A 144,179-nucleotide genomic window follows, 5' to 3' on the forward strand; every position below is an offset into this window, starting at 1 on the left:
AAGAATATAACCAGATTGTTCAGGCGAGCCATGGGACCCGCTGGCCCATTTCTGATATCGTTGGTTAAAGCTTGCAAAACTGAACAACTTTTGTTCAATATGTCTTGTCAAAAGTATCTTGAGAAATTGTGTGTACATGAAAAGGGGAAAAATAATAATAAACACTGTAGAATCACTATAAGGTCTTCCGTTGGAAACCTGAATAATAAATCAGCTCTGAAGGAAGGGACAGATTAAATCAACAAGAATTTGACGCATGCTGCATTTGCTTTGTTCTTGATTCGGCGTGTCAATGGCTTGATGACACAGAACAACCAATACGAAGGAACGAATCATTCTGAGACAACTCAAGCAGTACATATCCCAGCTATTTCGGAGAATTCATACGAGATTTTATGTTCCCCATTTTACTTTCCACTCGAGAATTGTTCGTATGGGGACACCTATACCGTGACCAAAGTAGGTTTAATTTCATGTTTTATGTACGTTACACAGCAGAGTTCACAAAAAGTGGAAAATGTATTTCATAGAAACAAACCATAAATCTTGCAAACTGATCATATTTCATTTCGTTAACCGCCGTAAAATGTCTGAAATATTGCCAAAACGGCATTACACTCCAAACACCTTCATATATTTGTCAATACAATTATACGGCACCATGTTCCACAAGCTTTTAACCATTATATAACAATAGCCGAGATAATCACTAATTTGCAATATAATGTTTTTAGATCTTATTCTTTATCATGGTATCCCAGCTTTTAATTTTGATCAACATTTAGTATATATAAAATATTGTATGTGGTGCAGTTTTTTCTTTGCCATTTTTTTGGGTCAATAAATGACACAGTCTCTCAAAGTCATGACATTATATGTAACATGGGTTTCAATAACGATAGGTACGTTATCATACTACGGTTTGTTGGATGGAATTTGCCAGTGTTTGTTGGATGGAATTTGCCAGTGTTTGTTGATTTTTTGTGTTGATGGAATTTGCCAGTGTTTGTTGATTTTTTTGTGTTGATGGAATTTGCCAGTGTTTGTTGATTTTTTGTGTTGATGGAATTTGCCAGTGTTTGTTGATTTTTTTGTGTTGGTGGAATTTGCCAGTGTTTGTTGATTTTTTGTGTTGATGGAATTTGCCAGTGTTTGTTGATTTTTTGTGTTGATGGAATTTGCCAGTGTTTGTTGATTTTTTGTGTTGGTGGAATTTGCCAGTGTTTGTTGATTTTTTGTGTTGTTTCACTTTCACTTCATCGTGCCTGAAATCACATTCAGTTGTTGCCATTCGACTTCGTGTAGAAAATACAGAACAATAAACCCTGACCTTGAACTGCCCTGGAGAATGTATCATTTACTCACCTGGGCGCTGGGCAAATAGTTAAAGAAACAAAAGAAACACTGTACACTCTCCTTTTTTACAAACCCGATATGCAAAAATTATTAGACATGAATTTTTTTTAATTAAGCGAATTCTATACCTTTGACATTGAGTGCGCGTTGAAACTATTTGACCTATATATTGTACACATATATACAGGTGTCAGTAATGCCCGAGCTTCTAAACTTGCTAAGAAAACGAATAAATTAGCAATACAAAACTACTGAAATATTTGTTAAGCTACATATAAATATATCAGTATCGTCAGAATGAAATCGACCATGTATGGCAATTTCAGAGGGTACATGAAATGCTAAAAACAAAGATGAAAACGGGACCAAAAACAAAGATGAATGACGTGTTTTTAAACTTACAGAATCAAATGATAACCATTTGATGTGATTTCTGTCACATATATTTAATTTAAAAAGAAAAAGCCCAAAAACAGAATGAAAATGTACAATCTGATACATTCTACACAGACATGACAAAAATACGCAGTAAAAGTTTATCCGAATAAACTAAAATTTCACGAAAACTAAAAGAAACAGAAATGATCGATGATTTAGTATTGATGGATGTGGATCAGACTATTAGTCATGTAAAAAGATTTCGTTAGACTTTATGAAATGATTATCATAGTTACGGAGTTAGCGAGCTTTTTTTGTGAATATTGATACTCTTTCGGTGTTCAAATGTCTTCGCATGATACCATTAATGCAAGTCTTGGAAGCATGAAAAAGATTTCTTGGATGATATTAATTTGGAAGTTGTAATTTTCCGATTTGTTCACTTCAAATCACCTGGTATATTTTAACATGTTTTGGCAATGTAAACCCTGTACATAAACAAACACGTACATATCTAAGGGTGTATTGAAGTCTCTATTGTTAAATTTAATGTAATGTGAACAGGAAGTCTTTTTTCAGACGAAAGGCTGACGTGGCATCCCAGACTCGAGTTGGACGTGACAAACAGTACTGTAGTCTTTTATTAAATCTGACGTTAATAGCTTTTTACATTACTAAGCTATATTATTAGTCTGCTCCAAATAAACACACCGAAACCGATCGATATTAAATCATTGATTATTTCTGTTTCTTGTTTGTGCAATTTTAGTTTATTCAACTACGTATTTTTGCCATGTCTGATTGAAATAAAAATACAATGAATCAGACTGTACATTTGCATTCTGTTTCATTACTCTCTATCAACAGGTTAAAAATAAATAGACTGTTATCAGCCGTTCCTTTTTATCTTAAATATTTTATGTTTTAGTTAATCTTAGCTTAAAACATACCGCTCTATAATCAAGTAAAGATCAGAGATTGAGTGAAGGTCATTTAAAGATCAGTGATTGAGTGAAGGTCATTTAAAGATCAGAGATTGAGTGAAGGTCATTTAAATATTAGTGATTGAGTGATGGTCATTTACCAGCGAGTCGCGAAACGACGCGTCCTTCTCAGGCCCATTGTCCGAGGTGAATCACTCCGTTGTGTTGGCTGATGCATATGGTTGGCCATCCTACCCACAATTATTTATCTATACTACCAGTAAAATTAATTTTACTACCAGTAAAAATAAAACACTGGCCAAAGCTACCCACAATTAAATATTTATACCAGTATAGTAAAAATAATTTTACCGGTAGTAAAATTAATTCTACTGGTAGTATAATTATTATACCCCCGCAACAAGTTGTGGGGGGGGGGTATACTGGAATCGGGTTGTCCGTCTGTCTGTCCGTCCGTCCGTCCGTCTGTAGACGCAATGGTTTCCGGGCTCTAAAGCATTATCCTTTCCACCTACCGTCACCATATCATATATATGGACTACCCATGGGATGAAGATGTTCCCTATCGATTTTGGGGTCAAAAGGTCAAAGGTCAAGCTCACTGGACATCGAAGTAGCAATATGGTTTCCGGGCTCTAAAGCGTTATCCTTTCCACCTACAGTCACCATATCATACATATGGACTACCCATAGGATGAAGATATTCCCTATCGATTTTGGGGTCAAAGGTCAAGCGCACTGGACATCGAAGTATCAATATGGTTTCCGGGCTCTAAAGCGTTATCCTTTCCACCTACAGTCACCATATCATACATATGGATTACCCATGGGATGAAGATGTTCCCTATCGATTTTTGGGTCAAAAGGTCAAAGGTCAATCACACTGGACATCGAAGTAGCAATATGGTTTCCGGGCTCTAAAGCGTTATCCTTTCCACCTACAGTCACCATATCATACATATGGACTACCCATGGGATGAAGATGTTCCCTATCGATTTTTGGGTCAAAAGGTCAAAGGTCACGCGCACTGGGCATCGAAGTAGCAATATGGTTTGGTTTGTCATGCCATTTGTTTTTTACACTCAGAAAAGAGGTAGTTATACCTATTACCAACACCCTTTGGGAGATTGGGGTAAACGGGGGGGTATTCTTAGTGAGCATTGCTCACAGTACCTCTTGTTTATACTACTAATGAAAATAAATAATATCTTTACTACAATAAGAATTCAGGAGTGGCCAGTCTACCCACAATTATCTATTCATACGACCAGTATAATTAATTTTACAACCAGTAAAAATAAAACATTGGCCAAAGCTACCCAGAATTGAATATCTATACCAGTAGTAAAAATAATTTTCGCTGTAGTACAAAATCGACCAATCACAGATGATGTAAGAAAAAGTGGAAATGATGTTAATATTAATTAATTTTTAAATACCATGGCATATACTCGACATCACCAAGAAACAAAAAATTCCAAAGAAGAATTTCTCAGACGAATCAAGCACAGCATTAACGATTGTATTCTTTTAGCGGTCACAGATAATCTTGAACCAGATACTCTGGATGGTATTATATTCAGGTGTGTTTCTTAGTTTTCCCTATGATCATTGTTATTATCATTCAGTTTTGACTGTTACGAAAGGGGGCAATACAATTCAATTGAAGAGAGTAATATTTCAATTTTTGCTCACATTATTTGAGATATTGCTCTCTTCATTTGAATTGTAGCGCGCATGAATTCAATGGATGAAATCATCAATTCATTTGAACAGAGCAACAATTCAATTATAGCGGCATCAATTCAACAGAAGGATCAATGTTAACAATAATTCAATTGATGCACGCAATAATTCAGAATTAAAGACATCAATAATTGTTGCCCGCATCAGATGACTTGATGATATCCATTATGTGCTCTACCAAGCCCCTCTATCTTTGCTCCTCACGAAAATATTAACAGCTGTGAAGGAGAAACTTCAAACTTGCTGTGTGACTACATATGCCAGAAGTGGTGTTAATCAAATATGGATCCTTAAAAGTTCTAAAGAACTTTTAATAAACTTGAAATCACAAAACTTTTCCCAAATCAATAACATCAAAACCTAATGACTTTTCAACACTATACACGACCATTCCTCACGATAAATTAAAGACTAGACTTTTTGACATTATAGACAATTGCTTCTTCAACAAAAATGGAAAAAGGAAATATTCCTATCTAGTGATCAGTCATCCAAAATATTACTTTGTTGAATACCACTCTGATTTCACGCACACATACTCTGAGGTTGAAATAAAAAAATATATGCTGGAGTTCCTCATTGACAATATCTTCGTGGTCTTTAGTGATCAGGTCTTCCAAAAGTCCGTTGGAATTCCCATGGGCACGAATTGTGCTCCTTTGTTAGCTGACCTGTTTCTATATTCATTTGAAGCAGAATTTATTAAAACTCTTCTACGTGAGAAGAAAAAATCTCTTGCTGTGGCCTTCAATTTGACATTTAGATATATCGACGACGTTTTGTCTATTAATAATAATAACTTTCATTCATATGTCGATTCGATATATCCCTGTGAGCTCGAAATAAAAGACATCACAGTGTCGTCCACTTCTGCTTCATACTTGGATATTTTATTGAAAGTAGACATTAACGGCAAACTGACAACTCAGCTTCTCCATCGTCAACCTCCCACATTTATGTGGCAATATTCCATTGTCACTAGCATATGGTGTTTATATCTCTCAACTGGTTCGATACGCAAGAGCTTGCTCTGCGTATGGTCAGTTTTTAAATCGAGGCAAGCTACTGACAAACAAGTTGATGGTACAGGTGTTTCAACATTCTCGTTTAAAGTCAGCATTTCACAAATTCTATGGTCGTTTGAACGATCTAGTTTGCAAATACAACGTATCATTGGGTCAAATAATGCCTTGTTTCATACCGATTGTTAAGTCGTTCGTGGCCCACTGATTTTGACTACAATATAACTTCGTTTACCTGATCAAGATATAGGGTTCACCGCGGTTGTGACCGGTCGACAGGGGATGTTTACTCCTCCTAGACATCTGATCCCACCTCTGTTGTGGTCAGGGGTCCGTGTTTGCCCAACTATCTATTTTGTTTTGCTTATCGTATATATGGTGTTTATGTCTTGCAACTGATTCGATGCACAAGAGCTTGTTCTGTGTGTGGTCAGTTTGCTGTTTTCCGCCACACTCAACAATTTTTCAGTTATCTGGTGGCGCCCAGTTTTTATTGGTGGAAGAGAGAACCCAGATACAATGTACCTGGGAAGAGATCACCGACCTTCCGAAAGTAAACTGAGCGGGATTCGAACCCGCGCCGACCAAAGGTGAGAGGCCGTGTGATTTTGAGCGCGATGCTCTAACCACTCGGCCACGGAGGCCCTCACGTTTAAAGTCATCATTCCGGAAATTCTATAGTCGTTATAACGATCTAGTTTGCCAATACAACCTGTCACTGGGTCAAATGGTGTCGACAGGGGATGCTTATTCCTGCTATACACCTGATTTAACCTCTGATTAAGACAACAGTCCGTGTTTGCCTAACTCTTAATTTTGTATCACTGTTGTTTATCTTCATCACGTTCCTTAGTTAATCTGATCTTGCCAAGTAAGCCTCGACTTATTACTTGATAAAGACAGTCAAAGAGGGCATCGATGTGAATTCGAAAAAAAATATTTTGAAAATGTTTTATTAAAACAAAATCCAGCATAGTAGGGGTCAGAAGGACTAAAACAGTATAGGGAAAATATGCATCAAGCTTTATTTTTCTCATTCGCTGTTAACAAAACATACAGAACATATTAAACAAGCATTCAAAAACAATATTCACGCATGCACAAGTAATTCATATAAATATATATCACAATCTTGATAATAAATAAGTACAATGATAGACTATATCCACATTTAACTCTGAGGGTTTATTCTCGCGGTAATTAATTGTATGTATTTAGACAATTTTAAAAGTAATTTTTCATTATTGGTTGCAAATAGATTATGAAATTTTATAACATTAGGTCTAACTATGAAATATTTCTGGTATATAATGTCGTCTAATATCATTTAAAGCAGGACAAATAAAAATATAATGCGTTTCATCTCCAATATCAAAATTGCAAACATTACATTTTCTTTGATACCGATCTATATCTAGCCACCTTCCCGTTCCTATGGGTAATTTATGATTTGTGGTTCTAAACCCGGTTAATATACGTTGCTTATGTATCGAAATATTTGACAATATATATCCTTGACACTTAAAAGTAAAATTTGTAAAAAAAGTCTGTAAGTTTATGCCTTAAGAAGATTCTTTAAATTTAGATACCCAGTCTTGAATAAACTGATCTTTCAATCAGACAGTCTGATTGGCAATAATGCCCTTTACTCACTGGTAAATCTCGCTATTGAAATGATACTCTTCGCTTCAGCGATGTTGGTGAACTTTTGAGGTGTACTCTTTGTGTATCCTTTACAATCATGCTGCAATTAGTTTGCGACTAAATTGAATATATGAATTGCTAGTATATCTATTCATCCATCCACATATATGCATAGAAACATAAAATCGTTTATCATTTATGCATGTAATTATTGATTTTCTTCCATCTTTTCCTTAACACTTTTGTCCAGTAGAAATAAGTGTTCGTCATTTTCTTGTGGAAAGTTGTTTCGTACAAAGTCGGCTAGCTTGATAACGTATTCAGCGTTAGTTCCGGCGAAGCCGCACGACCTGATTACTTGTTCCGCGATGTATTCAATGTCCTCATCCATATTACTGGAAATAGGCCCCACGTAGAGATCGTTTTCATTAGTGGCAGTAAAAACCAACACACTGCACTGAACACCAGTTTCACTGTAGAATGTTGTGTAAGTGGATATATATCCACCTAAAACAGTTTCTCTGATGTTTAGTTTCTCTCTGGCTTCCTGGACATCAGTGGATCCAACTACACTAAACTTTATTCCCCATACTTTGTCCTGGAGTATTTAAAAAGACAGTTTTATACGTCACAGCGGTTAAGATTTGTTGCCTTTATAAGATACATCGCTGTCGCTATATGTTATTTTACGTTATTGAACAATGAAGGTAAAGTTTTACTCACCTCATCGTGGGATTCATGCAAAATGGCAACCCTCCCTGGCTGAAATGAGAAATAATGTATCTTTGGTATTTCATTTCAACCTACACATGTTTGTATTCTTCTGTTATTTGGATGTTTTACTGAACATGACAAATGATCAAATCTTGAAGACAAACAGGATAACTTCAGTTTCTCCATCGCCAACTTGCCATAGTTATATAGCAATTTCCACTATCGCTGTATATGATGGTTATGTATCCCACTACTACCTTCTAATTTGATATACGAGAGCATGTTCTGCGCATGTTCAATTTTTAACCGAGATAGGTGACACAGTTTTTTAAAACCAGTATTTCACAAATTCACCCTTTTAATTGATGCAAGGTGAAGATAACGAACAGTGATCAATCTCATAATTCCTATAAGCAATACAAAATAGATAGTTGGGCAAACACGGACCCCTGGACACACCAGAGGTGGGATCAGGTGCCTAGGAGGAGTAGGCATCCCCTGTTGACCGGTCACACCCGCCGTGAGCCCTATATCCTGATCAGGTAAACGAAGTTATCCACAGTCAAAATTAGTGTGCGCTTAACAATCGGTATGAAACACGTCAGACAGCATCTCACCCAATGATAGGTTGTATTGACGAACTAGATCGTTATAACGACCGTAGAATTTGTGAAATGCTGACCTCAATTGAGACTGTTGAAACCCCGTCAGTAGTAAACAATTCAATCTGAAATTGACATTTTCATTAAGTTTTCCCTTATCCACATTTATAAAGACTTCATGCTGTAAATACAATTGCAATTAGGAGGCATTCCAAATCAAGTTCAATTAAATTCTACATAAAGAATCTATAATTTAAGAATTTTAAGTGTTTATGGCCTCTTTTGTTCTGATCAGACGTGGGATCAGGTGCCTTGGAGGAGTAAGCATCCCCTGTTGACTGGTCACACCAGCTGTGTGCCCTGTATCTTTATCAGGTAAAGAGTTATTCTTAGACAGGATACGCCCCAGTGATAGCTTGTATTTGCATGAAAAGGAGAAGATAACGTAGAATGAGAGATAACTCCTATAGAGAATGCAAAAATAAGAGAGGGGCAAACACGAGCTCTCGATATACCAGAGGTGAGGTTATGTGTCTAGGAGTAAGCATTGCCTGCTGACCGGTCCAACCCGTCGTGAACACTACATCTCGATCGAGTAAACGAAGCAACCGGCAGTCAAAACCAGCGTACAAAGACCGGCACCAAGTGATATGAAACATGTTAGATAGCTTTTTACCCAATGACAGGTAGCGTTTGTAAGTTAGATCGTCATGACGACCATAAAACGTGCGAAATGCTGACTTTAAACGAGACTGTTGAAGTATATTATATCGTTAATAAGACCATAGAATTTATGAAATTCCAAATTTCTTCCAAATTTTAATTTGTGCAATCGCTGCTTTCTTTTCACTTGTTGGTGAATACATGTCTGTTCACCATTTCATTTCAAATTGTAATAGTATAAGTTATTAGGATTGATTGATTGTTTTGATGTTTTTCGCCACATTTAACAATTTTTCAGTTATATAGTGGCGCCCAGTTTTTGTTGGTGGAAGAGAGAACCCAGATACAATGTAACAGGGAAGAGACCACCGACCTTCCGAAAGTAAACTGGGAAACTTTCTCACTTACCGGCGCGAGCGGGATTCGAACCCACGCCGACCAGATGTGAGAGGCTGTGTGATTATGAGGGCGATGCTCTAACCACTCGGTCACGGAGGCCCCAGGTGTTGCCTATATACATACCTCTACATGCATCATTTTGTCTTAACACTTGTATTTACTAATCTTTTACGTACATTACTTTTCAATCCTTCAATGTTTTAAACACTTGTATTATCTAATGTTTTTAGAACATTTTTTTTTAATCCTTCATCCTCTGAAAGAATTGCTTTAACTTTTGAATTTGAACTCCGCTCCAAAATAAGAAGAGTTCCCATTTGAATTTAAAAAAAAAACCTTTAAAAAATAGCACAAAAGTTTCAAAGTAACATTGTTTTCTTTCTAATTTTGATACAAACAAATGTTTTCATACATATGTTTTCATACTGCACAGGCAGCGTGTTTACGGTCTACATCTCACTACCTATAAAACTTTATAAAACGGAGTGATACATTACATCTATACCGTCAAGCATTAAAAGAGACATTCATTTAATTCTGATTCTAACAATGTAACCCATTCAGCACCCAACTAGATTTTAATGCAGTGGTACATTTGAAGTAGTAAACTATTTTCCCACCTTTATTTTGTTACTTTTGTTTCCCCAGAGATACTAGAAGTTATATATTTGCTTTTCAAACTCTTTTCCCAATTCTTTAGTCTGAAGTAAGGATAGTTAGAATAAAATGACTGAAATGATATATGTAAACAAATTTAATAATGACTAATTTAGCAATAGGGTTGGGTCGTTTTATTATTTTAATTTAGTTTCCAAGCTTGTGTAATAAAAACCTTCTTTGTAAATTATTTACTTTACATATCATGAAAATGGTGAAGAGATAATAAAAAAAGGGATCAACCTTATTGATTCTATAAAGAAGAACAGATCGCGAACAGGACAAAGACGGACCTCTGGGAACACCAGAAATTAGATGCGGTGTCTAGGAAGCATCTCCGTAGACTCTTAAAACGTTTACACGAAGATCAGAAATATATGCAAAAGTAGGTCAAATATGTTAAAATTTTAGACAATACAGTGAAATGCGACATTTTATTCATATACATCAAATAATTTTCAATTTATTGGTAAAATCGGATCCAGAATTGTTCCGATAGAGTTTCAAACTGACAATTTCCATTTCTTAATTAATGTTACCTTTTCAGGTGTTCCTCGATGAGTTTTATTCTGCTGCCAGAATTTCCTCTGAAATCCTACAATGTACCCGTTCTCCTTTACTGAAAATTTAAAGTCGTGTTTCCATAAAAGAGATCCGTATCCGAAGATTTCTAGCCTTTCTCCCTCATCCACGTTGTCATGGGAGCTCATCGTATTTCATTATAACAATGAATTTTTGTCTACCATTTATATATTCTTTATCAACGGAAAATTCCCAGAAATTTCGTTATATGTAAATATATTTATCTCAAATGAAAAACCAAAATTTCCGCATAAAGATGATGAATTCACAAGTATCGTCTAAACACAAAGGAATGCAATGAGTCAAGAACAGTAGTTCTTTATTACAAAATCCCGACTAGTATGTTATAACATTACCTAATAGGATTTTCCATTTCTTTTACTTCAAAACATTGATTATATCTATAGCAGTCATGTGTCGGCAATACATGACATCATGTCATATATGTAAAGAAAGAAATGTACCTACACACATATATATATATATATGCGTTGATATTGTGAACAAGAAGTCCTTTCCGAGAAATGTTAACCTGATATCCCAGATTAGTAGGCCTTTAAATCTGAAATTAGATCTGACGATCATCGCTTTAAGAAACAGTCTATTGACAAATAAGTTGATGTTACAGGGGCTCCAGTACTGTTTAAAATAAACTCATTTAGAATCAGCATTTCGTAAATTTTATGTTTGCTATAACGATCTAATTTATCAATACAACTTGTCATCGGGCAAAATGCTCTCTGACATGTTTCATAACAATTGAGACCGTTTTTTACAAGTTGATTTTGACCACGGATTGCTCCGTTTACCTAATCAAGATATCGGGATCACAGCGGGTGTGGCCGATGGATAGAGGATGCCTACTCCTCCTAGGAACCTGATCCCACCTTTGGTATGTCCACAGGACCGTGTTTGCCCTACTCTTAATTGTGTATCTTTATAGTAGTTATGAGATTGATCACCTTTTCATACATTATATTAATGAACTGTGTCTTAAAGTAAAACCTACATTGGTTAGAAGTGGATATATTAACATACATGCATGTCCTCTAGCACTGGTTATTAATGTCCATTGTTTAATAGTGTTTGATATGATTTGCACTCGCAGTGCGAAGGACATTTGTCTCCAACGTATTAAAGATTATTTAGTTAGTCTGGTTAACATATTTCAGTGTTAAACAGTGCATGTTGTTAAAGTGAGTAGAAGTTTATTTACTGAAATATACTTACATTTTCGATGTTTTTGCCTTTGATATATTTACAAATATATGTCCAGGAGGATCAAACATCCACTGTTGATTTGTCACACCCACTGTGGGTCCTATATATTGATCAAAATCAACATGTAAAGAACGGCCTAGTACTTAGTATGAAACATGCCAGACGGTATTCGATCTAATGACAGGTTGTATTTGTGAGTTAGATCATTATAACAACCATACATGCTCTCGTGTATTAAAACAGTTGAGAGACATAAACACCATACGCTGGTGATAATGGAATATTGTTGCATAAATTTGGGAGAAGCTTAAGTCACTCCGTTTGTTATGCACCTAGTTTGACATTAACATCTATGTTCAATAAAATATCCAAATATGAAGCAGATGTGGAAGACTGTAGTGTCCTTTATTTCGAGTTCACTGAGATATATAAAATTGACATATGAATGAAAGTGAGAAGAAAGTATTGGTGACAGATAAAACGTCGTCAATGTTTCTAAATGTGAAGGTCACAAGGAGGGATTTTCCTCATGGAATCTTTTTGATAAATGAAAAGCGAAGATAATGAACAGTGATCAATCTCAGAAATCCCACAATGCGCTTATCAAACAGGCCAAAGGTCAATCGATGAATAGACGGTTTTCCTTATATAACAAATATAAGAGGTTACAGTTGTGGATTACAGTCAATTATGAAGTTTTCATGATAATGGGTTGCATGAGGCATCATTGTAGTCGAAAAGACAACACGTCAAAGCTAAAAAGAATTTTTTTTACAAAGCCCAAGGTTGGGAAATAAGATTTTTTTGAACACAAGATGGCGAACAAGTGTATAACTGTCTCCATAGAGTTAAATGCATACAGGCCAAATAAAGACGCATAATCCGTACCCATGGGGATAACAACGGACTGTAGGAAGACCTGGTCACAGAGGACTAAGTAGATATTGTCAATGAGAAACTGCAGCACCTTTTCAAAACTTTAAAGCAGTTATGCGTAAAATCATGTGAATGTTTTGGGTCGTGAAACAGTCGTTTTGTTCATGCATTAGTGTTTTTGGTATATACCATCTGTTTGCTCAGTGACAAATATGATTAATTTCGGATGTGTTTTCCGCCAGCAATTTGATAGTAAAAAAGCTGTGCAAGTAAAATTTGGTTCACAGTCAATGACAGCGAGATATTATAAAGGCTGATTATGTTTTCAATATTCACAGGAAGAACAAAATACCTAAATAATAATAATAATAATAATAAATCTGCACTGTAGGAAGGGACAGATTAAAAGAAGAATAACTTGACGCATGCTGCATTTACTTTGCTCTTGATTGGGCGTGTCAATGGTTTGATGACGCAATACAGTCAATACGAAGGAATGAATCATTCTGAGACAGCTCAAGCAGTACATATCCACTGCAAATCCTAGGAATATTCGAAAATTCATACGATGTTTTATGTTCACCATTTTACTTCCCACTCGAGAATTTTTTGGTTGGGGACACCTACTGTGACGAAAGTCTGTTTGATTTTATGTTTTTATGTACGTTATACAGCAGAGTTCACAAAAAATGTATTTCATAGAAACAAACCCTAAATCTTCCAAACTGATCATATTTCATTTAGTTAATCGCCGTAAAATGGCTGAAATATTACCAAAACGGCATTAAACCCTAAACACCTACATCTTTGTCGATAGGCATCTTATCACACTACGGTATGGCAGTGTTTTTATTCTACATTTTGTTTTATAGTTCTATGTTACTTTAACTCCTGCAAAGGTTCTTTATTGTGTCTAAAATCTCATTACATTGCTATCATTTGACTCCGTGTAGAAAATACTTCAATACAAAGAAATGTGAACTTGAACCGCCCCGGAGAATGCATCATTTACTCATCTGATAACTGGACTATTAGTAAAAAGAAATATACTACACTCTATCTCATCCTCTTTTTACAAACCTGATATGCAAAATTATTAGCCGTGAATTTTTGTGAATATGGGAATTTTATACCTTTGACATACCTTTGACATTGAGTGCATGTTGAAACTATTTGACCTATATACTGTACGCATTTATAGAAGTGTCAGTGATTCTCCAGTTTCAAAACTTGCTGAGCAAATGAATAAATCAATGTATAAAAGAAATGAAATATGTGTTCGCTATATAAAACTATATCAGCCTCGATGGATAGAAATCGACCTTATGGTACTTTTAGAAAAACATTTCGGATAATACAAGAAATAATAATAAGAGAAATAAAGCAGGACCAAAATTTCTGCATTAAAATTTGAAAATGACTTGTTTTTAAAGTATAAGTAGTCAATTGATAACAATTTAAATTAATTTCTGGTACTTATGTTTTAAGCTAAAATGAACAAAAAGATAAAAAACGGGTAATATCAGTGCATTTCCTTTGAACCATAGAAACAAAAAGAAAATGTACAATTTCATATCGAGATTTTACACAGACCTGACAAAAATACGCAGCATTGTAAAAGTTTATCCGAATAAAATAATATTGCACAAACAAGAAACAGAAATGATCAATAGTTTGTTTAGTATTGATTTGTTTCGATGTGTTTATTTGGATCAGGCTATTAATAAAGCTTAGCCATGTAAAGAGCTATTATCGTTAGATTTAATTAATGACTACTGTATATCAAGCCCAAACTCGGGTATGTTAGTTTGGAAGGTCACGTTAAGCTTTCGAAGAAAAGAAGACTTCCTATTCACAGTACACTAGATATTTCAATGTACCTCTGTGCAAGTACATGTATTTGTTTCTTTATATACAAGGTTTTCATTGCCAAAACATGTTAAAATATACTGGACGTTTGAAGTGAATAAAATGCATTTATTTTCTGAGAAATGTCAGGATTCAAACTATGATAACTAAACTCTCCACTATTTCATATGTACATTTAACATCTACAAGTCTGATTTGTTTTTATTTCAGATGAAAAAAACAATTGGTATGTGAAACCGAAAGCTTTGTAGGGAAGTACCTTTAGTTAGGTATGACTAGCTGCATTTCACGTGACAAGGGACGTTGAGATCGAAGAACACACAACATTTTATTGATTAAGTCTGCTTCGTATGTAATGATACTAAAGTACAAAAGAAGAGAATTAAGAATACAGTGAAATCTGATTTGTTTAAATATGAATTTAAGAAATAATAATAATAATAAAAGTACACTTATATAGCGCCTTATCTAAAAATACTCTAAAGTGCTTTACAACATACTAAAATTTACAATTGATAATTAAAAGAAAAACCATAGAATACAGAACGAATAATCCTTACACATATAAGCATGAATGCAACATTATGTCATAATGGATAAAAAGTACAAATCAAGACAATTTAAAGTATAAAATATGATGCAAGTATACAACGTCCTAAATATATGAAAAACAAACAAGTAAAACCACTCAAAGGAAACAAAAACACAAATGTGCCCAAAGTTCATTAAATTCAACAGTACATAGCTATTTAAAGGTTATAGGATTGACAGAAAAGATGAGTTTTTAACAGACATTTAAATAAATAAATTAAATAAATTTCTTAACTAATTGTCCGTATTAATCTCGATAGTTTCAACATGCAGACGTTTTGTTTGTTATTAGTTTTTATAGTTAGTTTTAGTGTTAGTTTGCTTTTCTGTTTCTGTTTTCTTTTCAATGTAAATATTTATCGTCCTGAGGAAGGAATTTGAAAATTCACTGTTGTTCGTGTCTTTGGTCAATTTCGGGCTTTAGACATGCACGCACCCACCCATATATATATATATATATATATATATATATATATATATATATATATATGTGTGTGTGTGTGTGTGTGTGTGTATATGTATGTATGTAGCCTATGTATTATGTATGTATGACAACTCAACTGTATGACAAACGGGATGATTTCAGCTTCTCCATCGTCAACTTCCCATATTCATGTAGCAATATTCCATTATTACCTGCATATGGTGTTTATATCTCTCAACTGATTCGATACACAAGAGCTTATTTTGCGTATAGTCAGTTTTTAAATCGAGGCAAGCTACTGACAAACAAGTTGATAGTACAGGGGTTTCAACAATCTCGATTGAAGTCAGCATTTCGCAAATTCTATGGGATGCGTACTCCTCTTAGGCACCTGATCCCACCTCTGGTGTGTCCAAGGGTCCGTGTTTGCCCAACTATCTATTTTGTATTTCTTGTGGGAGTTATGAGATTGATCACTGTTCGATATCTTCGCCTTTCATCGGGGAAAAAGAAAACAAATATTTTATTCGCTCATTTAGACCTATCGTCGCAAACCATGGATTTGAGTCCACTCACGTTCCCTCATACTGAGATAATCGATTAGAAGCACCCGTGGGTAACCGACGATGATTTAGAGCTACACTTTAAAATAGTTTAAATTACGTCATAATAACACGCTCCAAATGACTTCCTCTGTATTATGACGTCATTACATGTGTATATTATTATAGTCATAACAAAATTGTGTTTTCATATTGTAAAACGTCTGAAGATTTTTTTTCATGAAAGCGTTTACGTTTTACAACGTGTTGTCATATACAACATATCATTGGGTCAAATGCTGTATGACGTGTTTCATGCCGATTGTTAGGCCGTTCTTGGCACATTGATTTTGACTACTGATAACTCCGTTTACCTGATCAAGATATAGGGCTCACGGCGGGTGTGACAGGTCGACAGGGGATGCTTACTCTTCCTAGGCACCTGATCCCACCTCTGGTATATCCAGGGGTCCGTGTTTGCCCAACTCTTGATTTTGAATCGCTTATAGGAGTTATGAGATTGATCACTGTTCGTTATCTCCATCTTTCACATCGCAAATTCTATGATCATAATAACGATCTAGTTTGCTAATACAGCCTGCCACGGGGTCAAGTGCTACCTGTCGTGTTTCATGCGAATCGTTACGCCGTTCGTTACACCCTGGTTTTGACTACGGATTGCTCTGTTTATCTGATAAAGATATAGGGCTCATGGTGTGACCAGTCGACAGGGAATGCTTACTCCTCCTAGGTATCTGGTATCTCCTCTGACCAAAACAGTAGTCAATTTTTGACCAACTCTTTATTTTTTGCTTATGGGCTAGTTATGAGATTGATCACTGTTCGTTATCTTCACCTTTTTCATTTCTGTTCCTTACTTGATATGATCTTGCAAAGTAACTTACTTACTTAGCCCTTTGCTCCTCTAGGGAGCATAGGCCATTGACGAACTCCCTCCATCTGACTCTGTTTGGCGCTAATCAAACAAAGTAAGCCTCTGCATATTAGTTGATAAAGACAGTAAAAAGTAGAAATGATGTAAATTTGAATGAAAAAATTTATTTCGTAAATTAAGTTGTATTGAAAACCCCCCAGCATAATGGTGGCAAAAAATACTAAATAACAACATGTATTACACTGATGCTTACTCCTCCTAGGCACCTGATCCCACCTCTGGTGTGTCCAGGGGTCCGTGTTTGCCCAACTATCTATTTTGTATTGCTTGTAGGAGTTATGAGATTGATCACTGTTCGTTATCTTCACCTTGCATTGATATATCGTATCTGACTCCCTACACACACATAATGAAATATCAAATAAAGATGTCTGTAATCAAATGCAGTGGGGTTTACAAAGAAATTAGGTCACAAACCATTTCCAAATTGGAGTCGCCCACCCAATCAAATAGATTTGCTTGTAAACATTATTTCATCATATTGAAACCGATGTTGATGTTGTATTCTACCAGAAATAGACACTTAATGTTTAAAAAAAACAGCCCAAACAATCTGCTGCAATTAGTTTGCGACTGAATTGTATACATGTATATTGTTATATACATCCATCAATCTATTTACATGCATATATACACAAAATCGTGTATTCTTTATGCATGTAATTATCGGTTTTCTTTCATCTTTTCTTTAACTCTTTTGTCGAGTAGAAATAAGTGTTCGTCATTTTCTTGTGGAAAGTTGTTTCGTACAAAATCAGCTAGCTTGATAACGTATTCAGCGTTAGTTCCGGCGAAGCCGCACGACCTGATTACTTGTTCCGCGATGTGTTCAATGTCCTCATCCATATAACTGGAAATAGGCCCCACGTAGAGATCGTTGTCCTTAGTGGCAGTAAAAAGCAGCACACTGCACTGAGCACCAGTTTCACTGTAGAATGTTTTGGATGTGGATATATAACCACCCAAAACAGTTTCTCGGATGTTTAGTTTCTCTCTGGCTTCCTGGATATCAGGGGCTCCAACTACGCTAAACTTTGTACCCCATACTTTGTCCTGGAGTATTGAAAAAGACAGTTTTATATGTCACTCTGGTTAAGATTTGTAATCTTTATAAGATACACCGCTGTCGCTATATGTTATTTTACGTTATTGAACAATGGAGGTAAAGTATTACTCACCTCATCGTGGGTTTCATGCAAAATTGCAACCCTCCCTGGCTGAAACGAGAAATGGTATTTATTTTGTATTTCATTTCAACCTGCACATTTTTGCATACATCTTTTGTTTGAATGTTTTACGCAACATGGCAAAACAAGAAGTGAACGTTAGAAAAACAGAATGACTTAAGCTTTTCTATCGCTATCTTCCCATATTTAGGTTATTTATGTAGCAAATTTCTACTATCACTTGGATATGGTGTTTATATATCCCAACTAGTCCCAATGAATTTGATATACGGAGGCATGTTCCCACTAATTTGATATATGAAAGCATGTTCTGCGCATGTTCAATTTTAAACAGAGACAGGGTACTAGCAGGGAAGTTACAGGGGGTTTTAACAGTGTTGTTTAAATCAGTATGTCGCAAATTCTATTGTCTATATCATATTTGCATGTACAACCAGACTTTAGGTTGAATGCTATCTGATGTGTTTCATTCGAATTGTTTGGAAGACCGCTCTTTCTATTTTGATTTGGCCTGCAGAGTACTAGTATTCCTTTTATCTGATCAATACATCGGAATTATAACAGGTGTGACAGGTCATTAGCAGATTCTTACTACCATTGGTCATCGTTCGTTATCTTCAATGTAAACTAATTTGTATAAATAACTGTGCGATTCTGTATAAATAAAGGATATTATTATCGTAGAGGGACGTGAAAGGATAACGGCAGATATTATTGTATTATATTGCACTACTAGCAGTGCGTGCATTACACAATGATTATATTGCACTACTAGCAGTGCGTGCATTACACAATGATTATATTGCACCATTGGCAGTGCGTGCATTACACAATGATTATATTGCACCATTGTCAGTGCGTGCATTACACAATGATTATATTGCACCATTGTCAGTGCGTGCATTACACAATGATTATATTGCACCATTGGCAGTGCGTGCATTACACAATGATTATATTGCACCATTGTCAGTGCGTGCATTACACAATGATTATATTGCACCATTGGCAGTGCGTGCATTACACAATGATTATATTGCACCATTGTCAGTGCGTGCATTACACAATGATTATATTGCACCATTGTCAGTGCGTGCATTACACAATGATTATATTGCACCATTGGCAGTGCGTGCATTACACAATGATTATATTGCACAAGTAGGTCGTGCGTATATTACACAATGATTATATTGCTAACACATATATTGTATTTGAGAGCATTTGTCAAAAAAAAAAAGTTCACGCATGTGAATCTTTCATCGTAAGTTTGAATCGGTGAATCATTTAAAGGCATCATTCATATGATATTAGGAATTGTAGTCATTGTAATGTCGATTCAAAAACTTAAATAATGGAAAATCAAAATTTCTACAACAGTCCACCCGTTTCCTCAAATCAACACGTGATGATAACGAACAGTTAGTGATCAATCTCACCAATCCTAAAAGAGATACAAAATTAAGAGGAGAAAAACGAACCCCTGGACACACCAGAGTTGAGATCAGGTGCCTAAGAGGATTAAGCATTCCCTGTTGACCGGTAACATCCGCCGTGAGGCCTATATTTTGATCAGGTAAATGGAGTTATTTGTAGATAACATTCGACTCGGCGAAAGCTTCGATCACTATTAGGATCAAAGAATTTGCGAAATTTTCCATTTTCATCCCAGAGATTTAATCTTTCTTTTCACTTTTTAGTAACTGCACATGTATTTACACCATTTTACTCTAAATTGTTATAGATACCTGTATATAGAGTATTAGGAAGATGTGACCTACATATATCTTTACATTCATCAAGTTTTCTTAACGCTTGTGTTAAGTAATTCTAAGTACATTCCTTTTCAATCACACATGGTATAAAAGATTTTCTTTAACTTTTGAATTTGAACTGTGCTTTAAAATAAGACGAGTTCCCATCTGAATAAATGTTGTCATACTGCGCAGGGTACTGGTTGCAACGCCTCTCATTGATACAGTAAACCCTGTCATTCAATTTTTAAATTATACGTTTAATTCCGATTATAACAGTGTAACCCACTCAAAATCTGATTTAAATAATCTATTCACCAAACTAGATTTTAGTGCAGAGTTACATTTCAAGCAATCGACTATTTTCAAACTTCCCTTTCCGTTATCAAGTTAAGTCTCTTTTACCTTGTTACGTTTGCTTCCCCAGAGATACTAGTAGTTAGATATTTCCTTTTCAATTTCTTTTGATAATTCTTTTTTCTGGGTTAGAGATAGTTAGAATAAGATGACTAAAATGAAAACAAATTTGATAATCACTAACAAGTGTGAGTTATCTAGCTTTCCAATGACTGACAATTGTTGATTTAAAAAAAAAAATTGATTTATGGTTGAAATCAACCATTTTCCATAAGTTAATTGAAAAACTAAGCCAAACAGATCAAACGTTTTGTTATTTCAATCTAGTTCCAAAGTTAGCTTGTGTAATAAAAACCTTTTGAAAATTACTTCCTATTCATATCATGAAAATGTAATCAACTTCATTAATCCAAAAAGCGCAGGGCATGCACACGGACCCTTAGAAACACCAGAGGTTGGATACGGTGCTTAGGAAGCATCTCCTTAGTCTTTTAAAAGTTAATTCTAAGGCCAGAAAAATATATGCTAAGGAGTATAAATCTCCAAGAATTTATCAAAAAGTAATATATACACACTAAATATCACACTAAATATGTTTCAATTTATTGATAAAACATGTAAGGATCTAGGATTTGTCCGATAGGATCCACCCTGATAATTTCCACCTATTAATGTTACCTGATCAGGTGTTCCTCGATGAGTTTTATTTTGCTGCCAAAATTTCCTCTGATATCCTTTAATATATCCATTCTCCTTTACTGCAAAATTAAAGTCGTGTTTCCACACGAGAGATCCGTATCCGAAGATTTCCAACCTCTCCCCCTCACCCATTTTGTTAGGGGAACTCATCATATTTCTCTATGAAAACGAATCCCCAGTAGCACTTTATATACTCTTTGTCAACTGAAAATTCTTAGTAATATATGAATATGTAATAAGGTTTCTTTCTGTCTAGAATTAAAAACAAAATAACAAGAAACTTCCCCGCAAAACGAAAAGAAATTTACGAGATTCTTCAATATATAAAGGATTGCAAAGAGCCAAGAATAGCACTTTTTTAAAGCGCCGACTAGTAATTCATAACGGATCGACGTGCCTCTTGTTTTTCTCATAGTGCCTGTGGTAGGGTTTTCCGTTTCATTCACATCAAAACACCAAGTATATTTATAACAGTGATTTGTTGGCCACGTAAGTAAAGAAACAGTTACATGCCCTAATATAAAGGTGTATTGAATTGTGATCAGGAAGTCCTTTCCTGGAAATGTTTACGTGACACCCCTGACTAACAGGTCTTTAATTCTGAAATTAATTCTGACGATAAACTATACAAACGGGATAACGTCGTCAAGTTCCCATATCTATGAAACATTATACTCGCATATGGTGTTTAACCGGTATGTCCTTCAACTGATTCGATACGCAAAAGCGTGTTCTGCGTATGGTCAGTTCTTAAATTGATTCAGGCTACTGAAAGTAAATTGATGTTACAGGGGTTTCAACGGTCTCGTTGAAAGTCAGCGTGTCGCAAATTCTATGGTTGTTATAATGATCTGATTTACCAATACAAATTGTCAATGGGCAAAATGCTGTCTAACGTGTTCCATACCGACCACTCTATACATTGATTTTACCTACGGATTGCTCCGTTTACCCGATCAAGATATAGGGATCACGGCCGGTGTGACCGGTGGATAGGGGATGTTTACTCCTCTAGACAACTTATTACACCTCTGCTACTCTTAATTTTATCACCTTTCAAGGAGTTATGAGATTGACCACTGTTCGTTACCTTCACCTTCACATATATTACTTTGTTGACCCGAGTGTCTTATTGTATAACCTGCATTGGGTGGAAGGGATTTATTAACATATGTGTATGTCCTTTAACACTGGTTATTGATGCCCATTCTAATCAAGTTTAATATTGTTCAGTATGATTTGTACTTGCAGTGCAAAACATAATTTTTCTAAACGTATTGAATATTATTTACCTAATCTGGTTTACTCACTTTTGAACTGCGTGTACTGCAGTAAGAACTACACTGACTAGAGGTGGATTTATTACCATATATACGTACATTTCCAGTGTTTTTTGCTGTTGATATCTTTACAAACTTTAATGATAACCATATCTATTTCCCCATGAATGCACTGCAGTTGTGAAGAATGCGTGTATGAATGAATGGAGCACTGCAGTTGTGAACAATGCGTGTATGAATGAATGGAGTACGTCTGCACTGCAGTTGTGAACAAAGGAGTACGTCTATTTTAACGGTAAGGAATTGTAACAGAAATGAAAGTAGAATATAAATATGAAAAACAAACTTTAGTTTCGAAAATGAACTGCAACATTTCACACCGGCATATCGTTAGAACGCCATGAAGTATGCAGAAGTGAAGTGTCGCATACCCCCATCTGTTGATAATAAATGACATTCATTTCTTAAATTCATATTCAAACAAATCAGATTTCACTGCATTCTCAATTCTCTTCTTTTGTACTTTAGTATCATTACATACGAAGCATACTTAATCAATAACATTTTATGTGTTCTTCGATCTCAACGTTCCTTGTTACGTAAATTGCAGCTAGTCATACTTGAATAAAGGTAATTTTCTAAAAGCTTTCGGTTTCACATACCAATTGTTTTTGTCATCTGTTCCAATGAAAACAAACCAGATTTGTGCATGTGAAATGTATGTATGTACATTTAATAGTGGATAGTTTAGTTATGATGGTATGAACCTCAGACAAAAACAACTCTCATAGCCATCCGCCTGTCGCTCTCTTTAAAAGGCACATGACTATATATGTACGTTATTGTCGTCGCCTTCATTTAACAGAACGAGCCATGCATTGTGGGCCGCTGAAAAGAGAGTACTGATTAAGTATATGATTGATCACAAAAAGATCAGCAGGCACGGGAAATGAGAGATAGATAGTAATGAGACAATGCCATAATGTACAGTCTGAATTTCGTTTCACATTAATGACGAAAACACACAGTATTGTATAAATTTCTTTTAATAAAGAAAAATGAACAAACAAGAAACAGATATTACAATTGGCCGTGGATCGATGATTGAGTATTAATCGGATTCTGTATCTTTGTTTTGATAAGGTTGTTGATATGACTCAGTCATGTAAAACATTTCTTTATTGCTTAAAAAACGATTATCGTTAGATTAAACCTTAGATTTATTTAACAAATCCCAACTTGAGACCTGCTCGTAAACATTTCTAAGAAAGACTCATCATTGTTAGAATATACCGGGTGGTTTAAAGGGAATGAAACGGAAATCCCAAAGACAGGCACTAAAATAAGAACAAGAAAAATATATTCTAACCGTTTTAAAATAGCAGTCAGAATTTTTTTTGACTTTAATAAAGCACTACCATTTTTGGCTTTTTGTGATTCTTTATTTTAGAGCAAACCCATCTTTTTACGGGATTGTTTTTCTTCATACTACATAGAAAAAAACCAATGTTCAATATTTATATTTCTGTTGACGAAGAGCATATAAAATGCAACCATGGATTTGTTTTCATAAAGAAATGTTCCCTTGACAAAATGGGTGAGAAGGCGAGACTGGAAATTTTCGGATCCAGATCTCTTATGTAGAAACACAAATTAAAGTTTTCAGTAAAGGAGAACGGGTACATTATAGTTCTTTGCTGTGAGGTCCCGGGTTAGAATAGGTTCTCGGTACACATTGCTTGTCGCCTTGTTTATTTTGCAGAATTTTTCTTCAGATCTTGGGGATTATATTAGTTATACCGGTAGGTGTAAAAAGCGACAAAATGGGACCGCAAAAACCGAGGCCTCGTTGTTACAGCAGGTGTTGCATGATAAAGATCCCTCCCTGCTCAATAGTCATAAGCGACGAGCATAGACCTAAAATTTGCAGCCCCTCACCACCAAAGGTGACGTCTCCGTATGAGTGAAGTATTCTCGAGCGGGACGTTAAACAATATACAATCAATCAATCTTTCCAACAGAAAAAACTCACCGAGGGAAAACTGAAAAGGAAACTCTTACTCTGACCTTCAAGTAGCTAGATTACAGGAGCACGCCACCACTCCTTGTTGAAAAGAGGGGATATCGGAAATAGAGAAGTTTGGAACTCTTCAGAAAAAGAAAATACGAAACTTATGCGTCTCTTGGTCAACTCTGCAACTCTTGTATACAAATAGTGATGGCGAAAGACGACTCATTTCTGATACAAAAAATGTCTGCCTGAATTGAAGATTTTTTTTTTTTTTTAGAATGTTGCAAGTGAAAGCCATCGTACCAAAAACATGAGCTATTGGATTAAATTTCTGATATTTGGTAGCGGAGATAAGACAAATAATAATAATGTTAAAAAAACCCGTTTATTTCCACACCGTATGCACGTACGAGGATATTTACAAGTACTTAATGAGATTTTCTCGAGACATTAAAACAAATGGCCACTAAGAAATATATAAATAAACACAATTTATGTATGAAAGGTGAAAATTATGAACAATGATCAATCTCATAACTCCTATAGCAATACCAAATAGAGAGTTTGACAAACACGGACCCTTGGATATACCAGAGGTGGGATCAGGTGCCTAGGAGGAGTCAGCATCGGCCACACCCGCCGTGAGCCCTATATCTTGATCAGGTAAACGGAGTTATCAGCGTGCCAAGAACGGCCATACAATCGGCATGAAACACGTCAAACTGGCAGACTAGATCATTATAACGAACATATATTTTGCGAAATGCTGGTTGTAAACGAGACTGTTGGAACCCCTGCACTATCAACTTGTTTGTTAGTAGCCTGTTTCCATTTAAAAACTGACCACACGCAGAAAAAGCTCTTGCGTATCGAATCAGTTGAGAGATGTAAACACTATATGTAGGTGATAGTGGAATATTGCTACATAAATATGGGAAGTTGACGATGGAGAAGTTGAAATCATCCCGTTCGTGATAAAGTTGAGTTGTTAGTTTACCGTAATATCTACTTTCAATGAAATATCTAAGTATGAAGCAGAAGTGGACGACTCTGTGGTGTCTTTTGTTTTGAGCTCACAGGGATATATTGAATCGACATATGAATGAAAATTAATATTGCTAATAGATAAAACATCGTCGATATATCTAAATGTCGAATTGAAGGCCACAGCAAGAAATTTCTTCTCACATAATAGTTTTTGAATAAATTCTGCTTCATAGAAATAGAAAAACAGGTCAGCTAATAAAGGGGCACAATTCGTGCCCATGGGGATTGCAACCGACTATTGGAAGACCTGATCACCAAAGACCACGAAGATATTGTCAATGAGGAACTCCAGCATATTTTTTATTTCAACTGCAGAGTCTTGTGCGTGGAATCAGAGTAATTTTAGATGAATTCACTAGATAGGAATATTTGCGTTTTGTATTTTTGTTGAAGAAGCAACTGTCAATGATGTCAAAAAGTCTAGTCTTTGCTTTATCGTGAGGAATGATGGTGTAAAGAGTTGAAAAGTCATGCGTTTTAATGTTGTTGATTTGAGAAAAGTTTTGTGATTTCAAGTTTACTAAAAGTTGTTGAGAATGTTTTAGAATCCACTTTTGATTTTCACCACTTCTGGTATATGTAATCGCACAGTAAGTTTGAAGTTTCTCCGCACAGCTGTTAATATTTTCGTGAGGAGCAAAGATAGGGGCTTGGTAGAGCACTTACTGGATCCAGCAATGTATCTTTGTAAGGGTTTTTATGTACATGTGGTTTAGGAATCCAGTATAGGTACGGTAACTCATATTCACTCGACCCATTGACTGGGATATTAAATGTGTCTAAAACTGAAGCATGATTTTGAGAATTTCATCTTTTGAAAGGGCAGTTGGAATATAAGTACCAAAAGTGGAAGTAATGCCAAGTTCGTTTAAAAATACAGTTGTAACTAGATGCTGTCATAAGACAGTAATACCCGCACACAAGTGTTTGCCTTTAAATATACTCTTCGTCATATTGGTGTTACTGGCAAAGAAGCCACAATCGTTATTTTATAATTTACTTGATTATACATGATTAAATTAAGCATAAAATGCTCAGATGAGAATGTAGCCGGTGGGCTTCCGGGGGGGTATACGTTACTACTTACATATTTTCATGCCAATTTCAGATGTTTTACTTACTTTATACATTAACATGCATTAGGTGGTGGCTAAGTTAAGTGACATTGCTGCAGTAATGCATGTAAACCTTATACGGTACCAATGTTGATGCACCAGATGCGCATTTCGACAAATAATGTCTCCTCAGTGATGCTCGACCGAAATGTTTGAAATCCGAAATAACAATGAAGTTTTAGAGCTATGATAGCCAAAAACAGCGTGCCAAAAAAGTGGAGTCAAATTCGTCTAAGGATAAGAGCTATGCATAAATATAATTATAGCGGTAATGTATACAGTACTATACTATCTAAGCATGAGGCAGTATTTGTCGGTAGTTTTGAAAATATAGCGGTAATTTAGTGCACCTGGGCCTCTTTATATTAGTATTTTATATACATGTAAATAAATCATAACTTAAGAAAAAATAAAATCTGTTCGAAAAGGAGTTGTAGAAGGAATATTTTATGGGAGTATAATTACTTACATTTAATCAAAATGAAGTATTACCAAATATGAATTGGTATACATCGATGGTTACTAAAGTGGATTAAAGTTTGTTCAAATCATGCCCCCCCCTTCCCCGAGGTAGGGTGAGATCCCTATGGGCATTCAAAATGTTAATTGGGAATATAAGTAGGAAAAGTCTTTAAAAATCTTTTTCAAGAACAACAAAGCCATGATTATACATATTTATGTGGAAGCATCCTTAGGTAGTGTACATTCACTGACATCTTTGTTCAAATCATGACCCCTTGAGGCAGGGTGGGGCATTCAGTTAAACTAGATATGACAGTAGAAGTTTCTGTTTGTTAATTTGTTTGTTTTAATTTTTTTTTAAAAGTGAAAAATAGATACTGAATTGAAATATTGAAAATTTTTGTAAATTAAATTGTCTCGTTTCAATATATATATAGACCATAAGTACTTCAGTTAATTTAAAATTAAAAAACTTACCTAGATCTATATGTAGAAAAGATTTCTGCTTCAAAGTCTGAAACTCAGGAGCAATTGAGATCTAATGTTTAGTGACTAGGTATTTAAATCCTAATGAGTAGTAGTCACTAGCATAAATCGCCAGTGAAATCATTGAGTACAGTAGTAAATACTTCACGAAAACCAGAATATTATCTTGACTTGGCGAGATAATTATCTTGACTTGACGTGATATCTTATGTTGACAAAAATTATCTGGATGGCAGAAATATGCCACCATACTTCACAGAAAAGTTGTATGCATGGATGATTTTTGTTGATATATCTAGGGGTGGGGATCAATAGTGGTGGACTTTTTAAATATGTTTGATAAAATTATTGGGTCCAAAGTTCAGGAAAACTCTTTCAAACCATTTGAAACCTTTTATAATAATTGAAAAAAATTATATTTCAAGAACAAGAGGTATACACTTTTTCAATACTTTATGCCAGAATGATGAAGTGTTATAAAATTGTGATCTATTGCTATTCTTAACTTTTACTGCTTTTTGAGTGAAAATGAAGCATTTATATTCAAATTCATTTCAGTAAGAGGAACATTTAAATTAAATTATAACAAGAAGAACACTCATAACCATAACAGTGAAGAAAGAAAGTCATTGGAAGTTCGTACTTTGTACAAAGATTTTTTATGACCTGACAGTGTGTCATAACCTTGACTCAAAGTCATTGTGACAAGTTCAATGTCATTGATACCTTCCAAAAATGATTTGGCCCATGCATAAATTTGGAAACCAAGATTTTTTGTACAAAAAGCCTAATTTTCGACCACCATTTGGCCCCTAGGGCAAAAATAAAAATTCCAAAACCTTATTGCGCATCTACAGGACACCAGCAACTAATTTCCTAAAGATTATTAGGATACTGCTTAAAACGTAAAAAGAGTTCTGGGGACCTGAGTGTTCTTTTGTGCAAAAATGTCATTTTTCAACCCTCATTTGACCCCAGGGGTGAAAATAAAAATTCCAAAACCTTATTGCACATCTACAGGACACCAGCAATCATCATGCAAAAGATTATTAGGATACTGCTGAAAATGTAAGAGGAGTTCTAGGAACAAGGTTTTTTTGGTACAAAATCGTCATTTTTCGACCCCCAATTGGCCCCCAGGACAAAAATAAAAATTCCGAAACCCTATTGTGCATCTACAGGACACCAGAAACCATCTCCCTAAATATTATTAGGATACTGCTTAAAATGTAAGAGGAGTTCTGGGAAATAGGGTTCTTTTTGTGCCAAAAAACGTAATTTTTCGACCCTCATCTGACTCCAGGGGTGAAATGAAGATTCCAAAACCTTATTGCACATCTACAGGACACCAGCAATCATCTTCCAAAAGATTATTAGGCTACTGTGTAAAATGTAAGAGGAGTTCTGGGAACCAGGGTTTCTTTTTACAAAATCGTCATTTTTCGACCCTATTTGATCCCTAGGGTGAAAATGAAACTCCCAAAACCTTATTGCACATCTACAGGACACCAGCAATTATTTTCCAAAAGATTTTTAGGCAAATGTGTAAATTGTAAGAGGAGTTCTGTGAACCAGGGTTGTGTTAAAAAGCATCATTTTCGACCCCCATTTGGCCCCTAGGGTGAAAATGAAAATTCCGAAACCTTATTGCACATCTACAGGACCCAACCAATCATCTTCCGAAAGATGATTGGGCTACCGCATGAAATGTAGGAGGGGTTCTGGGAACCAGGTTTTTGTTGAAAAAACATCATTTTTGACCCCCGTTTTGCCCCCCAGGGTAAAATTGAATATTCTAAGACCTTATCATATATCTACAGTACACCACCTATCATATTCCAAAAGATCAATTGGTTACCACTTGAAATAAAAGAGCAGTTTGAGGAAGAAGAAAGTGTGACAGACGGACGGACGGACCAGGGTAACAACAATATACCCGAACTTTCTTTAGAAAATGCGGGTATAATAATAAGCCTTACAAACAAAGACAATGTTGTTCGTAGCTTTGTCAGCTGGAACCAAATCATATTCCTCATGTAACCTATCTAATTCTTTTATCACTTCTGGTTTACTAAACACAGAAGGATAGATGGTATGTACTTTTGTTTTCATATGTCTAATGCGGGATTTTAATATTCCTCTTATACTTTTAACCCATTCTGACAATGTATCAAGTTCTTTTTCATATTTAGCCCATCGTCTGGCATAATTTAACAATTGAAATGCCATTTGTGCATTGACATCAAATTGGTAAAGCTCAATAAAACATTATTGCCAAGAATATACATTAATCAAATATCTATATGTGCAAATTCATTCTTTCCTTTACACGGCAAAGAACATATTTGCAAAATTTTCAAATATCAAATTGATCAATAACTATATGAAAGGCAAAGATCACGAACAGTGATCAGTCTCATAACTCCTATAAGCAATACAAAACAGAGAGTTGGACAAACACGGACCCCTGAATATACCAGAGGTGGGATCAGGTGCCCAGGAGGAGTAAGCATCTCCTGTGAACCGCTCACACTCACCGTGAGTCCTATATCTTGATCAGGTAAACGGAGTTATCAGTAGTCAAAATCAGTGTGCCAAGAACGGCATAAGAATCGGCATGAAACACGTCAGACAGCATTTGACCCAATGATAGATTGTATTGGCAAACTAGATCGTTATAACACCCATAGGATTTGCGAAATGCTGATATTAAACGTTATTGTTGGAACCACTTCACCATCAGCTGTTTGTTAGTAGCCTGCTTCGATTTAAAAATGACCATACCCAGAACAAGCTCTTATGTATCGAATCAGTTGAGAGATGTGAACACCATATGTAGATGATAATGGAATATTGCTACATAAATATGGGAAGTTGACGAAATTCAATAAGTGCAATCAATGAAAATCAGATATTATGGTTTGTCATTAAATAATTTTCAGCAAAGTTTTAATGCTCCTGTACATATCTGACCATACCATACCATACCCCTTTTTTGCCACCAAATATTTATCCCTAATCTTTGTAGTCCTAAGCACACTCCACCTGGTCTATCTTTGGCTGCAACAAATGCTCTTTTCACTATTGAAGAACCCACAATACAGATTTGAAATTCTGAAATAACATTTCCACAGATTGTGATTGTTTTTATCTAATGCCAAATGAAGTAACACACTAGGTTCTGAAGTATGATTTGTAAGTCTTAGATTTTCACCTACCCGCTTTACAGATTTCATCATCAGATATATACATAACTTGGCTGCATTAGTAGCTGCACCTATTCCGAATGAATGTGACTTATACCTAGTGCTGTCTACCCCGATTGCTTTTAAATTTTTGCTTAAAACTGATGCGAACTGAATATGTGTAAGCACCTGATCCCCAAAGTGACAAAATAAATTTCCCTGCCTACTGGCAGTGGGTCTTACTCCAAATAGCCAGCCATAATCTTAACAGGTTTAATGTTAGTCAGTGCTTGGCTGTTATCTATCAGAACTGTCCCCCCTTTCCCCTTTGATTAACTTTTGAATGCTGAAGTTTTTCATAAAACTTTGGTCAATGGATATTTACAGGTTTTTTTAAACTGGACTGCATGACCTAGTGATTGTTTTATCCCTTCAGTGATCTCACCTACTCTAAAATTTCCAAAAAATGCCACGCTATAAGCAGCTGCAAATAATTTTGCTTTATCGTTATCAGTACATACAATTGGTAATACTTTCAAAATGTTTCGCAAGATTTTTGTTGTTATTGGTAATCTAATATCCTTGGTCTTAGATTTTCTTCTATAACCTTCTATTAACTTTTTGACTATGAAGTTTTGAGTTACATCTGTGTAATTGTTTAACGTAAAAGATAATATGCGATTCCTGACATATAAGTCCTTGCTATTGATTCCCCCCAAACCCTTCACTGACATGTAGCCTATGAATTGTACAATTTGCTCCAATGGAGGAGGACAAAGCTTTTCCAGGATGAAATCAACTCAAAATTCATCAAAAGAAGTCAACGCTTGTTTGTAAGTATCTTGTGTATTTTGTGCTGTTGCAATCTGGAGTAATTTGTTTACTTCATCTCTGACATCAATACTAGAAATTGTTGTGGTATGATCTCTGGTTGTTCGTCCGCCTCTGGCACTAGTTGTCTGAAACGATGAAACTGTTTACGAGACAAAGAATCTGCTATGTTATTTTGTTTCACTATTATGTGTTGTGCTTTAAACATGATGCTGTTCCTCAAAAGCAAGAAGACTATCGGTCTTTTGAATCCCATAGCTCTCTTGGATTTTGATAATTGCCTGTTAATAATTGATACCAAAGCACTGTTGTCAACATACATTATGATTTTTTTAATTCACACCCCCCGCAAATAAATTGCCAATACGGCACTAGTTCTAGAAATGACATTTCCTGGAAAACTGAACTTTTCCAATCATGTGATCATGGCCAGTAACTCCAGTGACCCTGACAGTATGCACCGCATCCTAACTCTGAATTTCCAGTGCTGTCTGTGAACAGCTCAATATTATCACCAATTAACCATTCACCTTCGAAGATCAGCATTACCCCATTAAAGTTGTACAAACAGCTCAACCACATCTTGCTTGTATTCATTACTTAATCTTATGTGATGGTGCGGTTTCTTTATCCCACAGGCGGCTTCACAAAAACGCCTAAAATGCTCTTGCATTTTTGGACCTCTTTAATGAAAAAAATTTAAACTGCCAACGAGATTTTGAATCTCTTGAAGCTGTAGTGATTTCTTAATCGACGTTGTTGTTAGCAATGCACTTAATTGCTGAACCTGTTCATGTAGTATTCTTACCACCATGTCTATTGTGGCTATTTCAAATCCCCAAAATATAATTTTTGCTGTGGGACCCAATGTTTTTACCTGTGCTATGGGAACTCCAATAGCATCACACATTCTGCGAAACCCTTGCATTGGAGAAGCACATTCAGCTGAACCTGAAGAGCCCAAGAAGAGGAAATCATCCAAATAATGAAAAATTGCACCAATTCTAACTCTGCAATTCCCAGTGCAAAAACGTAGAGATTTTTTCAAATAGGTTACATGAAATGGCACAGCCCATTAGCAGACATTTATCATGTAATAATTTCCTTCGAACTTTAAATCTAGAAGGTCAAAATCTCCCGGATTAAGAATTATTATCAATCTGAATGCTAACTTTATATCCAATGTTGCCAATTTTACCTGAAATTGCGACTTTCTGTAGTACCTGGTCTAAGGAAGTGTACGCGACTGTGCATTCATCAGGATTTATAAAATGATTGACGCTATTGTTTTCCGGCGAAGAGAGGTGTGTTATTAACCTCCAGCCAACCCCCCCCCCCCGACGTGAGTACTATACCAATTGGTGAAATTCTTAAGTTGTATATTGGTTTGCTCAAACAGGGGCCTGCAATTCTTCCTAATTCTACTTTACTTTTTATTTTTTCTTTGCAGTATCTGGGAACTGTAGGACCGTTTTTAAATTTTTTGATTCACCTCCTAATTTTGGACCTTGATTGCCAATTCGAAAACCAAACTGAAAACCTTGCAATAATTCATTTGCCACCTCTTTGTTTGAGTAATTTTCCAAAAGTGGTTTTAAATCTTTAAATTTGATTGGGGTATAGCATAGCTTCCAGATATTAGTGGTTTCTCCCACCCCCTCTGTGCTGCACCCCTCTTCCCCCTGTATTTTGATATTGGCCTCTCTATTGATTCTGACCTCGAAATGTCTGGTTTCCCCTTAGGAAATTGTGATTGTCCTGTCTTTGATCATTGAACAAAATGTTATTGGATGTGGGGCATTGCATTTCAGACACAAATGTAAATAACTGCATGGAGCCCTACAACAAGAACCTTGGTAATTATAGGTATAACATTTCTTCTGACTCTGGTTTTGTGTATCAGCAGCTAGAAACTTTGTAGTTGGTGTAATGTACAATAATTGTTACGGTTTAACCCAATTCGAGGTCAACTACCCCCAGTTTCCAGATGGATTCTTTGCAAGTTTTAATCTAAATTGCTGGTCATACTCCTTGAACCCCAAACTGAATGACCTCGCTTCTGCTAGTCGAATGTCATTCATATATTTCAAAAGATCCAATGTCTTGGCTGGATGGGCCTCTATGGGGTTACAGAAATAACCCCTTTACCCGGCAAAAACCGCTACACCCAAAATAACACACTATACCAAACACCCACGGACTCCCAACTTTTTTCCAGTCAACTTTTCCGTGGTGACGCGATGATCTCTTAAAAAATGAAGTACTCTAACAGCAAAACCAGTACATAAACGAATTTCCGGAAATAACAATTTCGGAATTCATTAAAATTATAACTCAATTTTTGCTTCATGCTAAAATTAATGGATTTATTTTAAATCAATAAATCTTATTATGTTATAAAAGCAACATATCTTAAAAGCATTGCAACATATGAAAATGTCTTTCTCAATATTCCAAGTATGGGAAATAAAATTTAGTGTAATTCGAACAACTGATATCAAGGAATCAAGAGAGAAACTAAGAAACCGAGAAGCGTTTTTGGATGGTTATATATCCACTTTTACAACAATTTAAAGTAAAACTGGTGCTCAGTCCTGGCGTTCTGGTTTTTACTGCCACTAAAAAAGACCTCTACGTGGGACCAATTTCCAGTGATATGGATGAGGACGTTGAACACATCGCGGAACAAATAGTCGGATCGTGCGGCTTCGCGGGAATTAACGCTGAATATGTTATCAAGCTAGCTGATTTTGTACGGAAAAACTTTCCACAAGAAAATGACTGCTTAACTTGACAACAGAGTTAAAGAAATGATTATTTGTGTTATGGGTCAGAACAAACCCTTAATATAGCGCAGCATAACTTGCTAACAAAACACAATGAAACAATTGATAAGATTTATTTACAATGAATAAGTAATAGAAAATTGTAACAATAGCAAAATATTAACTTACGGTAGTCGACGATAAATCCGAACAGAATATACACACGCAAAAATAGTAATTCCAAAATCATAGTGTTTAACTAGAGCTTTTTTCTTTTAATCAAAAGAATTCCAGTGTATTTATAATAAGAATTAATTTTTTAGTATAATCTTGAAAGACCATGTCATGATGATGCAACCATTACGTCATCTTTCTACTAAAACTAACATGAGGTCTAGAACAATCTAGGTCACCGGTGTCACAACAAGTATAAACATAAATTCTCAAGAACAATCTAGGTCACAGGTGTGAATTTAGTGCAAATAGCAATATACACAACACTTGCATGTATAATTGATTTAAAAAGTAAAGATAGTGAACAATGGTCAATCTCAATATTCTTATAAGAAATACAAAATTAATAATATAGCATAATAATAATAACAATAAAGTTTATATAGCGCCTTTAAGTTATATAAAACAAATTACTCTAAGGCGCTTTACAAGAGTAAGAAGAGGAACAAAACAATAAAACACAATTAAGATCTTATATCAGTAAAATTATCAAAATAAAACTATAATTAAGATCTTATATCAGTAAAATTATCAAAATAAAACTCTATAATTAAGATCTTATATCAATAAAATTATCAAAATAAAACTCTATAATTAAGAACTTATATCTTATATCGTCAATACAACCTCACATTGGGTGAGATGTTGTCTGACGTGTTTCATACCGATTGTTAAGCCGTTCTTGGCACACTGATTTTGACTGCGGATAACTCCGTTTACCTGATCAGGATATGGGGCTCACGGCGGGTGTGACCGGTCAACAGGGGATGCTTACTCCTCCTAGGCACCTGATCCCACCTCTGGTGTGTCCAGGGGTCCGTGTTTGCCCAACTATCTATTTTGTATTGCTTGTAGGAGTTATGAGATTGATCACTGTTCGTTATCTTCACCTTGCATCAGTAAGATTATCAAAATAAAACTCTATAATTTAGATCAATCGCCAAAGTTTTTAAAAAATTTTTATGCTGAGCACTATGCAAAGTATTAGAAATCAACTAAATAAAACATTAAGAAGATTTAGAAATTTGCATTAAAACGGTCATTGAAAAAATACCTCATATACTGCTTCAATTTCTTCTGTTGTTGGTGGTGGTTTTATTTTTGCATTAATTTCCCATCTCGACAATGAATTCTCTTCTGTACATTGTACTTTGGATCAAGGATTATCCGATGATTTGGAACTCTATAGGTGTAACAGGTTTTCTCTGACGGGGTTGCATATTATCGGAATCACACTGTTGAATATGCTGCATTTCTATTTTGAGAATCTTCGTTAGCCAAAAATTTACGATCCACTCCGCTTATCTTGTTTAGAGAGGTAAGCGAAGTTTCCCAACAAATGGTCTACTTGTCCATCGGAAGCCAGGATTGTATTACCTTTGGTTTTATGTATTCTATGGTCATATCAAGGCGAATTGTAATGTACATTATCGTTTTTATGCTTTCGTTTTCGAATGCAAGGCGAAGATAACGAACAGTGACCAACCCCACAACCCCCACAAGCAATACAAAATAGGCAGTTGGGCAAACACGGACCCCTGGACACACCAGAGGTGGGATCAGGTGCCTAGGAGGAGCAAGCATCCCCTGTCGACCGAATGCTTTTTTTCAATTGACACAAAGGAAAGTAACAATTACTAATACTGGATGGTGTTGTATTTGAGAGCAATGTGTTGAGAATTATGTACACATAAAAATGAAAAGAACCATTGTTTATAAAATTTGATCGTAACTATTTCGCATTTACCTTAACATCAATGTTATCTTCATTTACTCGTTTTCTACATTTCTGAATATATGTCTCCTTAGATAATCTATGGGTAAATGTGTCTATACAAAACTAAGAATTGTAAAATGCAAAAGACATTTCGAAAGGCATAAGTACGTAACCATTTTTCTTATGGAAATTAATTGATGTCTCGTTTTTCTGTTCAACGCAAGCAAACACTAAATGACCATCTTTAACTAGTTTTCCAGCGAGTGTCCTCGTGACAACGCTTCCTAAATTTGCTCTCCTATATTCAGGTTCCACGTACAACATCCCAATCCCGCCATATTCTTGTTGAAGTTGCCAGGCGACAAGTCGACCATCCTCGGTCTCGATACCGACGGTGTGGAAATTAGAGATATGATACCTCATCCAACACCCTAGGTCTCCATATTGGTCATATTCGCCTTTCGGATCCCACGACTTGCAAACATTCTCTACATGAGATTGCGATTGATTTAATAGAGATATTTTGAATCCATCTGGAATTTCTCTGAAAACAACGAGCATCCATTGATAACAATCACCTTATCATGATAACTCCAAATACGGGGCATCATATCCAAAAGTGAAAAATTGGCTCATTGTCCGGTAATCAATAAGTAAATTGTCAAATAAAATATGTTATATATATTACTTGTTGTCAGATTATATTTAATTTCTTACTATATATATATATATATATATATATATATATAAAAGAGGCCCATAGGCTACATCGCTCACCTGAGCAGCAGTTCCTAGCAATAAACAAGCTTGTGTAAAACTCATTATACAAGCAGCTTGGTTCAGAAAAAACTTTTCAAAGGTAACGACTAAAAATTCATCATTTATCAAACTTAATTATTAAACTTGACCACAAAGTCATTAATTATCTTGTTTAGACGGGTATGGCCTTTCACATCAACAAATATCATCTAAGGATGCTTTGTGCCAAGTTTGGTTCCCTATACACTCGCATGTAAAACTTTGATCTCTTATTGTGGCCCCACCCTAACCCCAGGGGTCATGATTTTTACTAACTTGAATCTCCGCTATGTCAGGAATCCTTTATGTGAATTTAAGCTTTTTGGGCACTGATTCTTGAGAAGATTTTAAAATAATTTTTAGATTTTTAAATGACCCCACCCTATTTTTGGATTTTAGTGATTATCTCCCCTTTGAAGGGGGCATAACCCTTCATTTCACCTAACTTGAATCCCATTCACCCAAAGATGATTTTTTCCAAGTTTGATTGAAATTTGGCATGTGGTTCTAGAAAGGAGGATTTTTCTATATGTCTGCATGTAAAACTTTGATGTCCCATTGTGGCGCCACCCTACCCCCAGGAGCCATGATCTGAACAAACTTGAATCTGCTCTATATCAGGAAGCTTTCAAGTAAATCTCCACTCTTCTGGCCCAGTGGCTCTTGAGAAGATTTTTAAAGATTCTCTTTATATATTCGCATGTATAACTTTGATCCCCTATTTTGGCTCAAACAAATCGCAGCAGGTCAAGATTTTAACAAACATGAATCTCCATTATGTCATGAAGCTTTCATGTAGATTTCAGTTTTTCTGGCCCAGTGGTTCTTGAGAAGATTCTTAAATGACATACTTTGCATTTTTGTGATTATCTCCCCTTTGAAAGGGGAATGGCCCTTTATTTGTATCTACTTGAATCCCCGTTATCCAATGATGCTTTTTGTCAAGATTGGTTAAAATTGGCCCAGTGGTTCTGGAGAAGAAGATGAAAATGTGAAAAGTTTACGTTGACGACACCGACAAACAAATTTTGATCAGAAAAGCTCATTTGAGCCGTTGCATCATGTGAGCTAAAAATTCTACAGTCCTTTAGAAAATATACTTTATTTCACAATCCAAACTGAATATTATACTTACAGAGGAACTATTTTGTTAGGAGGAAGTGTAAAAACAAAAACCCTGCTGTCTTCTCTAACAGGACATGTTTCTGCATCTTTAAAACTGTTAATCAAGGAATCTATCACAACAGTCGTACAGCCTGTAAATTAAACAGGTTTTAACGATTTTTCCATATGATAATGAGCACATATAATACATATATGTACATTATGTAAATCACCATAAGCTCAACTAAGTATATATAATAAATTGTGTTGTGACTTGTTTTATGGGTATGGGTGACGTTCCTGAAAACGAAGAGTGACCATCATTTTTCTTGGCTCTTTTAAAAAAAGAAGTCACATTCAATGTTTTTGTTAGATGTAAATATAGGTTATGCTCACTCGAGATTTCTTTATGGTAAAATGGACCGAGTTTTGGAGGTCCACTTCCGCGCGAAGACCGAGGGCGAGCATGTTTCCTAATAAATACACATTTCCTAGATCCATGTCTTTCTAATTCCAAAAATGCGAATTCGTTTACAGTTTTGTGAACAGATGTAACACCACAAGTAATAGTTATTGTATATTTATTTCGGTGTATCTTGATTTATTTGGACGAAGGGCGGTGACGAGTGCGAAGCACGAGTCTCCGCCCTTCGTCCAAATAAATCAAGATACACTGAAATAAATATTCAATAACTTACTTGTATCATGATCAATTAGAAATATAATATCTGTCATGTGACCAGTGGTTATTGCATGATTGTTTTAATTACCCCAATGAAAAGTAAAGTTTTTGTCAGGTGATCGCGTGGGTATTTTCCTCTTCCCGCTATCCATGCCCATCGCGCACTCATCACCCGATAGTTGGTGAGAGCGGATGTTCAGAATGTGTCTGATCAGAGCACCTCCACTATGAACATTGGCGATTTACACGATTTGAGTGTACAGTATTTATTCAATGATGATCATGAGTATTTTCTCACAAGCATGTGATGACCACAAATTTCTAAAAGTTAAACCGGGAGATGATAAAATGGATATCGACACGCGGGCCTTAATCTCGTGAATTCTGATTTGAACTTCACCATGAGTTGAAATTGTCACTGTCAGGTGGTGTTCAATAATTTATTTACACGGCACAGTTTTCAAAAATATGCAAATGATGGTTCCGCCCAGTGGTGCATCTCCAGTTATGGTACACTTTTTATTAAAGGAAAACCACCACAGCCATGATACAATTTGTTTTATGCCGATAATATTTACAAATAGATTTCATGTAAGGTGAAGATAACGAACAGTGATCAATCTCATAACTCCTACAAGCAATACAAAATAGATAGTTGGGCAAACACGGACCCCTGGACATACCAGAGGTGGGATCAGGTGCCTAGGAGGAGTAAGCATCCCCTGTTGACCGGTCACACCCGCCGTGAGCCCCATCTCCTGATCAGATAAACGGAGTTATCCGCAGTCAAAATCAGTGTGCCAAGAACGGCTTAACAATCGGTATGAAACACGTCAGACAGCATTTGACCCAATGCGAGGTTGTATTGACGAACTAGATCGTTATAACGACCATAGAATTTGCGAAATGCTGACTTCAATCGAGACTGTTGAAATCCCTGTACCATCAACTTGTTTGTCAGTAGCTTACCTCGATTTAAAAACTGACTATACGTAGAACAAGCTCTTGCATATCGAATCAGTTGAGATATATATAAACATCATATGCAGGTGATAATGGAATATTGCTACATAAATGTGGGAAGTTGACGATGGAGAAGCTGAAATCATCCCGTTTGTCATACAGTTGAGTTGTTAGTTTGCCGTTAATGTCTACTTTCAATAAAATATCTAAGTATGAAGCAGAAGTGGACGACTCTGTGGTGTCCTTTATTTCGAGCTCACAGGGATATATCAAATCGACATATGAATGAAAGCTATCATTGTTAATAGACAAAACGTCATCGATATATCTAAAAGTCGAATTGAGGGTCACAGCGAAAGATTTTTTCTTCTCACGTAGAAGTTTTTGAATAAATTCTGCTTCATATGAATATAAAAACAGGTCAGCTAACAAAGGAGCACAATTCATGCCCATGGGAATTCCAACAGACTGTTGGAAGACCTGATCACCAAAGACCACGAAGATATTGTCAATGAAGAACTCTAGCATATTTTTTATTTCAACTTCAGAGTACTTGTGCTTGGAATCAGAGTGGTGTTCAACAAAGTAAGTTTTTGAATGACTGATCACTAGATATGAATATTTCCGTTTTCCGTTTTTGTTGAAGAAGCAACTGTCTATGATGTCAAAAAGTCTAGCCTTTAATTTATCGTGAGGAATGGTCGTGTATAGTGTTGAAAAGTCATAGGTTTTAATGCTATTGATTTGGGAAAAATTCTGTGATTTCAAGTTTACTAAAAGTTCTTTAGAATTTCTTAGAATCCACGTTTGATTAACACCACTTCTGGCATATGTAGTCGCACAGTAAGTTTGAAGTTTCTCCTTCACAGCTGTTAACATTTTCGTGAGGAGCAAAGATAGGGGCTTGGTAGAGCACTTACTGGATCCAGCAATGTATCTTTGTTTGTAAGGGTTTTTATGTAGTTTAGGAATCCAGTATAGGTACGGTAACTCATATTCATTCGACGCATTGACTGGAATATTAAATGTGTCTAAAACTGAAGCATGGTTTTGAAGAATTTCGTCTTTTGAAAGGGCAGTTGGAGTATAAGTATGATTACCAAAAGTGGAATTAATGCCAAGTTCGTTTAAAATACAGTTGTAATAATGAGCCTAACAAACAAAGACAATGTTGTTACTAGCTTTGTCAGCTGGAACCAAAACATATTCCTCATGTAACCTATCTAATTCTTTTATCACTTCTGGTTTACTAAACACAGAAGGATAGATGGTACGTACTTTTGTTTTCATGTGTCTAATGCGGGATTGTAATATCCCTCTTATGCTTTTAGCCCATTCTGACAATGTATCAAGTTCTTGTTTTTCATATTTAGCCCATCGTCTGGCATAATCTTCGACAGAACTCATAATAGAGATGAAATTCTGTCGCCAATTAAAAGACCGAGGTTCTCTGTATTTAGGACCTTTAAGAATAAGTGATTTGAGGTCCTCATTTTCAACTATATTAACATCACCAGTAATGACATGTCCAGCTGGACTGTAGTTGAAAGAAGATGAAGAACAAGAACATGTTGGTGGATTACGTATAAGATGGTCTATATCTAAGCACTGCAAAGTTTGTTTATAATTAAAAAGTTTGGATGCAATAGTAGAAGTATATTAAACTTTTGTCCTCGGAGATTTACGGCATGAGTGAAAGCTCAGATAATTTATATGAAAAGGTGAATATTACGAACAGTGATCAATTAGGAATACAAAATTAAAAGTTGGGCAAACATGGATAGTTGGATATACCAGAGGTGGGATCAGGTGCCTATGGAATCTATAGAAAATATATCAAAGAGGTATAGCGCTTTTGCTGACGAAACGGCCGACTCAGAAATCTAAAGGGAAGACACCGGTTTCCAATAATAGACTGACGTGTTATTTTTAAATATAAGGCTAACGTTTTTAATGTTTCGTTAATCAAGATAAATGACTGCTGCAGTTTAGCATTACTGACATTTATATGAGTCATTCTTTAATCAATAAACCATGTTCCTATGTAGAATGATAAACAGTGCAATATTTTCATAGGTCCATTCATATCACACAACAACCCTTTTACTGTTTTACACATGACATTACTTCGTTCACTGTCTTTTTCTGACATGGCTGCAGCACCTTTAATATATTTCATCAGTGCATTTGCCTTTGGTTGATAATTTGAGTGTTTAGCTTTGCCTAAATATCATATGACAGTTGCTACATGAGTTTTTTTGTATTTACTTTTGAGAAGTCTAACTGTATAACAGCTATTTTCCTCCCTTGAGTTATTTTTACTTAATACATGCTGTGCATTTGTGCCCCTTTTCTTGTAGTATTTGTTTAGCTTTTCGTCAGCCACATTACAGTTTGAAAATCCTGTGCACACAAAAACAGGTAAGTGTAAACAAACGGAACTACAGTGATCTAAAAGATACATTCTTTTTCTTTAAGCCGCAACTTGCAAATATTGGAAGTTATGATGAAAATGACTAATATGTGTTAAAATATATGTATCACATTAATACCCCCCTCCCCAAATGAAAAGCGAAAAAAAAACCACATTGGGGAAAATATTGGACACTCAGAATGTATGCTGGAAGTGTAAGATTACCGAGCACCTAAACCACTAGGCCACCAAGGAATGTAAGTTTAAAGGTTTTACAGGCTGCTAAATCTTTAGGTAAATTTTGAGAACAATTTTGTCATATTTTAGCCATTTTCAACAAGAGGGCCACCTTAAAGGGACTGATTCACGATTTCCCCCGAAATTTTGTATTTTACTTTTAATGATGAAAATCTATTGTCTAATGTATTTAAAAGATTTCATCAAAAAATTGATGTTATACATTATCACAGAAGCTCATTTTAGAGAGTTTATCATTTGTTTTGTAAACAAAGATTGCGGTATGTTATTGTTTACGAAATTTTCATAAGAAATGGATATCGATCTAAGTTTATAATATCTTTCACATTTCAAGCATTCTTTGGGTAAAATGTGTCATCTAAAAGTTAAAATTTGTGATTATGCTGCTTTATATTACAAAATTAACATTGCACATGTTTGTTTCTATACATGAAAAGACTCGAGTCTTTGTTTACATAGCACAGATTTAGGACTAAAATATTGCTTTTATTCTTGCATTCAGAAGGTCAATATTTTGACTGTGAACATTAAATTGGTTATATTTTTAATGTTTAACATCAAAAATGAATTTTTTTTTTCAAAAATCGTGAACCAGTCCCTTTAAACCAAATTTCCTCATATGGACTTATGTACCGTCATACTCAAGTAAAACAATTTCAGTGTTTTATTTCTGGTTTAAGGTGGCCTTTTGAAACAGTTTGCAATTTTTTATGCCCATTACGTTACATCTACTATATACTCTATACAATCACGATGATGTTTATGCTTATCAGATAAAGATACTATCGACATATAGATATCTTTGTTGAGTAATTTGGGTAAACACAAGTATAAACTGACATTGTATAGCAGAATATTTGTAAAAAATGATATTCAAGAAAAAAAGTATTTATGTAGGCGAAATTGCATACCAAGTGCGCTATACTTCTTTGTTAAAACGTCTTTCTAAACGGAGTTTATTTCATATAGATCAGTTTCTATGGAGTCATGATAGTTTATATTCGCTTGTTCATAAATTAAATTTGGGTGGTCTAATTACAAAAAAAAAAATTCTCGTATTAGTTTGCAACCTAATGTAAAGTATAGAATGCTTATTGTACTAAGTCTGACATTTACTTCAGATATCTTTTCTAATGACTTTTATAGGTACGACTTCATATTCATAGCGCCATTGCAGGTATTTAGGATGATACCGTGTTATCCGACTTTCAGGAGGTATTGTTTTCACTACGAAAGACGTCACGTTGCAGTAGCTTCTATTCATGGAGAATGATTTGTATTCTGTGTACTGTAAATGGGTGATTTATAGGAATATAAGTTTTCAATCAGTTTTAGAAACCCACAGGTAACATATAGTGTAGGGAATATGATTTTTGTTCGATTTCTAGTTACCAACAATGACTAAAGGTGATGCCAGAGCTTCGAAAGCATGCCGTAGCAACGTCTCCAGAGATTGACAGAAGTCTGGTTGTTTGCAGAAACACACAGCGAATGGCAAAGTATTCAATTTCTGTAAAAATTCATATTTACATATTACGTCTGTGTCAAGGTGTCCTAGAGTGCCCATCTAGTACTCACCAGGTTTAATAAGTCTTAAGCGTTAATCAAATATCTTGAGCACATTTTTTTTGGTAAGTTTTAAAACACACAGATATACATCATACACGTATGGATTTACCAGAAGACCGTTTCCTTTTCTAGTAAACCGTAGAATGACCACTAAACCCACTTGCTATTTATACTGCAAAACCACGTGAAAATCATAACCAACACCCAAATAGTAGTATAATGATAAATACAGAGACGTCACCAGCAGTTGGCGAGGTGTCAGAAATCTTGATCTATATAAGTAAGTAATTAGTAAGTAATTTTATTTATTATAGTGGCATGTGTACATATATTCATACATCCAATTTCATCACAATATACAAATCAATAAACACCCGGCCCGTCGGGCCTATATGCCACTTTAAACGTTGATATAATAATATATAATGCAAATAATTGCGCATAATAACATTTTCTATAATTATATATACATACATGTGTATACATGTATAATAAGTATATAATGTATAAATAGCTCAGTTGTTGATTTTTCCAAATGTAATATATTGTCTAAGAGAATATATGGCGCTTAGTACTTATAAATACAGAGACGTCACCAGCGGTTGGCGAGGTGTCAGAAATCTTGACGCTTAAGGTCGCAGCCGTGAGAGTTACCGTGTCTACATTTATTGTGAAATGAAACCTTTGTATAATATGCCATATCCAAGAGACCCCTGCATTCCGCTTTTACTGACAAGAGTTTGGCAAAGAAACAATTACTACTAATGTTAAACGTCTTAGATATGACACGGCGCAGGGTCTAAAATCAAACATACTGGTTGTGAAGTGACCTTCATGACCACTAGGCTACCAAGACCCGTTCATTGCAACAATGAACTAGGAAGAAACTGTAACACTATTTATGACTGACATAGATATTTTTCAAATGGCCTTGACCTAGAAGCAATGGCATGAACACAAGTAAAAGTTTCTGTCCAATTTTTCGATCGATATCCTGATCAACTTCTAGGATAATTTCGTAATCTGCCAATCTTCGTTTGCGAAGGTGGGTATAAAGGATGTAAAAGTTGTGGTGACCTGGCGGTGAGGAACCAGGAGGTCACGAGTGTGATTCAATTGAAATGGGCCAGGCTGAAAATATTACTGGTGTACACATTGATGAGAAATTACTTTACACCAATCATATTGACTCCGTATTCCGAAACGTAAATTTACTACAAATAATTTACACTACCCAAGACATATTAGGAGTAATGTCAATTTCTAAATTTTCGCATAATTTTCAAGATCGCCTCTTAAAAATGAATATGAAATGGAAATAATAAAAAAATTGGGGCGGGGGGGGGGGTGGGGTGGGGATCAAATTTTTTAATCATTAGCGAAAATACTGAATTTTTATACAAAATTTCGAATAAATTAATTTAGACGTTTTTAAGAAACGGTTTGGAAAAATATATCAACAAAATTTAATAAATTACATCATTTGAACTAGTTCCAAGTCTCATCTACTTGTATCATAAATCATAAAACGTTTAGGAAAATAAAAATAGAAGATATATTGGATGAAACAGAAATGGTAATATGGAGATTTAGTACATTTTGATTAATCAATCCTTCCGCCACAAAATATAGTCTCTGCGAAACCCCTTAGAATTTTAATGTACACAATATTTTTCAACTGGATAGGGTTCAGTAATAGATGTTTTTATATTCATATGAAGCAGAATTTATTCAAAAACTTCTACGTGAGAAGAAAAAATCTCTCGCTGTGACCTTCAATTCGACTTTTAGATATATCGATGACGTTTTGTCTATTAATAATGATAGCTTTCATTCATATGTCGATTTGATATATCCCTGTGAGCTCGAAATAAAGGACACCACAGAGTCGTCCACTTCTGCTTCATACTTGGATATTTTATTGAAAGTAGACATTAACGGCAAACTAACAACTCAACTGTATGACAAACGGGATGATTTCAGCTTCTCCATCGTCAACTTCCCACATTTATGTAGCAATATTCCATTATCACCTGCATATGGTGTTTATATATCTCAACTGATTCGATATGCAAGAGCTTGTTCTGGGTATAGTCAGTTTTTAAATCGAGGTAAGCTACTGACAAACAAGTTGATGGTACAGGGATTTCAACAGTCTCGATTGAAGTCAGCATTTCGCAAATTCTATGGTCGTTATAACGATCTAGTTCGTCAATACAACCTCGCATTGGGTCAAATGCTGTCTGACGTGTTTCATACCGATTGTTAAGCCGTTCTTGGCACACTGATTTTGACTGCGGATAACTCCGTTTACCTTATCAGGAGATGGGGCTCACGGCGGGTGTGACCGGTCAACAGGGGATGCTTACTCCTCCTAGGCACCTGATCCCACCTCTGGTGTGTCCAGGGGTCCGTGTTTGCCCAACTATCTAATTTGTATTGCTTGTAGGAGTTATGAGATTGATCACTGTTCGTTATCTTCACCTTGCATGTGTAATATGTTTGCACCAAATGGGATTAGTATTGAACAGCTAAATACTTGTAGTATCGTGCGCAGTTATGTTCAAGAGCTCAGGAGCTAACTTCTTTAACATTGATAAGTGACTGCTTCTACGCCCAACATTAAAAGTAAAAGTGATATTAAAAATTCTTAAGAAAAACTCTCACTGCTACAGCCCTGAACACAGCTGGGGACGCCTCTTTATCAGTGAAAAAAAAATCAAATTTGACGAAAAACATACAAGCAAATCAACAAGGGAGAACTGCAAGATGAAGTCTAACCTTGCTATCCACAATGACAACAGCTGAGAAATTTGGCCATTTGTCTACCAAAACTACTTTCTCCGTCAACGAACCTCTCCTCAGCATTTTGAAATGATTATAGACCTATACAGAACAAGAATAATTATGTAAACACAATGTCTTACGGAAATGTTGGTATACCAACATTGTTTGATGTATCTGATTTGTGCAATTGTATCATAGATTGCATTAAATTAGATTAAAATTACTTCGCTTGGATACTTATATTATAGGTTTGTAAAATCGATGATACTCACCGATGTAGTTTTATTTTAGATAATTGTAACCCAAACTTAAAAGTCAAGAGAAAAAAGTACCTTAATACGTACACAAAATAAAGAAATCCTTAATACTTACACAGATGGAGTAAGGCAGCTCTTTCTCTAGTTCCGTTTCCATAGTGGCATAATCTGTTGAATTCAGCTCATGTACCACCATTTTGTTTACAATTTGAATGTGTTGACACTCAAAAGTAACTGAAATAAATACCACAATTAGTACCGCTCATCAGGTACATTCAGTAAAATGCATAATACTGATATCACGAAACATTTCAAGTCGTACCTAGTTCTAAAGAGGAGGGTACTGACCGTCTAATAAACCTATGAATACACTATAAGTAGGTAGGAGTGATGTGCCCGTGCTATTCAGAGACGGGAAAAAGAAAAACAGTTCATTGGTATTCTAAAGCCAAAACTTAATTTTAGTCTTTTATAATTGCCTATGATTTTCCCGTACTTTTTCCAGATCATTGTTGTACATTATCCATGACGTCACAATATAGACATTTAACGTTCCGCTTACTTTGACGTCATAATCACTGTTACTATAATACTGCTATGGATACATTTTTGTAAAGCTTCTGAAGATGTAATGAAAGCGCTAAAGCTTTACGGAAGATTTCTGTGTTTTCTTTTCATATTTTTTTAATATTAGTATCCGATTACTGGGACTCTATTTCAATTTTGGATATATATATATATATATATATATATATATATAATAGTTACTTTTCGCAATCATCGGTAAAAGTATAGGTAAAAAATAAAAATGAAACACGAAGACGTTTAGTAAAGCTTTAGCGCTTTCATTTCAAATCTTCAGAAGCTTTACATTTAGTATCATAGCGACGTTACGTCACAAACAGCGGAACGTTAAAATTAAACAAATCTAGACGTCAGTAAATACTGACTGTTGAGACGTATTGTTCATTGTGACGTCATAGTAAAGCAAAACAAATTTCGACGTCATAAGACACTGAACGTTAAAACATAGTGTTTACAGTGATATCATTATAAAGTAATGCGTGAATACATTTTCATTTACAAATATGATAACGTTAAACTGAATTATTGAGTTTAGGTTTGAACATATTAATGAAATGTTTTTCCTTTTCACATCTCTGAATGTCACTTCCACCTGTAAACTTGTAAAATGGAAATATATTAAATTGTTTTTGTCCACAAACATCTAAATGTTCACTTAGTTGAATTTGCCTGTATTCCGGATTGTGGATTTGCTGTTTGTGGACCCACACGCGAGCTCGAAGCGGGTTGCTTGTTTCCCCAATATAAAATTCTTTGCATACAGGACAAGTAATGACATACAAGATATTTTTACTATCGCACGACATGTTGGCATTAACTTTAAATATCCGTCCGTTAAAGTTGTATTGTGATCCTTCCGTGATGAAGACAGGTCCCGCATCGTGGATCCCCACACTTAGTGACGTTGTGATTGTCTTTAAGATATGGAGGGCATAATATTCTTTTCAGATTTTTCGGTTGACGTTTGCTGTTGATGAATTTGATTTTTCTGAATATTTTCTTGGTTGATTGGTCGTCTTTCAGTATATTGTTTAGTTGATTAACTACTGAGTTGATATTTCTATTACGCGGGTTATGTGTATGTACAAAAGGAATTATATCTTTGTCTTTTCCCCGGTTGTTTGTAGCTAGTAGTTGAGAGCGGTCATAACTCTTTGCTTTTTCAATTCCGTTTTCTATAAGTTTATCAGGATAACCTTGTTTTTGTAAGTATGATCTGAGTTCTAACAAACGAATATCTCGGGTATTTACATCACTCACTATTGTGCACAAACGTCTAGCCAGATTGTAGGGAATTGCAGTTTTTGTATGGTGTGGATGACATGATCCAAAATGTAGGTATTGGTGTGTGTCGGTAGGTTTGTAATAGACATCCGTTGAAAGTTTGGTATCTTCTATAATAACTAGCACATCCAGAAAAGGTAATTTAGTATTATTGATTTCCATTGTAAATTTGATATCCGGGTTGAATTCATTCAGTAATTTGCAAAAAATTGTTAATCTATCCATGTCATCAGACCATAAAATAAAACAATCGTCAAGAAATCTTTTCCATTTCGATTTTATGAGTTTTGCATCCTCTTCGCCCCATAGAGTTATTATTTGTTGATGAAGTTTTTCTTCTAGGTATCCCAAGGTTAATGTGGCATATGTCGGTGCTACTTTTGTTCCCATTGCGGTGCCTTTTGTTTGAAGAAAATGTTTGTGTCCAAATGCAAAACAGTTATTCTGAAGTATTATCTTCAATCCCTCTAAAACAAAATCCTGATTAAATCGAGCGTTTAGGATATCTGGATATTTCTCAATCCAATATTTTACGGCTTCAATTCCTAGGTCTAAGGGTATATTTGAATATAAGCCGACAACATCAAAAGACACAAGTTTCGTATTATTTTGTATATGGTCCGGTAAATGATTGAGGAAGTCTAAGTCATCCCTGATGAAACTAGGTACTTTTTCGCAATACGGTTTTAAGAGATGACTAAGTCTTTGAGATGACGAATTGGGTCCTCCTACGATGGGCCGAAAAGAGAGATCTTCTGGATTTAAACAAGAAATATATTCCCCCGTGTTCGTTTTTATTGCGTTTTTAATTTCTGTTGACTTGTGCACCTTTGGTAAACCGTAAAATTGACTCTCGCGGACATCAAAGTTTATCAGATAGTCTCTCTCTTTGTCCGTCATATCACCCGATAATGGGCCACTGACTAGTTGTTTGATCTTTGTCATGGTTTTTTTCTCGTAGTTTTCAGTTGTATTCTTGTAATATTCTTGATCTTCCAGCATGTTTAAAATTTTACGTTCGTAATGTTTTATTCATAACGACGACTCCACCGCCTTTGTCCGCTTCTTTGATGATAATTCCTTCGTCGTTAGATAAGTCATTTAGAGCCTTTTCCTCTTCATTGGAAAGATTAGGTCTGATGTTGGAAGGAGCATTAGGAAAGTTGATGGTTTCTAGGGTGTCACAAACTGAATCTAAAGTTCGAATTCTTCCGCGCTTTGGAACAAAATGTGATTTATTTCTCACCAGATCCACAGCTTCTTCCCGTATATCACTATTATCATTTGATTCATCGTCATTATCCTCATTGAAAAATTCTCTTAATCGAAGTCGCCTTGTATATTCTTTTATATGGTCTTTAGTTCCTGGTTATTCATACGAGGTGTGGGTGTATATTTTAATCCTTTTGATAATAATTTAATCTCTGTTGCTGTCAATGTTCTGTCTGATAGATTGAACACTTTAGGATCTGTATGTTTTGGCTCTTGTATGACATCAATTCCTTTTAAATTAACTAAATTCGAGTTTTCTGTTAATAAAACGGTCGTATGAATATCTGTCCTTGGTCGGGTTTGCCGCCTCCTAAAAAATGATGCCGTACCCCGCGTCCGATGAATGTTGTCCTTTTATTCCAGTAGATATTCCGTGGTCTATATCGTCTAGTCAGTGGCTGGTTAATCTGACCCTGCCTTTTTTCACTACGGAAATTCGTCGGCCGGTTACTTATCCTTTTTGTTGTTTGTTTAACTTTGAAGTGTGACCCATTTTGTCTAGCATTACTATATACTGACCATCTAGTGTGTAGGTGATTCTGATTTCTGGGTCTTGAATGACTTGTTTGGCTATTTCTAGTATTTACATACACTGGTGTTGTCTGCGCGGTGGAATGAATGTTATTACTTACTGCGGATGCATAAGTATTTGCTTGTGCTTGTTTCCCCACAGTTGTTTTTCGTTTTTGCACTTTTGTTGTATGTTGTACTTCCGCTTGCTTTGTGGTGCCCTTGCCATATGTATTGGCATAGTCCAGTAACCAGGTTTCTGTGTATCGCCACCTGTTAAATGACTTGTCTTCTTCCTTTTTACATTCTGTTTTCCATAAATTTTGAAGCGTTTCCAAAATAAATCCGCTTGCGTTTTCCTTCAGTTTTCTATCCATTTCTTCATCTAACCTTGAAACATGTCTCTGGTTATTTTCTGCTGTTTGTGACGTAACGTCGCTATGATACTAAATGTAAAGCTTCTGAAGATTTGAAATGAAAGCGCTAAAGCTTTACTAAACGTCTTCGTGTTTCATTTTTATTTTTTATCCACACACACACACACACACACACACACACACACACACACACACACACACACACACACACACACACACACACACACACACACACATATATATATATATATATATATATATATATTTGAACAATTGAACTACAAATTAGCATAATATTTTTACAAAATATGTGTAAATTATAGACAATTACCAAACGCTACCGGTTAACGTTATTATGACGTCATAAAGGACGTTGCTAAACAATTTTTGCATATTTGGTATATTTGAACTGCCTGATGAACCATGTAGACATGGAGAAAGCGCTAGCAGTAAATAATTGTTTTTTATGGAATGTGCCATTCTGATTCTTAATATTTATTTACAACTGTGCCGAATCAACTTCATATATATATATATATATATATATATATATATATATATATATATAAATCACGGAGAAATAGCCACGAACTCTTAAAAATAAACATGGCTGTCCTAAGTGAAGAAATCTTTGATGTAAAGCACAGAAAAATTCACTTCATTTGGATACCCACTTCCGCCCCTACATGTACCTCACGACCTGCGGAACCAATTTTCCTACCAGCATGAAGTGGGTATCCAAAATAAAATGAAATTTTCTGTGCTTTTTATATTTATTGGTCGTAGTGCGATTATATCATTTTTCCAAATGAAAACAACTACTTTAATGAATCAATCTAAAACCGTCTTTTTCCCCACTTCAAGACTTTGATTTACAAAGTATTATCCCAAACTGCGCACTATATATATTCCATGTACTTTCGTTTTCTAGGGTCCTTGAAATGCATAGTTTTTGATACAGTTACTGTTTGTTTATTTGTTAAATTGTCACGGAATGATCCATAATTAGAGACACAAGCATAAATTCTTTATAATTAATTCATACACGTTTCACATTTCTTCATGGGTACACTCGATTGTTCACTGTGACATGTTTCTTTACAAATATAAAAGCAATACTCGATATCAAAACACCACAGTGAAGCAGTGAAGGTGTATGATGATATGTTTTGAATACATAAACACAAATATTTCAAAGAAATTATGGATATATGAATATAATTAAATGTATAAAAAGTTACCACTCGGTCGGTAGTCTTGTCCTATATATCGAACTTCGTATGGAACACCTGTCGTGACAGGAAGGCTTGCGCTTAGGGAAATCAGCTACTTATGCATTTTGATTGAATGTACCATGATATTTCAAGTTTTTCATGCTAACTTTAGAGATATCTATTTGTATTAGATATCTGACGAATTTACAAATAAACATATGACGAGGAGTAAGATAGGTTATTTTGATTTAGTCTGATATGTTATCAATTTTCAGATACACGTATCACGCTTAGAGAAGTCGGCTACCTTTTGATTCAAGGTACACATGTTATCAAATAAAATTCTTATTTTGTATGGATAATGAGTCATTAGTGGTGGTTGTGAATAAGAAGTCCTTATGAAGTTAATCCGTTTATTTGTTGTACATTGTATATTGCACATATTCTATTTAGAGCAGTTCGCATGCTCAATAGAGTTAACATTATTGCTGATTAAATTTCTCGCCAAAAGTGACGCCGTTTCAGGTAGGCTGCCCTTATTCACAGACATCACCATGCATGATACCAACCACAAATCATACGCTCATCTCCAGCTTGAAGTAAACAAGTTGTTGGCAGCAGCTTTCTCCAAAAACAGACTTGCCCAACTATCTGTTTTGTATTGCTTGTAGGAGTTATGAGATTGATCACTGTTCGTTATCTTCACCTTGCATGTAACGTATATCAAATGGGCCTAAAAAGCTATTGTAATTCTTGTCTGCTCTAAGGTTTAAATACCCCATAGCCACTTTGAGTTAATTGCCAGATTTGTTAGATATTTGTCATTAAGAGGTCTTACCTATGCAATACTTTACAGCAATCTCTTACACTGGTAAACTTTAAGGTCTCAAAGATCCAATCGTTCAATTCCTGGTGCAAAAATTGTTACGGTGCTTAAAATCCAAATCTCCTAGTATAAATGGAAGGCTACCAATCATCAAGACTATTTTAGGTCAAATAATTTCAGTTCTGCTCAGTGTTTGTTCAAGTTAAAATGAGACAACATTGTTTTCGTCAGCTTTCTCTATCGTATTTTATGGTGTCTTTAAGGCAGGAGAACTTGCATTTTCAGACAAGTCTCCAGAAATTTTTTTATGATCAATGATGTTCAAGTTGGTGAAAATAGCTCATTGCTATACCTTCATTCGTCATTTTAAAGCTAACCAGTGTGACAAAGGCACTTTTCTGCGATTGCAAAGCACAGGTGATCTGACATGCCCAATGACAAAGCTGCAAAGTTATTGAAAAATCAGACTCAACTAACAGGGCCCATTCTGTCATTTTGCAAGCAGCTCTCTGTCAAAATATAAGTTTTCCTCTGTGCTGTCCAAATCAATTTCTGCATTTAACTTGCATGTTAAGGGCTACAAGTACCACTCAGCAACTGCTGAACTAGCGCAAAAGGGATTCACTCCGGGTCATCTATCATCAAAAGGGCTTTTACGCAGGCTATAACTAGATCTGCTTGGTGTGATTTAAATTTACAAATTTTAAATATTTCAATATGGTGGCAAAGGTACGATGTCTTAGAGTTCAAAAGTGCAATAGCAAAGTTGAGGATGCTTAAATGAGTAGTTCCTACCCCCTAATACTATCATTGTGCATTGTGGTGGTAATGATATTGGGAAAACACCAGTCAGGAAATAAAAACTTGCTATGAAACAAGTAAGGCAAACTGGGAAGCGGTCATTCAAATCATGTTGTGACGGGGACGGAGTTCATCTGTCTAAACTGGGCAAGACTTTTTAGCTCACCTGAGCTAAAATCTCAAGTGAGCTTTTCTGATCACCCGTATTCCGGCGTCCGTCCGTCTGTCCGTCAGTAAACTTTTAACATTTTTGACTTCTTCTCAAAAACCACTCGGCCAATTTCAACCAAAGATGGCACAAAGCATGCTTAGGTAAAGGGAATTCTAAATTGTTAAAATAAAGGGCCAGTCCACCTTCCAAGGGGAGATAATCAAGAAAAGGTAAAAATAGGGTAGGGTCATTAAAAACTCTTCTTCTCAAGAATAAAAAAAAGATGAAATTTATAGATAAGCTTTATTAGGTAGTGTAGATTATAAATTGTTAAAATCATGGCCCCCGGGGGTCGGATGGGGCCACAATAGGGGATCAAAGTTTTACATACAAATATATAGGAAAAATCTTCTTCTCAAAAACCACTGAGCCAGAATAGCTGAGATTTATATGAAAGCTTCCTGATATAGTGCAGATTCTAAATTGTTAAAATCCTGCCCCCCAGGGGTCGGATGGGGCCACAATATGGGGATCAAAGTTTTACATACAAATATATAGGACAAATCTTTAAAAATCTTCGTTTGAAGAACCACTGAGCCAGAAAAGCTGAGATTTATATTACAGCTTCCTGATATAGCGCATATTTTAAATTGTTAAAATCATGGCCCCGAGGCTCGGATGGGGCCACAATAGGGGATCAAAGTTTTACATACAAATATATAGGACAAATCTTTAAAAATCTTCTTCTCAAGAACCACTGAGCCAGAATAGCTGAGATTTACATGAAAGCTTCCTGATATAGTGCAACTTCAAGTTTGTTAAAATCCTGGCCCCCGGGGGTCGGATGGGGCCACAATAGGGGATCAAAGTTTTACATACAAATATATAGGAAAAATCTTTAAAAATCTTCTTCTCAAAAACCACTGAGCCAGAATAGCTGAGATTTATATGAAAGCTTCCTGATATAGTTCAGATTCTAAATTGTTAAAATCCTGGCCCCCGGGGGTCGGATGGGGCCACAATATGGGGATCAAAGTTTTACATACAAATATATATGACAAATCTTTAAAAATCTTCGTTTGAAGAACCACTGAGCCAGAAAAGCTGAGATTTATATTACAGCTTCCTGATATAGTGCAATTTCTAAATTGTTAAAATCCTGACCACCGGGGGTCGGATGGAGCCATAATAGGGGATCATAAATACAAATATATAGGAAAAATCTTTAAAAATCTTCTCAAGAACCACTGAGCCAGAAAAGCTGAGATTTACATGAAAGCTTTCTGATATAGTGCAACTTCAATTTTGTTAAAATCATGGCCCCCGGGGATGGGATGGGGCCACAATAGGGGATCAAAGTTTTACATACAAATATATAGGGAAAATCTTTAAAAATCTTCTTCTCAAGAACCACTGAGCCAGAAAAGCTGAAATTTATATGAAAGCTTCCTGATATAGTGCAATTTCTAAATTGTTAAAATCCTGACCACCGGGGGTCGGATGGAGCCATAATAGGGGATCATAAATACAAATATATAGGAAAAATCTTTAAAAATCTTCTCAAGAACCACTGAACCAGAAAAGCTGAGATTTATATGAAAGCTTCCCGATATAGTGTAGATTCTAAATTGTTAAATCATGGCCCCCGGGGATGGGATGGGGTCACAATAGGGGATCAAAATTTTACATACAAATATATAGGAAAAATCTTTAAAAATCTTCTTCTCAAGAAAAGCCGAGATTTACATGAAAGCTTTCTGATATAGTGCAAATTCAAGTTTGTTAAAATCCTGGCCCCCGGGGGTCGGATGGGGCCAAAATAGGGTTCAAAGTTTTACATACAAATATATAAAGAAAATCTTTTTAAAAAACTGAGCCAGAAAAGCTGATATTTATATGAAAAGCTTCCTAACATAGAGCAGAGTTAAGTTTGTTCAAATCATGGCCCCCTGTGGTAGGATGGGGCCACAATAGGGGATCAAAGTTTTACATACAAATATATAGGAAAAATCTTTAAATATTTCTTCTCAAGAACCATTGGGTCAAAGAAGTTCACATTTACATGAAAGCTTTCTTACATAGTGTAGATTCAAGTTTGCAAAAATGGGGCCATGATAAGGACTAAGGTTTTACATGCAAATATATACAGAAAGTCTTCTGATATGGACCTAGGTGACTCAGGTGAGCGATGTGGCCCATGGGCCTCTTGTTTACTTAATACGATCCAAGAGACCTTGGAAGCAATCATAGATAATAGGAAACAATTCTATCCACCACAATGAACATTCATCATTGGTAGGGTATGAAAGGGTACGGCTATTTCACACCGTTCAGACGCCCACCAGTCAGTGGCGGAGTCCTCATGCATAAATGCTATGATAAAGCATTTAATGATGTGGTCTTATGGCGAACTGAGCGCCATACATCAATTTAACTCTAATTGGCTATTTGTCTGTTTTGGACCACTGCCTCACCCAGGATCACAGTTGGATATCACGTAAACGTTTTGACACTTGATTTATTTTCCCTTTAACTCTGCACTTTGCAGGGTCATGAACATTTAAGACTATTATTACATTAAACCTTCTATTTTTTGACCATGACTTCTGCATCTCCCAGGGTCAAGGTCAGATAAAGTTATCATGATTTTGTATTGAAATATTGGATGTTGTTGAGATTGTGTTGCTGAGCCTACCCGTTGTTTTGGAGGCCGGGACATGTTTGTATTATCAGCCGTGCCCACTAACCTCAAATAAATGTAACTCAATGATATGTTTTATTTTTTATTGCGATTATACGAGATAATTTCTATTATATCAAATCTTTTAACTATACGCATGGGTAAAGTTACGCGCTTCTTACGTGACCGTGTGATTAGTATAAATTTCCCCACGTGTTAATAACCACTTTCACAGTATGATTGGACCACAAAGACATTAAGATTAAATGATGTATTCTCTATCACATTGTAAAGACTGCCGCCGGTGTACACGTGAAATAACAGTCTTCCATATGCCCAAGTTCTACAGTTTTATCTATTTCACTTTTTGTACTCAAAACCTACTCAATTGCAATTTATCAAATTGATATGCAATCCTCGTTAAATTGAGATTGAGTATTGTTAAAGTCATGATTCCATGGGCCAGTAGGGGTTATAGTAAGTGACCACCATTTTAAAGATGAATGAATACGAAAAATGAAAAATAAAATTATGTATAAATAGACAAGAAGACTGTCATGAATTTTGTTAAATTTAATTCTTGCAAAACTTTTGATTCAAGTTTCCTCAAGTCCAAAGTTACATAACACAAGGACCCCAGTTTTAAATCAGAATTATGCATGTCACGTAAGACAAATAAAATGGAATACCAAGCAAGGTATTTATATCAACAACTTTGGTTCTGATGAGTAGGTAAAATTGGGGTCGTTCTAAATATTAACATACTCACAGAGTAAAAAATGGCGGTACATGAGCTGAATTCAACAGATTATGCCACTATGGAAAAGGAACTAGAGAATGAGCTGTCTCTCTCCATCTGTGTAAGTATTTCTGTTTTGGACGTTTGAATTTCGCTTCGTATTGAAAACTTGTATTTGACGGAAACCATGTCTCGACGCTTTTTGTAGACTTGTATATTGTTTAATCTTTATTTCGTTCAAAAGGTATTTAATCATTTCAAATTGCTGAGGAGGGGTTTGTTGACTGATAAAACAGTTCTCGTAGATAGTTGGCCAAATTTCTCTGCAGTTGTCATCGTGGATAGCAAGGCAAGGTTTGAATATGTAATCATCTCGTGGTGCACAATGTACAGTGAAAGGTGAAGATAACAAACATTGATCTATCTCACAACTTCTGATAGTTACAGTCTATTTGTACTAAAAAGAAATTCCTTATCTAGGTATCATGCGCCGATCAATATCACGTAAAAATATATTACACAACATAGGTAAAAAACCGAACGATAGTACATCCTCGTCCGAAATCATTATTGTAATATATAAACATAAAGGCACTTGTATTTGCGAGTTTTATAACTCTGAAATAGTCAAGCTAAAAGAAATTAGAGCTGCTGTTGTCTGATCAATAGCTTTGTAACCTCACGGACACCTGATCCCAAATCTGGTATATCCAGGGGTCTGTGTTTGCACAACTCAATATTTTGTATTGCTCATAAGAGTTATGAGATTGATCACTGTTCGTTATCTTCACCTTACATCTATCAAATACCTCAGTTTTGATAAAATCGTCTCTGGAACACAGCTGTTGGGTGTATTTTAATTAAATTCTAATGGACATTTTTTTTTACAGAGGAAGAAAACTTTGCAATACGCAGTGGCTTTCTGCAAACAACCAAACTTCTGTCAATCTCTTGAGATCTTGCTACGACATGCTTTTAAAGTGCTGGCATCACCGTTATCCATTATTGGTAATGATATCTCTTGTAAATGTTGCTGTGCAAGAAAAGTTGTTGAATATGTGTACATAGGATATATTTTGATTATACACATGATTGCTATCTAATTCCTGAACAGTAGCTATTACAGTAGTAAAACATTGGAATAGGGCATTCAATACTAAATTTTGAACAAGTGATTATTGTTGATAATTATTTCATAGGAACTCGTTGATGTAATATAAACATCACCAATAAAGAGACAATACTGTATATAACATACATATTGAAAATCACTTCTTTCTAAAAAAAGAAAATTGTCTATAAGATGTCGTCCACTTCTGCTTCATACTTAGATATTTTATTGAAAGTAGACATTAACGGCAAACTGACAACTCAACTGTATGACAAACGGGATGATTTCAGCTTCTCCATCGTCAACTTCCCACATTTATGTAGCAATATTCCATTATCACCTGCATATGGTGTTTATATATCACAACTGATTCGATATGCAAGAACTTGTTCTGGGTATAGTCAGTTTTTAAATCGAGGTAAGCTACTGACAAACAAGTTGATGATACAGGGATTTCAACAGTCTCGATTGAAGTCAGCATTTCGCAAATTCTATGGTCGTTATAACGATCTAGTTCGTCAATACAACCTCGCATTGGGTGAAATGCTGTCTAACGTGTTTCATACCGATTGTTAAGCCGTTCTTGGCACACTGATTTTGACTGCGGATAACTCCGTTTACCTGATCAGGATATGGGGCTCACGGCGGGTGTGACCGGTCAACAGGGGATGCTTACTCCTCCTAGGCACCTGATCCCACCTCTGGTGTGTCCAGGGGTCCGTGTTTGCCCAACTATCTATTTTGTATTTCTTGTAGGAGTAATGAGATTGATCACTGTTCGTTATCTTCACCTTGCATGTATGAAAAAATCAGGATTGTCACTCATAACACAACTACAATGTATACAAAGTCTAGCTTCTAGATATCTAATCAATAATATACTAGACGTAAATGAATCTTTGTTAATTCTCAGGTTTTTAATTTGCAGGCTGTACAAGTGCTGTGATAGATGCCTTGGTTAACAGATTCAGAGATCCAAAAACCTCTCCTGTTAAAAGAAGAATTGATGGAGTTGTTTTTACACTTCCTCCTGACAAAATAGTTCCTCTGTAGGTACAATGCACAGTTTAGAGAAGTAAGGCATTGTATACCTTAGTTATCCGTCATCTGGACTTAGTTTATAGGATTTATTATACTGATGAATCCCCTTATATTTACTTGTTCCTGATTTTTAAAATTGTTTTCAGAGAAACTCCAGATGGATTCAGAATCTCCAAATTAAAGCAATCTCAGGTAGAAAATGTTCATAACTCGTGGAAAAGTAAAGAAAAATATGAGCGATTTGTAGACGTGAGGTGTTGGATAAGATATCTTATCTCTAATTTCCACACCGTCTGTATCGAGACCGAGGATGGACGTCCTGTTGCCTGGGAACTTCAACAAGAATATGGCGGGATAGGGATGTTGTACGTGGAACCTGAGTACAGGAGAGCCAATCTAGGAAGCGTTGTCACAAGGACACTCGCCGGAAAACTGGTTAAAGACGGTCAATTAGTGTTTGCTTTTGTTGAAGACACCAACGAGACATCAATTAATTTCCACAAGAAAAATGGTTACATACTTATGCCTTTCAAACTTTCATTTGCAATCTACAATTTGTAGCATCGAAAAGCACATTCTACCTGCAGAATATCTACAGAGGACACATATTGAGACCTTAAATAAAACGAGTGCTGAGTGTTATTGGTCAGAATTACCCTTGATAAAATAGTAGCAGAATTTACTAACAAAAAGCAATTAAAAATTATCAAGACTTACTTAAATTAAGGATTGAAAGAAAATTGTAACTATTGCAAAATATTAACTTACGGTAGTTGAACAATAAATATGAAAAATCCGTGCCGAACTGAATATACACACAAAATAGTTAATTCCCAAAATCCTGGTTCCCAGTTATAAATAGTTCAAATGCATAGAAAGTGTATAACCAGAGCTTTTTCTAATCCAAGGCTTTTTTGTCATAAGAATTTTAGTGTATTTATACTAGCGGGAAAAAGAAACTGCATTATTTGATATATGAAAAATAAAATATAAAAAAAATAACAATGAATAAATTTTAATTTTTGTGATACTGTTACCAAATGTATTTGTTACAACATTTCATAATCCATTAATGTTAACGTCGAATAACATCAATTTCAGCACACTCGAAAGATACTGGCATTATAACTTGAATTAACAAAGTTTATAACGCGTGTGACCACCATTTGCATTCATGCATGCTTGACAACGGCGCCTCATTGGTGCCATTAAAATGTTCAGAAATGCCTCAGGGATGTTGTTCCAGATGTTGGTTAAAGCCTGGCCTAAATCAGCCAATGTCACTGGCTGATTTGGTAAACAGCGTAGACGTCGTTCCATTTCATCCCAGACGGGCTCAATCGGGGGAAACAGCTGGCCAAAGCAAGACATTGACATTCTGTTGAACAAAAAAAGTCCCTGACTACACGTGCAACATGTGGCCTTGCGTTGTCTTGCTGCAGAGTGATGTGATTTTGCTGTGTCTGTATGAAGGGTATCACATGGCGCTGAATAATTTCGTTTCGATAGCGTACGCCGGTGAGATTTTCATTGAAAATTTGTAGAGGGGTCCTTCCACGTGCTGTTCTTTCATTCCACACCATAACGCTACCTCCACCGAATTGTCAACGTTGCACAACACAAGCGTCCTGGTACCGCTCCCCAACGTGACGATACACTCTACAACGGCCATCACTACTATCCACATGAAGTCTGGATTCATTAGTGAACAGAATATTGGCCCAGTCCTGTATTCTGAATCGCAAATGTCGTCTGCACCACGCTAGTCTAGCGATACGATGACGTTGAAGCAGTATTGGGCGCACCGCTGGACGTCTTGGTCTGATGTTGTGCTCGCGCAAACGATTACGCACAGTTCTTGGACTGATTGGTCGAAGTCCAGGAATGCTACGAGCAGTCAAACTTGCTGTCTGGAAACGATTTCTTCTCAGGTGCACAAGTCTAATGTGGTAGTCATATCAACGCGACGTCACACGAGGACGCCAAGAACGTGGTCGATCCTGAGTGTTACCAGTTTGTTGAAAACGTTTCCATAATGACTGGATTGTGTTCTGATGAACTCCAAAGTGTATTGCTACGATATGTTGTGCCATTCCAGCTTGAAGCATCCCAACAGCATCGATTACGTTGGTTTTCGCTGAGTCGTGGCATGACAGGTTAAATTTTGTCAGAAATAAAGTGCTTACCTTAACGAATAGTGTCCAAACAAACCTTTTACACTTCTTACTCCAAAATGTATTGGCTAGTAAAATTCGTGGGTACGAACACTTCAATAAACAACATTTGTTCACTAACTACGGAAAAGTCCGTGCATCTGAGTCCGGGTACTATCCGATATTGTTAAAAAAAACATCGCCTTTATCGATTGTTTAGGTTTTATAAATATAAATATAGAAAAATTATACTAAATGTTATTATGCACAGTTTCTTTTTTCCGCTAGTATATAATAAGAATGAATTTTCTAGAATAATCTTGATAGACGATGACGAAACCATTAAATCATATTTCTACTAAAAGTAACATGAACTCTAGAACAATCTAGGTCACAGGTGTCAATCGAGTGCAAGCAGTGCACAACAATAAATAGACACCCAAGTCTAGAACAATCTAAGTCACAAATGTCAATTGAGTACAAGTAGTACATAACACCCCTTAATTGATTTAAATAATTTGGATGACTTTGAAAACTTAAATTCTCTAAAACACATATACATATACACAGGGGATGCTTACTCCTCCTAGGCACCTGATCCCACCTCTGGTGTGTCCAGGTGTCCGTGTTTGCCCAACTCTCTATTTTGTATTACTTATAGGACTTATAGGAGTTATGAGATTGATCACTGTTCGTTATCTTCACCTTTCATGTACATCAATCAAAGCAACAACAAAACATACTCATGACACTCTTGATGAAGCATATGCTATAACATATGCCTTTGATATGTTTGATATCAATATCATACTCTTGTAATAATAGTGGAGCTCTCCCTATAGGTAACACGTATATACATGTTTAAAAGGAAAATATAGGAAAACAATGAAAAATTAAACCATACCTATGGAACTTGAAAATTTTGGTACTAATGGCGTCGATTCGAATACTATCGCGTGGACATGTATTTCTCCATTTTGAATCTCGTCTACCCTTGTTCACATCGTTCTAAGATGTTACATAAAATTCGTAAAAACATGTAAATCTTAATCATATATAATCACTCCACCATTAACGCCATGTTTGTTGTTGTGGTTCAAACGCTATGTTTGTAAATTTGCTAAATAACGACGCTGAATATGACGTCACAATGTACTGTTTACATCAATTGCGTTATATTTCCCGCGTTCAAATATAGGCGGATCAAATATCCAAAATTAGGATGCTTTGATACAGCTCCGTCCTGGTGCTAACTTCGGGTTGTTTTTGTTCTGTTTTAGATATAGATACTAATGCCAAAATTTGTTTGCTTCGCCCTCAAACACGGTCACGCCGTAAAAAATATTAAACTCCATCTTGTGAGTCTTTGATTCTTGTTTGAAATTTTGTAAGTTTCTATGAAAAAATATGAAACAACTCTATCTGCATTCTCACTATGTTCTTGAAACAAAGCATCACCGATTCCTACATTACTAGCATCTACAGTAAACTTAAATTGCTTAGAAAAATCTGGAGCTGAAAGAACTGGACTACCGGTACTCATGAGAACAGATTTTACTTTACAAAATTATCCGTCGCAGTCCTTTGTCCACACAAATTTAGCCCTCTATTGCAATGATTTGGTAAGTGGATCAATGTTGAAGAAGAATTTGGACAAAAGTTTTTGTGAAAGCCTCTCATGCCAAAAAATCTCATTAACGCTTTCTTCTTTGTAGGAATCCGGAACTTTGCAATAGTTTCCACTTAACGTGACCGAGTACGATTCGAATTTTTGCGTTCTGCGCAGTTGTTGTGCATCTTTTCACTTTCATGAAGTCGTAAAAAGTGAACTCTAGATATTTTAACAAATACGATGTTTTTAAATAAAAAAAACTAAATGACTGTTAATTCATGTTCAAATATAGTAAATTCTAAAGATGATTAGAAAAATGTGTTTAAAAAGTGGTTTTACAACTTGAGAAGACCAGAGCAGATGACAGACAATTTCCCGGTGGTTTGAACACATGGGGATATAACAAAAAGAACTTATTTATAGAAAAAAGTTCGACGTCGACCTTTGTCCCATGCAAAGAGAAAGTCAGATCATTGATTTCAATGTGTGTTATCATACGCATGTATATACATGTATATTTTCCCTACATGTTTATATCTTATTTCCAAACGACAAGGGCCCTCGAGGGGCAGCATGAAAATACGCACAAATGTATAAATACATCAGCAAAATAAAACAAAAAACAAAATAAAAAATCCCAAAAGAATAAGAAGTGATTACATGACACATGGTTTAAACACAATGTCACTGTTATTTTAGATTGAATATATCGTTCACAATGAATTTCCTAAGTGCATGCTCTCTTCTAGTTTACAAGAGAAAAAAAATCCAAAATGGAAAAATAATAGCGATATCGAAGATCGTAAATTAATAGTTAATAAAATTTGACACATATCTATTGTAGAAAACTTGTTTCTCATAGAAAAAAAAACCCAACAAAGATTCGTCTAACAAATCATTTTCTACACTATAGTATTAATGCTGACGTCACACTTTAACCTCACATTGCGTCATATTCAACATGCATTGTGACGCACTTTTGGTGTATTCAAAACATCTCATTCTCACTAAAATAATTTATTTTCTATCAAAAGGTCAATGTCATTTTTATCATAATGCAATCCCTATTTCGAAATATTGTATACATACGTTATTAAAACGATGAGGATTGCTGTTCTGATGAGAAAGAGGAGGGAGTGTTTTAACAGTTTTATTATGCACTGCAGGCCTATATTTCGTTGGTAGATCCTCTAATAGATACCCATTCCGATATAATCAGACTATGGGTATAGTGCACACGTTTTCCAATTACAAATTATGCAATTTATATATTACAGATCACATCTATATTGTAAATGTAGTTGGGTAAAACAATACACTTCATAGAGATTTCGATATAGAAATACTTCGGGCCTACTCATTCCAACACACATGTATAATGGCAGTGCCTGGTATTTCTTTATTCTATATCAAATATGCATATAGCTATTTAATTTATTTTCACAATCATATGGAAGTTAGTAATGTACTACAATTATTAAAGCTGACATGAATTAATAAATACGTACATCTTTCTCATCTTATCCGCCATATTTCTCTCAGGTAGCCTAATTTACTCTACCCGTATATATCCCAAATGTGATTGTCACATCTGAGTGATTTTTCTAGATAGACACGAACAGTGCACATCTCCGATAGTAATATATAGGGAATGAGAAACACATAAAATCACATTTTAAAACAGTATGTTTTGCTCAAAATTACAAAATATTTATTGTATACCAATGCAACAATCTGAAAGTTTAGATAATTTAGACAAAAATGTAAAAAAAAAAAAAAAAAAAAAAGCTTTTCTTGCATACTTGCAAGTATTTGCAGTTTCTTATGAAATAAATGCGGATAAATCATTTGCCAATTAGATACTGATAGAATGGAATAAGCAAAGAGCATAAAATATATCATTTACATCAATTTTTGCAAAATGCAGGTGCATGCCATATGCATAATATGTAATGCACAAGACATAATATTCGCCCCCCCCCCCCCCAAAAGCCCCGTATCAAATACGGACGTCTATTCAACAGGTATCGAGATGTGCACTTACCTAAAATATTAGATTCTCTTTATTCTGATAAATCCACGAAACAAAATGATAAACTCCATTTGAAACTCGTTAGAACTTTACAACACAATGTCATTCAATAATACAGACTGCGACACACCTCACCCGTGCCAAATCAGGGGGGATGTCAAGAGTCGAAAATTTTCCTGTATTGAATGATTGTCTGGTCGAGGTTTTACAGTTTATAGAAATCGGGAATCTAATCATCTGGTTGGATATATTGCGTGCACAATGCAAAATATCGATGATCATATACAAACTTGGATATACAAATAAGGGAATGATGATCGAAAATATACATCTGTGTGAAAATGCGGGTATTGCAATTGCAATTTGCAATCCATAATAAACAGTTGATTACACAAAAACACATATAAAAGGAACCACATAATTGTTTACGGTCTCTGTATGTCAATATTCATTGATTGAACAGGTGAGAGAGAGAGAGAGAGAGAGAGAGAGAGAGAGAGAGAGAGAGAGAGTACTACTTCGATTTACAATATATCATTTCACAGAAGGAAAGAAAATTTATCACTGATATAAATGTAAGCTTACAGGCATTAAATTTTTTCCATCTATTCAAATGTGATTGACAATATATTGGAAACTAAAAGGAGTTCATGCTTATAATTGAATTCATTACAAATTTTTCAAAAAATTAGTTTGAACTGTGCATGTAGAAAATACTGACTTTGTATGTTAGAATAACGGAAAAAAGTAAATTGTCAAAAAAGTGGGGAGAGCAAACCAGCCTCCCTGCCCACCCCAACCCAATGTATACGTGCCTGAAACAACATATCAATTCGTGTTGAAAGAAAGGTGCATATCTGCAATTCATTGAATTCCAAAGGAGCTCGAATTTATGTGTTCCCCTATTAATTATTTTGTATGCAAGATTCGTTCCCGAATAGCCGTGTTTCGAGTTCCTCCGGAACACGGTTTTTATTCTGTGTTTAGTCACGCTGCTTCAAAAACGTTCAGCAGGGTTACTTCCGGTTTCTCGATGTTTACCAACACTTCGTGTATTAAATGTATTAGTTTGGGATGTATGGGGATACGTATTTGTTTGTCAACGTTTGATAAGCTACCATTGGTCAAATTCAACGGAAGACTTCGACAAGACGACGATGTTGCAGTGTAACTTGCAGATCTATGCAGGAGGCCTAGCTGTCTAGTAAACCTAGGCTCTATCACAGGGGCTTCTTATCCATTATGTTCTCAATCTATATATAAATATCTAACAAGCGATGACACGAAAATAGGACACCGGTTGTAAACAAAGCTAAAACTCACCTTAGTTCCAAGAAACAAATCGAATCCCCCTATCCAAAAGGCGTTAAACATCTCCTAAAACAAGTCCAACGGAGTCCAACCCTTTCATATTTGATTTAATGAGTTTTATAGACGAAAATAATCCAAGCTGTCTGCATTGTCGTCAATCGCGCACAGGAAAAGATAACTCTCGCAATGAAACCTTACTTCCGACTTTCGGAAACTCTCGGGAGTGTTTACAAACAGAATGAAAAACTCCGATATTTTTTTTTGGCGCAAATGACGGTAAACGGTAAATTTTTTCTTTGGTAGGTAATATTCTATTTCAGCCTGATTTTAAGTGCAAGAAATACAAAATAATTTCTATTAATTGAAAGGAGTTTTAACCACTACGCATTTTAGAATTGGACAATTTATAAAGGGAAGATTATTTTATTTTTTTTGATAATTAAAATTAAATGAATTCTAATATATTCATCATTCTTTTGAATTTACATTGCATTGTAATATGTTCCACCAACCCCCTCGGTTATTAAAAAATAAATAAAATAAGCATGATAAGTGCAAACTTCCAGTAGATTGGCAACATCATCAATTTTAGCTATAAGAGACAATTTAAAGTTTTGCTTTTATAAGTGATTATTTTTGGATTTAAATTTCAATAATAAAAAAACCCAAACAAAACAAGCAAACAAACAAAAAAAAAAAAAAAAAAAAAAACCCTTCAGTTGCTATTTGAGCTGTAGTTTGTAATTATACTTATGTCCTTTCTATGTATTTCATTATTCTTAAGGGTTGTTTTATATGTTATTAGGGCAGTTATATCATTACATTAGGCACTAATATTAATAAAATAATTACATAACATAGTATCATAAAAATGTACTTTTAATTTATGAATGCTTTTAGTTTATCATATTGGGCCAAATAGAAAAAATCTTGTTTTTAGTTGTACTATCAAAATTTTTGGCACTACAAAATAGGGTCAGTAGCCAGTAAGTTTTTGTTTTTTTTGTTTTGATTTTGAAATTATTTTGTTTAAAAGAGTCGACACCATGTGTTCTAAGTGAAAACAAACCTGACTTAAATTCACTATGTAAAAGTTTGTCTTTTTGTTTCCACATGTATATATATATGATATACACTATAATTGAAATCTTAATTTAAATGTCACAAAACAGTTGTTAATGTTTATTTGATCAGATGAAGTTTGACAAATGAAATAGTTCTGGGTTAGCAGAGAAAAATATGGTCAGTCAGGCATGTCAGGTAACCGTGAACAAAATGTTTTCTCTGTGTGTGAAGATGACATACCATTTCGGTGAAAAATAAGTAGACAAACATATTTTCCCTTCAACGTTTTGAACAACAAGTTCTGCAAAACCAAACCTCTGGGAGGCTATCCAAGTCATCAATATCAATATTCACACAAGCAGCATGAAACCATTTTTCACAGTTATCACACCCAACAGAGTTTTCGGTGGCTTCTCCACCACAAGCACCACAGGGCCACTTTATCTGTTTTGGTTTCTTTGTCGCTGTCCTTTTCTTTCTAGTTTCCTTCTTCTTGCTCCCCGAGGCTACAATTTCTCTTCTTACATCTTGGCATTTTCTCTTTGGTCTACTACATGTGTCTGGATTATCTTCTGATCCTTGTGTTGATACATTGGACTGCTTTGCAAAATTCATCCCCTCTGCTCTTAAAATGTAGTCACCCAAGTCAACCACCAATTTTTTCTTTGATTGAACAGGATTAAACTTATAATATTCACAAAGTCTGTTCAGTTCTTCTTTTTTGAATTTTTGTAAGAATGTTTTATCAGACAGAAGCTCAGACTGTAGTCTTTTGTGTGATGCCTCTTTATTAGGAGAGTTGTCATTCTGAATTGTTGTAAAATCAAACATCCCTTTCGTTTGTCGTTGTGTACGCATCTTTATTTGTTTTCTTGTAGCTTCAGCTTTTTTGACCTTTTGTTGCTGTAGGAAATCTTTCCTAAGTTGGACTACACTCATCTTGAGGTATTTTAGAATAAAATCCTCCAACAGAATGTTAAGGTGCTTTGTTATTTCTGTTTTTATAGCAGTGGACTCAAATGTCTGGAAAATATTTCTCCATTGAGCAATCAAATTTTCTGAAAGCATCAATTTTTGTGAAAGGAATGTTCCAATATTTTTGCCTTGAATAGCAATATTTCCCTCAGTTTGTAGTTTCTGCAATTCCTGTTCTAAACACAAGAAGAAGTTGAATGCTTCATCTGTGATATGCGTTAATCCTTTACGAGCATTTTGTTTCCTAACAGTTTCATGAAGTGTTTCTACAAAAACGGAACTCTCTAGGATACTTGTCTCTGAGATGGCAATAACATGGTCTAGTAAATCTTTCTCCAAAGTTAATGCATTCACCAGTGCGCCTTTCTTTACATTATATGCATTTGTCATTATTCTCTTCATTCTACGGCGTCGTAAAGAAGACAGGCACCAGCCACCTAGATACCTAATCTTACCTTTACCTGCCACAGATTCCGAGAATTGTTTTTGAGATGTATTGGGAAGTTTTAGGTTTCCATCATCTTTTATTGACTTTGTATGCTCTTGGATTATTTGTTTCCTTATGAAAGTGGCAAGCTTAAATGCAACATTGTAGTGAACATCTGAAAGGTTCATTACACTTGGAAACAACTTTTTGTGGACAAGGTCTCTGTATGCTTCAGATGTGGCAATTTCCTGAAACTTTTTATAAAAGCCATTCACTGTTTTATTGTTCACAAGCTCCACTGATTGAATAGTGTCACAAAATGCCTTTTTAAGCCTATCCCACAAATAACTCATGAATTGTTCTACACAGTTCTGATCAGTCATCAGCATGTCTAATGCTTCATTTTCCTGCAGTTGGATGTCTGTCTGTTGAACATCATGTTTGAGAGCGTGCAAGATGTTATGAACATTTATATGGGGTGGTAGATGATGTTCAAATTCAGTTTCCAAAGGGTTTTGTATATGCTTATTTTCAATAGATTCTAACAATTGTATCATTAACTCATCATTGTCATCGTCATCATCATGAACATCATTATCATCATCACTGTTGTCGTCACTTTTTCTCGACATCAACTTCTGGTCATGTTCAGTTATATTAGAAAAATCGGATTGATTGCAGCATGACAAGTCACTTGCCTGAATATTGTTCAGTCCTTCACTGTATAAGTTTGTTATACAGGCTGGTGGTTTCAAAATAAGTCTTCGTGAAAAATTCAACACTCTCAATCCTTTTTTGTTTACTGACCTGCTTACAGCAACAACAAGTTGCCCATATTCGAACATGCCCTTGCAGTCAATTTCCAGGCGATTTAATGTCATTCCCTGACACTTGTGTATGGTGATGGCAAATGAAAGTTGAAGGGGAATTTGCTTCCGGCAGCCAACATCATATTTCAAATTTGGATCAAATTTAGAGAATGAGAATGGTCTGATGGTCACTTTGCCAATATCATTGAACTTAACTTTCACATAATCATCCTTCATTTCTGAAACAAATCCTCGAAGACCATTGACTAGAGTGTCACTTATATTGGCTATTAACATAACTGGGGCACCAATCTTTACATGGACAGCTGTCTCTGTTTTGATTCCAACTACATCCCCCTCATCCTCACTTTTGTATATTTTCTATTCTCCTGTAAATGAAAAATATTCATAATTGGTTTACATGTTATATCTATAGCTAGCTAACAAATGCATAATTTCATTGACATGAAAAAATAATGAACATATTCTCATATACAAGAGGCCCATGGGCCACATCGCTCACATGAATCACCTTAGGTCTGCTGTTGTTCAGGTACTGAGATTTTTAAAAGAGTTTTTGCAATTTTTATTCTCATGAAAAAAAAATTAGCCCCATAGTGTCACGACAAAAACATGATACAAAGTCACAAGGTAAAAGAAAATCAGATGTGAAATGTAAGGTTTTTTTCATAAGGAATCTATATACAACACATGAAATCCAAACCTCAAACAGTTCAAAGGATATTGCTCAAGTTCACCATTCTTAAAAGTCAGTCAAAATCCAAGATGAAGGATACAACACAATATCAAAATCTTTGGTACCAAAATCCAAAGGCCTTTTCACAAAGAAAGCATATGAATGTATCATTCAATATTAAAAAAAAGTTATGAAAAGGTAAAACTTTACATGAAAGTTTTAAAATTTAGGTCAAACTTCAAGATCAAACATCACGGAACAAACTTGAATCCTCTTTACCCAAGCATGATTGGTGGCAAGTTTGGCTGAAATTAGCCCTGTAGTTCTGGAGAAAAAGTAAAAAACATTATTAAAAGTTTACGGACAGACAGATGGACAAATGCCAGAAAAAAAGTGATCATACAATTTTAAACAATTATTTTAAATATTATCCTATATTATTAATATATGAAGGTTTGCACGAAATTTAGAAGTAGAGGAAGATGGAAAAGTGTTTGCCAAAGACATTATGGACAGGTATGAAGACTTTGTCATGGAATTTACTGGCAGTGTACAGGGCTGTATAAATGCCCACAGTGTTGGAAAGTTACTTCCAAGCTTGTTTCCAAATCTAAAGGTCTCTCGAAGTCGCAGAGTGCATAATGATGGCATGAGCAGACCATGTACACTATATACTGGAGTCAAATTGAGAGACGCCAACAATGCACAATCTCAGATACATGTAATTAATCCACTCAACATTGAAAATTTCCTGCCCCCTTCAATTCATGTAATGAACAAACATGATGACAGTGTGAATTTAGTGATTTTCACAGATACATTAATAAATGGAAATAAGGTTACAAAGGATGTAGCGATAGACTTCAAGAATAACACCTTCAAACTCACCATTTTTTGGAAATATGTGGATTTAGATGCTCTAGGAATGAAAAATGACGATCATGTTTCATCTGTGAATCATTTTAAAGCTATTTTGGCAATGATAGAAAGGTTGAAATTGTGCACCGGCATCAGTTTAACGACTGGTAACAAGAAGAAAGCAATACCTCAACACATACGCTTGGAAGATGTATCGGAGTATAAGAATGAGACATCAGAACCTAGGATAAGATCTAGATCCTGTATTGGTGTCCTTGGGTGGTTATGTACTCTAACCAATTGTGAAACTTGTCAGAGGAATTTAAGGGATTTTTCTAATGAGGAAAACACCAAGGTTGAAGTGAGCGACAAAGAAGATGATTTTAAATCTGTAATAGAAAACATTCTTCCAACTGCACCACCTGCAATGAAAACACTACTTATGGCACAATTTGAAGCATTAAATGTTTCTGATAAGAGACAACGAAGGTGGGATCAGGAGATAATTAAAGTGTGTCTGAACTTGTGGTCAAGGAGTCCACAGTCTTGTGAGGATTTGAAAAACAGTGGAATATTGATATTGCCCTCTGGAAGACAACTACAGAGGTACAAAAATGTTGTTAGCCAGGAAACTGGGATAAATGCTGATGTACTCAGATGGATGGCAAATACTGCTAAGAAACTGAACATTCCTCAGTCAGGATATCATGGAGGATTAATCCACGATGAGTCACGGATACAGCAAGACTTAGTCATGAATTGTAAAGGAAAACAAACACAACTTATTGGTTGGATAGACACAGGGGAGGAAGGCAACAACATAAGATTAACAAAGTCAAAGTCCATTGAAAATGAATTAGCCACAGAGGTCTTCCAAGTCTCCTTCCTAGGTTTCACTGGTTTTCGATTTCCAGTCGCTCATTATCCCACAAATGGAATCACAGCAGCCGAGATATATTCTATTATATATGATTTAATATCTGAATTAAGTAGTTGGGGATTCAAGGTAACATACATACTTCAAGATGGGGGAGCACAGAACAGGGAGTTTATCAAACTTCATTTCAGAGATGATATCGATGCAAGAGACAACAATTTCTGTAGTTTGAATGTTGTAAATCCAACACAAAAATTAGCACATGCTCAAGATTGCTCACACTGTATGAAAAAGTTAAGGAATGCAATTCTAAGTAGTGGTTTTGAGTCATTCCACACTAAACAACTTCAGAAAGGGTCAGACATTATTACATGGAACCAGTGGATTGCTGCAGCCAATTGGGATGAACACACAAATTCCAGAAGAGTTCATTACAAGTTGAGCATGTCTCATATGCACCCAGATTCAGCTGAGAAAATGCGGAATCACTTGGCCGAAGAAGTGCTGAACGAAGATATGCTGCATTTGATGAAAGAATATCAGAAATCATTAAGAAAGGGACAAGAGTTAAATGGGGCAGTAGAATTACTTCAGCAAACCAGTTTACTCATATCAGTTTTTAGGAACAAAGATCCAATCATAAGCATTTATGATAAACGCATGTTCACATTAATTTCTGTCAAAGACTGGTTTAGATCTTGGAAGGAAGATGGTGATATGTCAAAGGAAAGCAAGATGAAGCCGAGTTACAAATGTTTATATGACATAGACAGTTTAATTTCAACCTTTACAGAGATTACAAAACAACATCTTAGGAATTTTCCAGGATCCGGAATGTACCCCTCCCGTTTTAACTCTGATATAATTGAAAACAATTTCTGCCAAGTAAGAGGGTTACACAATGGGAACACCACGAATCCCACATATGCAGCATACCAGGCTACAATGAACAGTGTTATTTTGGGACAGTCTTCTGTGTCCAGGGGAAGGAAATCCAATACAGGCATACCATCAGCCGATCCTTTCAATTTTGATGTCCCAACGAAAATACAAAGGAGAGAGAAGAGAAAACCCCTTACAGAAATTGTTGAGAATTCACAGAATACTAGTAAACAAAAATTTGTCCCTCCTTCTAAGAATAATACTATCATGTGGTAAAAACAAATTAAACATATTGTTTACCATCCATTTCTCGAAGACACTTCGCATTCCACAAATAGACATCCTCCCTTCTGGCCATTATCTTCACTGGATTTTCACCGGGAGGGAGTGGTCTCTTCATTCGCATAAGAAGTGCTTCTGATTCATGGGAAAGTTGGCCTCTAGAAATGGACATTTGATAAATAAGTAATTTACAGGTATAAATTCCATGTTTGTTATATACAAAAGACTTGAAACTTTAAATTTTCATCTTCCTTCAATACATTGTGTTGGTAAATTTGAAAAAAAAATTATGTCTCTTATGGTATGCAAATAAATCCATGCTTTCTTATGAAAATGTAATTCGTTTTTGTTTAAAACAAATGTCTCCCCACCTCTCCAAATTGAAAGTGTTCACAATTACAACCCCTCCCCTTAATGTACTGCATGGTATGAAGGAGAAAGCATGAGCAAGAACATAGGCATTATGAAATGAACTTTATGCATCGAGGAATTCAATATATATGTGAACAATGTCATTATTGTATATGATACAAAAATAATGACTGTTATGCTGCAGTATCAGTAGGGAAGGGAATATACCCTTATACATGAAAAGAGTTATAAAACATTCCTCCTAAGACCTTGAATCACTGGAAATGGTAGAAAAATATTAGACCCGAGGGTCAGAACAATGTGAACATCATTGAAATTAATGATAATGAAGTATTGTAAAACATTTCAAGGCTATCCGATAAGCCATATATAGGAGGAGTGATCACAAGCTATTTTACACCCTCCACCACACTTAAATACACTATAATTTTAAGGATAACAATTGGATTATGCACATCTGCAAATGGCAATGAATTTCGAATCTACTGGATAAACCATAGAAATGTTCACAATCTATTTAACATCCACCACCCCTCTTAGATCCACAATAATTTGACTATTATGAAAATAATTGGATCCTCGTATCCCGACAATATGCACATCTACAAATGGCAATGACGCATGGTACAAATTTTCAAGCTTATTGCAGAGGAGAAGTGTTCGGACGATCTTGTGACAGACAGAAAGTACAAGAACAATATGTCTCCCCCTGGAAGAAGGGAGACATTATAAAAAACAATAGTAAAACCTGGCAATTTCATGGATAGCCTGTACCAAGTCAACTTCTTTCTGTCTATAAACATGGTCCAAATTGACATGGTGAAAGAACTTCAGAAGTTGACTTTCCACGATACTACTGCCAGGGTCGTCATACTTTGAGTTCGGTACTGGTGGAAGCTGAAAAAAGTCTCCACTCAAAATGACCTGAAAGGAAATAATCAAAATATAAATGATAATTTTCAAATAATACTACAAAACACTATAAAAAATGATATACTTACCAATACAAATTTCTGAATAATAATTGTAAAACAAAAAATCTGCTGGTAATGACTACATTGATGCTATCAACATAATTTTCTATAAGGATATTGTGAAAACTTAAACTGTTTACTAAATTTTTCTTTGACAGACCTGACAACCTCCAAATGGCTTTGTGACATCTTTCAGGTGCCGAAAGACATATTCCACCTGCTCAAACAGTCTTTCACTTAACATTGAAACTTCATCTAAAATATTTTAAAAAAATCATTATTGATCAATGGAAACATTGAACACAGGGGCTTCTAATCCAGTTTGTTCTCAATGCATATATTAATATATATAGATTGAGAACAAAATGGATCAATGCCCTGTGCATTGAACATGTTTTACAGAATTGATTCATTAGGCCTACTATGTCTTGTTGGTTTATTTACCTATTACCAGGACATCACACCTAAGGATATTAATTTTGGATGTTTCAAAACTCTCAGAGGTTTGAAGCAAATCCAAAAGTTCTGCATTTTGGTAACGGCCGTCTTTCAATCCACAGAATTTATGTATCGTTGTCGAATATCTATTTGAAAACAAAAGTTTAATCAAAACAAAATATCTTCTACAAAATTTTCAAAACTGTGTTATTACCACTATTTAGAAGTAGTTTCTAGGTCTTTCATTAATTTGTATCCCATTTTATACTCCTATAATTAACAGTTTCAATACATAAACTTTATGATAAAGCATTACTGACCTTGTTGATGTTTGCTTGGCCTCTGAATCTGACCGCAGCAAAGATGCAGAAAGACCTGTAGTACTTGTTAATGTCACCCTTTTGGTCTTCGAAAGGTTGTCGACAATAATACCGATTGTGTGACTCTTTCCTGTCCCGGGCAAGCCTGTTAGAAGTACATTGTGCCCCTCTTCTGCGAGCAGAACTGCATTTACTTGTTTTTCCATTGCTTTGAAGTTCAGCGGGAATACTTTGCATTTATCGCTTAAGTGTACAACACTCCCGAGAGTTTCCGAAAGTCGGAAGTAAGGTTTCATTGCGAGAGTTATCTTTTCCTGTGCGCGATTGACGACAATGCAGACAGCTTGGATTATTTTCGTCTATAAAACTCATTAAATCAAATATGAAAGGGTTGGACTCCGTTGGACTTGTTTTAGGAGATGTTTAACGCCTTTTGGATAGGGGGATTCGATTTGTTTCTTGGAACTAAGTTGAGTTTTAGCTTTGTTTACAACCGGTGTCCTATTTTCGTGTCATCCCTTGTTAGATATTTATATATGGATTGAGAACATATTGGATAAGAAGCCCCTGTGGCTCTATCGAGTACAGTAGTAGCCATAGTGGGACATGAAAAGAACGTATTAGACTCGGTGAAACGTACCAAATAGGTAAATCAAAATAGTTACTACTTTTTTGTAGAACGTTGTAAATGATTAAACAAAACACAATGTCTTAAAGTGATTCATAAAGCCGGCATCGTGCCCAGTACTGACTTCTGTGGAAACGAGGGGGTTAGGCTATTTATACACTGTTCATTCCTAGTGCGGGTGTAAAGTCTCACAAATATTTCGTTGCATATTTCTGAGTGCAAAACTAGACCCCGACAGCTTTTTGTTTTGTTTTTTCTATAAACAAATTTGACAATGTCATAATTTGTGGGAAGCCTTTTGAATTTTACTGATTTTGATTTTCTGTAACAATTTTATAAAAAATAATTTGTTTTCGTATATGATGTAAAAGAAACCAAATATAAATAACCCCCTCGTTTCCATAGATATTACACTTTGTAAACTTAGATTGCCTAATATCCATTATTTTGTTGATCCTAATTCATAATTTAAAAATCATTTCATGCTGATTTGAGAAACTTTTTCTAAGGTGTAGTGAGGCATTTTTGAAAAGTAACATTTGTGAATCAAAATTATATTTCCGAGGATTGTAGTTTACAATATATTATTTGTTTAATTTTTTTTGCATGTACAATATGGCATGTCAAACGTTGCAATATTTGATCTTTTCCATTTGTATTCTATATGTTCCATTTGCATTGTATAATTTTTCATTTGCATTGTATAATTTTTCATTTGCATTGTATAATTTCCATTTGTATTGTATAATTTTCCATTTGTATTCTATATTTTTTCATTTGTATTGTATAATTTTCCATTTGTATTCTATATTTTCCATTTGCATTGAATAATTTTTCATTTGTATTGTATCCAGGAAATGTTTATTTTGAGTTGTTACGAAGGATTTCATTAGTTAACGTCACTGATATACTACAAATGTAGACGTGCTTAGCACACAGGGCCGTAGCAATGACGGTTCTTTATCGTGCCAACGCCTGTGCAGCGATACGGAATATCTGTTTTTAAGGTCATTACGGAAAGACCCGTGATTCTCACTTTTAAATGCCGAGTGTTTGGCAAAGGAGCAATCACTGTCTTGGTTTGATGCGGCAATGATATTAACGGTTCTCGAACTCACGACCTCCCGCCAACAAACCAAACGATATATCACTGAGCTACCGCGACCAGGTCAAATAATGCAGGACTAGTTATTTTTAAAAATACGTAGCTAGCTCTAGTAATGGCGAATCCCCCACCCCCCCATCATTAAAAAAAAAAAGAACTGTCCAGAAAAGCATGCACATTTTTATTTAGTCAGAATGGAGTAGATTCGGGGGACTTAATTCGGCCCTTAGGTCCCCACCAATTGTTCACATCAAGTTTGATTTTTAAGTTATCGTTTATTGAATTTGGTACTACGCAAGATGTTGAAGAGGTAAAGTTCAGGAGCCACCTTTCGCAGGAATGTACCGTATTTGCTAAGAGTAATGGTGTAACACCCCCCCCCCATTAATTTATCGCTTTTATGCGTCTAATGAGATCAGCATATTCAAACTAGTCTCTTATTTAACCACTAGCTGATCCAGATAATTCTGAACGCAGTAAACTGCTGGATGTCTGGGGACTGTCTTAAGATCCCTAGTCAGTCCAGTGCAAAGCCTTGGTGGAGGGAGGAGGGGTGCAGGGGGAGGGCGAAGTCAGTGGCGGATTTAAGGGGGGCGCCCCCCCCCCTAAAATTTTCAAATTTAAGGTAAATCTTGGTATCTTGTTTAGAAATATGTATTAAACGATAAAAGAAGCAATAATTTCTCCCATTCCCGGAGAAATAAATGACAAATTCTTTTGATTTCTTGAATTACTTTATTGAGAGAACTTAATTTTTCCAGAAACCCTTAAAATTTGCGTCGTTTTACCAATTTCACTGTATTAAAAATGACATATTTCAAGCTCTATAAAATCTGTAAAATCCGGGGGATTCGCCCCTGGACCCCCACCAGGGCTTCGTCCTGGACCCACTGGGGGCCGCCTTAAGGCGGCCCCCAGACCCCCTGTCTCATAAAGTGGCGCCCCCGTAACCGCAATTCCTGGATCCGTCCCTGAAGTCCCCTGAAACAAGTGCGTTCTGAAAAAATAAAACGTACATGCATGCTTTTTTCGACATCTCTATACAAAATATCATATTTGTGAAGAGAAAAAAGGGGGGAGGGGTGTCCCGGCGCAAGATTTCTCATTGCTAGCTACATGTATGTTCAACTAGTCCTTATATGGAACCGATCGCGGTAGTTAAGTGATATACCCTTTGGTTCGTAACCGTGAAGTCGCATGTTCGAGTTCTACTCGTGCCATGGCTGCATCAAACCTTAGACGTAAATATAGTTAATACATTCCCATACGCATTGCTATTTAAAAGTGAGAATCACGGATCTTTCGGATAATGTGACCTTAAAAGCAGACACCCCGTGTTGCGACAGGCGTTGGCACGTTAAAGAACACCCACTGCTACGCCACTGTGCGCGTACACGTAGCATAGTAAGTCTATTTGTGGTACGTCACCTGCAGCTGGTGACGGCTAAATATAAGTGGGACCTAAACTAATGGAATCCTTCGTAACAAATCAAAATAAACAATCCCTCGTATGCAATACAAATGAAAGATTTTGCAATGCAAATGGAAATTATACAATACAAACGAAAAAAATATATAATACAAATGGAAAATATAGAATACAAATGGAAAATTATACAATACAAATGGAAAATATAGAATACAAATGGAAAATTATACAATACAAATGGAATTTATACAATGCAAATGAAAAATTATACAATGCAAACGGAAAATATAGAATACAAATGGAAAATTATACAATACAAATGGAAAAGATCAAATATTGCAACGTTTGACATGCCATAGTATAACATGTACAGCCACCTGCCAAAAGTTTATAGACAAAATGGCGGATCTAAATTCCAACTTCACGGAAGTGGCTTGTTTTTTCTTTTGTAAATTCTATATATAGATAACGGGGATTCCGTATGCATACCACATATAAGTACAGGGTCTTGTGTCGTCATATGTGACGTCATATGTTGGTATTTATTTGATGATCGTCTGATACAAGCTTCTGAATCTAGCTATGGGAAAGTCTAAGAATTTATCGCCAGCTGTGAAACAAATTGTCGTAGACAGTTACAGACAAACGGGAAATTATTCTGAAACTGCTAGGGTATTGAAAATGGACCGGAAAACCGTGTATGCTGTTGTAAAACGGTGTGAAATTCGAGGAAGTGCGGGAAATGCTAAAAAATCGGGACGCCCCAGAAAAATGGACGTTAGAGACGAGCGTCAACTATTGCGGCTTGTAAAATTTAACCGTACCACTCCATTAAAAGACATAACAGGACAACTTAATCAAGGTAGGCAAGTTCCCGTGTCTGAAAGATCAATTCATCGTTATTTGTCAAAAAATAAGTACCATCGACGTGTATGCAGGAAGAAAATTAGGATTCGGGAACAAAATAGGAAAAACCGTGTGGCATGGGCGAGAGGTAAACGACGGTGGACTGTTGACTATAACTGGTCAAAAGTGATCTTCTCTGATGAATGTAAAGTTGTTTTGGGACAAAACAATCGAGTTTATATTTGGAGAAAGGCAGGAGAAGAATGGTTACCAGCGTACATCAGCCCCGGCGCACCACCGAAACCTGCTATGAGTTTAATGTTGTGGGGATGCATTACCTGGAATGGAGTTGGCACACTAACGGTGGTTAATGGCAACATTAATGCAAATAAATATATTGATATCCTTGAAGAACAATTGTGGCCGGTTGTAGTGAAAATTTTTCCTACTAACGATTACATATTTCAAGATGACAATGCCCCGGTTCACCGTGCCCGAATTGTACAAGAATATAAACAAATAAACAGAATTCCAGGTATGTTTTGGCCAGCACAGTCACCTGATGCAAATATAATTGAAAACATTTGGTTTCTGTTGAAAAATAAACTTAAACGCAGACTTTCTAATATAAACAATGTCACTGACTTGGAGAGAAATATAAATGACATCTGGATTAACATACCCGTTACTTACATACGGAACCTCTATCGATCCCTACCTATCAGAATGTTGAAAATGATCAGATCAAAGGGATATATAACAAAATACTGAGGTAAGATTTATTCTCTTTGTAATTTCATAGCCACTGAAAATCCGTATTACGTTGACGTTTAGACATTGACGTCCGCCATTTGTCTATAAACTTTTGGCAGTTGGCTGTACATGGGTGGAATTTTATTATTCACTGAAATTGGATTTTTACACTTTTCAAAGTTCATACAAGATTTGAAATAGCTAAATCAAGCTCTATAGTTTATTATAGAGATTGTACTGGACCCGTTCATGTACCTAAAGATTTCACAAAATTAGTGAAGGAATTTTGAACTTAAAATATTTTGTTCGATACATGCATGCTTGTAAAACCAGATATATATCTTACAGATGCTGTGATGGTATACATACATGACCTGTTTTGGTCTGAATGGTTTGGTATTAAAATATGGACATGACAGTGGTATCATCTGTGAATGACTGACCATGCTGATTATGTCAAAGCTATGGAATATTTCTACATAAATGATCATCATACTCATCAAAGACACAACAGAATGCAATATATGCGAACAAAAATGACCAAGACAAAAGAAAAATGTTATATGGGTGAAAATAATTATTCATATCTACTAAGTTATAAATGATACCCTCCCTAATTTAAACATTGATATTTGAAAATAATTATTTATCAACTAATACTTGCTTCACAAGTCTTTCATTTATAAGTGACTCATGCAAGGTGAAGATAACGAACAGTGATCAATCTCATAACTCCTACAAGCAATACAAAATAGATAGTTGGGCACCTATATACGAACTCTGGTGGAAGTTTGCTGTTGTCTGGTGTTCATTTATTTGTGTCTAGCTGTTCATCTGTAAACTTTATAATTTTAAACTTATTTAGAACCAATGGGCCAATTTTCAACCAAACCTGGCACAATATATTCATACATGTAGGTTGAGTGAAATCCAATTTGTTCAACTGAAGTGCCACACTTCTGTCAAAGGAAAGATGTGCAGAGAACAGTAAAAATATGTTGGTTCTCAAGAACGTATCATGAAATATTAAGTTTGTATAAACCACGACCTCTGGGTCCTCTGTAAAGTCCAAAATCAATGAATAAGAGTTTCACAGAGGAATGAATTTGCACTTCGTTTAAGAATTCCGAATGATTAAATTAATTAAATGGGACTCTATTTAAAAATACTAAATATAGCCCATATCATCCAAAAGAATAAAAGTAATTTTAAAAAAATGTATCTGATATATATATATGTATATATATATATATATATATATATATATATATGTGTGTGTGTGTGTGTGTGTGTGTGTGTGTGTGTGTGTGTGTTCAATAAATTCTTTTTTCTTGGTATCGGGGTAGAATAAAGTAAAAAATCAAATCCAGTACTCGAAATTTTATCTATAGATATATTAGATGCAAGGTGAAGATAACGAACAGTGATCAATCTCATAACTCCTATAAGCAATACAAAATAGATAGTTGGGCAAACAGATATAAGTTTGAGTACTGGATTTGATTTTTGACTATACATGTACATATATATATAATCATAACTACAGTGTGTAATTATGACACACACTATCATTTTACACCTCGTTTTAAAACTTTGCGTATGTTTATGTCATAATTACTTAAGACGCCTTAGTGTAGGATATTCCTAAGACAGCTTTGATTTACATCCAAAGTTTGTCTAAAAATGGCCTTAAAATTCCCCTAGATTTCAGATATGTCTTAGGAACTTTTAGAAGAAGAATTTTAGGAATTTTCGTAAACATTGCTGCTGAGCCATCGTAGTGTACAAGAAGTGAATTCGCTGTATACAGTTCCCAAAACATTTCATGTATACTTTATAGGGTCAGGAGCTATATAATGTATGCAGGCAACCGAACCAGAACCAACACATTCTTTATTACATATACTAGTAAAAGCTTTTGTTACATTGTTTCATTGTTTACAATGTGAAAAAACCTGGACGAGAGAAAAATGAGTACATGCAGGCTACAGATAACTAGGTTTATGTTAATTCATGTAATTTATGTAATCTTCCGGTGATTTTCAAGCTAAAATTATTAATATCAACTGTTTATGCAAAATCCGTATGGCTTCTATTTGTCATAAGATTCTACTTGCCATACAAAATCTGGTCCACTGCATAAGTATTTTCGCTGCTGAAGTCTGTTTCGCTGTCTTGTTTTAACGCTTTCTGGATCAATCACTTGAAGCAACAATCGAACACTCTCCTGATTCACAACAGAACCATTCTTTATACACTTCAAGTGTAACAGTTTATATCCTTGTAACTGTCTCGATTTGTCAAACTTGTTCTGTTATAAACATAGCCATATCAAGAATATGAAAGAAAACTTCACAAGCAGGTAAACTGTTTCCACGCCGTCCATACTTGTTGTTTAGTGAAATTATATCATTCATACGGCTTAATTATGTCGTAATAACGACTTATCATCTCGTTATTACGACTTAGTATCTCGTCACTACGACTTAGTACCTCGTTCGTACGACTTATTATCTCGGAATTACGACTTATTATATCGTTATTACGATTTATTATGTCGAACGTACAACTTAGTATCTCGTTATTACGACTTACTATGTCGTTCGTACGACTTATTATCTCGTTATTACGACTTACTATGTCGTTCGTACGACTTAGTGTATGTCGTTTGTACGACTTATTATCTCATTATAACAACTTAGAATCTCGTCCGTACGACTTATTATCTCGTTCGTATCCATGCACTGTTTTCCTCTTGAGCTTATAGGGAATATTTCAGAACTTTGAAAATAATCACCTTGTAAAATGGAGAACAGCATTAGAGTATGTGGCCTTTCTATTTCGAAATATGAAAGGCGAAGATAACGAACAGTGATCAATCTCATAACTCCTATCAGCAATACAAAATAAATAGTTAGGGAAACACGGATCCCTGGATATACCAGAGATAATGTTGCTCGTATTATCGCATATGTGATAACAAGGCTGTTGAAAATAACCAAATACAATCACTGAACATCAAAAGAAAATCACTGCAAATATGTGACAATAAGAGCTCAACCCACCTTGTGATCGCATGGGCGGTACTAACATCAGAATTGCACAATAGAAACAAATTATGTATTTCAAATTTTAATAAGTGCATTTTTTACACAGCTTCAATCAAATCAGAAAATTAACTTACAAAGAAAATCTGTAATTTGTGATTGATACTGCAGGTTTTCGTGAATTTACTTTATGTCTGGGGCGTTGAAGCCGACGGGAAGTGTTATGTAACAGATATAAACATATGTGTGACCGTTTTTTCACAATCAGTGTTAAATAGTTCTCTCTCTCTCTCTCTCTCTCTCTCTCTCTCTCTCTCTCTCTCTCTCTTTGTATAGAATGAAATTCCTGAATAATAATTTATGAAACCACCAATATGTGATTGATACTGACAGGGATAATCAGTTTTCGTGAAGTTACTTTTGCTGTTTTGCAGGTAAAGCGTAGGGTTAAGGTGTCCCGAGTAAAGTTAAAATAATCATCATAAAATGTACCTCGGTGCACTTCATACTATATGACGTCACAATATAAAAGTACGTCACGACGTACAGGTCTATAGTTGTATCGCGGGGAAAATGTCATATTTTCTCGCTATTTATTGCCGTTATCTAGTGTTCAAGCTGTATGTGTTTTAATCTGTTTGTCAGATGACCCCCTCCCCCCTACATTTCTTCAATAATATATAAGTCTCATATATTTATATATAATATGTGAACGAAAGACTGTAAATTAATCTTTACAACACTTTGTGACCTTGATATCGCCCCCGATGTGTATAGTTATTTAGAATAAAGAAAACCAACGCATGTACATATCGACTCGTTACAGGTGAAAGATGACGATATTTTATTTCGACCTAGGCATATTCAGAAAGGTAACTAGTTGCAGATTTAGGATTTTGATACGGAAGGTACAATATTTTGCCTCGTTTAGATACGATTTGGATGTGAATGTGGAAAATGCCCAACATTTGAGTTGAGATTATGGAAATTGCTATATTTGAGAGGATATTGTACCGATCCGCATCACTCTTTAAATTTACCATATTAATGTCGACATATCAAGCCCAAGCTGCAAATGATTTGAGTGAATCTTTCACCTGGAACGAGGTGATAAACAACTAAAAGTCTAGCGGATAAAAATAGCTCTACGTCACTTGTATGACGACGTAATAGGTAAGCAAAGGATTTCCCCACGTGATACGATGTTTGTTAATGTATTGACAAACGATTTTTACTAAAAATATGCGACGCTTGAAAGAATTTTACTTTTATATGAATATGCTGTTATTACTTGTTATTTTACTCGGGACACCTTAACCCCGCTGTGATGCACACTCATCTTCCGACGATGGTATATGGTAATCTACCCTTATATTGAATGTATGGTTCAATAAAGGTAAAATGAGAAGCTTTCGTAATATGTGACAAGTAGGTCATCTTCTAGCATCATCGTAAAATTCACATTATCAAAAAGATGGGCGGACGGCTCCGCGCACTCGTGACAGAAGGACCGCCCATCTCTTTGATAATGTGAATATTACTCGGATGCTAGAAGATAACCATTACTTATTGTACACTTTTTATAAAAGGAACCACAGTCGGGATATAACTAGAGTTTTGTCGATTTTATTTTTACACACAGGATCCACGTGCTTCATATGACAATCAGCTGCTGCTTGCTAATTTAGAAGTTAGCCATGGTCTCATAGGGAAAATTGTTTAAAACAAACTAAAATTCCCCAGGATGTAGTGTAATTTCTTTATTACAATTTTTTTCCAAAGCACACACACACAAAATTATCTATTGCAGTTATTTAATTCAGTTCACAAGTGAAATATTGGGAAAGTTCCCGGTTGTTTCCACACTAAAATAAAATTAATGTACTGTAGAACTCATGAACAAAGTTCTTGCATATATTAAGTGGAAAATGAATGTGGTGATTCATGCTACTTTCACTTCAATTACTGCGATTTGATGCTAGCACAAAACAATTGTAGCCGTTATCAACTTTGACCAATTGATTCCATTTTGATTTGAACTATCCACGCAACTTACAAAGTTCTAATTACATGTATCATAATATTATAACTAGCGGTTCTTTATCTTGTGCTGCAGGAAACTCGTCGCTTTGCGTAATGCATACAATATCAAACACATCGAAATTCAAGAAGTGACGGGATAATTGTTTTAAAAATAGGCCATGTAGACTTGATCTGATGGGCTTAGTAAGTTGGATCCTTTGTTCAAACATCGTTCGTGATACCCTCAATCAAATAAACAAATCACAAGTCCAACGACAATTCATATCAATATGAATTACTCCACAAATTACCAATGATTTAAATTTAAAAAAGTAAAGTTGAAACAAGAAATCGCCCCATTCAAACAATTTTCAAATTGCTCATTGAAAATAGATCTTTATGCTTTAGATAATCAGCATTTTAATAGTATTTTGCAAGAAAAAGTGTACTGTGCACTATATCCATTAATAAAATTTTATACTCCGTGTGATGCCGTGAAAACACACCGGGACATTCAGTGGACACGTCACTCAAGGCTGGAAGAGAAACCGCAACTTCAAAGGCACCGACTATTAATTACAACGCCGTTATCGTATGCATATTTATGAAATGAGTAATATAACATACCAGTATTTCGGGATTATTTTCGCGTAAATAGCAAAAATATTATTGAAATAAAACTTTTCAAAAACTGTTTAAAATCATAAACATATAATTTTGATAATAAAAACAAATGCATTTTTATGTTGTTGTTTTTTACCTGCAAAATTATGTCCCTTGGATCCCCGTGTGTATATAGTAACGCCCACTGTGGCGATAGAATAAAGCAGTGGCTATAAATAGCCACCGTCTAAAAATAATTTCCCCTTTTATGTCAATACTTGTATTTCATATTGGTGTAGTTAATAAATCATGAACCTAAATTACATGTAATCTATACATACTGGTGCTGGTGCACAAAAACATGATCTGAGCAGGTGCCCCTTTCCTGCTTCAATTATCTCTCATTTGGGCTAATCTGCACCCCCTCCCCACACCAGCACAGTACCAAGCGATGGGATTTAGACACTGTATACAATCCAGAACCCTACCTGCCCATCTAAAATATCTACCTTTCATATGGGACCATCCACCTTTCCTCCCAGCTTTTTGCTGGACCATGCATGTTTTCACCAGAATTTCTTCAGCAACTGACCACGTGTCTTTGTTTCGTATTTGCACCGATCTATATGTTAAGAATCATGTGACACCTACATGTTGTGTATCAACATTTTTATTAAGCACTCAGCTACATTTGACATGTATCCTAAAATTATTTGATTCATTTTTACACATGTAATATCACTTCAAATATGGGGTATTTCCATTTCTAAAGAAAGTTGACCGGGTATATACTGCGACACATTATGATGTCTTCAATTAGGGGAGATATTAGAGTCGAAAACTTTTCGTATTTTTTGTATTAAATGCTTGACTGGTCAGGGGTTTTACAGTTTATAGAAACCAGGAATCTGATCATACACGTACATATACAATGAGTATCTGGTTGGATATAATGCGTGCACAATTCAAAATTTATCGATGATCACATACAAACTTGGATATATAAATAATGATCGGAAATATAAATCTGTGTGAAAATACGGGTATTACATTCGTAATCCAAAATAAACAGTTGATTATACAAATACATATATATGAAAGGATAAAAAATATAGTAAGATTTTCATAATTCCTTGTCTCTTTGGGAATCACATGATATATTATGGTCATTTCATATACATATTCATTGATTGAAGAGAGAGAGAGAGAGAGAGAGAGAGAGAGAGAGAGAGAGAGAGAGACTGGACTACTTCGATGTACAGTATAATTTCACAAAGGAAAGAAAATTGAAGACTGATACAAGTGCAAGTTTACAAGCATTACAAATTTCCAGCTATTTTAAACTTTGTGATTCACAGCATATTGGAAATGTGAGGAGTTGATGCTTATAATTGAATTCATCATTAGAAATAAGAGAAATATTAGTTTGAAATTTGCATGTAGAAAATATTGACTTTGTATGTTAGAATAACGGAAAAAGTAAATTTTCAAAAAGGTGGAGAGGGCAGACGAGCCCCTCCTTGACCACCCCAACCACCTGTATACGTGCCTGATATAACATTTACACGAAGATTAATTCGTGTTGAAAGAAAGGTGCACTCCAATGTTAGGTTGTATTGACGATCTACGTTATAACGACCATAGAATTTGCAAAATGCTTACTTCAATCGAGATGTTAAAACCCCTGTACCATTAACTTGTTTGTCAGTAGCTTGCCTCGATTTAAAAACTGACCATACACAGAACAAGCTCTTGCGTATCGGATCAGTTGAGAGATATAAACACCATATACAGGTGATGATGGAATATTGCTACATGAATATGGGAAGTTGATGATAGAGAAACTGAAATCATCCCGTTATCATAAACTTGAGTTGCTAGTTTGCCGTTAATGTCTACTTTCAATAAAATATCTTTGTATGAAGCAGAAGTGGACGACTCTGTGGTGTCTTTTATTTCGAGTTCACTGGGATGCAAGGTGAAGATAACGAACAGTGATCAATCTATCGAATCGACATATGAATGAAAGTCATTGTTAATAGACAAAACGTCGTCGATATATCTAAATGTCGAATTGAAGGCCACAGCAAGAGATTTTTTCTTCTCACGTAGAAGTTTTTAAATAAATTCTGCTTCATATGAATATAGAAACATGTCAGCTAACAAAGGAGCACAATTCTTGCCCATGGAAATTCCAACAGACTGTTGGAAGACCTGATCATCAAAGACCACGAAGATATTGTCAATGAGGAACTCCACTATATTTTTTTATTATTTCAACTTCAGAGTACTTGTACGTGGAATCAGAGTGGTGTTTAACAAAGTAATTTTTTGGATGACTAATCACTAGATATGAATATTTCTGCTTTCCATTTTTGTTGGACAAGCAACTGTCTATGATCAAATAAAACAAATAAAATGTTAATTTTACGGATTCATGAATATTAATATCTTATCGAATACATTTGAATTTGAAATTTCGACATACAGCGGTATGTCCATTTTCAGTATATATCCATTGAGCTAGATGTAAAGCTTATACGGTACCAATTTTGATGCACCAGATGCTCATTTCGACAAATAATGTCTCTTCAGTGATGCTCAAGCCGAAAATTTTGAAAATTGAAATCACAAAAAACTTGTAAGAGCTAAAAGGAAAACTAGAGTGCCAAAAACTGGAGCCAAATTCGTCGAAGATCCACGAAATGAAAATATTTTTGAATAGATTACACTCAAGCCTGAACGTGATCATTATGACATATTACAGAACCGTTAAAACACACATATGCTATAGTCCTACAATGTATGCATGCGATTTTTCTGAATACGTGTATTTATGTATAAGTTAAAAATATCTTGGTCTTTACGCATTTTGTTTTGTGATTTTAATTACTATTCCTTTCACTTTGTAAATGAAGGAAAACTTGGAAAAGGGTGCAGTTCTACACCATACAATTAGTAGACATGTGTTGCAATGCAATATGTAATAACCAGGCATGCATCGTCATTTTTCATGAAGGTGGGGGGGGGGGGGGCGAGAAGAAAAATGGAAAATTGGATTCTTAAGAAAAAATTGCCATGCAAAATAATAGTAAAATACATGAATGAAAACAACAATAAAACAAAACAAAAAACCCAAACAAGCCAAGATGAATCTTCCGATGTTCAAAGTCCCAATTCATGGGTGGGGAGTGAAAGAGTCTTTTACTTTGACTGCCTCAATACCCCCCCCCCATACACTTAATTTGTTTGAATCGTTGGGGTGGGATGGGGTGGATAGTGTTCTCTTCTATGTGTGCTTCATAATTTTGTTTTTACCCAATCTTCATTTTCTGAATTGGTGGTGGTGGGTGTATTTTACTATTATTTCAGAACTTTCAAGCTGGGGTCAAGTGGGGTCACCCAAGATATCTTTTATTTGCATTACAAAATAACAAATAATGGATATTTTGATGAAGGTGGGGGACAGGCCCCCATCCCCTTGATTTTACGTACATGTACCTGATAACGACACAGAATATGATAAACTGAATTACTACATTTTGCATTAGTATAATTTGCATCGAATTCAACACAGAATGTAATAACGCAAAATGGCAGAGATATATGATATATATTGAGAGCCGAAATAGAATAAAATGAAGTAATTGAAGACAACATTATTTAGTGATATGGTTAATATTTAATTATGTTTTAAATGAATCAAATAAATCAGTACTATCAATTTATGAGAGCAAGCTTGAGTTATTGTTCTCTTTTATTGAATTAACGATATAATTTGTCTTAATAAAAGTGCAATTATTAGGAGATCATCGTTTAAATTCTCTCTCTCTCTCTCTCTCTCTCTCTCTCTCTCTCTCTCTCATTCCATACATTCGTACAGTGTTTTATTTGCAAATTATATATGTATGAGCAGTTTGTGTACCTAACTGATTTTCTAGTTTGCAAATCTGCAACACTCCGACCAGTAATTCATACGGTAAAAGGATTCATACGCAAAACAGGGTAAATATTCTACTTTGATACTTCCCCTGATCGAAGATAGCTGATCGGCACGGACTAAGTGTGTCACGGTCTGTACAACGGTGTTTACTGTAGGAATAACAAATAACAAATGGAGTTTATCGTTTTGTTTCATGGATTATGCAAATAAAAGGAGTTTGACTACCACTTAGAGTATTTTCAACAAGTGTACACGTACATCTTCGGTCCTTTACAGATATTACGAGTAGACCCAGGTAAATAGTCGTCCGCATTCGACAGCTGTTCGATGCGATTTCATGGCAAACATACATGTCATGTGCATAAGAACAGTATTATTTATGTATTCGCATTTTGCTTCAAGTGAGTGTGAATGGTATAAATTGCATGCTATTTGCTTATTCCATTCTATCAATAGATAATAGATAACTATTTCTCCGCATTTTTTGTATAGTTTTAACATGTTTACTGCAACTGTACGTACATGCGTGTAAAGAAAAACCATTCTAAATTTATTTATCCAAAGCTTCTAGAGTGATTTACCACTATACGATATTTTTATCGTAATTTCTAACACTGCATGGTGTACCAAAAGTTGATTTAATTTCTTTTTGATGTCCTATAGATTAGTATCGGAGATGTATGTGTTACCTGTCGAAGCTACCCACACGGGTAAATCGAAAACACTGATGTATAGTGAAGCGTACTAAAACTCCTATTATGGCGGATGAGTAGAAAAATATGGTGGACATAGAGAATTATGCTATATTTATTAATTCATGTCAGCTTTAATTTGCAGGCTGTACGAGTGCTGTGATGGATGCCTTGGTTAACAGTTTCAAAGATGCAGAAACCTCTCCTGTTAAAAAACTCAATGATGCAGTTGCTTTTATACTTCCTCCTGACAAAATAGTTCCTCTGTAGGTACAATGCACAGTTTAGAGAAGTAAGACATTGTATACCTTAGTTATCTGTCACCTGGACTTAGTGTAACGTGAGTTTATAAGATTTATGATTCTGATCAATCGCCTTAACTGACAACTCAACTGTATGACAAACGGGATGATTTCAGTTTCTCCATCGCCAACTTCCCATATTTATGTAACAATATTCCATTATCACCTGTATATGGTGTTTATATATCTCAACTGATTCGATATGCAAGAGCTTGTTCTGCGTTTAGTCAGTTTTTAAATCGAGGTAAGCTACTGACAAACAAGTTGATGGTACAGGGGTTTCAACAGTCTCGATTGAAGTCAGCATTTCGCAAATTCTATGGTCGTTATAACGATCTAGTTCGTCAATACAACCTCGCATTGGGTCAAATGTTGTCTGACGTGTTTCATACCGATTGTTAAGCCGTTCTTGGCACACTGATTTTGACTGCGGATAACTCCGTTTACCTGATCAGGATATAGAGCTCACGGCGGGTGTGACCGGTCAACAGGGGATGCTTACTCCTCCTAGGCACCTGGTCCCACCTCTGGTGTGTCCAGGGGTCCGTGTTTGCCCAACTATCTATTTCGTATTGCTTATAGGAGTTATGAGACTGATCACTGTTTGTTATCTTCACCTTGCATTTACTTGTTCCTGATCATACATTTTAAAAATTGTTTTCAGAGAAACTCCAGATGGATTCAGAATCTCCAAATTGAAGCAATCTCAGGTAGAAAATGTTCGGAACTCCTGGCAATATAAAGAAATATATGACCGATATGCAGACTTGAGGTGCTGGATAAGGTACCATATTTCCAATTTCACAACTGTGTGTATCGAGACCGAAGATGGACGTCCTGTTGCCTGGGAGCTTCAACAAGAATATGGCGGGATTGGGATGTTGTACGTGGAACCTGAGTACAGAAGAGCCAATCTAGGAAGCGTTGTCACGGGGACGCTTGCTGGAAAACTCGTTAAAGACGATCAATTAGTGTTTGCTTTTGTCGGAGAGAACAACGAGACATCAATTAATTTCTACAAGAAAAATGGTTACGTACTTATGCCATTCAAACCTTCATTTGCATTCTACAATTTGTAGCACCGAAAAGCACATTTTACATAGAGAATGTCTACAGAGGACATATATTGAGACCTTAATATAGCGAGTAAAGAGAATTTTAGTCCTATATGTATGTAATATAAAAGGGTTGAATATATATATACATGTATATATAGAAGTGAAATTAATTAAATGTGGATCATGTGTACTTAGTCATCGTTGGATATTATATATATATATATATATATATATATATATATATATATATATATATATATAATTTGTAAAAAGAATTCAGCATTTGATACAGTAAATACATCCAATGATAAAAGTCAAGAAACACAAAACTCGAATAACATGTCACTGTTAGCGCTTTCAGCTTTAATGCCTCTTTAGACAGTTATAAAATGAAATAATATTGCTAAGTAACGTCAACATATAACGACGTAAGTAATTGTCCTGTGTGACGTCATAATAAATTACACTGGTAGCGGTATAATACACACAATATTAGACAATATATATATATATATATATATATATATAATGGGCAGGAGAAAGAAAATGTATGACAGGGAATTTGAACCCGGATTACTACCCGGATGTTCTAACCGCTGAGGTGTCGTCCAGGCTAATATCCACGTTCCATATAGTGCTGAATACCACTCGTAGTAAACGTGATGATCACTAAGAAAAATTATGTCCAAGGTTTCTCTTCTTTTGTACATGTACACTTTCAAAGTCAAATATAAAATGTCCAGTAGTTGTGACTTTCTTCCGTCAATATAAAATATTGATTTAGTTTGTAAATATTACGAACTGTAGGGTTTTATTATATACTAGTATGAAAGGCGAAGATAACGAACAGTGATGAATCTCATCACTTCTATAATCAATACAAAAGAGAGAGAGTTGGAGGAACAGGGATCCCTGAACACACCAGAGGTGGGATCAGTCGCCCAGGAGAAGGAAGCATTCCCTGTCGACCTATCACACCCATCGTAAGCCCTACATCTCGATCAGGGAAACAGAGCCATCTGCAGTCAAAATCAGTGTGCCAAGAACGGCCCAACAATCGGCATGAAACAAGTTAGACAGCATCGGACCCAATGATAGGTTGTATTGGCAAACTAGATCGTTATAACGACCATAGAATTTGCGAAGTCCTGATTTTAAACGAAACTGTTGGAACCCCTGCACCATCAACTTGTTTGTCAGTAGCCCGCTTCGATTTAAAAACTGACTATACGCAGAACAAGCTCTTGCGTATCGGATCAATTGAGAGATGTAAACACCATAGGAAGGTGATAATGGAATATTGCAACATAAATAGGGGAAGTTGACGATGGAGAAGTTGAAATCATTCCATTTGTCATAAAGGTGAGTTGTTAGTTTGCCGTTAATATCTACTTTCAATAAAATATCTAAGTATGAAGAAGAAGTGGGCGACTCTGTGGTGTCTTATTTCGAGTTCACATGGATATATCGGATCGACATATGAATGCAAATTATCATTATTAATAGATAATACATCATCAATACATCCAAATGTCGAATTGAAGGCCACAGGAAGAAAAAATGTTCTTCTCACGTAGAAGTTTTGCTTTCATAAATTCTGCTTCATAGGAATATAAGAACAGGTCAGCTAACAAAAGAGCACAATTCGTGCCCATGGAAATTCCAAGAGACTGTTGGAACACCTGATCACCAAAGACCACAAAGATATTGTCAATGAGGAACTCTATATTTTTCTTTATTTGAACTTTAGCGTGCTTGTGCGTGGAATCAAAGTGGTGTTCATCAAAAGTTATATTTTCAATGACTGACCACTAGATAGGAATAATTGCGTTTTCCATTTTTGCTGAAGAAGCCACTGTCTATGATGTCCAAAAGTCTGGTCTTTCATTCATCTTGAGGAATGGTCGTAAGATCAGGAAAACTCCAAGCTAACCCAAAAATACACAAAAATAACAATCCACTCAGGACTATAGTAAATGACCGACAACACCCGACAGAAAAGATAGCCGAGTACGTTGAGTCGCAACTTGAGAATGCGAATAGATCCCTTGGTAGCTATGTCCAGGATACTAGAGATTTTTTGAAAAAACTTTCAAGTGTAAAGCAACCATTACTAGATTCTTCTATTTTATTTTGTATGGACGTGAACGCACTTTATCCCAGTATACCTAGGAAAGAAGCTCGCGATATCATTAAAATAGCATTACAAGAGCGTCATGAAAAAGAGGTAGACACGGAAAGTATATCAAAAATGTTGGATGCTGTTCTTGACAATAATAATTTTAGTTTCAATAACAAACATTACATGCAGAATGAAGGGACCGCGATTGGATCAAAACTTGGGCGAAACTACGCTTGTGTTTACATGGGGGATGGGAACAGATTCTTCTCGAAAAATCAAAACTGCCATAATTTTATGTACGTTATACATTGATGATATTTTGGTATCTGGACGGGTACAGAAAAAGAACTTAAACAATTCCATAAAACCGCGAATGAAATACATCCAAACATTCAGCTTGACTTTATTACGTCTATCAAACACCAAAATCGATTTCCTTGATGTAACAATCTCAATAACAGACGGAATCCTTTGTACTGACTTATACTGCAAACCCACCGATAAACATATGTACCTTAATAAAACCTCTAGCCACCCCGAATCTACAAAAAAATCTATTCCCTTTGGACTTGGTCTCCGTGCGCGTAGAATTTGTTCCACAGAAGAAAAATAACAAAATCAGCGGTTGGAAATAAAGAAACATCTAAGAAAACGCGGTTATTTAGATAATGATGTAGAAAATGAACTTAAGAAAGTAGATAAACTAGACCGATCAAATCTCCTCAACTACAGAAAAAAGACGAAGCAGGGTAACCGTGTTCCCTTTGTGTTAGACTATTCTAAAGGGCTTCCCAATATTCATAAGATTTTAAGAAAGCCGTCAACAAAATTCTTGAAAATTCTGACCGCCTCCAATTCGTTTTTAGAGATATGCCCATAGTGGCTTTTAAAAGAGACAAAAATTTAAAAGACATTCTGGTACATAAGAAACACAATTATCTATTTTTTTAAAAGAAAATTTATGCGATCCGTGTGGTGCTAAAAAGTGTACCTTATGTCAATATGTCATTAAAACCAATCAATTTGAGGACTGCAACAGTAACAAATATATCAAAAATTATATCAATTGTAAATCCAGCAATGTAGTTTATGGAGTGTTTTGCAAAAAATGCAACACAATTGTATATGTGGGAGAAACTGGGGTAACCCTATACCAAAGACATGTTTTGAACTTGTCATTTATTAGACGAAAAACTGATGACCCTGTTGCTATTCATTTCTATACGGATTCTCATAGTATTGACGATTATTCTATGATAGGAATAGAAAAACTTTACAAAGATGACATTTATCGTCGCTTTAGAGAAAATTTATGGAAGAAAAAATTGAATATTGATGTACCACACGGAATAAACAAAAGGGAACATTTTCGTCTTTAATAATTAATGTCTTGTATTCAAAGAACGTGTTATAATAACTGATTATAACAATATTGATGTACTTACTGTAATGTTTCTTGTTTGTATTAACTTAGGCTAGAAGTTGACTGTTTTGTGAACATACGTTTCTAAAATTCTGTTACATTACTTACCAAATATTTAATTGTACGCATAGTCATATTTTAGGATGTGTCCACGAGGCCGGTTAGTATTGTTAATTTCATTATTAAACTCTTACCTTCCTCAAATGTTTTTCGCGCAATATCAGCTTTGACGTTGCTTTTCAATTTTATAATACTTACTGTGACGTCATAGTACATTCGTGTATGTAGTCTTGAGTTACGTTGCTATGAGAGATAGACACGACTGAGGAAGACCGGTGACACGGTCGAAATATTTCTACAAAGTGTTTAGAGTTTTTATATATATATATATATATATATATATATATATAAAACTTTATATAAAGCACAGAAAATCTCATTTTATTTGGATACCCACTTCCGCCCCTACCCGGGGTTGAACTCACGACCTGCGGAACCAGATCACCTAGCAGCATGTAACCAGCGCGTTAGACCGTTCGATCATCTAGGCAGGTCAAAAAACTTGCTTTCGATGACAATGGATAACTTGCCACGCTGTCACATGCTACACGGTCATTGAGAATGCTCCATTGCTGGAGACATCATTATTTACTGAAATTTACTATTTGTCTAAAGGGGGTGTGGAACTGATATCAGAGCAATGAAAAAATTCCTAAAGTGATTAAAGTAAATAGCATTAATTTTAATTTAACAGAAAAAGTCAGTTTTAGATAGGTCTGTGAGTTTGTTTCCATGGCAACCATCATCAAACATATCTTTGCCGGAGACATCATATTCAAAACCTGTAGAGAATCCGGAAGTGTATGACTGACATCAGAATAATTAAAAAATAAAATTGAAATGGATAGCATTATATTTATTTTATCAGAAAAAGATATTTTTGATAGAGGTCCGTGAGTTCGTTTCCATGGTAACCATCATCAAACATATCCTTGCTGGAGACATCATGTTCAAAAACCTGTAAAAAAAAATGGTAGCGTATGACTGACATCAGAATAATTAAAAAATTCTAAAATTGAGTGAAATGGGTACCATTATACTTATTTTACCAAAAAAAATACCCCAACTGTTTTGACATACATGTTGGTCCGTGAGTTCATTTTCATGGTAACAATCGTCAAACATATCCATACTGGAGACATCATATTCAAAACCTGTAAAAAACAGAAGTGTATGGTTGACATCAGAATAATAAAAAAAAATTCCAAAAATTAAATGAAATGGATAGCATTATATATATTTACTATCAAATAAATATATATCTTAAATATAATAAATATTTATATCTAACTATTGCTTTATGAAGGAGCTTTCTAAAGATTTTTTCCCTATGCAAGGTGAAGATAACGAACAGTGATCAATCTCATAACTCCTACAAGAATACAAAATAGATAGTTGGGCAAACACGGACCCCTGGACACACCAGAGGTGGGATCAGGTGCCTAGGAGGAGTAAGCATCCTCAGATATAAAACTTTGATCCCCTATTGTGGCCCCATCCTACCCCCAGGAGTCATGGTTTCAACAAACTTTAATCTGCACCATGTCAGGAATCTGCCATGAAAATTTGAACTTTCCTTGCCCAGCAGTTTCTGAGAAGATTTTTAATTCACCCCTCCCTATTTTTTTTATCATCTCCCCTTTAAAGGCAGCATGACCCTTCATTTGAACAAACTTGAATCCCCTTCACACACGTGCAGACAAAATGACTATCGCTTAGTTTTGTGTTTGAATACCACACTTTTCCATGTTTCTTTTCTTTGGGCACATTGTTCAGTTACTGACACTATGTATTGGAACAAGGTGTCTATTAAAAGAATCAATAGATTATATAGTTGTGTGTGTATATACATAAAATAAGATATAAAATTGTAATTAAGTATGTGTCCCTATGATAAATATTATTAAGCAATAAATAAACAATATTAAATTTTACAATGAATATCGTATGTATTCAAGAATATTACATTAGAGGTTATTTTGTATTCAGGGACCTGTACAAAAACATTTATAAGTATAGATTTGGTAATAAGTTTTCTGGTTATTGGGTCAATGGTATAGGTAACATACAGAATTTGACCCATGGTTGTTGAGTATCCACCATGTTTAGGGGCGAGATCAAAAGATCAACGTCGGGAAAAATTTTTAAATTCAAATAGCTAGGGGAAGGGGAGTAAAAACTCATATAGGTTTTCGTCATCCGACATTGATTTTACTTTAATGGAAAAAAGACAAGTTGCTGTTAAAAACCACATAATAATATATTACATTTTAATTTTAATTTGTGAATAAACAGTAGTAAAAGTATAACAAAATATTATTGATACTCATATGTTTTTACTTGTTAATCGATTAGTTTCAACATTCAAAATCTCTAGATTTTGAAAGAGGAGTGGGGCTGTGATTTCGTGAAAACTATGTGAATTTAGTTTTTTGTCAGACATTGAACTTTTGATTTCACCATCGCCCCTTAACATGTTAAATGATTTAAGAATTCCTCTCAAAACTTAAAGGTACACTTACATCAAATATTTGATGCGTGTCATTTAGTATTAGGACTAACAGATTGATAGGTGCTATTAAACCTAGATACATTGTACCTTAATGATAGTCGACAGTCCATAAGTCTGGATATCTACAGCATGAGTGAACTGAAATGGCATGTCCCAGTTTAGACGGGCCTTTAGAGCATATGCCAACACCCTTAATTCAACAACTCTTCTCCCATGTCTCCAGTTATTAGTGGATCTCACCATCTGTTCCGCCACAACCTCTTCATGGTCAACATCTGCAATATTAGGGTCGATACACGTACCTATCCAATCATTATATATGTACACTACCCATCATAAATAAGTATACAAAAAAGCTTTTTACACATTTTGGCATGAAATATATTCAATATAATGAAAAAGAGCCGAATTAATTCACTAAGTATAACTTTTAATTAAGCTCAATAGAATAATTAGTTAAAGGTACAAATTCAATATATGTGAAACAATAATGGAATTTCAATATTTTGGTATAGTCTGTTCAATTGTGATTGATTTATTACAGTTGAAAAATCAAAGGGTCTTATAAAAGTCACTATATTCACATCAAATAATATGTATTAGTAAATAATTCGAAATGGTTTCAAGTTAGAGTTTACATAATATCTCTTATTTAGAGAATTCAAAAATTCAGAAAATCAAGTATTTTGATAAAAAAGAACCCATAAGGATATGAAAAGTTAAAAGCCTACCATTTTATATTTATTTGCATCAAAAGATCTGTATATATGATGTAACCCATGTTTCTTTTATGCACAAGCAACTTATTTTGGTGAGTGTATCCATGTATTTATTCATGGTCAGGGCAGTATATATATGTATGTATGTATGCATTGAAAAAAGGTAGACTTTCTTGCAAAATTATGCATATAACAAGAAAGTACATATTTATCATATTACCATGCTTATCATTTTATTCATTTTAGGAATTGGGCAATCTTTAATTTGCATATAAATTTAAGAACAAGCACAATATGACGTAATGATATCAAATGCCTTGCAGCAAAATTACCCAGTTAGCTTGACAATTCCCAAATATTGTTTACATGAAATAGATAGGACAATTGTATTTTACTCCCATATGGTATGGGTAACAAAAAAGGTGAATACAACTAGATTTCATCATTGGATCTGTCTACATGGTCTAGCTGACATTTGATATTTGACACTTCGGCCCAAAGAAACTAGATAACACATTAGGTGAAAAGAAAACTAATAATGTTAAATAAATTTTTTTTAATGAAGCGTCTTGGTAAAAAAAATTATTTAGTGTTGTAGTTAGAGTCATAGTGTTGAAATTGTTGGGATGAATTTAAAGACTTGGCAGAAAATACTTAGCGTCCATCTTCTTGCATGATCGAAAAAGGCCATGATTACTTTACGATTTTATTGTAATAAGCTATCAATTAGTGTATTACTATTCCCTTGCAATAAAATTACTTTATTTGTTACTTGGAGGGGGGGGGTGGTATATTTGAATTACAGAACTGAAAAACAATACTGATAAATCAATGAACCTCAGCTATTTACATGAAGTGTTAATATTGGGGCCTAAGAAAGTTGAGTGACAATTGATATTCTTTTTATTGTTCTCACATTCATGCTGGCATAAAATTGCAGCATACTGCCATGAATGAGTCAACATTCACATTTTACGCTGGGCCTACAACTCATTGAAAAATAACCTTTGTTTAAATAATCATTCTAAACTCATCTTTATTCTAACTTTTATGAAATCTAAAACATTTATCACAAATCATTTGATCTGGACCTAAATTCTATTCATGATTTCAAAACCTTTTACCAACATTAGTTGGAGAAAACATGCATGATTAATGAAATTTATCATTCCATTTCCTTATATATTCCTTTGTAAGACTGGAACAGAATCATATAATATATGTATGGCTGCAACAGAAAAAGAAATAAGACACTGAAACGAGATATTTGTGCTGTTAATGGTGTAAAAGTTACTATGAATTGAATCTTGAAAAGTGGATGAAAATGATTTTAAAAAGTGGTTGTATTCAAAACGGATTATATAGTAAAATAAATAAAAGTTGACCCATTTATGGCATTATGCTGTATGTTGCACAAAGTGAAAATAAATCAAAGCATGTCAATGGGTTTGTATAATTTGTATGTGGTGGTAGATTTTTATAGTGTCCTGTCTCTTTTTTCTGTACTGCAAACATCAACTAAGGGGAAAAAAAATCTTACTCATCAATTTATGTAAAATCCAAGATCCGTCACTGATCTATTGTGTATATCTTAGCTTTATATAACCCCTCCCCCTAAAAGATATTGAAATTTATAGAGATGTATAACAAAACTTGACAAATACTTTAACATATTCATACTCAGACGCTTGTATCATACACTTTGTAGGTTACGCTAAATAATTTGGCTTGGTCTAGATCTACAAAGTCTATGAACAATCAGCTGACATTGACAATTTAATAAGCGCCGATGAATTCATACCCTATTTCAATATTGTTTTCAAGCATCGATTTTCATGTAATTTCTGCACTTGAACAATTTGTTTTCTTCTTATTTAACGTACGTGCGTATTCGGCATTAATTTATTAACATGTTAACAATGATTGACAAACCTGAACAGATGCCATGCGTCTGCGATTACGGATACAGATGATCCGATGTCTAGTGTCTTGGTGAGGCAGCTTTCAGTCGTCTTCTTTGAGCCAAAGAAACCGTGCTGTAATTCTGGATCGCTTTAGGTGACTGAAATCCGCGTTTTCATTCCAATGTGTCAAAAGTTTCACGATGTTTACATTGCCGAAAATTAATTGAAGTCGTAAAATTTACGCAGTTTGTTTTTATTTCGAATCTGATAATATTTTTGTCATAGTTTATGTAAAATATATCTATAAAATTAATTGCATTGAAGATATTATCTAACATGTACTCAGAATCACACAGGAGGTGCGAACGACATAGGATTTATTTACGTCATTCGGAGTTGCACGGTAATTTCAAAATCGTCAGTCCCGTACAGCCTTAATAGTGTATTGTTATCTCCGTGCTTTATATAAAATATTTCAAATGCAATGTATATCAAGTATGATCCTCTTAAATTTACGTTAAATAACTGTATCCAATTTCCATTCTCATTGACCGTGTAGCCTGTGACAGCGTGGCGAGAATTCCATCGTCATCGAAAACAAGATTTTTTTCACTTGCCTAGATGGTTGAGCGATCTAGCGTGCTGGTTACATGCTGCCAGGAGATTTGATTTCGCAGGTTGTGAGTTCAACCCTGGGTAGGTGCGGAAGTGGGTATCCAAATAAAGTGAAATTTTCTGTGCTTTATATTAAATATTTCTTCACTTAGGGAAGTTGTGTTCATTTAAGAGTCCATTGCTATTTCCGTGCTTTATATATATATATATATATATATATATATATATATAGGAGGATGGATGGTTGTGGATGTGTTCTGTAGCTGTCTGATTTGCACCTAATTCAGCACGATTGTCATCAAATGTAGTAAAAGAATTCCAAATCTTACTGAGATATTTTCGTCATTAGCTTGGGCCCGCAGATTACTCCATTAAAACAATGGACAAATTCAAATGCCAAACAGTTCCAATTGAGAAAATTAGATACACTATTTAGACATCTGGAAAGAGGCAGTATGATTTGATCACACCGATATGAAGATTAAAACATGTATTTATCCATTACATTGTAAGTTCTGACGGTGGACACGTGAAATAAAATCACGGCCCAACTTCTACAGTTCTATCTATTCAACTTTTTGTACTCAATTGTAATTTATTAAATTGATATGAAACCCTAGTACAATTGACATTCAGTATTGTCAAAGTCACGATTTCCAGCGTCAGTTGGGGTTACAATATCTGTACAGATCGGTAAAGTTAGCTACTGGTACATGTAACCAGCTACTTGTAACTGACTACTACAAAAGCGAAAAGTTGGCTACTAGTAGCTAGCTATTTGAACAAGGAAAAGTTACCTGTTTGTAGCTATTTACTAGTAGTCTGATAATTAAATAAGAAAAGTTAGCTACTAGTAGACAGTTATTACAAGATATAAAGGCTATGATTACTGATTACCAGCATCCAGATAAAGGTTACTGAGTTTGAATATGATTATCTATCAGGTTTATTTCTAAAAATGTCGAGGAGTCGGATGAAGTTCAAAACTTGATGCTCAATTTTCCCCAATAGACTAACTTTGCAATGCAAGATACGAATAAACTTAACCAGCTCAGTCTTTCCTTTGAAAAAAGATACGGATTCAATTCAGACCTTCATTCATTTGAAAAGACGTTAATTTTGAGATATCAGGTACTTTTACATTTTGACTCGAGATACATGTACCATGAAATGTCAACATCTGTGTGAATGCCATCAAGACCTCTGTGTTAGATATCTGACGAATTTACGACTAAACATATCACAACGAGTAATATTGGGTATATCAATACGCAATTTCCGAGTTGACCAATAGTTCTTTCCCTTTGTGGAACTCATATGCACAGTGAGACGCAAAATATACTTTCGTCCACAGGTGGTGGGTACAAATGCTTATCGCTGCCTTGATATATTGCCTAAAGGCCGATTATCAGACACCATGCAACCACCCAAACTGTAGGGACACACACTATTAGTAAGTTAATGAATATTTAATGATAAAATGGCTCAAACAAAAATCGATAATCGCCATTTTTCTTTGATTAAAGTATCACTCATGCTGAGGAGGAAATAAAATAACAATTTCATATTTAATTTAATGGCCTAATTCAAACAAATATTATTCTTTATATGGTCAGTTAAATGTATACCAACAGCTGATGTAAACAAAATTTACGCTTTCATAACTTTTATCTACATTTACAGAGTTAGTTATACATTTTGATTGAATGTACCATCAGATTTCAAGGTTTTCATGCTAACTTTAGAGATCTCTGTTTGTATTACGATATCTGACGAATTTACAAATAAACATATGACGAGGAGTAAGATAGGTTTTTTTTTAATTTAGTCTGATATGATATCAATTTTCAGATACACGTATCACGCTTAGAGAAGTCGGCTACTTCTACCTTTTGATTCAAGGTACACATGTTATCAAATAAAATTCTTATTTTGTATGGATAATGAGTCATTAGTGGTGGTTGTGAATAAGAAGTCCTTATGAAGTTAATCCGTTTATTTGTTGTAGATTGTATATTGCACATATTCTATTTAGAGCAGTTCGCATGCTCAATAGAGTTAACATTATTGCTGATTAAATTTCTCGCCAAAAGTGACGCCGTTTCAGGTAGGCTGCCCTTATTCACAGACATCACCATGCATGATACCAACCACAAATCATACGCTCATCTCTAGCTTGAAGTAAACAAGTTTTTGGCAGCAGCTTTCTCCAAAAAATGATGTAACCCATATCAAATGGGCCTAAAACCTATTGTAATTCTTGTCTGCTCTAATGTTTAAATACCTCATAGCCACTCTGAGTTAATTGTCAGATTTGTTGGCCATTTGTCATTAAGAGGTCTTACCTATGCAATACTTGACAGCAATCTCTTACACTGGTAAACTTTAAGGTCTCAAAGATCCAATCGTTCAATTCCTGGTGCAATTTTTTTTTACTGTGCTTAAAACCCAAGTCTCCTAGTACAGATGGAAGGCTACCAATCACTAAGACAATTTTAGGTGAAATAATTTCAGTTCTCCTCAGTGTTTATTCAAATTAAAATGAGACAACATTGTTTTCGTCAGCTTTCTCTATCGCATTTTATGGTGTCTTTAAAACAGGAGAACTTGCATTTTCAGACAAGTCTTCAGAAAAAGTTCTTATGATCAATGATGTTCAAGTTGATGAAAATAGCTCCTTGCTATACCTTCAATCGTCATTTTAAAGCTGACCAGTGTGACAAAGGCAATTTTCTGCAGATGCACAGTACAGGTGATCTGACATGCCCAATGACAAAGCTGCAAAGTTATTGAAAAATCAGACCCAACCTAACAGGGCCCATTCTGTCATTTTGCAAGCAGCTCTCTGTCAAAATATAAGTTTACCTATGTACTGTCCAGATCAATTTCTGCATTTACCTTGCATGTTAAGGGCTACAAGTACCACTCTTCGTATTGGAGCAACTGCTGAACTAACGCTAAAGGGATTCACTCCGAGTTATCCAATCATCTATGGAAGATATATTTCAATTGTCTTAAGACATAAATTCAATTCCAAAATTTTGATAAATCAAAGTTGTCATCCAGCTCTCCAAGTTGTATAGTTGTTTGGGTCATCTATCATCAAAAGGGCTTTTACGCAGGTAATGACTAGATCTGCTTGGTGTGATTTAAATTTACAAATATTAAATATTTCAATATGGTGACAAGGTTACAATGTCTTAGAGTTCAAAAGTGCAATAGCAAAGTTAAGGATGCTTAAAAGAGTAGCTCCTACCCATAATACTATCATTGTGCGTTGTGGTGGTAATGATGTTGGAAAATAATCAGTCAGGAAATAAAAACTTGCTATGAAATAAGTAAAACAAACTGGGAGGGGGTCATTCAAATCATGTCAAATTTCGTGCTTGGGACGGGGTTCATCTCTCTAAACTGGGTAACGAATTTTTCTTAGTACGACAGATAACAGGAGACAATTCTATCTACCACAGTAAACAGTCATCACAGTAAACAGTCATCACAGTACACAGTCATCACAGTACACAGTCATCACAATAAACAGTCATCACATTAAACATTCATCACAGTAAACATTCATCACAGTAAACAGTCATCACAGTAATCATTTATCATTGGTAGGGTGTGAAAGGGCTCGGCTATTTCACAACGCTCATGACCCATATCAGTCAGTGGCAGAGTCCCCATGCATAAATGCTATGATAAAGCATTTATGGATGGGGTCTTGTGGCGAACTGGATGCCATACATCAATTTAACTCTAATTGGCTATTTGTCTGTTTTGGACCACTGGCTCACCCAGGCTCACAGTTGGATATCACGTAAATGTTTCGACACTTGATTTATTTTCCCTTTACCTCTGCACTTTGCAAGATCATGAACATTTAAAACTATTGTTACATTGGACCTTCTATTTTTTGACCATGACTTCTGCATCTCCCAGGGTCAAGGTCACATAAAGTTATGATGATTTTGTATTGAAATATTGGATGTTGTTGAGATTGTGTTGCTGAGCCTACCCGTTGTTTTGGAGTCCCGAACTTGTTTGTATTATCACCCGTGCCCATTAACCACAAATAAATGTAACCAATGATTTGTTTTATTTTTTATTGCACTTATACGAGATATTTTCTATTATATCAAATCTTTTAACTATACGCATGGGTAAAGTTACGCGCTTCTTACGTGACCGTGTGATTAGTATAAATTTCCCCACGTGTTAATAACCACTTTCACAGTATGATTGGACCACAAAGACATTAAGATTAAATGATGTATTTCTCTATCACATTGTAAAGACTGCCGCCGGTGTACACGTGAAATAACAGAGTCTTCCATATGCCCAAGTTCTACAGTTTGCTCAACCGAAATGTTTGAAATCCGAAATAACAATAAACTTGCTAGAACTATTAATAAGTTATTAGATAACGAGTACCGTTTTCAGAAATAGGTACAACTTTATCCTGAGATATTGTAGTATAGCTAAATATATCGGGGGTTTTCAGAAACAGGCTATAACTCTATATTACCTGTGTATTTTAATACAAAGCAACGGTCAGATTACTGACCCTGTGAGCAATATATGAGCACTGGTCATCCGAGTATCCGAGGCACCCTGCAACCAGTTGTAACACAGACCCCGGCCAGAGACGACGATCAGAGACGAGTCCTACAACTCTAGACTACGTACAGTTGTAACACAGACCCCGGCCAGAGACGACGTTCAGAGACGAGTCCTACAACTCTAGACTACGTACAGTTGTAACACAGACCCCGGCCAGAGACGACGTTCAGAGACGAGTCCTACAACTCTAGACTACGTACAGTTGTAACACAGACCCCGGCCAGAGACGACGTTCAGAGACGAGTCCTACAACTCTAGACTACGTACAGTTGTAACACAGACCCCGGCCAGAGACGACGTTCAGAGACGAGTCCTACAACTCTAGACTACGTACAGTTGTAACACAGACCCCGGCCAGAGACGACGTTCAGAGACGAGTCCTACAACTCTAGACTACGTACGGTGAGTCCCTTAGGATTTTCCTGAGCACTTAACTGCACTGTGCATGCATTTAAGATATTGTACACTCCACTACAATATCAGAATTATGCATGTCACGTAAGACAAGTAAAATGGAATACTAAGTAAGGTATTTATATCAACCATTTTGATACTGATGAGTAGCCCAAATAGAGGTCGTTCTAAATATTAACATACAGTGTAAAAAATGGCGGTACATGAGCTGAACTCAACAGATTATGCCACTATGGAAAAGGAACTAGAGAAAGAACTGCCTCTCTCCATCTGTGTAAGTATTTCTGTTTTGGACGTTTGAATTTCGCTTCACTTCACATGACACCTATAACTATCAATATTGAAATCCTATTCTGTCGGTATTGAAAACTTCTATTTGACGCAAACCATGTCTTGATGTTTTATGGTAGACGTGTATATTGTTTAATCTTTATTTAATTGTAAAGGTGTTTAATCATTTCAAATTGCTGAGGAGGGGTTTGTTGACTGATAAAGCAGTTCTCGTAGATAGTTGGCCAAATTTCTCTGCAGTTGTCATCGTGGATAGCAAGGCAAGGTTTGAATATGTAATCATCTCGTGGTGCAGATAACAAACATCCATCTCATAACTTCTGATAGTTACAGTCTATTTGTACTAAAAACAAATTCCTTATCTAGGTCTCATGCGTCGATTAATATCACGTAAAAATGTATTACACAACATAGGTAAAAACCGAAGAATAGTACATCCTCGTCCGAAATCATTGTAATATATAGATATAAAGGCACTTGTATTTGCGAGTTTTATAACTCTGAAATAGTCAAGCTAAAAGAAATTAGAGCTGTTGTCTGATCAATAGCTTTGTAACTTCACAGACACCTGATCCCACCTCTGGTATATCCAGGGTCCGTGTTTGCACAACTCTATATTTTGTATTGCTCATAAGAGTTATGAGATTGATCACTGTTCGTTATATTCACCTTACATCTATCAAATACCTCAGTTTTGCCTTTGGAACACAGCTATAGCGTGTCTTTTAGTTATATTCTAATGAACGTGTACTGGACATTTTTTATAGAGGAAGAAAACTCTCCCATACGCAGTGGCTTTCTGCAAACAACCAAACTTCTATCAATCTCTTGAGATCTTACTACGACATGCTTTTGGAGTGCTGGCATCACCTTTATTCATTGTTGGTAACGATATCTCTTTTGATTATACACATGATTGCTATATAATTCCTGAACAGTAGCTATTACAGTAGAACAACATTGGAATAAGGCATTCAATACTATATTTTGAACAAGTGATTATTGTTAATAATTATTTCATAGAAACTGGTTGATGTAAAAAAAAAAAAACAACAACAACAAAAAAACACATCGCCAATAAAGAGACCATACTGCATATAACATTGATAAAAACTTGTCTATAAGATTTATGAAAAAATTCAGGATTGTCACTCATAAAACAACTACAATATATACTAAGTCTAGCTTCTAGATATCTAATCAATAATATACTAGATGTAAATAAATCTTAATTCTCTGGTATTTAATTTGCAGGCTGTACAAGTGCCGTGATGGATGCCTTGGTTAACAGTTTCAGAGATGTAGAAACCTCTCCTGTTAAAAGAAGAATTGATGGAGTTATTTTTACACTTCCTCCTGACAAAATAGTTCCTTTGTAAGTACAATGTACAGTTTAGAAAAGTAAGACATTGTATACATTAGTTATCCGTCACCTGGACTTAGTGTAGCGTGAGTTTATAGGATTTATCATACTAATCAATCCTTGTATTTACTTGTTCCTGATTTTTAAAATTGTTTTCAGAGAAACTCCAGATGGATTCAGAATCACCAAATTAAAACAATCTCAGGTAGAAAATGTTCACAACTCCTGGGAATATAAAGAAAATTATGACCGATATGCAGACCTGAGGTATCGGATAAGGTATCTTATCTCTAATTTCCACAATGTCTGTATCGAAACCGAGGATGGACGTCCTGTTGCCTGGGAACTTCAACAAGAATATGGCGGGATAGGGATGTTGTACGTGGAACCTGAGTACAGAAGAGCAAATCTAGGAAGCGTTGTCACGAGGACACTCGCCGGAAAACTGGTTAAAGACGGTCAATCAGTGTTTGCTTTTGCTGAAGACACCAACGAGACATCAATTAATTTCCACAAGAAAAATGGTTACGTACTTCTGCCTTTCAAACCTTCAATTGCAATCTACAATTTGTAGCATTGAAAAGCACATTTTACTCGCAGAATATCTACAAAGGACACATATTGAGACCTTAATAAAACGAGTGCTGAGTGTTATGGGTCAGAGTTACCCTTAATAAAATAGCAGCAGAATTTACTAACAAAAAGCAATTAAAAATTATTAAGACTTACTCAAAATAAGGATTGAAAGAAAATTGTAACAATTGCAAAATATTAACTTCCGGTAGTTGAACAATAAATATGAAAAATCCGTGCCGAACTGAATAAATAGTTAATTCCCAAAATCCTGGTTCAAAGTTATAAATAATCCAAATGCATAGAAAGTGTATAACCAGAGCTTTTTCTAATCAGGGGATTTTTATCATAAGATTTTCAGTGTGTTTATAATAAGAATGAATTTTCTATAATAATCTTAAAAGACAATGATGCAACCATTATAGCATATTTCTTCTAAAAGTAACATGAGCTCTAAAACAATCTAGGTCACAGGTGTCAATCGAGTGCAAGCAGTGCACAACAATAAATATACACCCAAGTCTAGAACAATTTAGGTCGCAAATCTAAATTGAGTACAAGTAGTACATAATACCCCATTAAATAATTTAAATAATTTGAATGACTTTGAAAACTTAAATTCTCTAAAACACATATACATATACACAGGGATGCTTACTCCTCATATACACCTGATCCCACCTCTGGTGTGTCCAGGTGTCCGTGTTTGCCCGACTATCTATTTTGTATTACTCATAGGAGTTATGAGATTGATCACTATTCGTTATCTTCACCTTTCATGTACATGAATCAAAGCAACAACAAAACATACTCATGACACTCTTGATGAAGCATATGCTATAACATTTGCCTTTGATATGTTTGATATCAATATCATACTCATGTAATAATAAACTCTATCTTGTGAGTCTTTGATTCTTGTTTGAAATTTTGTAAGTTTCTATGACAAAAATATGAAACAACTCTATCTGCATTCTCACTATGTTCTTGAAACAAAGCATCACCGATTCCTACATCTCTAGCATTTACAGTAAGCTTAAATTGCTTAGAAAAATCTGGAGCTGACAGAACTGGACTACTCATGAGAACAGATTTTATTCTACAAAATTATTCGTCGCAGTCCTTTGTCCAGAATTTTCTGTGAAAGCCTGTTATGCCAAAAAATCTCATTAACTCTTTCTTCTTTGTAGGAATCCGGAACTTTACAATATTTTCCACTTAAGGGGGCCGAATAGTTATTTCTGCCCTACCGATTTTTATTAAATTTGTATCATTGATGAATTGTACTTTCAACATTTTATTAAGAAAATAAAAATTACGTTTAACCGTACAGTATTGTGTAGGGGTCGACTTAAAGTATCGATACCTTTATTATGGGACCTAATGGGATTTTCTCCTACAATAAGAACTTTTTAATATTTTTCATATGTTTGCCCTAGCGTTTTCAATCTTTTCAATATATGTGAAAGTCTCAGACATATTTGACAATATAATGAAATAAAATCAACATGTCCCCGTTTAGAAAGACCAAGGGACCATCTCAAAGTTTCCTCCTTCATACATTTTTGGCTCTCATAAAACACTATTAGGCACAATTTTGAAGACGGAACCCTTTAATTTTGTTTGTAACTTCCTCAATTCATAGGGACTTACCAAATCTATCAAAATAATCTATTGGGTGTGTATCATTGTAGAAAATTAAATCAGAAGATTTATTAGGGAACGTTTTAAAGTTTTCATTTGAGAATCTACTTATAGTTGTAACTTCTGCATATATCAACAATGATATATTGATAAATAAGTCATTTGTTTCATTGATTAGATAATTTCATGTTTAAACACCTTTAATTTTGTAATGACTGATAAAACAAGAATATTATGGTGTATACGGTTCAAAGGGACTCAACGTTTAATTTCCTTTTCTATTATTCATCAAAGCGCGTATCATTTTGTTTGTAATTTACTCAATTCATAGGAACTTACTTATGTAAAACTTATACGGTACCAATTTTGATGCACCAGATGCACATTTCGACAAATAATGTCTCTTCAGTGATGCTCAACCGAAATGTTTGAAATCCGAAATAACTATGAAGTTTTAGATCTAAATATAGCCAAAAACAGCGTGCCAAACAAGTGGAGCCAAATTCGTCCAAGGATAAGAGCTATGCATGAGGGAGATAATCCTTAATTTTGAAATGAATTTCTAAATTTTATAACAGCAATTAAATATACATCCGTATTTTCAAGCTAGTAACGAAGTACTTAGCTACTGGGCTGTAGAGACTCTCGGGGACTAACAGTCCACCAGCAGAGGCCTCGACCCAGGGGTCATAATGTAAAACTTATACGGTACCAATTTTGATGCACCAGATGCGCATTTCGACAAATAATGTCTCTTCAGTGATGCTCAACCGAAATGTTTGCTCTTTTAAATATCTATTTTGTATGGATCATGATGGAAAATAAATTTGGGGAATTGCTTAAGGAATATCTCATTTTCTTCTGATAGTCTGCAATAGTTATACCCGTTACATGTAATAATGATTTTGTGTGTGTGATTTAGATGTTTCTTTGAATCTGGGATACTTAAAGCTTACATGAATTAATAGATATAGTATAATTCTTTATGTCCGCCATATTTCTCTGCCATATTAGTTGGATATTCTATTGTTATATATATATATCAGGGTTCGCATGGTATATAAGGGGATAAGTTTTGCTACGCTTCACATCAGTGTCTTCGATTTACCTGTGCAGGTAGCTTCGACAGGTAACACGTACATCTCCGATACTAATTTATAGGACATCAAGAAGAAATGAAATCACGTTTTGGAACACCACTTAGTGCTCAAAATTACAATAAACATCGTACAGTAGTAAATCATTCTAAAAGCTTTGGATAAATAAATATAGAATGCCATTTCTTTACGTGAATGTGCATGCATTTGCAGTAAATATGTCAAACTATACAAAAACGTGGATAAATATTTCATCTATTATCTATTGATAAAATGGAATAAGCAAAGGGTATAAAATCTATACCATTCACACTTACTTCAAGCAAAATGCAAATACATAAATACTACTGTACTTATAAACATGACATGGTCATGTATGCTCGCCATGAAAAAGCATCGAAAGAGGACGACTATTTACCTGGGTCTACTCGTAAAATCTATAAAGGACCGCAGATGTACATGTACACTTGTCGAAAATACTCTAAGTAGCAGTAAAATTCCCTTTATTTTGCATAATCCATGAAACAAAACGATAAACTCCATTTGTATTCCAACAGTAAACAACATTGTCCATTGTACAGACTGCGACACATTTAGCCCGTGCCGATCAGCTATCTTCAATCAGGGGAAGTATCACAGTATAATATTTACCCTGTATTGCGCATGAATCCTTATACCGTATGATTTACTGGTCAGAGTATTGCAGATTTATAAACCAGGAAATCATTTAGGTACATAAATCGTTTATGCATATTCTATGGTCGTTATAACGATCTACTTCGTCAATACAACCTCGCATTGGGTCAAATGCTGTCTGACGTGTTTCATACCGATTGTTAAGCCGTTCTTGGCACACTGATTTGACTGCGGATAACTCCGTTTACCTGATCAGGATATGGGGCTCACGGCGGGTGTGACCGGTCAACAGGGGATGCTTACTCCTCCTAGGCACCTGATCCCAGGGGTCCGTGTTTGCCCAACTATCTATTTTGTATTGCTTGTAGGAGTTATGAGATTGATCACTGTTCGTTATCTTCACCTTGCATGAGTCACTTATAAATGAAAGACTTGTGACGCAAGTATTAGTTGATAAATAATTATTTTCAAATATCAATGTTTAAATTAGGGAGGGTATCATTTATAACTTAGTAGATATGAATAATTATTTTCACCCATATAACATTTTTCTTTTGTCTTGGTCATTTTTGTTCGCATATATTGCATTCTGTTGTGTCTTTGATGAGTATGATGATCATTTATGTAGAAATATTCCATAGCTTTGACATAATCAGCATGGTCAGTCATTCACAGATGATACCACTGTCATGTCCATATTTTAATACCAAACCATTCAGACCAAAGCAGGTCATGTATGTATACTATCACAGCATCTGTAAGATATATATCTGGTTTTACAAGCATGCATGTATCGAACAAAATATTTTAAGTTCAAAATTCCTTCACTTATTTTGTGAAATCTTTAGGTACATGAACAGGTCCAGTACAATCTCTATAATAAACTATAGAGCTTGATTTAGCTATTTCAAATCTTGTATGAACTTTGAAAAGTGTAAAAATCCAATTTCAGTGAATAATAAAATTCCACCCATGTACATGTTGTACTATGGCATGTCAAACGTTGCAATATTTGATCTTTTCCATTTGTATTGTATAATTTTCCATTTGTATTCTATATTTTCCGTTTGCATTGTATAATTTTTCATTTGCATTGTATAAATTCCATTTGTATTGTATAATTTTCCATTTGTATTCTATATTTTCCATTTGTATTGTATAATTTTCCATTTGTATTCTATATTTTCCATTTGTATTATATATTTTTTTCGTTTGTATTGTATAATTTCCATTTGCATTGCAAAATCTTTCATTTGTATTGCATACGAGGGATTGTTTATTTTGATTTGTTACGAAGGATTCCATTAGTTTAGGTCCCACTTATATTTAGCCGTCACCAGCTGCAGGTGACGTACCACAAATAGACTTACTATGCTACGTGTACGCGCACAGTGGCGTAGCAGTGGGTGTTCTTTAACGTGCCAACGCCTGTCGCAACACGGGGTGTCTGCTTTTAAGGTCACATTATCCGAAAGATCCGTGATTCTCACTTTTAAATAGCAATGCGTATGGGAATGTATTAACTATATTTACGTCTAAGGTTTGATGCAGCCATGGCACGAGTAGAACTCGAACATGCGACTTCACGGTTACGAACCAAAGGGTATATCACTTAACTACCGCGATCGGTTCCATATAAGGACTAGTTGAACATACATGTAGCTAGCAATGAGAAATCTTGCGCCGGGACACCCCTCCCCCCTTTTTTCTCTTCACAAATATGATATTTTGTATAGAGATGTCGAAAAAAGCATGCATGTACGTTTTATTTTTTCAGAACGCACTTGTTTCAGGGGACTTCAGGGACGGATCCAGGAATTGCGGTTACGGGGGCGCCACTTTATGAGACAGGGGGTCTGGGGGCCGCCTTAAGGCGGCCCCCAGTGGGTCCAGGACGAAGCCCTGGTGGGGGTCCAGGGGCGAATCCCCCGGATTTTACAGATTTTATAGAGCTTGAAATATGTCATTTTTAATACAGTGAAATTGGTAAAACGACGCAAATTTTAAGGGTTTCTGGAAAAATTAAGTTCTCTCAATAAAGTAATTCAAGAAATCAAAAGAATTTGTCATTTATTTCTCCGGGAATGGGAGAAATTATTGCTTCTTTTATCGTTTAATACATATTTCTAAACAAGATACCAAGATTTACCTTAAATTTGAAAATTTTAGGGGGGGGGGCGCCCCCCTTAAATCCGCCACTGACTTCGCCCTCCCCCTGCACCCCTCCTCCCTCCACCAAGGCTTTGCACTGGACTGACTAGGGATCTTAAGACAGTCCCCAGACATCCAGCAGTTTACTGCGTTCAGAATTATCTGGATCAGCTAGTGGTTAAATAAGAGACTAGTTTGAATATGCTGATCTCATTAGACGCATAAAAGCGATAAATTAATGGGGGGGGGGGGGGTGTTACACCATTACTCTTAGCAAATACGGTACATTCCTGCGAAAGGTGGCTCCTGAACTTTACCTCTTCAACATCTTGCGTAGTACCAAATTCAATAAACGATAACTTAAAAATCAAACTTGATGTGAACAATTGGTGGGGACCTAAGGGCCGAATTAAGTCCCCCGAATCTACTCCATTCTGACTAAATAAAAATGTGCATGCTTTTCTGGACAGTTCTTTTTTTTTTTAATGATGGGGGGGGTGGGGGATTCGCCATTACTAGAGCTAGCTACGTATTTTTAAAAATAACTAGTCCTGCATTATTTGACCTGGTCGCGGTAGCTCAGTGATATATCGTTTGGTTTGTTGGCGGGAGGTCGTGAGTTCGAGAACCGTTAATATCATTGCCGCATCAAACCAAGACAGTGATTGCTCCTTTGCCAAACACTCGGCATTTAAAAGTGAGAATCACGGGTCTTTCCGTAATGACCTTAAAAACAGATATTCCGTATCGCTGCACAGGCGTTGGCACGATAAAGAACCGTCATTGCTACGGCCCTGTGTGCTAAGCACGTCTACATTTGTAGTATATCAGTGACGTTAACTAATGAAATCCTTCGTAACAACTCAAAATAAACATTTCCTGGATACAATACAAATGAAAAATTATTCAATGCAAATGGAAAATATAGAATACAAATGGAAAATTATACAATACAAATGAAAAAATATAGAATACAAATGGAAAATTATACAATACAAATGGAAATTATACAATGCAAATGAAAAATTATACAATGCAAATGAAAAATTATACAATGCAAATGGAACATATAGAATACAAATGGAAAAGATCAAATATTGCAACGTTTGACATGCCATATTGTACATGCAAAAAAAATTAAACAAATAATATATTGTAAACTACAATCCTCGGAAATATAATTTTGATTCACAAATGTTACTTTTCAAAAATGCCTCACTACACCTTAGAAAAAGTTTCTCAAATCAGCATGAAATGATTTTTAAATTATGAATTAGGATCAACAAAATAATGGATATTAGGCAATCTAAGTTTACAAAGTGTAATATCTATGGAAACGAGGGGGTTATTTATATTTGGTTTCTTTTACATCATATACGAAAACAAATTATTTTTTATAAAATTGTTACAGAAAATCAAAATCAGTAAAATTCAAAAGGCTTCCCACAAATTATGACATTGTCAAATTTGTTTATAGAAAAAACAAAACAAAAAGCTGTCGGGGTCTAGTTTTGCACTCAGAAATATGCAACGAAATATTTGTGAGACTTTACACCCGCACTAGGAATGAACAGTGTATAAATAGCCTAACCCCCTCGTTTCCACAGAAGTCAGTACTGGGCACGATGCCGGCTTTATGAATCACTTTAAGACATTGTGTTTTGTTTAATCATTTACAACGTTCTACAAAAAAGTAGTAACTATTTTGATTTACCTATTTGGTACGTTTCACCGAGTCTAATACGTTCTTTTCATGTCCCACTATGGCTACTACTGTACTCGATAGAGCCACAGGGGCTTCTTATCCATTATGTTCTCAATCCATATATAAATATCTAACAAGGGATGACACGAAAATAGGACACCGGTTGTAAACAAAGCTAAAACTCAACTTAGTTCCAAGAAACAAATCGAATCCCCCTATCCAAAAGGCGTTAAACATCTCCTAAAACAAGTCCAACGGAGTCCAACCCTTTCATATTTGATTTAATGAGTTTTATAGACGAAAATAATCCAAGCTGTCTGCATTGTCGTCAATCGCGCACAGGAAAAGATAACTCTCGCAATGAAACCTTACTTCCGACTTTCGGAAACTCTCGGGAGTGTTGTACACTTAAGCGATAAATGCAAAGTATTCCCGCTGAACTTCAAAGCAATGGAAAAACAAGTAAATGCAGTTCTGCTCGCAGAAGAGGGGCACAATGTACTTCTAACAGGCTTGCCCGGGACAGGAAAGAGTCACACAATCGGTATTATTGTCGACAACCTTTCGAAGACCAAAAGGGTGACATTAACAAGTACTACAGGTCTTTCTGCATCTTTGCTGCGGTCAGATTCAGAGGCCAAGCAAACATCAACAAGGTCAGTAATGCTTTATCATAAAGTTTATGTATTGAAACTGTTAATTATAGGAGTATAAAATGGGATACAAATTAATGAAAGACCTAGAAACTACTTCTAAATAGTGGTAATAACACAGTTTTGAAAATTTTGTAGAAGATATTTTGTTTTGATTAAACTTTTGTTTTCAAATAGATATTCGACAACGATACATAAATTCTGTGGATTGAAAGACGGCCGTTACCAAAATGCAGAACTTTTGGATTTGCTTCAAACCTCTGAGAGTTTTGAAACATCCAAAATTAATATCCTTAGGTGTGATGTCCTGGTGATAGGTAAATAAACCAACAAGACATAGTAGGCCTAATGAATCAATTCTGTAAAACATGTTCAATGCACAGGGCATTGATCCATTTTGTTCTCAATCTATATATATTAATATATGCATTGAGAACAAACTGGATTAGAAGCCCCTGTGTTCAATGTTTCCATTGATCAATAATGATTTTTTTAAAATATTTTAGATGAAGTTTCAATGTTAAGTGAAAGACTGTTTGAGCAGGTGGAATATGTCTTTCGGCACCTGAAAGATGTCACAAAGCCATTTGGAGGTTGTCAGGTCTGTCAAAGAAAAATTTAGTAAACAGTTTAAGTTTTCACAATATCCTTATAGAAAATTATGTTGATAGCATCAATGTAGTCATTACCAGCAGATTTTTTGTTTTACAATTATTATTCAGAAATTTGTATTGGTAAGTATATCATTTTTTATAGTGTTTTGTAGTATTATTTGAAAATTATCATTTATATTTTGATTATTTCCTTTCAGGTCATTTTGAGTGGAGACTTTTTTCAGCTTCCACCAGTACCGAACTCAAAGTATGACGACCCTGGCAGTAGTATCGTGGAAAGTCAACTTCTGAAGTTCTTTCACCATGTCAATTTGGACCATGTTTATAGACAGAAAGAAGTTGACTTGGTACAGGCTATCCATGAAATTGCCAGGTTTTACTATTGTTTTTTATAATGTCTCCCTTCTTCCAGGGGGAGACATATTGTTCTTGTACTTTCTGTCTGTCACAAGATCGTCCGAACACTTCTCCTCTGCAATAAGCTTGAAAATTTGTACCATGCGTCATTGCCATTTGTAGATGTGCATATTGTCGGGATACGAGGATCCAATTATTTTCATAATAGTCAAATTATTGTGGATCTAAGAGGGGTGGTGGATGTTAAATAGATTGTGAACATTTCTATGGTTTATCCAGTAGATTCGAAATTCATTGCCATTTGCAGATGTGCATAATCCAATTGTTATCCTTAAAATTATAGTGTATTTAAGTGTGGTGGAGGGTGTAAAATAGCTTGTGATCACTCCTCCTATATATGGCTTATCGGATAGCCTTGAAATGTTTTACAATACTTCATTATCATTAATTTCAATGATGTTCACATTGTTCTGACCCTCGGGTCTAATATTTTTCTACCATTTCCAGTGATTCAAGGTCTTAGGAGGAATGTTTTATAACTCTTTTCATGTATAAGGGTATATTCCCTTCCCTACTGATACTGCAGCATAACAGTCATTATTTTTGTATCATATACAATAATGACATTGTTCACATATATATTGAATTCCTCGATGCATAAAGTTCATTTCATAATGCCTATGTTCTTGCTCATGCTTTCTCCTTCATACCATGCAGTACATTAAGGGGAGGGGTTGTAATTGTGAACACTTTCAATTTGGAGAGGTGGGGAGACATTTGTTTTAAACAAAAACGAATTACATTTTCATAAGAAAGCATGGATTTATTTGCATACCATAAGAGACATAATTTTTTTTTCAAATTTACCAACACAATGTATTGAAGGAAGATGAAAATTTAAAGTTTCAAGTCTTTTGTATATAACAAACATGGAATTTATACCTGTAAATTACTTATTTATCAAATGTCCATTTCTAGAGGCCAACTTTCCCATGAATCAGAAGCACTTCTTATGCGAATGAAGAGACCACTCCCTCCCGGTGAAAATCCAGTGAAGATAATGGCCAGAAGGGAGGATGTCTATTTGTGGAATGCGAAGTGTCTTCGAGAAATGGATGGTAAACAATATGTTTAATTTGTTTTTACCACATGATAGTATTATTCTTAGAAGGAGGGACAAATTTTTGTTTACTAGTATTCTGTGAATTCTCAACAATTTCTGTAAGGGGTTTTCTCTTCTCTCTCCTTTGTATTTTCGTTGGGACATCAAAATTGAAAGGATCGGCTGATGGTATGCCTGTATTGGATTTCCTTCCCCTGGACACAGAAGACTGTCCCAAAATAACACTGTTCATTGTAGCCTGGTATGCTGCATATGTGGGATTCGTGGTGTTCCCATTGTGTAACCCTCTTACTTGGCAGAAATTGTTTTCAATTATATCAGAGTTAAAACGGGAGGGGTACATTCCGGATCCTGGAAAATTCCTAAGATGTTGTTTTGTAATCTCTGTAAAGGTTGAAATTAAACTGTCTATGTCATATAAACATTTGTAACTCGGCTTCATCTTGCTTTCCTTTGACATATCACCATCTTCCTTCCAAGATCTAAACCAGTCTTTGACAGAAATTAATGTGAACATGCGTTTATCATAAATGCTTATGATTGGATCTTTGTTCCTAAAAACTGATATGAGTAAACTGGTTTGCTGAAGTAATTCTACTGCCCCATTTAACTCTTGTCCCTTTCTTAATGATTTCTGATATTCTTTCATCAAATGCAGCATATCTTCGTTCAGCACTTCTTCGGCCAAGTGATTCCGCATTTTCTCAGCTGAATCTGGGTGCATATGAGACATGCTCAACTTGTAATGAACTCTTCTGGAATTTGTGTGTTCATCCCAATTGGCTGCAGCAATCCACTGGTTCCATGTAATAATGTCTGACCCTTTCTGAAGTTGTTTAGTGTGGAATGACTCAAAACCACTACTTAGAATTGCATTCCTTAACTTTTTCATACAGTGTGAGCAATCTTGAGCATGTGCTAATTTTTGTGTTGGATTTACAACATTCAAACTGCAGAAATTGTTGTCTCTTGCATCGATATCATCTCTGAAATGAAGTTTGATAAACTCCCTGTTCTGTGCTCCCCCATCTTGAAGTATGTATGTTACCTTGAATCCCCAACTACTTAATTCAGATATTAAATCATATATAATAGAATATATCTCGGCTGCTGTGATTCCATTTGTGGGATAATGAGCGACTGGAAATCGAAAACCAGTGAAACCTAGGAAGGAGACTTGGAAGACCTCTGTGGCTAATTCATTTTCAATGGACTTTGACTTTGTTAATCTTATGTTGTTGCCTTCCTCCCCTGTGTCTATCCAACCAATAAGTTGTGTTTGTTTTCCTTTACAATTCATGACTAAGTCTTGCTGTATCCGTGACTCATCGTGGATTAATCCTCCATGATATCCTGACTGAGGAATGTTCAGTTTCTTAGCAGTATTTGCCATCCATCTGAGTACATCAGCATTTATCCCAGTTTCCTGGCTAACAACATTTTTGTACCTCTGTAGTTGTCTTCCAGAGGGCAATATCAATATTCCACTGTTTTTCAAATCCTCACAAGACTGTGGACTCCTTGACCACAAGTTCAGACACACTTTAATTATCTCCTGATCCCACCTTCGTTGTCTCTTATCAGAAACATTTAATGCTTCAAATTGTGCCATAAGTAGTGTTTTCATTGCAGGTGGTGCAGTTGGAAGAATGTTTTCTATTACAGATTTAAAATCATCTTCTTTGTCGCTCACTTCAACCTTGGTGTTTTCCTCATTAGAAAAATCCCTTAAATTCCTCTGACAAGTTTCACAATTGGTTAGAGTACATAACCACCCAAGGACACCAATACAGGATCTAGATCTTATCCTAGGTTCTGATGTCTCATTCTTATACTCCGATACATCTTCCAAGCGTATGTGTTGAGGTATTGCTTTCTTCTTGTTACCAGTCGTTAAACTGATGCCGGTGCACAATTTCAACCTTTCTATCATTGCCAAAATAGCTTTAAAATGATTCACAGATGAAACATGATCGTCATTTTTCATTCCTAGAGCATCTAAATCCACATATTTCCAAAAAATGGTGAGTTTGAAGGTGTTATTCTTGAAGTCTATCGCTACATCCTTTGTAACCTTATTTCCATTTATTAATGTATCTGTGAAAATCACTAAATTCACACTGTCATCATGTTTGTTCATTACATGAATTGAAGGGGGCAGGAAATTTTCAATGTTGAGTGGATTAATTACATGTATCTGAGATTGTGCATTGTTGGCGTCTCTCAATTTGACTCCAGTATATAGTGTACATGGTCTGCTCATGCCATCATTATGCACTCTGCGACTTCGAGAGACCTTTAGATTTGGAAACAAGCTTGGAAGTAACTTTCCAACACTGTGGGCATTTATACAGCCCTGTACACTGCCAGTAAATTCCATGACAAAGTCTTCATACCTGTCCATAATGTCTTTGGCAAACACTTTTCCATCTTCCTCTACTTCTAAATTTCGTGCAAACCTTCATATATTAATAATATAGGATAATATTTAAAATAATTGTTTAAAATTGTATGATCACTTTTTTTCTGGCATTTGTCCATCTGTCTGTCCGTAAACTTTTAATAATGTTTTTTACTTTTTCTCCAGAACTACAGGGCTAATTTCAGCCAAACTTGCCACCAATCATGCTTGGGTAAAGAGGATTCAAGTTTGTTCCGTGATGTTTGATCTTGAAGTTTGACCTAAATTTTAAAACTTTCATGTAAAGTTTTACCTTTTCATAACTTTTTTTTAATATTGAATGATACATTCATATGCTTTCTTTGTGAAAAGGCCTTTGGATTTTGGTACCAAAGATTTTGATATTGTGTTGTATCCTTCATCTTGGATTTTGACTGACTTTTAAGAATGGTGAACTTGAGCAATATCCTTTGAACTGTTTGAGGTTTGGATTTCATGTGTTGTATATAGATTCCTTATGAAAAAAACCTTACATTTCACATCTGATTTTCTTTTACCTTGTGACTTTGTATCATGTTTTTGTCGTGACACTATGGGGCTAATTTTTTTTTCATGAGAATAAAAATTGCAAAAACTCTTTTAAAAATCTCAGTACCTGAACAACAGCAGACCTAAGGTAATTCATGTGAGCGATGTGGCCCATGGGCCTCTTGTATATGAGAATATGTTCATTATTTTTTCATGTCAATGAAATTATGCATTTGTTAGCTAGCTATAGATATAACATGTAAACTAATTATGAATATTTTTCATTTACAGGAGAATAGAAAATATACAAAAGTGAGGATGAGGGGGATGTAGTTGGAATCAAAACAGAGACAGCTGTCCATGTAAAGATTGGTGCCCCAGTTATGTTAATAGCCAATATAAGTGACACTCTAGTCAATGGTCTTCGAGGATTTGTTTCAGAAATGAAGGATGATTATGTGAAAGTTAAGTTCAATGATATTGGCAAAGTGACCATCAGACCATTCTCATTCTCTAAATTTGATCCAAATTTGAAATATGATGTTGGCTGCCGGAAGCAAATTCCCCTTCAACTTTCATTTGCCATCACCATACACAAGTGTCAGGGAATGACATTAAATCGCCTGGAAATTGACTGCAAGGGCATGTTCGAATATGGGCAACTTGTTGTTGCTGTAAGCAGGTCAGTAAACAAAAAAGGATTGAGAGTGTTGAATTTTTCACGAAGACTTATTTTGAAACCACCAGCCTGTATAACAAACTTATACAGTGAAGGACTGAACAATATTCAGGCAAGTGACTTGTCATGCTGCAATCAATCCGATTTTTCTAATATAACTGAACATGACCAGAAGTTGATGTCGAGAAAAAGTGACGACAACAGTGATGATGATAATGATGTTCATGATGATGACGATGACAATGATGAGTTAATGATACAATTGTTAGAATCTATTGAAAATAAGCATATACAAAACCCTTTGGAAACTGAATTTGAACATCATCTACCACCCCATATAAATGTTCATAACATCTTGCACGCTCTCAAACATGATGTTCAACAGACAGACATCCAACTGCAGGAAAATGAAGCATTAGACATGCTGATGACTGATCAGAACTGTGTAGAACAATTCATGAGTTATTTGTGGGATAGGCTTAAAAAGGCATTTTGTGACACTATTCAATCAGTGGAGCTTGTGAACAATAAAACAGTGAATGGCTTTTATAAAAAGTTTCAGGAAATTGCCACATCTGAAGCATACAGAGACCTTGTCCACAAAAAGTTGTTTCCAAGTGTAATGAACCTTTCAGATGTTCACTACAATGTTGCATTTAAGCTTGCCACTTTCATAAGGAAACAAATAATCCAAGAGCATACAAAGTCAATAAAAGATGATGGAAACCTAAAACTTCCCAATACATCTCAAAAACAATTCTCGGAATCTGTGGCAGGTAAAGGTAAGATTAGGTATCTAGGTGGCTGGTGCCTGTCTTCTTTACGACGCCGTAGAATGAAGAGAATAATGACAAATGCATATAATGTAAAGAAAGGCGCACTGGTGAATGCATTAACTTTGGAGAAAGATTTACTAGACCATGTTATTGCCATCTCAGAGACAAGTATCCTAGAGAGTTCCGTTTTTGTAGAAACACTTCATGAAACTGTTAGGAAACAAAATGCTCGTAAAGGATTAACGCATATCACAGATGAAGCATTCAACTTCTTCTTGTGTTTAGAACAGGAATTGCAGAAACTACAAACTGAGGGAAATATTGCTATTCAAGGCAAAAATATTGGAACATTCCTTTCACAAAAATTGATGCTTTCAGAAAATTTGATTGCTCAATGGAGAAATATTTTCCAGACATTTGAGTCCACTGCTATAAAAACAGAAATAACAAAGCACCTTAACATTCTGTTGGAGGATTTTATTCTAAAATACCTCAAGATGAGTGTAGTCCAACTTAGGAAAGATTTCCTACAGCAACAAAAGGTCAAAAAAGCTGAAGCTACAAGAAAACAAATAAAGATGCGTACACAACGACAAACGAAAGGGATGTTTGATTTTACAACAATTCAGAATGACAACTCTCCTAATAAAGAGGCATCACACAAAAGACTACAGTCTGAGCTTCTGTCTGATAAAACATTCTTACAAAAATTCAAAAAAGAAGAACTGAACAGACTTTGTGAATATTATAAGTTTAATCCTGTTCAATCAAAGAAAAAATTGGTGGTTGACTTGGGTGACTACATTTTAAGAGCAGAGGGGATGAATTTTGCAAAGCAGTCCAATGTATCAACACAAGGATCAGAAGATAATCCAGACACATGTAGTAGACCAAAGAGAAAATGCCAAGATGTAAGAAGAGAAATTGTAGCCTCGGGGAGCAAGAAGAAGGAAACTAGAAAGAAAAGGACAGCGACAAAGAAACCAAAACAGATAAAGTGGCCCTGTGGTGCTTGTGGTGGAGAAGCCACCGAAAACTCTGTTGGGTGTGATAACTGTGAAAAATGGTTTCATGCTGCTTGTGTGAATATTGATATTGATGACTTGGATAGCCTCCCAGAGGTTTGGTTTTGCAGAACTTGTTGTTCAAAAAGTTGAAGGGAAAATATGTTTGTCTACTTATTTTTCACCGAAATGGTATGTCATCTTCACACACAGAGAAAACATTTTGTTCACGGTTACCTGACATGCCTGACTGACCATATTTTTCTCTGCTAACCCAGAACTATTTCATTTGTCAAACTTCATCTGATCAAATAAACATTAACAACTGTTTTGTGACATTTAAATTAAGATTTCAATTATAGTGTATATCATATATATACATGTGGAAACAAAAAGACAAACTTTTACATAGTGAATTTAAGTCAGGTTTGTTTTCACTTAGAACACATGGTGTCGACTCTTTTAAACAAAATAATTTCAAAATCAAAACAAAAAAAACAAAAACTTACTGGCTACTGACCCTATTTTGTAGTGCCAAAAATTTTGATAGTACAACTAAAAACAAGATTTTTTCTATTTGGCCCAATATGATAAACTAAAAGCATTCATAAATTAAAAGTACATTTTTATGATACTATGTTATGTAATTATTTTATTAATATTAGTGCCTAATGTAATGATATAACTGCCCTAATAACATATAAAACAACCCTTAAGAATAATGAAATACATAGAAAGGACATAAGTATAATTACAAACTACAGCTCAAATAGCAACTGAAGGGTTTTTTTTTTTTTTTTTTTGTTTGCTTGTTTTGTTTGGTTTTTTTTATTATTGAAATTTAAATCCAAAAATAATCACTTATAAAAGCAAAACTTTAAATTGTCTCTTATAGCTAAAATTGATGATGTTGCCAATCTACTGGAAGTTTGCACTTATCATGCTTATTTTATTTATTTTTTAATAACCGAGGGGGTTGGTGGAACATATTACAATGCAATGTAAATTCAAAAGAATGATGAATATATTAGAATTCATTTAATTTTAATTATTAAAAAAAATAAAATAATCTTCCCTTTATAAATTGTCCAATTCTAAAATGCGTAGTGGTTAAAACTCCTTTCAATTAATAGAAATTATTTTGTATTTCTTGCACTTAAAATCAGGCTGAAATAGAATATTACCTACCAAAGAAAAAATTTACCGTTTACCGTCATTTGCGCCAAAAAAAAAATATCGGAGTTTTTCATTCTGTTTGTAAACACTCCCGAGAGTTTCCGAAAGTCGGAAGTAAGGTTTCATTGCGAGAGTTATCTTTTCCTGTGCGCGATTGACGACAATGCAGACAGCTTGGATTATTTTCGTCTATAAAACTCATTAAATCAAATATGAAAGGGTTGGACTCCGTTGGACTTGTTTTAGGAGATGTTTAACGCCTTTTGGATAGGGGGATTCGATTTGTTTCTTGGAACTAAGTTGAGTTTTAGCTTTGTTTACAACCGGTGTCCTATTTTCGTGTCATCGCTTGTTAGATATTTATATATAGATTGAGAACATAATGGATAAGAAGCCCCTGTGATAGAGCCTAGGTTTACTAGACAGCTAGGCCTCCTGCATAGATCTGCAAGTTACACTGCAACATCGTCGTCTTGTCGAAGTCTTCCGTTGAATTTGACCAATGGTAGCTTATCAAACGTTGACAAACAAATACGTATCCCCATACATCCCAAACTAATACATTTAATACACGAAGTGTTGGTAAACATCGAGAAACCGGAAGTAACCCTGCTGAACGTTTTTGAAGCAGCGTGACTAAACACAGAATAAAAACCGTGTTCCGGAGGAACTCGAAACACGGCTATTCGGGAACGAATCTTGCATACAAAATAATTAATAGGGGAACACATAAATTCGAGCTCCTTTGGAATTCAATGAATTGCAGATATGCACCTTTCTTTCAACACGAATTGATATGTTGTTTCAGGCACGTATACATTGGGTTGGGGTGGGCAGGGAGGCTGGTCTGCTCTCCCCACTTTTTTGACAATTTACTTTTTTCCGTTATTCTAACATACAAAGTCAGTATTTTCTACATGCACAGTTCAAACTAATTTTTTGAAAAATTTGTAATGAATTCAATTATAAGCATGAACTCCTGTAAGTTTCCAATATATTGTCAATCACATTTGAATAGATGGAAAAAAAATTTAATGCCTGTAAGCTTACATTTATATCAGTGATAAATTTTCTTTCCTTCTGTGAAATGATATATTGTAAATCGAAGTAGTACTCTCTCTCTCTCTCTCTCTCTCTCTCTCTCTCTCTCTCTCTCTCACCTGTTCAATCAATGAATATTGACATACAGAGACCGTAAACAATTATGTGGTTCCTTTTATATGTGTTTTTGTGTAATCAACTGTTTATTATGGATTGCAAATTGCAATTGCAATACCCGCATTTTCACACAGATGTATATTTTCGATCATCATTCCCTTATTTGTATATCCAAGTTTGTATATGATCATCGATATTTTGCATTGTGCACGCAATATATCCAACCAGATGATTAGATTCCCGATTTCTATAAACTGTAAAACCTCGACCAGACAATCATTCAATACAGGAAAATTTTCGACTCTTGACATCCCCCCTGATTTGGCACGGGTGAGGTGTGTCGCAGTCTGTATTATTGAATGACATTGTGTTGTAAAGTTCTAACGAGTTTCAAATGGAGTTTATCATTTTGTTTCGTGGATTTATCAGAATAAAGAGAATCTAATATTTTAGGTAAGTGCACATCTCGATACCTGTTGAATGGACGTCCGTATTTGATACGGGGCTTTTGGGGGGGGGGGGGCGAATATGTCTTGTGCATTACATATTATGCATATGGCATGCACCTGCATTTTGCAAAAATTGATGTAAATGATATATTTTATGCTCTTTGCTTATTCCATTCTATCAGTATCTAATTGGCAAATGATTTATCCGCATTTATTTCATAAGAAACTGCAAATACTTGCAAGTATGCAAGAAAAGCTTTTTTTTTTTTTTTTTTTTTTTTTTTACATTTTTGTCTAAATTATCTAAACTTTCAGATTGTTGCATTGGTATACAATAAATATTTTGTAATTTTGAGCAAAACATACTGTTTTAAAATGTGATTTTATGTGTTTCTCATTCCCTATATATAACTATCGGAGATGTGCACTGTTCGAGTCTATCTAGAAAAATCACTCAGATGTGACAATCACATTTGGGATATATACGGGTAGAGTAAATTAGGCTACCTGAGAGAAATATGGCGGATAAGATGAGAAAGATGTACGTATTTATTAATTCATGTCAGCTTTAATAATTGTAGTACATTACTAACTTCCATATGATTGTGAAAATAAATTAAATAGCTATATGCATATTTGATATAGAATAAAGAAATACCAGGCACTGCCATTATACATGTGTGTTGGAATGAGTAGGCCCGAAGTATTTCTATATCGAAATCTCTATGAAGTGTATTGTTTTACCCAACTACATTTACAATATAGATGTGATCTGTAATATATAAATTGCATAATTTGTAATTGGAAAACGTGTGCACTATACCCATAGTCTGATTATATCGGAATGGGTATCTATTAGAGGATCTACCAACGAAATATAGGCCTGCAGTGCATAATAAAACTGTTAAAACACTCCCTCCTCTTTCTCATCAGAACAGCAATCCTCATCGTTCTAATAACGTATGCATACAATATTTCGAAATAGGGATTGCATTATGATAAAAATGACATTGACCTTTTGATAGAAAATAAATTATTTTAGTGAGAATGAGATGTTTTGAATACACCAAAAGTGCGTCACAATGCATGTTGAATATGACGCAATGTGAGGTTAAAGTGTGACGTCAGCATTAATACTATAGTGTAGAAAATGATTTGTTAGACGAATCTTTGTTGGGTTTTTTTTTCTATGAGAAACAAGTTTTCTACAATAGATATGTGTCAAATTTTATTAACTATTAATTTACGATCTTCGATATCGCTATTATTTTTCCATTTTGGATTTTTTTTCTCTTGTAAACTAGAAGAGAGCATGCACTTAGGAAATTCATTGTGAACGATATATTCAATCTAAAATAACAGTGACATTGTGTTTAAACCATGTGTCATGTAATCACTTCTTATTCTTTTGGGATTTTTTATTTTGTTTTTTGTTTTATTTTGCTGATGTATTTATACATTTGTGCGTATTTTCATGCTGCCCCTCGAGGGCCCTTGTCGTTTGGAAATAAGATATAAACATGTAGGGAAAATATACATGTATATACATGCGTATGATAACACACATTGAAATCAATGATCTGACTTTCTCTTTGCATGGGACAAAGGTCGACGTCGAACTTTTTTCTATAAATAAGTTCTTTTTGTTATATCCCCATGTGTTCAAACCACCGGGAAATTGTCTGTCATCTGCTCTGGTCTTCTCAAGTTGTAAAACCACTTTTTAAACACATTTTTCTAATCATCTTTAGAATTTACTATATTTGAACATGAATTAACAGTCATTTAGTTTTTTTTTATTTAAAAACATCGTATTTGTTAAAATATCTAGAGTTCACTTTTTACGACTTCATGAAAGTGAAAAGATGCACAACAACTGCGCAGAACGCAAAAATTCGAATCGTACTCGGTCACGTTAAGTGGAAACTATTGCAAAGTTCCGGATTCCTACAAAGAAGAAAGCGTTAATGAGATTTTTTGGCATGAGAGGCTTTCACAAAAACTTTTGTCCAAATTCTTCTTTAACATTGATCCACTTACCAAATCATTACAATAGAGGGCTAAATTTGTGTGGACAAAGGACTGCGACGGATAATTTTGTAAAGTAAAATCTGTTCTCATGAGTACCGGTAGTCCAGTTCTTTCAGCTCCAGATTTTTCTAAGCAATTTAAGTTTACTGTAGATGCTAGTAATGTAGGAATCGGTGATGCTTTGTTTCAAGAACATAGTGAGAATGCAGATAGAGTTGTTTCATATTTTTTCATAGAAACTTACAAAATTTCAAACAAGAATCAAAGACTCACAAGATGGAGTTTAATATTTTTTACGGCGTGACCGTGTTTGAGGGCGAAGCAAACAAATTTTGGCATTAGTATCTATATCTAAAACAGAACAAAAACAACCCGAAGTTAGCACCAGGACGGAGCTGTATCAAAGCATCCTAATTTTGGATATTTGATCCGCCTATATTTGAACGCAGGAAATATAACGCAATTGATGTAAACAGTACATTGTGACGTCATATTCAGCGTCGTTATTTAGCAAATTTACAAACATAGCGTTTGAACCACAACAACAAACATGGCGTTAATGGTGGAGTGATTATATATGATTAAGATTTACATGTTTTTACGAATTTTATGTAACATCTTAGAACGATGTGAACAAGGGTAGACGAGATTCAAAATGGAGAAATACATGTCCACGCGATAGTATTCGAATCGACGCCATTAGTACCAAAATTTTCAAGTTCCATAGGTATGGTTTAATTTTTCATTGTTTTCCTATATTTTCCTTTTAAACATGTATATACGTGTTACCTATAGGGAGAGCTCCACTATTATTACAAGAGTATGATATTGATATCAAACATATCAAAGGCATATGTTATAGCATATGCTTCATCAAGAGTGTCATGAGTATGTTTTGTTGTTGCTTTGATTGATGTACATGAAAGGTGAAGATAACGAACAGTGATCAATCTCATAACTCCTATAAGTCCTATAAGTAATACAAAATAGAGAGTTGGGCAAACACGGACACCTGGACACACCAGAGGTGGGATCAGGTGCCTAGGAGGAGTAAGCATCCCCTGTGTATATGTATATGTGTTTTAGAGAATTTAAGTTTTCAAAGTCATCCAAATTATTTAAATCAATTAAGTGGTGTTATGTACTACTTGTACTCAATTGACATTTGTGACTTAGATTGTTCTAGACTTGGGTGTCTATTTATTGTTGTGCACTGCTTGCACTCGATTGACACCTGTGACCTAGATTGTTCTAGAGTTCATGTTACTTTTAGTAGAAATATGATTTAATGGTTTCGTCATCGTCTATCAAGATTATTCTAGAAAATTCATTCTTATTATATACTAGCGGAAAAAAGAAACTGTGCATAATAACATTTAGTATAATTTTTCTATATTTATATTTATAAAATCTAAACAATCGATAAAGGCGATGTTTTTTTAACAATATCGGATAGTACCCGGACTCAGATGCACGGACTTTTCCGTAGTTAGTGAACAAATGTTGTTTATTGAAGTGTTCGTACCCACGAATTTTACTAGCCAATACATTTTGGAGTAAGAAGTGTAAAAGGTTTGTTTGGACACTATTCGTTAAGGTAAGCACTTTATTTCTGACAAAATTTAACCTGTCATGCCACGACTCAGCGAAAACCAACGTAATCGATGCTGTTGGGATGCTTCAAGCTGGAATGGCACAACATATCGTAGCAATACACTTTGGAGTTCATCAGAACACAATCCAGTCATTATGGAAACGTTTTCAACAAACTGGTAACACTCAGGATCGACCACGTTCTTGGCGTCCTCGTGTGACGTCGCGTTGATATGACTACCACATTAGACTTGTGCACCTGAGAAGAAATCGTTTCCAGACAGCAAGTTTGACTGCTCGTAGCATTCCTGGACTTCGACCAATCAGTCCAAGAACTGTGCGTAATCGTTTGCGCGAGCACAACATCAGACCAAGACGTCCAGCGGTGCGCCCAATACTGCTTCAACGTCATCGTATCGCTAGACTAGCGTGGTGCAGACGACATTTGCGATTCAGAATACAGGACTGGGCCAATATTCTGTTCACTAATGAATCCAGACTTCATGTGGATAGTAGTGATGGCCATTGTAGAGTGTATCGTCACGTTGGGGAGCGGTACCAGGACGCTTGTGTTGTGCAACGTTGACAATTCGGTGGAGGTAGCGTTATGGTGTGGAATGAAAGAACAGCACGTGGAAGGACCCCTCTACAAATTTTCAATGAAAATCTCACCGGCGTACGCTATCGAAACGAAATTATTCAGCGCCATGTGATACCCTTCATACAGACACAGCAAAATCACATCACTCTGCAGCAAGACAACGCAAGGCCACATGTTGCACGTGTAGTCAGGGACTTTTTTTGTTCAACAGAATGTCAATGTCTTGCTTTGGCCAGCTGTTTCCCCCGATCGAGCCCGTCTGGGATGAAATGGAACGACGTCTACGCTGTTTACCAAATCAGCCAGTGACATTGGCTGATTTAGGCCAGGCTTTAACCAACATCTGGAACAACATCCCTGAGGCATTTCTGAACATTTTAATGGCACCAATGAGGCGCCGTTGTCAAGCATGCATGAATGCAAATGGTGGTCACACGCGTTATAAACTTTGTTAATTCAAGTTATAATGCCAGTATCTTTCGAGTGTGCTGAAATTGATGTTATTCGACGTTAACATTAATGGATTATGAAATGTTGTAACAAATACATTTGGTAACAGTATCACAAAAATTAAAATTTATTCATTGTTATTTTTTTATATTTTATTTTTCATATATCAAATAATGCAGTTTCTTTTTCCCGCTAGTATAAATACACTAAAATTCTTATGACAAAAAAGCCTTGGATTAGAAAAAGCTCTGGTTATACACTTTCTATGCATTTGAACTATTTATAACTGGGAACCAGGATATTGGGAATTAACTATTTTGTGTGTATATTCAGTTCGGCACGGATTTTTCATATTTATTGTTCAACTACCGTAAGTTAATATTTTGCAATTGTTACAATTTTCTTTCAATCCTTAATTTAAGTAAGTCTTGATAATTTTTAATTGCTTTTTGTTAGTAAATTCTGCTGCTATTTTATCAAGGGTAATTCTGACCAATAACACTCAGCACTCGTTTTATTTAAGGTCTCAATATGTGTCCTCTGTAGATATTCTGCAGGTAGAATGTGCTTTTCGATGCTACAAATTGTAGATTGCAAATGAAAGTTTGAAAGGCATAAGTATGTAACCATTTTTCTTGTGGAAATTAATTGATGTCTCGTTGGTGTCTTCAACAAAAGCAAACACTAATTGACCGTCTTTAACCAGTTTTCCGGCGAGTGTCCTTGTGACAACGCTTCCTAGATTGGCTCTCCTGTACTCAGGTTCCACGTACAACATCCCTATCCCGCCATATTCTTGTTGAAGTTCCCAGGCAACAGGACGTCCATCCTCGGTCTCGATACAGACGGTGTGGAAATTAGAGATAAGATACCTTATCCAACACCTCACGTCTACAAATCGCTCATATTTTTCTTTACTTTTCCACGAGTTATGAACATTTTCTACCTGAGATTGCTTTAATTTGGTGATTCTGAATCCATCTGGAGTTTCTCTGAAAACAATTTTAAAAATCAGGAACAAGTAAATATAAGGGGATTCATCAGTATAATAAATCCTATAAACTAAGTCCAGATAACGGATAACTAAGGTATACAATGCCTTACTTCTCTAAACTGTGTATTGTACCTACAGAGGAACTATTTTGTCAGGAGGAAGTGTAAAAACAACTCCATCAATTCTTCTTTTAACAGGAGAGGTTTTTGGATCTCTGAATCTGTTAACCAAGGCATCTATCACAGCACTTGTACAGCCTGCAAATTAAAAACCTGAGAATTAACAAAGATTCATTTACGTCTAGTATATTATTGATTAGATATCTAGAAGCTAGACTTTGTATACATTGTAGTTGTGTTATGAGTGACAATCCTGATTTTTTCATACATGCAAGGTGAAGATAACGAACAGTGATCAATCTCATAACTCCTACAAGAAATACAAAATAGATAGTTGGGCAAACACGGACCCCTGGACACACCAGAGGTGGGATCAGGTGCCTAGGAGGAGTAAGCATCCCCTGTTGACCGGTCACACCCGCCGTGAGCCCCATATCCTGATCAGGTAAACGGAGTTATCCACAGTCAAAATCAGTGTGCCAAGAACGGCTTAACAATCGGTATGAAACATGTTAGACAGCATTTGACCCAATGCGAGGTTGTATTGACGAACTAGATCGTTATAACGACCATAGAATTTGCGAAATGCTGACTTCAATCGAGACTGTTGAAATCCCTGTATCATCAACTTGTTTGTCAGTAGCTTACCTCGATTTAAAAACTGACTATACCCAGAACAAGTTCTTGCATATCGAATCAGTTGTGATATATAAACACCATATGCAGGTGATAATGGAATATTGCTACATAAATGTGGGAAGTTGACGATGGAGAAGCTGAAATCATCCCGTTTGTCATACAGTTGAGTTGTCAGTTTGCCGTTAATGTCTACTTTCAATAAAATATCTAAGTATGAAGCAGAAGTGGACGACATCTTATAGACAATTTTTTTTTTTTTTTTAGAAAGAAGTGATTTTCAATATGTATGTTATATACAGTATTGTCTCTTTATTGGTGATGTTTATATTACATCAACGAGTTCCTATGAAATAATTATCAACAATAATCACTTGTTCAAAATTTAGTATTGAATGCCCTATTCCAATGTTTTACTACTGTAATAGCTACTGTTCAGGAATTAGATAGCAATCATGTGTATAATCAAAAGATATCCTATGTACACACATTCAACAACTTTTCTTGCACAGCAACATTTACAAGAGATATCATTACCAATAATGGATAACGGTGATGCCAGCACTTTAAAAGCATGTCGTAGCAAGATCTCAAGAGATTGACAGAAGTTTGGTTGTTTGCAGAAAGCCACTGCGTATTGCAAAGTTTTCTTCCTCTGTAAAAAAAAATGTCCATTAGAATTTAATTAAAATACACCCAACAGCTGTGTTCCAGAGACGATTTTATCAAAACCGAGGTATTTGATAGATGTAAGGTGAAGATAACGAACAGTGATCAATCTCATAACTCTTATGAGCAATACAAAATATTGAGTTGTGCAAACACAGACCCCTGGATATACCAGATTTGGGATCAGGTGTCCGTGAGGTTACAAAGCTATTGATCAGACAACAGCAGCTCTAATTTCTTTTAGCTTGACTATTTCAGAGTTATAAAACTCGCAAATACAAGTGCCTTTATGTTTATATATTACAATAATGATTTCGGACGAGGATGTACTATCGTTCGGTTTTTTACCTATGTTGTGTAATATATTTTTACGTGATATTGATCGGCGCATGATACCTAGATAAGGAATTTCTTTTTAGTACAAATAGACTGTAACTATCAGAAGTTGTGAGATAGATCAATGTTTGTTATCTTCACCTTTCACTGTACATTGTGCACCACGAGATGATTACATATTCAAACCTTGCCTTGCTATCCACGATGACAACTGCAGAGAAATTTGGCCAACTATCTACGAGAACTGTTTTATCAGTCAACAAACCCCTCCTCAGCAATTTGAAATGATTAAATACCTTTTGAACGAAATAAAGATTAAACAATATACAAGTCTACAAAAAGCGTCGAGACATGGTTTCCGTCAAATACAAGTTTTCAATACGAAGCGAAATTCAAACGTCCAAAACAGAAATACTTACACAGATGGAGAGAGACAGCTCATTCTCTAGTTCCTTTTCCATAGTGGCATAATCTGTTGAATTCAGCTCATGTACCGCCATTTTTTACTCTGTGAGTATGTTAATATTTAGAACGACCCCAATTTTACCTACTCATCAGAACCAAAGTTGTTGATATAAATACCTTGCTTGGTATTCCATTTTATTTGTCTTACGTGACATGCATAATTCTGATTTAAAACTGGGGTCCTTGTGTTATGTAACTTTGGACTTGAGGAAACTTGAATCAAAAGTTTTGCAAGAATTAAATTTAACAAAATTCATGACAGTCTTCTTGTCTATTTATACATAATTTTATTTTTCATTTTTCGTATTCCTTCATCTTTAAAATGGTGGTCACTTACTATAACCCCTACTGGCCCATGGAATCATGACTTTAACAATACTCAATCTCAATTTAACGAGGATTGCATATCAATTTGATAAATTGCAATTGAGTAGGTTTTGAGTACAAAAAGTGAAATAGATAAAACTGTAGAACTTGGGCATATGGAAGACTGTTATTTCACGTGTACACCGGCGGCAGTCTTTACAATGTGATAGAGAATACATCATTTAATCTTAATGTCTTTGTGGTCCAATCATACTGTGAAAGTGGTTATTAACACGTGGGGAAATTTATACTAATCACACGGTCACGTAAGAAGCGCGTAACTTTACCCATGCGTATAGTTAAAAGATTTGATATAATAGAAATTATCTCGTATAATCGCAATAAAAAATAAAACATATCATTGAGTTACATTTATTTGAGGTTAATGGGCACGGCTGATAATACAAACATGTCCCGGCCTCCAAAACAACGGGTAGGCTCAGCAACACAATCTCAACAACATCCAATATTTCAATACAAAATCATGATAACTTTATCTGACCTTGACCCTGGGAGATGCAGAAGTCATGGTCAAAAAATAGAAGGTTTAATGTAATAATAGTCTTAAATGTTCATGACCCTGCAAAGTGCAGAGTTAAAGGGAAAATAAATCAAGTGTCAAAACGTTTACGTGATATCCAACTGTGATCCTGGGTGAGGCAGTGGTCCAAAACAGACAAATAGCCAATTAGAGTTAAATTGATGTATGGCGCTCAGTTCGCCATAAGACCACATCATTAAATGCTTTATCATAGCATTTATGCATGAGGACTCCGCCACTGACTGGTGGGCGTCTGAACGGTGTGAAATAGCCGTACCCTTTCATACCCTACCAATGATGAATGTTCATTGTGGTGGATAGAATTGTTTCCTGTTATCTATGATTGCTTCCAAGGTCTCTTGGATCGTATTAAGTAAACAAGAGGCCCATGGGCCACATCGCTCACCTGAGTCACCTAGGTCCATATCAGAAGACTTTCTGTATATATTTGCATGTAAAACCTTAGTCCTTATCATGGCCCCATTTTTGCAAACTTGAATCTACACTATGTAAGAAAGCTTTCATGTAAATGTGAACTTCTTTGACCCAATGGTTCTTGAGAAGAAATATTTAAAGATTTTTCCTATATATTTGTATGTAAAACTTTGATCCCCTATTGTGGCCCCATCCTACCACAGGGGGCCATGATTTGAACAAACTTAACTCTGCTCTATGTTAGGAAGCTTTTCATATAAATATCAGCTTTTCTGGCTCAGTTTTTTAAAAAGATTTTCTTTATATATTTGTATGTAAAACTCAGTTTTTTTAAAAGATTTTCTTTATATATTTGTATGTAAAACTTTGAACCCTATTTTGGCCCCATCCGACCCCCGGGGGCCAGGATTTTAACAAACTTGAATTTGCACTATATCAGAAAGCTTTCATGTAAATCTCGGCTTTTCTTGAGAAGAAGATTTTTAAAGATTTTTCCTATATATTTGTATGTAAAATTTTGATCCCCTATTGTGACCCCATCCCATCCCCGGGGGCCATGATTTTAACAATTTAGAATCTACACTATATCGGGAAGCTTTCATATAAATCTCAGCTTTTCTGGTTCAGTGGTTCTTGAGAAGATTTTTAAAGATTTTTCCTATATATTTGTATTTATGATCCCCTATTATGGCTCCATCCGACCCCCTGTGGTCAGGATTTTAACAATTTAGAAATTGCACTATATCAGGAAGCTTTCATATAAATTTCAGCTTTTCTGGCTCAGTGGTTCTTGAGAAGAAGATTTTTAAAGATTTTCCCTATATATTTGTATGTAAAACTTTGATCCCCTATTGTGACCCCATCCCATCCCCGGGGGCCATGATTTTAACAAAATTGAAGTTGCACTATATCAGAAAGCTTTCATGTAAATCTCAGCTTTTCTGGCTCAGTGGTTCTTGAGAAGATTTTTAAAGATTTTTCCTATATATTTGTATTTATGATCCCCTATTATGGCTCCATCCGACCCCCTGTGGTCAGGATTTTAACAATTTAGAAATTGCACTATATCAGGAAGCTGTAATATAAATCTCAGCTTTTCTGGCTCAGTGGTTCTTCAAACGAAGATTTTTAAAGATTTGTCCTATATATTTGTATGTAAAACTTTGATCCCCATATTGTGGCCCCATCCGACCCCCGGGGGGCAGGATTTTAACAATTTAGAATCTGCACTATATCAGGAAGCTTTCATATAAATCTCAGCTATTCTGGCTCAGTGGTTTTTGAGAAGAAGATTTTTCCTATATATTTGTATGTAAAACTTTGATCCCCTATTGTGGCCCCATCCGACCCCCGGGGGCCATGATTTTAACAATTTATAATCTACACTACCTAATAAAGCTTATCTATAAATTTCATCTTTTTTTTATTCTTGAGAAGAAGAGTTTTTAATGACCCTACCCTATTTTTACCTTTTCTTGATTATCTCCCCTTGGAAGGTGGACTGGCCCTTTATTTTAACAATTTAGAATTCCCTTTACCTAAGCATGCTTTGTGCCATCTTTGGTTGAAATTGGCCGAGTGGTTTTTGAGAAAAAGTCAAAAATGTTAAAAGTTTACTGACGGACAGACGGACGGACGCCGGAATACGGGTGATCAGAAAAGCTCACTTGAGATTTTAGCTCAGGTGAGCTAAAAAGTCTTGCCCAGTTTAGACAGATGAACTCCGTCCCCGTCACAACATGATTTGAATGACCGCTTCCCAGTTTGCCTTACTTGTTTCATAGCAAGTTTTTTATTTCCTGACTGGTGTTTTCCCAATATCATTACCACCACAATGCACAATGATAGTATTAGGGGGTAGGAACTACTCATTTAAGCATCCTCAACTTTGCTATTGCACTTTTGAACTCTAAGACATCGTACCTTTGCCACCATATTGAAATATTTAAAATTTGTAAATTTAAATCACACCAAGCAGATCTAGTTATAGCCTGCGTAAAAGCCCTTTTGATGATAGATGACCCGGAGTGAATCCCTTTAGCGCTAGTTCAGCAGTTGCTGAGTGGTACTTGTAGCCCTTAACATGCAAGTTAAATGCAGAAATTGATTTGGACAGCACAGAGGAAAACTTATATTTTGACAGAGAGCTGCTTGCAAAATGACAGAATGGGCCCTGTTAGTTGAGTCTGATTTTTCAATAACTTTGCAGCTTTGTCATTGGGCATGTCAGATCACCTGTGCTTTGCAATCGCAGAAAAGTGCCTTTGTCACACTGGTTAGCTTTAAAATGACGAATGAAGGTATAGCAATGAGCTATTTTCACCAACTTGAACATCATTGATCATAAAAAAATTTCTGGAGACTTGTCTGAAAATGCAAGTTCTCCTGCCTTAAAGACACCATAAAATACGATAGAGAAAGCTGACGAAAACAATGTTGTCTCATTTTAACTTGAACAAACACTGAGCAGAACTGAAATTATTTGACCTAAAATAGTCTTGATGATTGGTAGCCTTCCATTTATACTAGGAGATTTGGATTTTAAGCACCGTAACAATTTTTGCACCAGGAATTGAACGATTGGATCTTTGAGACCTTAAAGTTTACCAGTGTAAGAGATTGCTGTAAAGTATTGCATAGGTAAGACCTCTTAATGACAAATATCTAACAAATCTGGCAATTAACTCAAAGTGGCTATGGGGTATTTAAACCTTAGAGCAGACAAGAATTACAATAGCTTTTTAGGCCCATTTGATATACGTTACATGCAAGGTGAAGATAACGAACAGTGATCAATCTCATAACTCCTACAAGCAATACAAAACAGATAGTTGGGCAAGTCCGTTTTTGGAGAAAGCTGCTGCCAACAACTTGTTTACTTCAAGCTGGAGATGAGCGTATGAAATGTGGTTGGTATCATGCATGGTGATGTCTGTGAATAAGGGCAGTCTACCTGAAACGGCGTCACTTTTGGCGAGAAATTTAATCAGCAATAATGTTAACTCTATTGAGCATGCGAACTGCTCTAAATAGAATATGTGCAATATACAATGTACAACAAATAAACGGATTAACTTCATAAGGACTTCTTATTCACAACCACCACTAATGACTCATTATCCATACAAAATAAGAATTTTATTTGATAACATGTGTACCTTGAATCAAAAGGTAGAAGTAGCCGACTTCTCTAAGCGTGATACGTGTATCTGAAAATTGATATCATATCAGACTAAATAAAAAAAAACCTATCTTACTCCTCGTCATATGTTTATTTGTAAATTCGTCAGATATCGTAATACAAACAGAGATCTCTAAAGTTAGCATGAAAACCTTGAAATCTGATGGTACATTCAATCAAAATGTATAACTAACTCTGTAAATGTAGATAAAAGTTATGAAAGCGTAAATTTTGTTTACATCAGCTGTTGGTATACATTTAACTGACCATATAAAGAATAATATTTGTTTGAATTAGGCCATTAAATTAAATATGAAATTGTTATTTTATTTCCTCCTCAGCATGAGTGATACTTTAATCAAAGAAAGATGGCGAATCGATTTTTGTTTGAGCCATTTTATCATTAAATATTCATTAACTTACTAATAGTGTGTGTCCCTACAGTTTGGGTGGTTGCATGGTGTCTGATAATCGGCCTTTAGGCAATATATCAAGGCAGCGATAAGCATTTGTACCCACCACCTGTGGACGAAAGTATATTTTGCGTCTCACTGTGCATATGAGTTCCACAAAGGGAAAGAACTATTGGTCAACTCGGAAATTGCGTATTGATATACCCAATATTACTCGTTGTGATCTGTATAGTCGTAAATTCGTCAGATATCTAACACAGAGGTCTTGATGGCATTCACACAGATGTTGACATTTCATGGTACATGTATCTCGAGTCAAAATGTAAAAGTACCTGATATCTCAAAATTAACGTCTTTTCAAATGAATGAAGGTCTGAATTGAATCCGTATCTTTTTTCAAAGGAAAGACTGAGCTGGTTAAGTTTATTCGTATCTTGCATTGCAAAGTTAGTCTATTGGGGAAAATTGAGCATCAAGTTTTGAACTTCATCCGACTCCTCGACATTTTTAGAAATAAACCTGATAGATAATCATATTCAAACTCAGTAACCTTTATCTGGATGCTGGTAATCAGTAATCATAGCCTTTATATCTTGTAATAACTGTCTACTAGTAGCTAACTTTTCTTATTTAATTATCAGACTACTAGTAAATAGCTACAAACAGGTAACTTTTCCTTGTTCAAATAGCTAGCTACTAGTAGCCAACTTTTCGCTTTTGTAGTAGTCAGTTACAAGTAGCTGGTTACATGTACCAGTAGCTAACTTTACCGATCTGTACAGATATTGTAACCCCAACTGACGCTGGAAATCGTGACTTTGACAATACTGAATGTCAATTGTACTAGGGTTTCATATCAATTTAATAAATTACAATTGAGTACAAAAAGTTGAATAGATAGAACTGTAGAAGTTGGGCCGTGATTTTATTTCACGTGTCCACCGTCAGAACTTACAATGTAATGGATAAATACATGTTTTAATCTTCATATCGGTGTGATCAAATCATACTGCCTCTTTCCAGATGTCTAAATAGTGTATCTAATTTTCTCAATTGGAACTGTTTGGCATTTGAATTTGTCCATTGTTTTAATGGAGTAATCTGCGGGCCCAAGCTAATGACGAAAATATCTCAGTAAGATTTGGAATTCTTTTACTACATTTGATGACAATCGTGCTGAATTAGGTGCAAATCAGACAGCTACAGAACACATCCACAACCATCCATCCTCCTATATATATATATATATATATATATATATATATATATAAAGCACGGAAATAGCAATGGACTCTTAAATGAACACAACTTCCCTAAGTGAAGAAATATTTAATATAAAGCACAGAAAATTTCACTTTATTTGGATACCCACTTCCGCACCTACCCAGGGTTGAACTCACAACCTGCGAAATCAAATCTCCTGGCAGCATGTAACCAGCACGCTAGATCGCTCAACCATCTAGGCAAGTGAAAAAAATCTTGTTTTCGATGACGATGGAATTCTCGCCACGCTGTCACAGGCTACACGGTCAATGAGAATGGAAATTGGATACAGTTATTTAACGTAAATTTAAGAGGATCATACTTGATATACATTGCATTTGAAATATTTTATATAAAGCACGGAGATAACAATACACTATTAAGGCTGTACGGGACTGACGATTTTGAAATTACCGTGCAACTCCGAATGACGTAAATAAATCCTATGTCGTTCGCACCTCCTGTGTGATTCTGAGTACATGTTAGATAATATCTTCAATGCAATTAATTTTATAGATATATTTTACATAAACTATGACAAAAATATTATCAGATTCGAAATAAAAACAAACTGCGTAAATTTTACGACTTCAATTAATTTTCGGCAATGTAAACATCGTGAAACTTTTGACACATTGGAATGAAAACGCGGATTTCAGTCACCTAAAGCGATCCAGAATTACAGCACGGTTTCTTTGGCTCAAAGAAGACGACTGAAAGCTGCCTCACCAAGACACTAGACATCGGATCATCTGTATCCGTAATCGCAGACGCATGGCATCTGTTCAGGTTTGTCAATCATTGTTAACATGTTAATAAATTAATGCCGAATACGCACGTACGTTAAATAAGAAGAAAACAAATTGTTCAAGTGCAGAAATTACATGAAAATCGATGCTTGAAAACAATATTGAAATAGGGTATGAATTCATCGGCGCTTATTAAATTGTCAATGTCAGCTGATTGTTCATAGACTTTGTAGATCTAGACCAAGCCAAATTATTTAGCGTAACCTACAAAGTGTATGATACAAGCGTCTGAGTATGAATATGTTAAAGTATTTGTCAAGTTTTGTTATACATCTCTATAAATTTCAATATCTTTTAGGGGGAGGGGTTATATAAAGCTAAGATATACACAATAGATCAGTGACGGATCTTGGATTTTACATAAATTGATGAGTAAGATTTTTTTTCCCCTTAGTTGATGTTTGCAGTACAGAAAAAAGAGACAGGACACTATAAAAATCTACCACCACATACAAATTATACAAACCCATTGACATGCTTTGATTTATTTTCACTTTGTGCAACATACAGCATAATGCCATAAATGGGTCAACTTTTATTTATTTTACTATATAATCCGTTTTGAATACAACCACTTTTTAAAATCATTTTCATCCACTTTTCAAGATTCAATTCATAGTAACTTTTACACCATTAACAGCACAAATATCTCGTTTCAGTGTCTTATTTCTTTTTCTGTTGCAGCCATACATATATTATATGATTCTGTTCCAGTCTTACAAAGGAATATATAAGGAAATGGAATGATAAATTTCATTAATCATGCATGTTTTCTCCAACTAATGTTGGTAAAAGGTTTTGAAATCATGAATAGAATTTAGGTCCAGATCAAATGATTTGTGATAAATGTTTTAGATTTCATAAAAGTTAGAATAAAGATGAGTTTAGAATGATTATTTAAACAAAGGTTATTTTTCAATGAGTTGTAGGCCCAGCGTAAAATGTGAATGTTGACTCATTCATGGCAGTATGCTGCAATTTTATGCCAGCATGAATGTGAGAACAATAAAAAGAATATCAATTGTCACTCAACTTTCTTAGGCCCCAATATTAACACTTCATGTAAATAGCTGAGGTTCATTGATTTATCAGTATTGTTTTTCAGTTCTGTAATTCAAATATACCACCCCCCCCCTCCAAGTAACAAATAAAGTAATTTTATTGCAAGGGAATAGTAATACACTAATTGATAGCTTATTACAATAAAATCGTAAAGTAATCATGGCCTTTTTCGATCATGCAAGAAGATGGACGCTAAGTATTTTCTGCCAAGTCTTTAAATTCATCCCAACAATTTCAACACTATGACTCTAACTACAACACTAAATAATTTTTTTTACCAAGACGCTTCATTAAAAAAAATTTATTTAACATTATTAGTTTTCTTTTCACCTAATGTGTTATCTAGTTTCTTTGGGCCGAAGTGTCAAATATCAAATGTCAGCTAGACCATGTAGACAGATCCAATGATGAAATCTAGTTGTATTCACCTTTTTTGTTACCCATACCATATGGGAGTAAAATACAATTGTCCTATCTATTTCATGTAAACAATATTTGGGAATTGTCAAGCTAACTGGGTAATTTTGCTGCAAGGCATTTGATATCATTACGTCATATTGTGCTTGTTCTTAAATTTATATGCAAATTAAAGATTGCCCAATTCCTAAAATGAATAAAATGATAAGCATGGTAATATGATAAATATGTACTTTCTTGTTATATGCATAATTTTGCAAGAAAGTCTACCTTTTTTCAATGCATACATACATACATATATATACTGCCCTGACCATGAATAAATACATGGATACACTCACCAAAATAAGTTGCTTGTGCATAAAAGAAACATGGGTTACATCATATATACAGATCTTTTGATGCAAATAAATATAAAATGGTAGGCTTTTAACTTTTCATATCCTTATGGGTTCTTTTTTATCAAAATACTTGATTTTCTGAATTTTTGAATTCTCTAAATAAGAGATATTATGTAAACTCTAACTTGAAACCATTTCGAATTATTTACTAATACATATTATTTGATGTGAATATAGTGACTTTTATAAGACCCTTTGATTTTTCAACTGTAATAAATCAATCACAATTGAACAGACTATACCAAAATATTGAAATTCCATTATTGTTTCACATATATTGAATTTGTACCTTTAACTAATTATTCTATTGAGCTTAATTAAAAGTTATACTTAGTGAATTAATTCGGCTCTTTTTCATTATATTGAATATATTTCATGCC

The 144,179-nt window shown here is 35.2% G+C and overlaps 9 protein-coding genes and 3 long non-coding RNA genes across 19 annotated transcripts in view; 6 read left to right on the forward strand and 6 right to left on the reverse strand.

Moving 5' to 3' along the window:
- Positions 1–6,449: 6,449 nt before the first annotated feature.
- On the reverse strand, positions 6,450–11,151 carry LOC125650818 (putative glutathione-specific gamma-glutamylcyclotransferase 2). The gene is made up of 3 exons (XM_048879358.2): positions 10,666–11,151; positions 7,815–7,853; positions 6,450–7,689 (listed from the first exon to the last, which is right to left on the reverse strand). Exons 1-3 carry the CDS (start codon positions 10,834–10,836, stop codon positions 7,300–7,302), a joined length of 600 nt encoding a protein of 199 aa, XP_048735315.1. The 5' UTR covers positions 10,837–11,151; the 3' UTR covers positions 6,450–7,299.
- A 6,119-nt stretch (positions 11,152–17,270) lies between these two features.
- On the reverse strand, positions 17,271–21,579 carry LOC130046374 (putative glutathione-specific gamma-glutamylcyclotransferase 2). Its single transcript, XM_048879357.2, has 3 exons — positions 21,163–21,579; positions 18,365–18,403; positions 17,271–18,239 (listed from the first exon to the last, which is right to left on the reverse strand). Exons 1-3 carry the CDS (start codon positions 21,334–21,336, stop codon positions 17,850–17,852), a joined length of 603 nt encoding a protein of 200 aa, XP_048735314.2. The 5' UTR covers positions 21,337–21,579; the 3' UTR covers positions 17,271–17,849.
- A 750-nt stretch (positions 21,580–22,329) lies between these two features.
- On the forward strand, positions 22,330–37,001 carry LOC130055065 (uncharacterized). 2 transcript variants are annotated; one of them, XR_008803289.1, is made up of 2 exons: positions 22,330–22,758; positions 36,061–37,001. It is a non-coding gene; the product is annotated as an uncharacterized LOC130055065 (long non-coding RNA). The 2 variants fall into 2 exon arrangements; XR_008803288.1 differs by lacking the exon at positions 22,330–22,758 and adding an exon at positions 31,013–31,602.
- LOC125650813 (glycine-N-acyltransferase-like protein 3) lies at positions 34,484–52,553 on the reverse strand. The gene is made up of 6 exons (XM_048879348.2): positions 52,417–52,553; positions 47,263–47,381; positions 46,885–46,989; positions 43,927–44,044; positions 38,250–38,370; positions 34,484–36,860 (listed from the first exon to the last, which is right to left on the reverse strand). Exons 2-6 carry the CDS (start codon positions 47,341–47,343, stop codon positions 36,440–36,442), a joined length of 846 nt encoding a protein of 281 aa, XP_048735305.2. The 5' UTR covers positions 47,344–47,381; positions 52,417–52,553; the 3' UTR covers positions 34,484–36,439.
- A 5,017-nt stretch (positions 52,554–57,570) lies between these two features.
- On the forward strand, positions 57,571–60,751 carry LOC130055062 (glycine N-acyltransferase-like protein 3). The gene is made up of 5 exons (XM_056166268.1): positions 57,571–57,707; positions 57,831–57,935; positions 58,477–58,594; positions 59,626–59,746; positions 59,885–60,751. Exons 1-5 carry the CDS (start codon positions 57,627–57,629, stop codon positions 60,297–60,299), a joined length of 840 nt encoding a protein of 279 aa, XP_056022243.1. The 5' UTR covers positions 57,571–57,626; the 3' UTR covers positions 60,300–60,751.
- A 7,086-nt stretch (positions 60,752–67,837) lies between these two features.
- On the reverse strand, positions 67,838–75,449 carry LOC125650810 (uncharacterized). Its single transcript, XM_048879343.2, has 4 exons — positions 75,225–75,449; positions 74,839–75,014; positions 73,737–73,876; positions 67,838–70,511 (listed from the first exon to the last, which is right to left on the reverse strand). The coding sequence occupies exon 4, from the start codon at positions 70,417–70,419 to the stop codon at positions 68,191–68,193; it is 2,229 nt and encodes a 742-aa protein (XP_048735300.2). The 5' UTR covers positions 70,420–70,511; positions 73,737–73,876; positions 74,839–75,014; positions 75,225–75,449; the 3' UTR covers positions 67,838–68,190.
- A 14,834-nt stretch (positions 75,450–90,283) lies between these two features.
- Positions 90,284–92,436, forward strand: LOC130055063 (glycine N-acyltransferase-like protein 3). 3 transcript variants are annotated; one of them, XM_056166269.1, is made up of 3 exons: positions 90,284–90,493; positions 91,036–91,156; positions 91,857–92,436. In XM_056166269.1, exons 2-3 carry the CDS (start codon positions 91,053–91,055, stop codon positions 92,269–92,271), a joined length of 519 nt encoding a protein of 172 aa, XP_056022244.1. In that variant the 5' UTR covers positions 90,284–90,493; positions 91,036–91,052; the 3' UTR covers positions 92,272–92,436. The 3 variants fall into 3 exon arrangements, with proteins under 3 accessions (XP_056022244.1, XP_056022245.1, XP_056022246.1); XM_056166270.1 differs by lacking the exon at positions 90,284–90,493 and having other exon boundaries at positions 90,895–91,156; XM_056166271.1 differs by lacking the exon at positions 90,284–90,493 and having other exon boundaries at positions 91,111–91,182.
- A 4,182-nt stretch (positions 92,437–96,618) lies between these two features.
- LOC125650820 (uncharacterized) lies at positions 96,619–101,155 on the reverse strand. Of its 2 annotated transcripts, XR_008803287.1 has the most exons (4): positions 101,019–101,155; positions 98,455–98,642; positions 96,936–97,009; positions 96,619–96,813 (listed from the first exon to the last, which is right to left on the reverse strand). It is a non-coding gene; the product is annotated as an uncharacterized LOC125650820 (long non-coding RNA). The 2 variants fall into 2 exon arrangements; XR_008803286.1 differs by having other exon boundaries at positions 96,619–97,009.
- A 4,545-nt stretch (positions 101,156–105,700) lies between these two features.
- LOC125650815 (glycine N-acyltransferase-like protein 3) lies at positions 105,701–109,781 on the forward strand. Of its 3 annotated transcripts, none has more exons than XM_048879350.2 (6): positions 105,701–106,627; positions 106,825–106,913; positions 107,086–107,190; positions 107,698–107,815; positions 108,185–108,305; positions 108,453–109,781. In XM_048879350.2, exons 2-6 carry the CDS (start codon positions 106,833–106,835, stop codon positions 108,865–108,867), a joined length of 840 nt encoding a protein of 279 aa, XP_048735307.2. In that variant the 5' UTR covers positions 105,701–106,627; positions 106,825–106,832; the 3' UTR covers positions 108,868–109,781. The 3 variants fall into 3 exon arrangements, with proteins under 3 accessions (XP_048735307.2, XP_048735309.2, XP_048735308.2); XM_048879352.2 differs by having other exon boundaries at positions 106,861–106,913; XM_048879351.2 differs by having other exon boundaries at positions 105,701–106,913.
- A 6,499-nt stretch (positions 109,782–116,280) lies between these two features.
- Positions 116,281–124,738, forward strand: LOC125669315 (uncharacterized). Of its 2 annotated transcripts, XM_056166265.1 has the most exons (5): positions 116,281–117,069; positions 117,259–117,353; positions 117,564–117,739; positions 118,702–118,841; positions 122,067–124,738. In XM_056166265.1, exon 5 carries the CDS (start codon positions 122,159–122,161, stop codon positions 124,385–124,387), a length of 2,229 nt encoding a protein of 742 aa, XP_056022240.1. In that variant the 5' UTR covers positions 116,281–117,069; positions 117,259–117,353; positions 117,564–117,739; positions 118,702–118,841; positions 122,067–122,158; the 3' UTR covers positions 124,388–124,738. The 2 variants fall into 2 exon arrangements, with proteins under 2 accessions (XP_056022240.1, XP_056022241.1); XM_056166266.1 differs by having other exon boundaries at positions 117,057–117,353.
- Positions 124,739–127,084: 2,346 nt separating this feature from the next.
- On the reverse strand, positions 127,085–135,002 carry LOC125650816 (glycine N-acyltransferase-like protein 3). Its single transcript, XM_048879353.2, has 5 exons — positions 134,866–135,002; positions 134,638–134,742; positions 133,979–134,096; positions 132,823–132,943; positions 127,085–132,684 (listed from the first exon to the last, which is right to left on the reverse strand). Exons 1-5 carry the CDS (start codon positions 134,944–134,946, stop codon positions 132,270–132,272), a joined length of 840 nt encoding a protein of 279 aa, XP_048735310.2. The 5' UTR covers positions 134,947–135,002; the 3' UTR covers positions 127,085–132,269.
- A 6,760-nt stretch (positions 135,003–141,762) lies between these two features.
- LOC130055066 (uncharacterized) overlaps positions 141,763–144,179 on the forward strand; it is a 4,348-nt gene continuing 1,931 nt past the window's right edge. The window contains exon 1 of the long non-coding RNA XR_008803290.1: positions 141,763–141,899. This is a non-coding gene — a long non-coding RNA (uncharacterized LOC130055066). The remainder of the gene's footprint in view (positions 141,900–144,179) is intronic.

This window comes from Ostrea edulis, chromosome 5 (genome assembly GCF_947568905.1).
Source record: "Ostrea edulis chromosome 5, xbOstEdul1.1, whole genome shotgun sequence".
NCBI lineage: Eukaryota > Metazoa > Mollusca > Bivalvia > Ostreida > Ostreidae > Ostrea > Ostrea edulis.

Bases quoted from the DNA above. Each gene is read 5' to 3' on its own strand.
- LOC125650818 (XM_048879358.2), bottom strand. From the start codon at position 10,836: ATGAGCTCCCATGACAACGTGGATGAGGGAGAAAGGCTAGAAATCTTC. The intron at 7,854-10,665 runs GTAACATTAATT...TTCTCATTTCAG, and splicing joins ATCGAGGAACACCTGAAAAG to CCAGGGAGGGTTGCCATTTT. The intron at 7,690-7,814 runs GTGAGTAAAACT...TAAATACTCCAG, and splicing joins TGCATGAATCCCACGATGAG to GACAAAGTATGGGGAATAAA.
- LOC130046374 (XM_048879357.2), bottom strand. From the start codon at position 21,336: ATGATGAGTTCCCCTAACAAAATGGGTGAGGGGGAGAGGTTGGAAATC. The intron at 18,404-21,162 runs GTAACATTAATA...TTCTCGTTTCAG, and splicing joins ATCGAGGAACACCTGATCAG to CCAGGGAGGGTTGCAATTTT. The intron at 18,240-18,364 runs GTGAGTAATACT...TCAATACTCCAG, and splicing joins TGCATGAAACCCACGATGAG to GACAAAGTATGGGGTACAAA.
- LOC125650813 (XM_048879348.2), bottom strand. From the start codon at position 47,343: ATGGTGGTACATGAGCTGAATTCAACAGATTATGCCACTATGGAAACG. The intron at 46,990-47,262 runs GTAAGTATTAAG...TGTTCTGTATAG, and splicing joins AGCTGCCTTACTCCATCTGT to GTCTATAATCATTTCAAAAT. The intron at 44,045-46,884 runs GTTAGACTTCAT...GAATTTTTACAG, and splicing joins TTGTCATTGTGGATAGCAAG to AAATTGAATACTTTGCCATT.
- LOC130055062 (XM_056166268.1), top strand. From the start codon at position 57,627: ATGGCGGTACATGAGCTGAATTCAACAGATTATGCCACTATGGAAAAG. The intron at 57,936-58,476 runs GCAAGGTTTGAA...TTTTTTTTACAG, and splicing joins TTGTCATCGTGGATAGCAAG to AGGAAGAAAACTTTGCAATA. The intron at 58,595-59,625 runs GTAATGATATCT...TTTAATTTGCAG, and splicing joins ATCACCGTTATCCATTATTG to GCTGTACAAGTGCTGTGATA.
- LOC125650810 (XM_048879343.2), bottom strand. From the start codon at position 70,419: ATGTTAATAGCCAATATAAGTGACACTCTAGTCAATGGTCTTCGAGGA.
- LOC130055063 (XM_056166269.1), top strand. From the start codon at position 91,053: ATGGATGCCTTGGTTAACAGTTTCAAAGATGCAGAAACCTCTCCTGTT. The intron at 91,157-91,856 runs GTAGGTACAATG...AATTGTTTTCAG, and splicing joins CCTGACAAAATAGTTCCTCT to AGAAACTCCAGATGGATTCA.
- LOC125650815 (XM_048879351.2), top strand. From the start codon at position 106,833: ATGGCGGTACATGAGCTGAACTCAACAGATTATGCCACTATGGAAAAG. The intron at 107,191-107,697 runs GCAAGGTTTGAA...CATTTTTTATAG, and splicing joins TTGTCATCGTGGATAGCAAG to AGGAAGAAAACTCTCCCATA. The intron at 107,816-108,184 runs GTAACGATATCT...TTTAATTTGCAG, and splicing joins ATCACCTTTATTCATTGTTG to GCTGTACAAGTGCCGTGATG.
- LOC125669315 (XM_056166265.1), top strand. From the start codon at position 122,159: ATGTTAATAGCCAATATAAGTGACACTCTAGTCAATGGTCTTCGAGGA.
- LOC125650816 (XM_048879353.2), bottom strand. From the start codon at position 134,946: ATGGCGGTACATGAGCTGAATTCAACAGATTATGCCACTATGGAAAAG. The intron at 132,944-133,978 runs GTAATGATATCT...TTTAATTTGCAG, and splicing joins ATCACCGTTATCCATTATTG to GCTGTACAAGTGCTGTGATA. The intron at 132,685-132,822 runs GTAGGTACAATA...AATTGTTTTCAG, and splicing joins CCTGACAAAATAGTTCCTCT to AGAAACTCCAGATGGATTCA.